Source organism: Frieseomelitta varia, unplaced genomic scaffold (assembly GCF_011392965.1).
Source record: "Frieseomelitta varia isolate USP_RPSP 00005682 unplaced genomic scaffold, Fvar_1.2 scaffold_558, whole genome shotgun sequence".
NCBI lineage: Eukaryota > Metazoa > Arthropoda > Insecta > Hymenoptera > Apidae > Frieseomelitta > Frieseomelitta varia.
The window spans coordinates 73,427-194,135 of record NW_025110321.1 but is presented as its reverse complement, the minus strand read 5'-3'; the positions used below and the strand labels follow the sequence as shown (position 1 = coordinate 194,135).

General features: G+C 35.5%; 10 protein-coding genes and 1 long non-coding RNA gene across 19 annotated transcripts; 7 read left to right on the top strand and 4 right to left on the bottom strand.

Annotated features, from left to right (window-relative positions):
* Positions 1-4,248: 4,248 nt before the first annotated feature.
* LOC122533875 lies at positions 4,249-5,022 on the bottom strand. The gene has a single exon (XM_043663990.1). The coding sequence runs from the start codon at positions 5,020-5,022 to the stop codon at positions 4,249-4,251; it is 774 nt and encodes a 257-aa protein (XP_043519925.1).
* Positions 5,023-6,228: 1,206 nt separating this feature from the next.
* LOC122533874 lies at positions 6,229-11,581 on the top strand. Its single transcript, XM_043663989.1, has 3 exons — positions 6,229-6,564; positions 7,732-7,995; positions 11,504-11,581. Exons 1-3 carry the CDS (start codon positions 6,229-6,231, stop codon positions 11,579-11,581), a joined length of 678 nt encoding a protein of 225 aa, XP_043519924.1.
* A 4,444-nt stretch (positions 11,582-16,025) lies between these two features.
* On the top strand, positions 16,026-17,786 carry LOC122533860 (putative mediator of RNA polymerase II transcription subunit 29). The gene is made up of 3 exons (XM_043663966.1): positions 16,026-16,190; positions 16,271-16,561; positions 17,513-17,786. Exons 1-3 carry the CDS (start codon positions 16,111-16,113, stop codon positions 17,784-17,786), a joined length of 645 nt encoding a protein of 214 aa, XP_043519901.1. The 5' UTR covers positions 16,026-16,110.
* A 1,565-nt stretch (positions 17,787-19,351) lies between these two features.
* On the top strand, positions 19,352-25,957 carry LOC122533855 (alpha-tocopherol transfer protein-like). The gene is made up of 7 exons (XM_043663960.1): positions 19,352-19,514; positions 22,694-22,841; positions 23,660-23,819; positions 23,900-24,080; positions 24,846-25,031; positions 25,120-25,225; positions 25,331-25,957. The coding sequence occupies exons 2-7, from the start codon at positions 22,703-22,705 to the stop codon at positions 25,489-25,491; spliced, it is 933 nt and encodes a 310-aa protein (XP_043519895.1). The 5' UTR covers positions 19,352-19,514; positions 22,694-22,702; the 3' UTR covers positions 25,492-25,957.
* Positions 25,958-26,596: 639 nt separating this feature from the next.
* Positions 26,597-48,688, top strand: LOC122533854 (rho-related BTB domain-containing protein 1). 5 transcript variants are annotated; one of them, XM_043663957.1, is made up of 15 exons: positions 26,597-26,870; positions 39,280-39,647; positions 39,912-40,015; positions 40,301-40,498; positions 41,584-41,791; positions 41,897-42,139; positions 42,223-42,308; positions 42,521-42,647; positions 42,736-42,870; positions 43,367-43,390; positions 43,848-43,998; positions 44,084-44,214; positions 44,310-44,552; positions 44,644-44,792; positions 44,922-48,688. In XM_043663957.1, the coding sequence occupies exons 2-15, from the start codon at positions 39,468-39,470 to the stop codon at positions 45,154-45,156; spliced, it is 2,214 nt and encodes a 737-aa protein (XP_043519892.1). In that variant the 5' UTR covers positions 26,597-26,870; positions 39,280-39,467; the 3' UTR covers positions 45,157-48,688. The 5 variants fall into 5 exon arrangements, with proteins under 5 accessions (XP_043519892.1, XP_043519891.1, XP_043519893.1 ...); XM_043663956.1 differs by lacking the exon at positions 26,597-26,870 and adding an exon at positions 30,756-30,844; XM_043663958.1 differs by lacking the exon at positions 26,597-26,870 and adding an exon at positions 38,583-38,803 and having other exon boundaries at positions 39,286-39,647.
* LOC122533857 lies at positions 38,067-41,551 on the bottom strand. Its single transcript, XR_006307789.1, has 4 exons — positions 41,251-41,551; positions 40,268-41,198; positions 39,903-40,187; positions 38,067-38,324 (listed from the first exon to the last, which is right to left on the bottom strand). It is a non-coding gene; the product is annotated as an uncharacterized LOC122533857 (long non-coding RNA).
* A 557-nt stretch (positions 48,689-49,245) lies between the features above and the next one.
* On the bottom strand, positions 49,246-50,097 carry LOC122533885 (H/ACA ribonucleoprotein complex subunit 2-like protein). The gene is made up of 3 exons (XM_043664016.1): positions 49,859-50,097; positions 49,656-49,728; positions 49,246-49,542 (listed from the first exon to the last, which is right to left on the bottom strand). The coding sequence occupies exons 1-3, from the start codon at positions 50,019-50,021 to the stop codon at positions 49,311-49,313; spliced, it is 468 nt and encodes a 155-aa protein (XP_043519951.1). The 5' UTR covers positions 50,022-50,097; the 3' UTR covers positions 49,246-49,310.
* A 52-nt stretch (positions 50,098-50,149) lies between these two features.
* On the top strand, positions 50,150-51,930 carry LOC122533883 (RING finger protein 37). Its single transcript, XM_043664014.1, has 2 exons — positions 50,150-50,850; positions 50,966-51,930. Exons 1-2 carry the CDS (start codon positions 50,228-50,230, stop codon positions 51,828-51,830), a joined length of 1,488 nt encoding a protein of 495 aa, XP_043519949.1. The 5' UTR covers positions 50,150-50,227; the 3' UTR covers positions 51,831-51,930.
* Positions 51,931-52,538: 608 nt separating this feature from the next.
* Positions 52,539-81,120, bottom strand: LOC122533882 (vacuolar protein sorting-associated protein 13B). 5 transcript variants are annotated; one of them, XM_043664009.1, is made up of 32 exons: positions 81,098-81,120; positions 66,143-66,434; positions 65,856-66,033; positions 65,707-65,785; positions 65,444-65,619; positions 65,254-65,357; positions 64,924-65,173; positions 64,654-64,841; positions 64,384-64,593; positions 64,164-64,302; positions 63,976-64,093; positions 63,763-63,905; positions 63,522-63,694; positions 63,258-63,434; positions 62,898-63,186; positions 62,659-62,821; positions 62,208-62,592; positions 61,941-62,076; positions 61,697-61,864; positions 61,419-61,642; positions 61,106-61,325; positions 60,822-61,026; positions 60,574-60,751; positions 58,392-60,512; positions 58,216-58,311; positions 54,560-58,130; positions 54,084-54,488; positions 53,786-53,962; positions 53,533-53,703; positions 53,280-53,473; positions 52,859-53,197; positions 52,539-52,777 (listed from the first exon to the last, which is right to left on the bottom strand). In XM_043664009.1, the coding sequence occupies exons 2-32, from the start codon at positions 66,227-66,229 to the stop codon at positions 52,547-52,549; spliced, it is 11,295 nt and encodes a 3,764-aa protein (XP_043519944.1). In that variant the 5' UTR covers positions 66,230-66,434; positions 81,098-81,120; the 3' UTR covers positions 52,539-52,546. The 5 variants fall into 5 exon arrangements, with proteins under 5 accessions (XP_043519944.1, XP_043519943.1, XP_043519945.1 ...); XM_043664008.1 differs by lacking the exon at positions 81,098-81,120 and adding an exon at positions 66,766-67,288; XM_043664010.1 differs by lacking the exon at positions 81,098-81,120 and adding an exon at positions 66,766-67,288 and having other exon boundaries at positions 58,392-60,506.
* LOC122533884 (dynein axonemal heavy chain 8-like) lies at positions 67,296-69,282 on the top strand. Its single transcript, XM_043664015.1, has 8 exons — positions 67,296-67,427; positions 67,524-67,746; positions 67,837-67,988; positions 68,052-68,250; positions 68,319-68,482; positions 68,546-68,722; positions 68,805-69,026; positions 69,117-69,282. Exons 1-8 carry the CDS (start codon positions 67,296-67,298, stop codon positions 69,231-69,233), a joined length of 1,386 nt encoding a protein of 461 aa, XP_043519950.1. The 3' UTR covers positions 69,234-69,282.
* On the top strand, positions 69,327-88,517 carry LOC122533881 (dynein axonemal heavy chain 8). The gene is made up of 58 exons (XM_043664007.1): positions 69,327-69,428; positions 69,512-69,786; positions 69,888-70,227; positions 70,304-70,530; positions 70,612-71,096; positions 71,246-71,405; positions 71,485-71,705; positions 71,860-71,987; positions 72,262-72,442; positions 72,562-72,899; positions 72,975-73,138; positions 73,355-73,609; positions 73,826-74,066; positions 74,284-74,483; positions 74,557-74,728; positions 74,955-75,100; positions 75,372-75,510; positions 75,585-75,815; positions 76,139-76,344; positions 76,528-76,748; positions 76,941-77,226; positions 77,431-77,569; positions 77,644-77,864; positions 77,932-78,115; positions 78,195-78,335; positions 78,533-78,880; positions 78,978-79,167; positions 79,324-79,469; positions 79,545-79,743; positions 79,875-79,993; positions 80,062-80,398; positions 80,658-80,928; positions 81,006-81,206; positions 81,318-81,563; positions 81,752-82,070; positions 82,247-82,473; positions 82,553-82,775; positions 82,857-83,033; positions 83,118-83,285; positions 83,372-83,587; positions 83,661-83,798; positions 83,949-84,245; positions 84,320-84,475; positions 84,555-84,710; positions 84,762-84,897; positions 84,954-85,105; positions 85,169-85,422; positions 85,485-85,913; positions 85,987-86,263; positions 86,335-86,521; positions 86,581-86,842; positions 86,905-87,144; positions 87,220-87,387; positions 87,448-87,589; positions 87,654-87,843; positions 87,926-88,047; positions 88,122-88,283; positions 88,342-88,517. Exons 1-58 carry the CDS (start codon positions 69,327-69,329, stop codon positions 88,465-88,467), a joined length of 12,384 nt encoding a protein of 4,127 aa, XP_043519942.1. The 3' UTR covers positions 88,468-88,517.
* Positions 88,518-120,709: the final 32,192 nt, after the last annotated feature.

Sequence of the window (120,709 nt, the reverse complement as noted above, 5' to 3'; positions counted from 1 at the left end):
CATTCGAACGTCCAAACTTTCGAATTCTCTTCTTTATTCTCCACTGGACGTCGAGTAATTAGCGATCTTCTGTTTCGAGTGAAATTCAAATTCGACGTTGAATGGCCAAGAGGAACGAGTTGGATGGATTTTACGCGTATTTTGTTTCTTTGTCAACAGTAGGTTGTATTTGTATAGCTTTCTTTCACCCTCACACTGCGAATGGATTAATTTATTCATAAATATAATAATCTATTGTGATACTGATGTAAGGTTGAGCACAATCGAGCATTAACATGCTTGTAACGTTGATGATTTATATAAAAATTTGGCCTGTAAATGGTTCGGTTATTAAACGTATTAAGTATTAAAAATATCAAAAATATGGAGCATAAAAAAAGTCACCATTTTCTCGACAATTAAATTCAAAATGGCGACACGAAAATCTAGCTAGAGGAACAGAGAAATCCTATTCACGTTATAGGGTGAATGGTAGAGAAGGGCTGGTACAGGGGAAAACGAGGGTTGCGCCCTTTTGCTGTCCGGAAAGGTCGGTTACAGCGTGCAAGGCTACGTCTGTCCTTCTTCCGTTTTTTTGCCACCGCTTTCGTTGCAATACGTTCTTACGCGATAGTTTGTGGCCGCATGCATAAACGTTTCGGTTGATTCCGGGGTAGAAAGATGCGAGGGGTGGTCAGCCATGTTGCGGCGATGAAAAAAAGACGGATTCAATTAGCTCTCCCTTCGAGAAGATCACTGTTGCTATTATTAGATTACGTCGACAACAAGAGCGTCGATCATTTAGTGAATTATGTGGTGCAGAAAATTCTAAATGATATGATATTTTAGAAATCGTGTACGAATGTTAAAGAGCAACTGAAGTATCGCAATTTGAATCCCTGCTGTGAATTGTAGGATTAAAGGCATTCTTTTCTAGTAGAATTCTTTCCTTTAATGGCTGTTCTAACGAATGCTCTATTATGTGAAAACAAAAGAATTATCTTTCCAACGACCACTGTTTCCTTCGATTGTATTGTTAGATGTGGATTTTTAAAGTTGTCAACGAGAAAAGTCAGTTTCGACATAAATGATAAATACTTCTTGTATCTAATGAAGTTGCTGCAAGATTGTCCACAATGAATTTTAATTACAGTCTTCTGAGGACATTATGACACATAGAAATGTAATATTGTTTTTTTATCATTATTCTATAATATTTATTTAATATTCATGTAGTATATATTTGAAGAAAATATATAGCGTTAAAACAATATTGCAAAAAAGGATGAAAATTTCTAGTTTCCGTTTACTTGTTTAAGCATTGTCTATCGTACCGTCCAAAAATTTTTATTCGTCTGATTTATCACGATAAATTTCACTTTACATCGATTTGCAGAATGTACTGCAACTTTGTCAAATTCGAAGATATAAAATTTAAAAAAACACGGATAGAATCTAACGGAATTTTATTCAAATCCTACTTCTTCTTCTGCAGCAGTTTATTTCCAAACTCTTCCTTAATGCACCTAATTCTATTAAAAAACGAAAGTGAATTAGAATTTAAAGCAATCAATAAACGTAGTACCGTGTCATATCGACGCGATACTTCTGATTCTCGTGTGACTGGAAAAACCCAGCTAGTTTAGGATCATGTCCTTAAATTTGAACACGAGGAATTTTCGGTAGCGTGCCGAGTAGCAGCAACCCTACTGAGACGTTTATTCGAGCTCGTCAACACCCTCCTGCCGATTCGTTGATACATGAATCCTCCTGACTTCTCTGCTAAGATGCAATTCATCCCGTGTTTCTTTCATCTTCGGCTCTCGTTATCCTTCGCAAATCTGTCCCACGACCGAGTTTCTTCATTTTTGGACATGTGGATTTATTTAATCAATGATTTTCTCACTATCTATGTTCACTTTTACTTATATATTTCATGATCTTGTAGTATTTTCTTTGGTTGATCTGAGGCTGGAAGACATTGAGCTTAGGGAGGCTGACTTAGGGATGCGGCTGAGCTTGATTTTGTGTGGTTGAATGGTCGCTTAAACATGACCCGGATTAGGGGGATCCTCGGTTTCCTTAATCTTGGATTACGATAGCTCTTTCGATTGTAACGTCGAGATTTAGGAAGGCGTGTCCTCGAAAGCAAAGCGAATTCGTCGTACGCGTGTCTGAAATTTGAGGTTTCCTTTTTTTAGTTTTGGTACTCTAAGTGCCATTTCCTATTTTTAAATATCATTATACGCGACTGATATTTGTAGCACAATTGGTAGCTACGATTGTCTATAATTAAAAATTGTAAGAAATTAATAATTTAATTATTATCCCGTTCGTAAGGATGTGAGAAGTATTCAATATTCAATCTATGCTTTATTTTTGATAACGAGGTTTTTTTTATTGTGTTTCAAAATGTAAGGACAAAATACTTCTTTTTGATGTCATCTGACAGAATAAAACGTGGAAACGGCTTGATCTTGATTTCTATTAGGTGCTATTACTCAACAACGTTCGAAACACTATTGAGAAGTTTGTATTCTTCACTCGACACCCCATGGACGAGGTACGATTATCGAGAGAAGGCTAAAGGAACAGGAAGCACACCTGGTGCGAAGACCATTGATTCCATTTCAACGACTCGCGAGTAATAGTGACATTTCACATGCAATTCCTTTGAGACCTTCGAAAACTAATTGTTGCAATAAAGTTTACTTTTCTGCAAATTTTCGGATTATCAAAACATTTCTGTAGGTAGCCTGTATTTCTTTGAAATATTTTCTAAACGAATACTCCTTTTTATCTCAAAGAACTGTTGCACAGTTTAGTTCCCTTTGTCTTCTATTTAAAATATTCTTCTAACTTTCAATTTTTTCGAGACAAAATATATTATAATATATATATAAAAACATATTACAAATACATAAACATATACATAACATATGATATACGTAACATATACGTAATATATACATAAACAAATATATTATAATATAATATATAAAAACAAATATAATATATATATAAACAGAACACTTCCTAATATCTCATATCCTTTTCGTTCATGTACCAAAATTAATAATTATTTACAAACTTTTTTCATTCTCCTGGCTTCTTTAACGTGTTTCGAATTAGTCAATAACAATCCACAATCCACGTAATAAAATAAATACGTAATATGTATATATATATATTTATTTATTTAAGTAAATATATATTTTAATAAATAATATATTATTTTTATAAATAGTTTATAATTTTTTTTTACTTCCTGGTAAAATCATCGATTCTCAAATTTTCTCGTTACCGCAATTGCTGCAAATGCAGTTCAATAATTGTACGATTTTCTGTGTCGTTACACAAATATCGCGTCGTCGCTTGCAACTTGCCACCGGGTGGTCAATGTTTGCCCGCGTCATTGTTGCGTCTTTGACACTCGAGGATGCATTCCTCTTTTCGTTTAAGAAACCGTTTAGCCCCCTAATAGACGTCGATGCCTTCACGTTTTGCGCCTTCAGGTGGCCATCGGCGAGTGTCCTCTTGCTCGACGGGACGCACGGCTCCTAGGGCGCGTTGACTTCGTTGATATATGGATCGCATAGATCGCGTCACGATCGATATCGAAACGTTTGATTGGCCGTTTTCAAAGAGGAACGTTGGAACGATCTGTAATAAATTCTATATATAAATCACTATACTTTGAGTATATATTCAATTATATTAAATTGTGTCAATATAATATGTATGTATTATCAGTTAATATGTATGATAAGTTGTTATATCAAATAATAAATCATTATAATTTGAGTCATTGTAAAATTGATTGATATTTGATTGAGTTAAAATAAATAGATTTATACAATTATGCTTCTATTTAAACAGAAATCAATATTAATTTTGTCGAAAACAATCTGCTATCTTTTAATTAATCAATTATAAAAGAAGGAAATCTGAAGTCCGTCATGGTAATATTGAAACATACTTGAATGTATCATCGTTTCGATGTTCTATTTTATAATATAAATAAAATAATAACAGTCGGAGGAGAGGCTTCCTCAAACCTGTTTAAGAGCTAGTTTCTTCAACTTCAACTTAAACATTAACACAACAGTCGAATCACACAGTATATGTACAGCCTGTTGTTGTTAATTTAAAGTGAACGAAAAAAATTCCCTCTAAACACCATTCGTTTTTCATTTATTCATTATTTTCTCTTGCTAACAATTAATTGTAAATCATCGAACGATCGAATGCGTGAAGTTTGAGATTGGTTCACTTCTTCCTCTTTCTCTTCTTTCTCGTTCTTCCCACCTGCACCTCGTCTGTCTCGGTCGTCGAAGGTTCCTTCACCGTCGAAAGTTTACTCCACTCCGTCTCGTACTCCGTTCTCTTCTTCGTCGACCAAGGCCTCGGCGTCTTGAACTCCAAGTCGATGTCGAACCTCTTGTCACCGTTGTTGCTCTTCCTCTTCACCCTCAATACGAATACATTCGGATTCTCCGCTTCGACGGTCGTTCGCTCTTCCGGGCAAACGTTCTTCTCGTTCACATCTCTCTCGTTGGGCTGCATCCCCGTTTGCGGATACAGAGTGACAGTTCTTGTTCCCGGAACTGGCGGTTGATCGATTTCATCGTCGTGGCTCGGAACAGGCTGAGGATCATCGACACAATCACACGGTGGATCGTATTTCGGCTTCACCTCCTCTTTCTGGCTTCTGATCACCAGCCTGTTGTCGTTTATAGCGACCTCCATCTCGTTGTACGGCAAGCCCTTCTCCGCAATCTCCGAACGAAGCTTACGCGGCCTTTCGAACTCATTCGAGTCGAGGGCTCTCGTAGGACAACATGGCGGAGGCTGTTCAACCTTTGGCCGAGAGACAGTTGGTTTCAGGGCACGTTTGTTGCAACAGGCGCTCTTTGGACAATCTCCGGGACTCGCTGGCCGTTCTTCCAGAACTCTGACGGTGCTTCTTCCAGACGGGCAGGGTTTGCAACAGGGTTTCTTCTCTGTCGGAGGGCAGCCACACTTGTACGTCGCCACCATCATTTTTTGTACAAGTTTTATTACAATTTACTGTTATAAGTATATGGAAAATGTAGTATATTTGCTATTATAAGTATATGGAGAAAGTAAAACAGGAAGAAGAAGAAGAAGAAGAAGAAGGAGAAACAGAATTGATGATGATCACATGGTGGTTGGATTAGAACGGTGACATGACGGATCGGTTGGTTGATTATATATGTATGAATGTGCCTGATTTTTCTCAATCACTTGAAACTGACACGATGAAAGTCGACTTTCAAGTTCCATTTTAAACCCATAAGTGGAAATGACGAGTCTCGCCCACTGCATATTTGAATGTTTAAAAACCATATAAATTTCTTCATATGAATTTATATATTCATATAAATTTCATAGATACGAAGTGAGATCACTTGGCAATGTAAGCGAAATAAGGTGGCTTTACATTCTCGAGTGCTACGAGAACTATTACACACTTCAAGAATATTAATTACAGACAATTATCATAAAAAGTAATATTAAAAAGAAAATTAAATATTCTGTTAATTTTGTTCGTTATAATTTCCATTGCATCAAGAAATTAATTTTTCTTTCTTAATTTCGTTATTAGTTAAAGAGGATACCTTTCAATTTTTATTTATCATTACCACTACTTTATAAATTTGTTTTGCCACAAATGAAATAGTGTCCACATTTGTATAAATATATCAAATAAAAACTGAAGTATTTTAGTTTTATTTTTTGGTAACACTTCGTTGCGCTAAATTACATTGTCTGCACACGCACGTTCCTTTGAAAATAACTCGCAAGGCAAGAATTTAAGTTAATATCTCCAATACTTGACTTGAACTTGTCGCGACAAGAATCGACCTTCAAGTTTCAAGCTTCAATCCATCGCAACTCGCTAACCTCTTTCAACTTTAAAAACACCTCGAACAATTATATCTAAATTCCAAATTCCACGACTGTCAAATAACTATGACTTACAATTCATCGTCAAGTTTGGTAAATCATTCTTTTCGGCCATTTATTTAAAATCCGCGATGTACGCATCATAATGTGCCTGGTTCCTTCGAGGACAATCACATCCAATTCTTGAACAACAATTACATCTAAATTCCAAGTTACACGCGTGTACAAATGACTATGATTTGAGATCAATCGTCGAATTGTTTTGGTCGTTTACTATTTCGTTTATTTGAATTTGCTCAAAGAGAAAGAGAGAAAGAGATGTATGCCTGTCCACCTATGCCACCCGCACCCTGTCCACTAGAATGTCCACCCTCGAAACCGAAAGACGATTGCCCTACGAAGTATTATCGTGAAATCGGCACTGCCGCGATCGGGAATCACTTGGTCATTCGCATGGAGAGGAAGAAAGGGAAGTCGAAAAAGTTGAAAGACTGGGATCCACCGTGCGATTGCGACGTGGTGGAGATACAGCGGCCGACGCGCACCCAGGGGCCGAAAATATTGAAGGGACCTGACAACAATCGGATTCTGTTTCACGTTGAACCGAGGAAGAGGGACGATGAGGACTCTATGCCCCAAGCCATTTCTTACGAGGTGTGAAAGTTTTGATGTTAACTAAGCAGAGAGACGTTGTAAACGAAAAAGTTAATGTAAAATGTGAAATATTTAACATTAACATTTATATTTTATTATATTATGTATGTATCAATTTATATTATATTATATTATATTACATTATAATTATATTATGTTATATAATATTTATATTATATTATATTATATTACATTATAATTATATTATATTATATAATATTTATATTATATTATATTATATTACATTATAATTATATTATATTATATAATATTTATATTATATTATATATAATATAATAATTGTATTAATTTATATTTATATTATATTTATATTATATGTAATATAATATTTGTATTAATTTATATTTACATTACATTATATATAATATAATATTTGTACTAATTTATATTTATATTTACATTAACTTTATATTCATATTAACTATCATATTTATACCTATATGATATAAAATATAAATATAAAGTTCAACACATTCTTGAGTGGAAAGACAAATTGTTGGCTTGTAATTAGTCTTTGGACGTTTATTTAAATTCATATTTTCATGAAGACAATTAAAGAAGCAGAGATTTGTTTCAAGAAAGCTTATTGGTATTATATTTTGGTTGTCTCGTGGAACATTGTATTTTTAATGTGTTCTGTGCAATTTTGTATTTTTAAAATCTTCGTAAGTGTACGAACATCAGTGGACTAAGTTATAATATCTCGTAAAAAAATAAATCAACAAAATGCTAATGGTAATTCTTTTCTGAGGAGAGTTAATGTAGAAAAAAAGAGATAAATTATTATCGATCCTTCGTTCCTTATGTTAATTTGACACATTTTTCATGGTAAGATGTTGTGCTATTTTGCAGTACAGGTGCAGGTATAAACGTTTTTAACGTATAATATATAATTTCGATATTTTTGATAACCAAATATTTGCCAGAGTTGTAAAAGACAGTGATTACTATACTGCAATTATATTTTTTTTATAATTTTAAATACAGTTATAATAGATGAAAATCTGAAACAAATGATTGTAACGTCAGACGAAACTCATAGTAATAAAATAATAAGTAAGGTATAATAAATAAAGTATAATACAAGTAGAATAAATCGAGGAATGGAAAGAAATATGTGTACAGTGAACGTGAATGCATACGTAGGTCGGTCAATGCAGAGGTGGTCCAAATACGAACGATCAGTGCAGAACATTCACGATTTACCCTGTTGTTAATGGCACCGACGCCCAGGAAGTGCACACGGATCGCGTCACCGAGGGAAACGATAATGTGTTCATGTTAAAAGTGAAGAGGAAGAGCGAGTTCCCCGAACAACCGAGACAAAACGTGGAAGTGGAATTGAGAATGCCTAAAGTACCGACGCCGTCTCCAGAGCAACCGGAAGTAGAACCACCACCCCCTCGAAAGGTTGACTTTACGTGGGAGAAAGATTGTATCCAAGAGAAGGAAATATCAAAAAAAGAAGCAAAAAGAGAGAAAAACAAGCGAAACAAATAATTTAGTATGTTTGCATCTTGAAGGGAATATTTAAAGTGCGTGGAAGAATAATTGAAAAAAAAGTTTTGCTGTTTGTGTAATAAAGTTTACTTAAAGGAGAAATGATAGTGTATTTATATACAATATACAGTAATATTCAGTAATAATGTTAATTAGAGCAGTTTGTTTATTGATATTTGATAATTCTAATGTATTAAGTATCACATTCAGAGAGATTCTAATCAAATTCCTTCTATACTAAATAACAAGCAAGAAATTAATAAAATTAAAGACTTGTCATTGAGAACGTACAAAATTTCTGTCTTAATCCTGCTCGCTTTTTCAACGAGTCTAATCTTTTCAGACATCCTTCCGTTTTGTAATACTTTATTTATAAAAGAACACAGATCGTAAAATCACGTTGAAAACTATGTATATCTTTTGTATTACAAGATCAAAGTTCCAATGTTATCACAAAAATCCCCAAATCCCTGTATCGTTGTAAAATTCTGAGAATTCCAACACCATTCACTTCCAACAAAATACAAAAGTTCGTTACCCCTCTGGGAAGCTTTTCAGAAAGTGGCAGAATACCAAATACCAAATTATGTCATTGACAATAGTCACAGATGAGAAAAGGAGTGAGAGGCAATTACGAAGATGGTCGCAATGTTGGTTGGAACGATGTGTTATATGTATATATATATATATATATATATATATGTATGTACATGTAAACTACAATGAGGTCTCAGGGGAGGCGTCGCGCCATCAATCGTCCTCATTGACGATTTTTCGTCCTCACCGACGAGCCACGACCCTGTTCGAGAAAGGAAAGCGTCGAGGACGATTCATCCGATCGTAACGAAGCAATTTTCCACGGATGATTCCGATGGTGGATGAACGAGGAACCAACGAGAAAGACACGCTGACTCGTGCACTTTTACGCATCGCGTAAAGGACGTACCTCTTCGGACCATTTTCGCGATTTTCATTGAAAGAACTTGGTATTTCATTCAGTTGCCATAATGGCGGTGTACCTGCGAATTGCGTGGTGATCCTTTAACTGTCGACGAGGCAATATTGAGATTTCTCCGAGGTTTTCTTTTTAGCTTTTCGATGGCAGCTCTGGAACAATGATGGCCACATTTTGCCAATTATTTTCTCGAAGCGAGCGCCATTAAATTATTTTAACGACGAAAACGTGTTTGTAAATAATAAACATAGGAAGGGCGTTAGGAAAAGACTTTTTTCTTTAAATTGTAAAAGAAAACCAATTAGAGGAGAGTAAATGAAAGTGAGGTATTTTTGAATAAAAGAAAACTCTAAGTAGAAAATTATTCTTTCAAATTGTAAAAGAAAATAAGTGAGAGAAGAGTAGAGTACTCAAATAAAAAAAAAAATCTTAAATAGAAAATTGCTCTTTCGTCAAATTGTAAATGAAAAATTAATCGATGAAGAGTAGAAGTAAAGTAAAAGTAAATAATAATAAATAACATTATTATTAGTAAATGATAACCAACAACGGTAAATAGTAAATAATAATAATAGTAAACAAAAATAAATGAAACAATTGAAAAAATAGTAGACGTAAATAATAATCGCGAAAGTTTTTAAAATAAAAGAAAATTCTGAGTAGAAAATTGTTCTCTCCTCAAATTGTAGAGGAGAACTAATCGGAGATGAGCAAAGAAAAAAAAAAGAAATTCTTTTCATAATAAAAAATTGCTCTTTCCTTAAATTGTAAAGAGAGAAAGAAATCAATCAGAGAACAGTAGGAGGGGTAAATAATAAAATCATTGTTGGGTGTTCATAATCGTGATTGTCGCGGAGTGTCGTAAAAGTGTCTCTCTCTCTCTCTCTCTCTCTCTCTCTCTGTGTGGTCGACTGGTTCTGACAAAAGTTCTGGCCAATAAATTAGGCGGACAACCAGAAGGACGTGCAGTCGTGATGTACGAAAAATAGCGTGACACGCATGATCGCGGTGGTAGGTGGAAAGGCCAGACGTCTTTTCCAGCGTGGATCGTTGGTAAAGAAAAGTCTGCGGTCGCCGATGAATGGGACGACAAGTGACCAAGATATTATACGCGGGACGAATCTCTTCAGCTTCAGATAGAAAAGAGTCTCTCTTGTCGAGGGGAGGGGAGGATGGTTCACGGTGAAAGGAACAGTCATTCGAGAAATCTCAACACACACGAACTGAATGAAATTTTCGCACGGTTTTTACTACGGTGAGTTTAAGAGTCTTTTGGGAGACGTGCATTGATCGTTACCGATATCATATTGTGTTACGCGATCGTTCGATTATATTGAGAAGAATTATAATGTAATTCTCGAGAGGATTTGACGAATTTATTAAGTAGAGATTTGGCTGGAGGTAAATTTTTATACGAAAGATTCTGTGTTCTTCCAAATGTGTTAATTTAGAATAATATGAGAAGAGATAGATTTTTATTAGAAATAGATATTTATGCTATAACAGTTGTTATAATATATTTTTTATGATATTTATAATTTATATATTTTTATATTCATTCGATTAACAAAAATATAAAAAATTCCAAAATTCACTGGTTCCAATTTCTAATGGCTCGTGCTGATTGTCCAGCGAAATCCTCAATGATCAAGTATCAGTGTTCACACGCTCAAGTCTCTCAATCCTCCAATTCACAAAAATACAAAGCAAAAGTTAAGAAAATGAAAATTCCAAAATTCACGAATTCGTTTCTCTTGTGTCTACTGATTTACGCGAGTTGAACACGTTGCTTGAAGCTTTAGCTCCAAAGTCTCTTTGTACCGTTGAACCAACACTCCAACTTTCATTCGTTCAGTTACGCCCGTAATCCTCGGAGGCACCTTCGATCGTTTCATTTTTCATCGAACGTATCCCTCCCTCCCAACGATATCCACCATGTTACGCTGAAATATCGTCTTCATTCTAGCGTCTCCAATTGTCCGCCGGTGCTCGTGTTTTTTTTTTTCTTCCTCTTAATTCCTTGACACCAGAAACGGGGCATTTGTGGGCGGGTGGCTATTCCCGACGTCTGGAAAAAGAGTGAATGGAGCGAGCGGAATCCGAAGGCCCATTCAGACGAGTGGCACCTGACTTCTTCGATCGTGAGAATCGGTTCGGAGATTTTTCGGGATCGATTTGACGTCACGATGGAGAAAAAAGAAAAAAAAAAAAAAAAAAACGAGGGAAACCAGGAGGTATCCGTGGCTCCTTTGAGTCGTCGAGTGGAAAAATGGTTGTACAAGATAGATCGTGAAAGAAAGAGAGAGAGAGAGAAGGAGAGTAATTTGGTAGAAGAGATTCTTCACGGTGGTCGAAGACTTCTCTATCAAAATCTTTTGTCGTCTTTATCAAGGAACTTTTATTCAATTTATTATTATCGTTCGAACTTTAAATTTCTGTGGAAATTTTCCATATTGTTTGTAGTTATTATTAAGGGAGGATTTCTTGGGAATGAAACGTCACACAATATTCGAAGGTTTCGTGGATTTTACCAAATCTTGACCGAGATGTTGTAATTTTTATAGAAAATATGTATCATTGTAGATCTAAATATTGGACGAGAACGATTCAGGTTTTTAAGGTAGTGAATTTGATAATAAGTTCACAGGTTTTTTTAAATTGTAGAAGAATATATACTTGTTAAGTACGTAATGTATAACATATGTTTATATTATATTATATATTATATGTAACATCAGTATAATATTAATTAATTATAGTATTAATATTATATGTAATATCAATATAATATTACAAATATAATAAATATGCATGTACTATAAGTACATAATACATTTAATAAGTACATAAATAAGTACATAATACATTTATTGAAAGTTTACGATCAGCACGAAATCTTTTAGAGAACAAGTTTCAAGGACCAATCAAAAGCTGGACCCTCATTAACTTTTACTGTTAAATAAATAGTTAACTGTCATAAATTACTTACGAGTCACCAGCAAAGTATTATACCAAACTTTGAAACTTGACACTGAACGATCATCGTCGTTCACAAAGCAAGGATGCGACAGGACTGTGCAAATAGGTACAACCGAGAGGATTATTGGTAATTATATACTAAACGTCAACTCTTAGCCGGTTTCCGGTGAAAAGTCATTCGCTATGAAAAATGGATCAATGGCCAAATATTAAAACGGTCACGCCCAGAAAAGGGGCGCGATCGGCACCTGTCGTAAAGAAAATCCTCACGGGGATCTACCTGGCTCATGGCTAATTTTCTGAAAGCCATTTCAAGCTTCTGAAAGCTAAAAGTTATAAAGGCAAGGCAATAGTAAAGTAGAAAACTCTTCGAGTTAGGGAATTACCTAATTAGTATTTACTGTATGCCTGGAAGTATATTTCTATTAAAATTTTATTACGCTTGGAAGAATATTCTATTAAAATTTTATTATAAAGAAAAGAAGGAAATTGTCATCTTAAAAAATTGCGAGTAACGAGTTATACTGTTGCAATTCACGTGGAGAAAATACTCACGGAAATACTCACGAAGAAAATAGAGTTTAAACGCAGTTTCGAAGAATACTATTCCAACTATCACTTCAAGTAATAAATAAATAAATAAATAACAACAAATAAATAAATAATAATAAATAAATTTCCATTTATACGAAATTTCTGAAAAGAAATTTCAATTAATCCTTCGCGAATTACTCACTTTCGTAATTCACGTGAAACAAACGGAATCAAAAAATACTGATTAAGAAAATAAAGACTTGATATTGAAATAGGTTTTTATCTCAGAAAGTTTCGAAGAATAACTTTCTTCCAATAACTATTCTATCTAATAAATTTCTATTTCCATTAAAAAAAAAAAAAAAAAAGAATTACGATTCCAAAAAAGATCTCGAATAAAAATTTCAAATGGTAAAGACATTTCTATAAGAAAAAAAAAAAAAGAAAGAAAAAATGAGACAGAAATCTGTAAAAGAGTGAAAAATAACAGGGAGGAGGGTTCATAATCGCGATTGTCGTGCGAGTTCATAAAAATGTCGTTCTCTCTGTGTGGTCTACTAGTCTAACAAAGGCCCTCGATAAATTAGACGAGCCACGAAAAAAAGACGATGCGCCCGATTTATACGAGAAATAGCGTGACACGTATGAACACATGGTGGTAGGTGGAAAAGTATACGTCTCCCCAAGAGGGAATCGGTCGCAAAAGAAAGATTCTGCGGTCACCGAGATGAATAGAACAAGTGACCAAGACATTATATTTCGTAGGGCGAAATCGTTTCTGAAGATAGAAAAGAGTCTTCTATCGTCGTGGAAAACAGCGTTCGGCATCAAGCATTGGTAATATTTCACGAGGAGATGTTATAATCGAGGATTTTCGCACGATCGGTCGTGCAGAAAAAATGGCGATAAGTCTCTAAGGTATTAAGTAATACATAATTGATGGGAATTGAAACAAGAAACATTACAATTGTTCAAGAATCCAGCAGCGTATGTTAGATTCGTAAGGACAATTTTGGCGACATTACAAAAAAAAAGTAAAGTAAAGTTGACTATTGAGTGTTGATTTTTAAATACGAAATTGTTTAAATCGTGCAGACAAAATGGCAGTAAGTACCTCAGGCATTATTAAGGCATTATTAAAAAATATTTCTCAGGTATTGTTGAGAAATAAAAATCATTAAAAAATAATAGAGAGAATTGAAACGAGAAAAATTTCAAGTTAAGAATTCAACAGTGTATGTCAGATTCGTAAGAATAATTTTCACGCGATATTGCGAGAAAGTAAATGTTGACTATTCGTGTTGAATTTTAAATGTCGAATTGATTAAGTGAAGAGTTGCGTACACGTTAACATAATTAGTAATAGATATATAACATGTATAACTACATACGTTGTGTGTCGTGTTGTAATTGTCTAAATATTCAAAATTCACTTCCCAAGACATTACATTCTCTTCTGACCTTCTAATTTCTTAAATAAATCAATTGCAGCATCGTGAAAGCAAAGGCAATTGCACGTATATCACGTATCAATTAGATATCATTATAAAATCGCTTGTAGATGCATTGAATGAAAGATTTAGTTTGATCAATTCTTTTTCCGATTCATTGCAATTAAAATTAATATAACAAACTGTTAATTCTATTAATAATTTCTGGTACTAAAAATTACTAATTTCATGTTTATCCAAAAATATTCTATACATATATACTAATTATATACTATAATATTGTATACTTGTATATAATAAAGTATATTATATATATACTTTATATATTTATATACTATAATATTCTTATATTATAATCTTATATACTATAATATTCTTATACTATAATCTTACATAATATAATTATATACTATAATTTTATATACTTATATATTATAATATTCTTATACTATAATTTTATATACTTATATATTATAATATTCTTATACTATAATATTCTATACTTATATACTGTATACTTGAATCATTGTAATTTGATAATTTGAATAATAATAATAATAATAATCACATTATCAGATAACAGGAATAACAATATTAACGTTGACGAAAATATTCGTACGTTATTGAAGAATCTGAAATCTGATTTGACTGTTCCAGTATCGATTGAAAACTCTTTCAACAGTAAAATTCCCATGTTTGTGTCTGCCCGCCGCACACGGGGCATCGATCCTCCGTTTCATTCGAGAATAAATAAATAAATAAATAAATAGCGAAAATCTATCCGGCATAATAGGCATAATAGATAAATAAATCGACGCATGGCAGGTAGTGTGGAAAAGGTGCGATATCTCCTCGGGTGGTCCGCGTCTATTTCACTCGGGACCGCAACGAAAAATCACCGACACGTCCAGTGAAACGTAATATCATCATCATATGTATGTATATATATATATATATCTGGTGGCACAGATGCGTCGCCACGGGGATACGTGCGTTTTCGTTTTTATATTGCGGTTACCGCGGCCATTGTTGCTTGGCCTCGACGAAAGAAATGGCTGGAGAACCCCCACAGAGAGGAGGTCTCGCGTCACCGCGGGGTTGGATCACTCGTTTGCTACCCCTGTCGACAGCTACCGTAATCTGTACACGCTTCCTGCGTAGATTTCTCACTTGGCCCTTCGTCTCTCTTGCCACCCCTCTTCCGGGATCATTACCTGCGTGATACAGAGTCCAACGTGAACGAGGATCTGGGACAAATTGAGCCGCTTCTTTTGGAACGAGTTCGACGAGGTTCGTTAGGGAGATGGCTGGCTGTTCTGGGGTGAATTTTAGCGTTATTATCAAGGGCGAGACATTTGGAAGATCTCGGTCAACTTTCTCTCAAACGAGCGTCTCTCTTTTGAGAGAGAATCAAAATCATCAACTTCATCTTTTGTTAGTCTGTTGGCTTCGTTACGTAAGAGGCAAGATTAATGTTTGATAAAAAAAAAAGAAAAAAAGAAAAGAACGAACGATTCGTAAATTCCTATGTTTTGTTATTAATACTTTCATTATTGTCGTTTCTTTCTTTTTCATTAATTTTGTAGTTTGTTAAGGAAATGGCTTTAAATTCAATTGAAATTCAAACGTGATTTTCTCATAATGTTTAAAATTCGTAAAAAGAGGATTTTTAAGAATATATAATAGAAAGATTACGGATTTATTTTAGTAGGAAGCGAATTTTTGGCCCACCCTATATAAAATTGATCAGTAAAACTTCTGTTTCAGTTATTAAAACATCCTTAATTTGGAGTCTTTTGGAAAAATGATATTTACATTTTTTTTTTCTTTTAACAATTTAAATGTGTATTTATTTGTATTTATTTAAAAATTCAATACAACATGGAATTTCTATGCCCACCCAATTTTTACACCCAAATAATAATCTAAGAATTCCACACGATCGCATTCGAGTCAATCGTTCGTCATCTATTTCCGAAGCAGACACAGCTGCAACGTCAGCGCAGTATCAATTGACAGACGTCTCGAAATTCACGATTCGTCTCAACACGTCATCATCATCGCCATTGTCAAAAATTCTCGAATTCGAGTCTGATCATCCCTATCATGTTGGAACCACTGATCGTACTGACAGTATTGAACTGTTTCTTCATGTTCAGCTCCACGGTGACAACCTGTGCATTGTGGTAATCGAAATTTTCACCATGCGTTCTCACTATCTCCGTTTTCACTATCTATCTCCTCGTACATCCTTCGTATTCGACAGGTGGCAGTATCGAACTCATCGTTGCTGCTTCAAGAAAGATCCTCTGAGTGCTAAATACAATTTGTCCAAGTCGAAGAACAACAACAACAACAACAACAACAACAATAACTCGTCGAAAAAGACCGTACACTTAAAACACGATAACGGTGCGAATCTTGTCACTCGTAGTAAATCGAATTCGACGGTGAACCGAGAGAGCAAGAGCAGGAGGAGTTCGAAACAGAAATCGAAATCGAATGCGAGACATCAGTCGAGGAGCAAGACACCCAGCGACGAACGACTGCCGTCCATGTAAAGAACTTCTCTTGGAATTTTATGTTTTGTTTTCGATCAGTTTGAAATTTTTTTCTCTTCTCTGAAAGTCTGTTTGAATTCTTTAGAAATTCAGTGCGAATTTGTGCTTTCAACATATTTAGAGAAGGGATGACAATTGTTTGAAGAGGAAGAAGATTGAAGAATTTTTATAAAATTTATTTTGTACATGATCTGACTAATTTTCTAATTTTGGTAAAGTTTGGTAGATTTGAAGAAAATTCTCCAACCCGGTTGAAAATATTTCTGATGCTCTTCGACCTAAATAACTAAAAAAAGTATTTAAAAGATAAATAATAATACTATTATATCTTAAATAATTTATATTATTTAAAAAAATTATATTTATATTATTTATATTTTAAAATATTTTAAAATTATATTTATATTTTTTTATTTTATATTATTCAAAATATACATTATTATTTATCTGTAGATACTTCTAGGTCGTTATTTATATTTTAAAATATTTTGAAATTATATTTGTATTTTTTATTTTATATTATTTAAAATATGATACATTATTATTTATCTGTAGATACTCTTAGTTAGGTCGTTATTTATATTTTAAAATATTTTAAAATTATATTTATATTTTTTTATTTTATATTATTTAAAATATGGTACATTATTATTTATCTGTAGCTACTTTTAGTTAGGTTGTTATTTATATTTTAAAATATTTTAAAATTATATTTATATTTTTTTATTTTATATTATTTAAAATATGATACATTATTATTTATCTGTAGATACTTTTAGTTAGGTCGAAGGGCATCAGAAATATTTTTCACCAGATTGAAGAGTTTTCTTCAAATCTACCAAATTTTGCTAAAATTAGAAAATTCTCGCCATTTCTAAGATCATTATCGTCACATTTCGCAAACGACAAGAAAAGAAAGAAATGTACGATTGGTTCATACGTTTCAGAGACATGATGGAAAGTTGGGATCTCGAGAACAGAACGAGAATGTCAGAGGCGTCGCAGACTGCAAACGGAGACCCGAAATCGGCGATGGTGATGGAATACTCGACCATGCAGAAGATCGTCCAGATTATAGACAATGACACGGACCTTGCTGCGACGAAAATGGCCATGAGGGATCTTGGTGGTAGACGAAAAGCCGAGGAAAGGAAAGACTCCATGATCGAGTCGCAATTTGAGCCTCAACCTGTGTCTGACTACACACCAGGAGTGATGTAATCGAATTTTCAGAAATAAATTTAACAGATTTCTAACAAATGATCTTCAGTTTACATTTTATTTACAATTACGAGCGTATAATCTGCGTTCATAGTTTATCTCTATGTCATCCATTTGGAAAAAATATTTAGTTTCAACGAGTCTTCCAAGTTTTATATATGATACATGGTGGGCTAAAAATCACTTCCTATTAAAAATCCGCAATCTTTCTATCATATATTTTTTGAAATTTTTTTTTTACAGATTATTTCTTCTGAAATGAAAAAATTACGTCAGAACTTGGATTTAAAATTGGTTTCTTCTTATACTTTATTAAAAAGTATAGGTGAGAAGAAACTTTTGGCTCACTTTTTTTGGTACAACGTGAAAAATTGATCATTCCTCTTTGGATAAATTTGGTTTCAGTTTTGTAAATCGTCCGATGGATCCTCTGTTATTGACACTCGATATTTACAATTTTCTTCAATATTGTTCAAGGCAGTGTTCATTCGGCGAGACGTATGGCGAACGAGAATTTCCGTGGAGCTCAAACAACACTGAACAATTTGACAAATCTTTGTTCCCGAAATCTTCTTTTTTCTCGATTCTTTCCGATCGCGAAACTCGCTGGAATCCAGTTCTTTCAGGCTGACAAAAATTTGGAAAGTTATAACACGATGCTCGTTAACGTTCAATTTTAGAGAACTTAAGCGACAGTTTTGTTACCAGTTTGAAAACAGAGAGAACCAGATGCAGGCTATGCAAATGGTGTTACATACAGTGAGACAATCGAACATTTCGTCAGTCGTCTCGGTGGTTTCACTCGGTCCGTGACATTTTCGTCGAAATTTAAAGGTTCGCGAGACCTGCGACCGGGGAATCAATGAAACACGGCAAACTTCCGGCGCTCAGATAATCGTTTCTATCTCGAACTCGATGGTTTTCATATGTTCGAGGAATCTTTTTAAGAATTAAAGGAGTCATTCTAAATTTTCAAGATTATTTTTCTAATTGTAATGTTATTGAATAAAGTTTGAAGGAACAAATCAGAAAGAATTTTACCAATATTTAATTATTCTACATTCTCAAGAATGATCTTTCTTTTTTATTACAGTGAAGTTTTATAAATTTTTGAAATTAAAATATTTAGAAAATTCCAGCGGAATTATTTTTAATTAAGATTTTGTAAATTTTTGAGAATTTTAACGGTAAGATGTTCTATGGAACAAGTCAGAAAAGTTTAATTGTAGTATTTAATTATTCTAAATTCCCAAAAATGATTATTTTCCCTAGTAATTGTAGTACTGTTAAATAAAATTTTAAGAGTTTGAAGTATTTTGAAGAAAAGAGAAACTCTTACGAGACTCTTACAGAGTTCCAGAAAAATGTAAAAGTTCTTCAATTAGTTCTTTTAACCATTCAAGACACGAAAACCGATCACGCATCAATGGAATTCGTGTACTCTGAACTTTAAAAGAGAAAATTCAGAGTCTAATCTCTTGAGCCGTGTTGCTCCATCACGTTTTTCATTTACAATAGTGGGGAACAACGTGGGTCAGACTAGAGGAATGGCTCTTCTTCATACGGATATTGCAGTATCTCTCCGACTTCCACGGGTTACACACACAATTTAATAGAAATTTGGGATTTTGTATTGAAGCACCATTTGTGACATTTTTTTCCACAAAAAATTCCGTGTTGACCCGATAATTTCTTCGTGAAACTTTTTATCCCATTGCGGAGATTTTGGTAAGTAAAGTGAACAAAGTACTTTTTAATATCTGTAAGGTTTTAATTTGTATTTGTATTTTCATTTGTAATTTTACCATGGATAATAGATATTTATTTGTTAATTTATTGACGAGTAATTAAATTATAAGAAAAATAATAATTCATCAAGATAAAAAAAAATTGTGCTTCAATTATGGCTATAAGAACAACGTTAGAACAATTAGTTACACGTTGTATGTGATTTGAAATAAAATTAAAATTAATGATTTGTTCTGAAAAAGATGTGACATTGTCTCGTCAAATTAACACGCTAGCAATTAGTTTACGTCTTATTTCTTGATATTAGCATATTAGCATATTAGCGACCAGACTCAAAGAGCTATGAGATAAAAAATATGAAATCGATGTAGCAATATATTTTAATAATCGTTTCTAATTTTTAGAGAAGTTAGAACATATATATACATGAATTGATTGAATACTTTTCGAGTGAGAAATCATTCACTTTCGATATCAACAGAACTTATATTCTCCACTCTAACTACTGATTTAACTTAATTATTATTGATCTAAATTAATCATTAATTAACATTAGAATAACCAAGTTAAAAATAGATTTTCTTTTTCTACAACTGCTTAAAAAATTTAATCAAAATTAATATTGATTTCTGTTGATTCTGACGGAGACGTAGCTATTTATTGTAATTGCTATTGTTAGACTGCGGATTTTTATATATTTATGATGAAAAATTTGAAAATACAAAAATACATACAATATGCACGTAATATGCAAAAATATATAAAATATTCAAACGCTATTAATTATAACACCATGTAAAAGAAACAAATTTTTATTCAGCTCCCATTTCTTCTATTTAGCTTCAATGATATTCAGGAAAATTTGAAAATGTCTGAAAATTGGCAGTCTGATTATCATTTGAATTATAATGATTGATATGTAGAATATTTTGATACGAATATTTGAATATTTTTTATTAAATATTTTGATATTTTACGAAAAGACACATAGAATATATTTTTGCCGATTCAGTAAAAATCGATTAGCTCCAGAGAACGTATTATGTAATCGCGGGTGCGAAATCACTTTTCTGTCACCTCTTCTATCCACTCGAAATGGAATTTTGGATCGGAACCAACAGAACCAGAAACGAATTCGACGGACGAAAGGAATCCTTCGCCGAGAACTTATTTACAATATCAATAAACGAGGATGTACGGAACGGACGCAGAAACAGCATTTAAATGAAAAAGAACAACGCAGAGATTTAAAAAACGCAACTCTAAACTGCGTAACTAAAATTTTAATAAAACATACGTACGAACGTAACGCGTAGAAATATTAGTTTCAACATCCAGTGAATATCATTTGCTTAAAAGTGAACGACGAGAAACAAAAAAATATAAAAGAGACGGAGTACGAATGGATAAAGAGTCACGAGCTGTAAAATGAAAATTGAGCGAGGAGAAATGAAAGAGAAAAGTAGAAACGAGACACACCGGAGGAAAACACTTCAGAGAAGATAAATAAAACGCTTCGATTTGTCGATCGAAATCTGCACCTTCGATTCCCTTCTTTCTATTGTTTACGCATCGTTCGCGCTTTCACCTCGACTGATTTACGAGTATTTCGGCCGATATTCGCGCCGATTTAATCAATTTCGCTCACGTTCAATGCGATCTTCGACGACGCGAAGCTTTCTCCGATCGAGTTACGAAAAGAAAAAAAAGAAAGAAATGGCTACACCCAAGATTCGGCGATGATGCAACTCACCGATTCTAATTCCAATCACGTCGAATTTCTTTTTTTCTCTCTTGCTCTTTTCTTTTTTTTTTTTCCTCCAAACGATCGTTCCGTCTCCGAGGTTCGATAGTTTCTGACGAGGTTTCTCACTTACAAATTTCGTAGTCGAAACACGCGTGTGCTTGGCCCTGTTTTTTAATTTCTGTTTCTCACGTCTTGATTTCGATGTTCGTAATAGCAAAACACATATAGAGATAAAGAGATAACGGCATTTTGAAAATATTAAAAATGTTTTCCTTTGATTTTAACGGTTTAAAGAAAGATAAAGTGAAGATAAAAAGAGAAAGTTTGTAAAATTGTTTAATCCTCGTTCAAGATTTTCTTGTCATTCATTAATACAAAACGTTAGAACGATCAAACCAATATATATAACAGATTTTGCATTTTCTTCTGAAAATTGCTTAAAACCGATATTTAAAAGATAAAAGATTTTTTTGTCAAAGTTAGTATTGATTTGTATAAATCCAGTTATTTTGATTATTATCATTTGAATCACAACATATACAAATATCATAAAATTATGCAAATGATGCAGTTACACGATGATACATAAATAACTATAAAATTATACATCATGTGTTATTATTTTAATTATGAATTACATATGAATATTTTATTATGTATTAGAATGTCTTATTAGAATATCTTATTATCTTATTAGAATACCTTATTATCTTATTAAAAACCGGTTGTTAATTTCTGGTGTTAAAGTACTAGAAAGATTTTAGAATCACTTAAAATAATATTTAGACAGAAGGAAATGAAAATCTTACAATTTTTAGTTAGTATATAATATACGATAGACCTGATACATTCAAAATTTAATGAGAATGTAGAATTAAAAAAAAAAAATCCCAGAACTCTGTACTGTTTGCGAGCAACATCCTCTCGAATCGACACAGTCATTCATTTTTCAATCATTGCGACACGATTACGCTAATTGAATGTCTCAGTCGAGGGCCAGATCCATTAACGAGAAAATCCGTGAGGATTCTTAGTTCCACTATAACGTACCGGCATCGTTATAATAATTAAAAGCCTGTCAAACGCTACTCTATAGTCTTCGACAAAAATACGAGATTTCAATTTTTCAAGGAACACAAAGGAAGGCCAAGAAACACACGGTTACGTGAGTTCTACACAATTGTTTCGCAAGTACGCGCTTTACTGTCGAAAGAGCGCGACGAGTGTCAATATCGATTAGCAACGCAGTTGTTCCTGCCGATAAACCGTTTCCTCCGCGGAGATCGACAGATAATATTCCGTGAAATTCATATACGTAACTGCGTTTCAATGCGTTATTCGACGTTCGAGAGTATAATGCGTCCAAGGGTCGAGATCTCGACGAATGAAAGAAATCACTGTTGCGTTGCAGCGCGTTGCGATGACGTTGCTACCACCTACTGCAGAACAGCTGAAGCGGATGAACGAGGCGGTCCCGACGGATCCGGTAGTGAGGAAGCGCGACGTGCTCGCCATTCGCGAGTGGCTGTCGAAACAGCCTCATCTGCCTAATCACATAGGTATATTATATTTTAATGGATTGGATAAAGTGAGAGACAATGTTATATTATGTTTCAATTAATTGAATGAAGTGAGAGGGTATATTATATCAATTATCTGAATTAATTGAATAAAAGAGAGTATATTATATTATTAGAAAAGGTGAAGAGAGTATATTATATTATATTTTAACTAATTGAATAAAGTGAGAGGGTATATTGTATTAATTATCTGAATTAATTGAAAAAAAGAGAGTATATTATATTGTTAGAAAAGGTGAAGAAAGTATATTATATTATATTTTAATTAATTGAATATTAGTATATTATATTAATTATCTGAATGAATTGAAAAAAAGGGAGTATATTATATTCTTAGAAAAAGTGAAGAAAGTATACTATAGTTTAATGAACTGAATAAAGTAAAAGGCTAACTTATATTAATTATATTAGCAATTATATAGGAATTATATTAATTATTTGAATTAATTAATTTGAATTAAAGTATATTATATTATATTTTAATGAACTAAATAAAATAAAAGGGTATATTATATTAATTATTTGAATTACTCGAATAAAAGAGAGTATATTATATTATTAGAAAAGGTAAAGAGAATATATTATGTTATATTTTAATTAACTGAACAAAGTGAGAAAAAAATGGGCTTCAAACAGTAAAAGATAATACAGAAATATAGAAATATAACAGATTCTGAACAGTTTAATTTAACGCCCCGCGTTATTTACGTATCGAACGAAATTTTATATTTTTATATTTTGTTTCCTTTTTTTATTTGAATTCGAACAATTTCAACTTGAGAATAACTTCATCGCAGACGACGCGAGGATCGAAAGATTCCTATTTGGTTGCAAGAATAGCATAGAGCGATGCAAGATGATTCTAGAGAGATATTTCAGCGTGCGTACCGCGATCCCGGAATTCTTCGCGGTTCGAGACCCCCTCGCACGTGAAATCCAAGAATGCTGCGAAACGATGTAACTATTCAATCACTTAATCTTCCAATAACTTCTAACTAATCGAATTTTTTTCAATATTATTTCTAAACTATCGTTAGCCATTATTTCGTTTTGCCATCGCTAACTGACGAAGGACATCGCGTGACCATTTTGCGGCTAAGAAACACCGGGATAGAGAAGTTTTCCATTCAAGCCATCTCGAGAAGGATTCTCATGGTTCTCGATACTCGTCTGATGGAAGAACAGTGTTTGTCAAATATCATGGTCATCGACCTCGAGGTATTTATCATCAATATCATACGTTAAGAGCACCCATAAGTGATGTCGTTTTTTTTTTTCAAATTTAACAAACATTGCCATCTAGTGACTTATAATAATTTGACTTATTATAACATAATCTGTATTCCAGTTAAATATATTTACTGTGCTTATTGTTATATATAGATTGAAACTTTATTAACTCTTAAATTAAATAAAATTTTGCACAGTAATAAAATAAAATAAAATAAAATTTTGTACAGTATCAAAAAATGATATTACTTATGGGTACAACCTAATACAACACCAGACGTATACATCCATTATAATTATCAGCAAATTATTAAAAAAATGGAAGAATCCGAGCTGTTAGCTAGATTTAAATACAGTGTACGTATTTCTTAGCACAGGGTACATTGGAATATTTTTTTTTTTCTTATTTTTTCATGAACCTGCTTGTACATGTTATGTACTCCTGTGTAACATAATATTGTAACAAATATTTAATTTAATGCTCATTCGTCCCTTACTTTGTGCACAATCTTCCAGATGTTATTTCAACAATACCAAATTTCGAAATTATATACAAACGAAATTAACAGTTGATCTCATTTGCTATTGCCATTTGAATTTATAAAAATCTGATCTTAATATAATTAATATTATTAATATATAATATAATATTATTAATATAAACCTCTGGGAGTTATCAAAAAGTCTAAGGTCGAAAGGATCAAATCAATATCATACATTTCATTTTATTTATATCAAACTTCTGTACCTCAGGGATTCAGCGTGGTACATTTCACAAAATGCAGCCCGACGCAGAGTATTGTCCGCAAGTCGATGCTGGCGGTGCAAGACAGCATGCCAATGAGATTGCACAGAGTCCACTTCCTTCACGCGCCTGCCTTTATCGAGAGTATCCTCAATATATTCTATCCTCTGCTAAAGGATCGACTCGTTCAGAAGGTAGCCAATCGTGAAACGCTAATTGAAATACCACAGGTTGGAAATTTCGTTTCGTAATATTAATGCAAGTGCGAATTCTTCGTTTAAGTTTTGCATTCACACTGGCGGCGGCGAGGAGCTGCACACCTACATGGACAAAGATATACTCCCAAACGAGTGGGGTGGGAAAGCTGGCACTCTCGATGAATTGAATGGTTCCTGGAAATTTTCAATTCTTTCTTTATTTCTTTGTTTTAATTACAATCGTTTCGTTTTTTTTTCTGTTTTTTTTTTTTTTTTTAATCGAATAACACTTTTAGACGCGTGGAAGAAGAAAATCGAAAAGAACAGGGATTGGTTCTTGCGAGAGGAGAAGCTCAGCCGGACAAACGAGAAAGCCCGACTCCCGGAAGCTAAGACGAAACTTCTGGCGGAACTGGACGGATTACAGGGATCTTTTAGACAATTAAACATCGATTGAGACCTCCTGAAAATTCGAAGAAATTCTTTCTATAAAATTACCTGTTAGTTTGTGTTTTATTTTTGTAAAATGTTGTATTTAAGATTATACGTTTAACGTTTACGAGGAAAAAGCTAGACCTCCGGAAACGAAATTAGATGGACTACAATTAAACATCGACCTTTTGAATCGATAAAATTACATTAGTTTGTTTGTATTTTACTTTTAATAGAATTTCATGCTGTTTTCAACACTCGTACTCGGGAGTAATTTGAAACTTGTAATTTTATGAGAAACGTTTCACGAGTCCCAACTTAGATAGCGCCACGGAACGTTTCCGAACTCCGGAACACGTTCCAGTGGATATACTCTTGTTCAAATAGAGACTAACATTGATTTTTTAATCGTATGATTTAATCATGCGTTGTTTCATTATTTTGTAATTTTTGTGAGGTGTTGATAAGTAAACTAACTTTTTCTTTTTTTACTTTAAGTATTTATTGTTGGTGCTTCATTCCTTCCTAAAAAATTCATCCTAGATTTCAATTCAGGAGAACAAAGTCGTTTCTGATGTATTTTAAAGATGCAATTCCAACAACAGAGATACAAAGTAGAAGTTCAATTACAATCTTCTTTTTTTTCAAATTGCCAATTACTGAGTGGCGCGTATTATTGCGAATGGCAGTAACATTGTTGCAACGATATTGGATGATAGCCCAATGCAGACAAGAGATTGCCAAGCGAAACGCAACTACTTGATGCGCACCAGAGAATCCGATGCAATTTCTCGAGGAGATTGTACAAAAACTGACGACACTACTGACACACATTTCAAATTTACCGTGTCCAATATTTGCCAAAAAAGAAGAAGAAAAAGTATTACGCGTCACCGATACAGAAAGATTCGAGGAATTTAATTAGGAACAATATACATTAATAATTTAAATTGAATCGCTTGGAACGAACATACTGCCGATCTGACACGACGACAGATATTCAGATATTAATCCGTTGCAACGTGCACCAAGTCGTTGCGCTCATCAGCCCATACACGATTTAAACTGTTACTTAACAATTGCACGACACAGCTCCAGACACTTAAGCCCGCCTCGTTCGGCGTCTGTGCCTTCTTTCGTGTTCGTTTAACCAACTTGATGAGCTAATGGTGGCCCAGCATCGAGGCACGGGACAACAGCAATGCAGAAATCCCTTTCGGTAGCAATCTTGCGGATTGTTTGCTCGTAGCTGAGCCACGAACGAGCGTGCCGTTCTGCGACGCGACAGAAAAACAGCCGTTATCAATTATCATGTGAAGGTGTAGCGTCGTTTACCGAACGCGGAGAACAGTTTGGTTTCCTGGGATCGACGGTGAAGAATCAGTCAACAAGCACGGATAACAGGTGAGTTATTTCGAATATAGAGAATATAGGAGATCTTAGAAACGTGATCTCTAAAACAGAAAGTAGAAGATATCTTCTTTGAAATATCAAAATAGAAAGATCTGAAAAAATATTCTACGTGTATTTTAGCTTAGTTCAGTGTATTTTTTCTGGCACGGAGAAACTAAAGGAAAAATTAGAAAATATCTTCTTGAAGATATATCAAGATATAGAAGTGTATTTCATGTGTATATCAGCTTAGCTTTTTTGAAGTCTTTCAATGAACTCTGTGCTTTAAATCTAACTCTGCCTTTTTAAGTTTCATGAAATAATTCTTGAATTATTTTAAATTAAATATTAACACTAAACTAACATGTCAAAATATAAAAGTATGTAAAAAAATACTACACGTGTATTCTATGTGTATATCAGCCTGGCTTTTTTGAAGTCTTCCAATGAACTCTGTGCTTTAAATCTAACTCTGACTTTTCAAGTTTCATCAAATATAACTTGAATTAAATATTAACACTAAACACGATAATTCAAAGGTTCATTGGTTATTGAGATGGACTCGACGTCACCGTTTCATTTCAATTACCAAGCATCGCCAATTCAGTCAGACTAAAGTAATCCATGATTGATAAAACTCGTTGAAATAAGTTTGTCAATTTGCATGTTGCGCAATCCGGGATCCATTCTTGCGTTTGCGAGAAAACGATCAGCGTTACTAATTTTCGAAGTGGCGTCTTGCATTACATAAGCATTATTATTCCAATTATACGGGCATGTGCGGCCTTAACGAGCTGGAACGGACAATTAATTAATCGATTAAATAGTGCCGTTTGAATGGATTGCGTAACGAAACGTTTCACGATGCGAGGACTTTACTAGTACTTATTGTCCTTCTAATCTCAGTTTGTTTAAGAGATTCAACTTAAGACGTAGTACTGCAGACAGATGTTCAAGTATTTCAAAGAAACTCAAACATCATAATCTTGAGTATATGCAGCCACGGTCCTCAAATATATAGTCAATCATATCGTTTTTTTATCATTGTGTTACGTAGCTCTCAAATTTTCAGTATCATTTCAATGAAAATGTAAACGAAGTGGAATACTACTCCAATCTTTCGTACAAGTTTCTCGCGAGACTTTTCGCCGCGTCGCACCGTGTCACGTGACAACTAGGTCTCCCTTCTTCTTTCTCTCCGTTTTCCAGTTCAAGCAACCTCAGCCACTCTCTCCTGTATTAAAATTCTCCAGCTCTGTCCATTTAGAGATAAATCGCCGAAGAAGCTCGCTCCATTGTCCAACTGCGTGTCTCCCTACATCCTCTCTTTCTTCCTCTCCTTCTGTCGAGGAGAACTGATTCCAGGGAAACATTCGGCATTCGGTCGAATTCCGAGAAAGATCTCCAGAATATCAAACGATCGGCAGAATTCTAAAACTGCAAATTGGCCCAAGGGCGATCGATTAGGGCGAACTACAATTAATTCGGCTAATTCAATGACGGTGACCGTGGTCGTTAGATATAACAACGTCCCTGTCCTGCCGCACTGTACAGGGGTGAATTGATTTTTCCTCGGCCCTGACGTCATCGCGAGCGGGGCTGGCATGCGCGTGAAACGCGGCGTCGCCAACCGCCCCCCGACGCGCTTTACATTTCCCTCGAAGTCTCTCGACTTCTGTTTTGCGTAACCCGCCGACTGATATCCCTTTATCGAAGTCTTACGATCTCGATGATCGTAAGGTAATCGCTCCTCTAACCCCTCTAATCCCCAACGAAACGACTGGCTCGTTGATACCAGCTTTCGATTGTCCCACGATACTTCCTGTACCTTTTTTTTTTTTAAGAAACAGAGAAAGAAAAAAAGATTCTGTTGTTTCTGCTTCGCACACAGGGATTCAGATCAATGGCGAAGAGACGAGGGAAGGAAAGAGTAAGAGGGCGGCGGCGGTTAATTTGTAATCGTCTTGCAAAGAGAGCTAAAGCTTCGAGGGAACTGAATTACTTGGAGAATGGTTTCATAGAAGCAAAGTTGGATTATTTACAGAGCACGGGGATCTATTTAGAATCTAAAGTCAAGCTTCTCCTTGTCAATTAATCATCTTGCTGAGAAATCAAGAATTCCAGATTCACAGACAGAGTCAAGTGTATAGAGTGTTCCAAGTATTTTGAAAGGTAATTTCCAAATGTTACAACTTAAATCGCCGTCGCGTCTAAATTTTCTCAAGTCCTGGCTGCTACGACGATTTGATCATCGGTTGACGTCCAAAAATCTCTCTTTCTCTCTCACGACGATACGTTACTAAACGGAGGAAGAGGCGAAGGGGTGGTAAACTAGGATGGCTCGTGGCTCGGGAACGAGGTAGGACGTGTCGGGGTTAGAGACGAGTTCATTCAGTATCGCGCGGTTGGTCGACTGCTGGTCGTTTCCTCTTGCTCGGACTCTCGTCAAAGCCTATAGTCCCCTCTTTCACTGCCTTTGTGATTCCCCCTTCCTGTTCGTCGTTCTGATTCCCTCTACCACCAGCTGATACCGCGGCGTTCGTTCGCGGAGCCACAGCGAGTTCGTCGTCGACGATCGAGCTGCTCGTGTACCTCTCTGGGCGAGTACACGTGCGTTGTCGGGACAACGGGACGCATTTCTAGGCGGCTTAACGGCAGTCTGGTTTCGCGACCGTGTTTTCTATTTCCATTTTATGGACGGAAGAAACCGTCGTCGAATAAATTGTGCAATTGGTTCTTCTGTCGGAATAAAGTTTCGTTGAGCAATACAGTGTACAGTTCTTTCATTTTCTTCTTCGAGCAATCCAAGTTCGTTCGTTTATCTTGGCTTTCGAGGTGTTCGGAGGCAAGACACTGTACGTACACGGATCAACGTTTCTCCTTCACACAGTATTTCACATCTCACATTCTCTGTAGTACTGACAATACAGACAGATAAAATAACGAGTTACCTTTTTTTTTTACCTTTAATCTTTCACACATTAACTTTACATCGCCAATAACAGTTAAGGGGTTATGAAAGATAACCAGATAATCCCTAATCCCGCCCTGCTCTCCGTCAGAACCTCGCGAAACGTTCCTCCGTCTCATCCTCAAAAATTAAAGAATGCCCGGCGGAACGAAATGTTCTGAGAGCTGCTGTCGCTGCAGACAGACTGTTACTGTCGAATGAATCGCCGATATCGGGAGAAACGTGAAACGTGACGGGCCTCGGAGCGAGGAGGACCGATCTAAATCCATGAGGGCTGTCCACCACGCTCGGCTGCCTCATATTCCTCCCCACTTCTTCGATTCGTCGCCAGGACGTCAGCTGGAACTTGCGTGGTGCGTCCTGGGTGTGCAGCGTGCCGCTGCAGCTTCTAGTCCATTGTCACGATCCGAAAGGCGATAGGGACACGCAGGAGGAAAAGGAGGAGAAATTCCCGGCTGTAAAAGAGTCATCGACTATCAGAGGCTGAGTAGCTCGTGCAAGCTCAGTGTCATCGAGCTTGCGTCTACGTAACCTCACTTCTCTGTCGTTCCGTTTCGTCTCGCCGAGAATCTCGTGAACGTTTTGGTGAAACGGCAACGTTTATGGACTCGTCTTCCATCAGTGGCGAAGACCGCTGCTCCGATTGCATCGTCGCTTGTGCTTTGTGAACTGAGACGTGATTTCGCGTGTTTTACGGCGTCTTCGTTTCGTCTACATAGCTCGTATACATACGTATACAATACGTATACATTGCGGACGTGGATGGTTTAGCCTGTTAAATGTCCTCGCGTTTCGATACCGTCTCTCGCTTGTTCTCGCGTTTCCAACGTGTTCGAGGGAACCGGCGTGAACCTTTTCATTAATTTGGACTGGACGGCCTCGTTGACGTCGTTCACAGTTTCTTCTGGCTCGGTTGGACCCGCAGTGAGTGCACCTCCGTGGATCTAGAATTCAAAAAGAACACTGCCAGATTCGAGAGTCGCTTGTCTGAGAAGTCAAAGTATCTTCCAAGTTGGTAAGTGATGCAGCTTAAACTTTCTGTTTGCGTCCCGATGACGCAAAACAGCGTCGTCAGTCTGTCGAACGTTAATCGTTAACTAATTGTACCTGCTGGTGGTTCGTGGAGATTTGGAAAAAGACTCTACACTCGATTCGGTGTTTCGTTTGCTGATGAAAACCGGTGTCCAAATGAAAACACACCGTGTTACGTGTCAACTGTATCAGTCGGCAATGCTCTCTGTGCTTCTTTGTCTAACCTTTGCTTTGACTTATGTAAGAGACTACACTGCGTGCAACCGATGTCCCTGGTGTAATGTATTGCTTCGAAGCGATCACACGTGGATTTTTCCTAGAGCGCGTCTCTGTGTGATTATCTTCTGGTACACAAAAAGATTACAACAATGATCCGGATATAAATCTTGTCAGATTTCCCTGTTCATCATCAACTGACCAGAGGTTTCCATAATCAGCCACTTTCAGTTAACACATCCCAAATTTAAAATTTTTAATAACATTAATTTTAATAATTTCAAATAAGAATCTTGCCCGAATCTTTTTAATTTCATTGGAAATTGAAATTTCTTTCATTTTTGATCTTGCACGAGAGTAAGATGTCTGACATTTTTTGAATACTTATTATATTACATACAATTATAGTAAATATTATAATAATATTATAATAAATACTTATTATATTACATACAATTATAATAAATATATGCTAGATCAGACCGACGTTGAGATAAAATTTGCATAATTAAATTGTATCAATATATGCATGCAATCCATTGGACAATATTGGAAATGTTTGAAATATCGATGATTATAGTTTGGATATACAAAGTGGACATATTACAAAAATCTCAATATCTTCTAATAATGATCACGCAAATGAGTAATTTACAACTAGACTATGTGTTATATGCAGTTTCACATTTCTAGAAAGATAACTAAAAGATAAAGTCTAGATAGAACATTATTTTATCTATTAAATATTGTAAAGAGAATACTTTGAGTATTTTACACATTCTTGCGTATTACGTGCACTTTTTGCACTTTTTTGAAAATTTTACAATAGCAAATGAACAAAAATCTGTAGTCCATTTATAACAAAGAATACTTCTTAGTCTAATTCCATCCACTATCCTCTGGATCATCGACGACTTACTATTAATTACCAACCAATAATCCTGCAATTGAGGAAATTGCTGGAAGTAAACAATTTCTCTTAATAAATTTCGAGGCTGAAAATGGTAGAAGAGGCTGTGAACGTAATCGCGCGAACGTCGAAAGCGATTAGCCGTTGAAAGAGGTCGGCAATAGGAGCAGCGTTTACTTAATTAATGCGGTCGCTGCGCGGCTCGTTGACCCCGCCGCAATTCTCGGACTCTCGGATCGTCCTTCGACGAAATTGATTTACCAGCCGGGGCAGGGACGAATGCTGTGTTCTTTCCTCCGTCGGTTCAAATGCGCCATCATTCTTGTTCTTTTCCTTCTTTTTTTTTTTGTTCCCTCCTTTCCTTTTTTCTCTTCTTCTTCTTCTTTTTTTTCACGTTACTTTTTAATGCACTGCTTCGTTCCTTTCCCCGCTCGTTTCGCTGACCTCTCTCTCCCGACGACGACGATTTTGTTCTTCTGCAATGCGTCAAGGGACCTACCACACGCAATACGTGTCCGTGTCACCTTGACGTTTACTTTTAGGCACTTCATCGATCGGATTTCGATAAGGCTGCTCGAAAGAGAAAAAAAAAGAATATTGGCGTGATTATTATTGAAATTACGAGTTAAAGTCGACGTTACACTTTTGCGTGAGGAAATTCTAGACAGAAAGTGTGTGGTTCGAGGGAATAAATGGTTGATGCAGATAAGCATCAGTTGGGAATTGAATTCTTTTTTGTTTTTTTTTTAGCAGAAAGTTGAGGATTTTCGATACGCTGTGAATAAATGAGGTGGATGTTATAAAAATATGTAAAGAAACTTTGGAAGGTATAGTTCAATTCATAATTGGGTTCGTGAGAAAAGCGATTCAGCCATTTTTTTTTTTTAAAGATATTGTATTATTACATATATATATAACAGAATTATCTATTATAAAGTACAGTTTAAAAGAATTAACATCTTCTAATCTTAATTTTTTTTTCTACTACCTTTCTAAATATTCCGTCTCCAAATATTTATTTGTCAGAATTTTTAACTGGAAAATAGAAAAGAAAATTAAGATTAAAAGAAGATATTAATTCTTCTAAATTGTACTTTATAACAGAATATGTAGTTCAATTTATAATTTATAATTGGGCCTTATATCGGAAAAGTTGTAACAGTCCAGCCATTTTTTTTTAAAGATACATCGTCATAAATATACGTATTATGTTGTCATACAATTCAGAAATGTTTGAAAATAAAGCTTTCAGCAAGATGGTTTAGGAATTTGAACGACAAAAAGATATTAATTGACAAAAAGATATTTCAATCTCAATATTGATATTAATTTAATATTGATATTAATTTAACAGTCAGTTAAGTTTTTATTTCAACGTGTAATTGTTGTCAGTATTAATCCCGCTTTCTTCCTCATTTCTTTCTCTTTCTTTCCCAAATTTTTATCCATCGAAATAAGGATTTCATCTACGGTTTTATTAGTTAACGAGGGTTACTCGAGCCTGTCTGAAAGGGGAATCGTCAGTTTCTTCGAGTATCGAGCGTTTAAATGCTTTTCAAACGAAATCATTTTCTGATACATCCCGAGCCTCGACCTAGTTGCGAAGTTTCATTCAAAACCGCCGTGTAATACTCGAAGTGCTTCTCCTCGTGAATGAACCGACGAAATTAACGTTCACCCTACTGAAATCAAACGAAAACGAATAGAATACTAACCTGAATACTTTCTGAACTGAATAACACTCGTTAACCGATTTTAGCCAGTAATTAATTTCAATAACAGGTATCTTCGACGACGATAATTTTTATATGAATTTATACTTTTTTGCGGGTACAAGAAATGGAATTTAACTGTAATGAAGAATATGACTGAACAATGAGAACAGAAATCTTGAAGCTTGAGATTTTCTTTTTAACTTTTTTTTTTTTTTAATAAACTTTGAGTTTCATAGCCTAACTCTAAAAGGTTTTTAATGAAAAAAGAAAAAAATCGTACAGCAAGTTTTGAGGAATCCTTGAGGATCTTGACTTAGGATTTAGTTGCGAAAAAAATTTTTTCAATGCTTTTAGGAAAATCTGAATTTTTACAATTTTTAAGCGAATAAAAGATCAACGATAAAAATACCATAATCCAGCCATTTTTCTATTGCAATTGCATCACATCGTTGTTCTCGTAAATGTTAAATATCACAACAGTATATAGTCCTTTATCTTAGAAATTATGCTTTATCTTTTCATATGTTTGCACGTATGAACCGTTTAATGCTTGGAATTAATTTTTATCCCTAACATAACGTCTAATAATTTAATACCTAATATAGTATAATATAATTTTTCTCAATATCACATGTGAACCATATTTTGTACAACTTCTGCACGAAATAGAATTAAGCCCACCACAGATAAAAAATTGAACTTTCGTTAAACTTTCATATTAAACAGCTGTTGTGCAACTAGATCGAAACTCCAATTGAAATTGTGAATAATTTTCATCACGGGTGCATAAGTACCTAGTGCAGTTTATTGATAATTAAAATGCCCGGATAAGCCGACGCCAATCGAAAATCCAACGTACTTATTTCTAGGTCGCGTTAACGATCCGCGTGCGCGATAAGTTCAAGTGCAGCATAAGTTCGAGCATCCTCTTCGCCCTACGAATATCGTTGATCGTTTCCGGTCGCCCGGTAATTCACCGCAAACAGTGGCAATCTTCGTGCGCCACGTAATCGCCAACCGTGTATCGCTGATCGATAAGACCTTGCAAGAAGTCGACGACAACTTACGAGCCTGCGACAGAGGAAACGCGAACGACGCTTAATTGTCGTCGATGCATAAGTAATCATGCGATTCGCGACCGCGTGCCGCGATTATCGATTGTCCAACTCCTCTTCTAAACTCGATCTCTCTTTCCTGTCTTGTTTCTTTCTTTCTTTTCTTTTTTCTTCCCACGATGGAAGAAGAAGTTTCTCAACTGTGGGTGTTCGGTCAGCATGCAATGAACTGCGAAATTGCTCCTTCTTCTGTTGGAGCACAGTGGACCGGATTGGGAGAATTCAGACGATATTTGACAAAAAAATTAACTTTCTCATTTTGATATTTTTTTATATATTCACATTTTCATATATTGATTCTTAAATGTCCACTAATGAAACTGAAAATGAAAAAAATTAATAAAATATAATAATAATTTTAGTTGAAACAGACACATGATGCAGTTAGACATTTGAAAAATCTCGATTCACATTAAATAATTTGGCTCTTCTTCTTTGAAATGTCCTGGCAACTTGTGTTTAATTTTTTATCCTGAATTTTTTTCTATGATAAAGTATAATCTTTCTTAAAGAAGTCATATTTCCCATTGTAAATTATGGTATATAAATTATGGTATAATATAATATTTTCCAAGAAGAATCTTGTATAGACGAAAGATGATTCTGAAAAAATCCCCTCGAATCTTCTCTGATCGTGAGTTCACTGAATTTTTTCGGCTCTTAAATAATCGATATCAGCGAGCGAGTCGATTGATGGGTGGATTCTTATTGTTAGAATGGATTCATTCACAGAGTCGGACCGCGAAAGGAAGAGGCGCTCCGCAAGAGGCGGGCTGATCGAGCGAGCCAACAGCTTCGATTTTTACGTCGTGACTCACTCCGATTGTTCTGCAGACACGTATCAACGTTGTTACTTAGCACTGGTTATCGACGAAACCGAAGCAAACAAGGAAAAATTCTAATTCAAATTAACGAAATTAACGTCCATTCGCGACTCCAGTTTGCAAGTTTGCGCGAAATTTTGATTACTTCGCGACTCTGCGACTCGCGAATCGTAATTAATTTTCTCTCGAAACAATAAAAAAAATCGCAATTTGTTTTCGGCCATGCCCCATCTAAACATCTCTAAAATCCTGACGTCTCACCTCTGTGACACATCATAATTCTTGTTATTCAAAAAAGTGAATTTTTGAAGCCTAAAAGGCCATTAACTTTGGAACGAGCTTTCAAAGAAGCTCATGACATCCATGAAAGAAAAAAAATTAGAAATTTCAATTTTCATTGAGAGAAATGCAAAAAATTCACTGTTAATAAATCATTCTCGAATTGCTTCCCTAGAAAATCAAGCTAAAAAGATGATTAAACGTGTCTGTTTTATCATCTAACGAGTTAATCATTTTATTTCAATTTTCAGTGATACTAAAATTGATTATAATTGATTCAGTCAATGACTCTATAATGATTTATAATTTAATGATTTAATGATTTATAATTTACTTCAATAATCTAGCAAGTTATTGAAATATTAAGTAAAAGTTTCAGTGTATATGAAATATTAAATAAAAGTAAAAGAAAATTTATGAAATATTAAGTAAAAGTAAATTCAATGCATATAATATGAAATTCAATGAGCAACAATTGTGTCTAACAGTGGATAAATTGATAGAAATATCCTCAGACGATTCCTTCATCAGAGTACATTTTTAAAGATACAAATGTAACATTCGAAACTCGCCCTGATTTTGAAATCTACCTTTCGCCAAGTGTCGTTTTGCAGCTTTAATATCTTCACGTTTTAAATTTCATGCCTCAAATTATATGGATATGGAAATCAGACAATATACATGAATATGAAAATCAGATAATATTATCATAAAACATGAGAGAAAATTAAATATGTACAACAATACATGTAATACATCATTAACATTTCATAATAATTTCAATAAAAATTGCAATACTCATAATGTCGGAGTATACCCGACTTCTCTACCAGAAAATACTCAAACAAAATCAATGTAAAATTTATTCAAATATTCATATTTCATTATGTATGTACCATGCACTCATATGGATATTTTATCTTTGCAAATAATCTTGCATATATAATTATAATGAATATACTCTGTGTATCTACAATCACAGATTCTATTATGCTAATATTATACTATATATGTAAATTAAAATTATAATATATATTATTATAGTATAATATTATTATATATATATAGTACAATATTATAATATATATTATTATGATATTATGATATCATATTATACATAAAAATTAAATATTAATGCATCGTTATTAACATTCAAAACCACGATGTGCAAGAAAACCTATCCTGATCTAACGAATAAGATATAGACAAGAAAGGAAATGTTACTACTTACGGGTATAATACATACCTGCAGTTACTATACGTTGAAAATTCGTAATATAACCAATCACTTGTGTCGATTTGTATCTTTCATCCTACGACATGATTGACATGCGACCAGAGAGACAAAACTGCATGCGATTTGTGATTCAATGAGAAGATCATTGTTGTGAGTGTAATTCTGGTTCGAAGGAAGGAAATCATCGCAATTAGACAAGAATTATCGAACATCATGGAAGAAATAACCTGAAAGATATTTGTAACAAAGCATTTATTAATTTAAAGCAGTATTTTACAGTATCGTAACTTATTCTTAAATATAGTGTTAATCATCTAAAAATGAAGAATGAAAAGTTCAAAATGTCAAGTTTTACCTGAAGTGAACTTCTGAATGAATTTCTGCTTCTTTTTGCAGCGCTTCCCGCCTAAAACTGACATTTTTACGTTACATTTCGATATTACGGATCGAGTGCGAGGAATCGATTATGATCGAATTACGTATTTCACCGCTCATTGGCACTGTGATCCTTACTTAAACTAAAATTATTGCGCGCGTATTTTGAACGAAGATACAAAGCGTTCAATTTAGATAGGAAATAAAAGGTTCCTTTCTCTTTTGTCTATTAAATGTGACTGATTTAACAAAATGTCTATAATTTTAGTTTAGCGAAATAAAGGTTTTCTATTGTAGCTACTGTTTGAAATCTTAGTTTCATTTGCAATCATTCTCTGATAAGATCTATTGTCGAAATCGATATTTCAGAATGTGAGATACGTACAATGTAATGTCCATTCTGTCCGAAGTCAGTAGTTATATAGTGTAACCAAGGATAGGACATTATTTTTCGTGTCACGCGATTGTTCTGTCAAACTCTCTACTTTTAATGATCTTTCACTGGTAGATATGATCTTCCTGTTACTTTTTTTAAAAAACACTTTTTATATCTGATTTCAGTCTGATTGAGCTTTTGTTCGTCTGAGTGCGGCATAAAATATTGGAAATCCATTTGGAAAGAATGATTGATAGTATAAAATTATTGGTGGAATGTAGTAACTGTATATAATGTCTCCATCATTTAATTGCATTTTCTTCTTATTATCTTATTATTAATCTTATGATTTTTTAGTCACATTACTTTTTAATTCACATTATTATATGTATATGCACGTGTCATCCACAGTTTATCTGAAACAAAGAAAGAAAATTAAAATAAAATAAATTAATAAAAAGTATCAAAGAAAACCAACTCTTGACCAATTCAACAATCTGAATCAAGCTCGTCGATTTCGATATAGGAATTGATATTTATATATTCAAAAACGAACGTCACAAATTGCCTAGAAAGTACCTGGCATTCGTGCACTGATATAAATAATAACTCTGGTTAAATTTCGGTAAAAATCGGTGTAAACCGGTACGAAGATGCGAGGTTCAATTAAACGCGGATGACACGATCAACGACAGTTGTTGAAGCTCGTGGTGAACGTGCAAACGTTTAGTGTCCATGGCTTGGTTCAGGGTTAAGGTGATAGGCGATAGGGATTGAGGTTGAAGTTACGAACGTTCGATACTAAATATAGAGGAGGCGCTTACGGGGTCAAATCAATAGGCATTCTGCGTATACATGTATATTCACACGGTGCCTGGACGTCTGAACGTTGCACGTAAGCTTAAAATACCTACGTGACCGAACGTCTGCACTACATCTACATCATTATCAGCATCTGTTTAACTTTCAATCTTGTATCTCGTACTTTTCGCTTAAGACCGTTTTTCAATGTCTTTCATTTCACAAAATCTGCATTTATTTTTATTACCCCATTCTATCTAAGGATGATGTTCTATGATCCATAGAAAGATCTTGTTCCGAGAACTTAATCAGAGTAAAGCTACGTTGAACGAAAGATCAAACGCACTGAAAGTGCGGATGCATTACAGTGCAATTCAGTCCGTCACGCAACGTAACCGGTATCAAGTTAGCCCTCAAGTTAGCCTTCCTTCCTCTCTGTGTCTGCGCCATTCTTCTTTTCTTATAATTTCCAAGCAGCGATTAGATCATTTTTAGAATTCTTCCAAGGACATCGCGTGCGTAGATCCATTGACCAATCGTATCGTTACGATTGTCCCTTTACGATTTTAGTTGCAGCGTCGTTGAGGGAACGGAAGAGACCGCGGAGATTGACGCGGCGTCATCTTTCACGGTGAAGATCGGATGTGGACGTTGCGCCATTCGACTGACGAAACGGTAGCAACGGAGGAAACCGCGTTTTCGAACGACCTGGCACGTGAGAGGAGGCCGTATTGGATGAACAGGGGTGATTGTCGGTGATGGACAATGAGCAGCCACATCAGGAACTGGTCAAGTGCGTGGTTGTCGGCGATACGGCAGTTGGAAAGACCAGGCTGATCTGCGCGAGAGCCTGTAACAAACACGTGTCGCTGTCGCAACTCTTGACGACCCACGTGCCCACCGTCTGGGCCATCGACCAGTATAGAATTTACAAGGACGTGAGTTCATGAAGTTGTCGTTCGATGTCATTTACCAGTTGTAGTCTCTACCTTTAATATGTAATAAATTGGGTGATGTAAACGTAAAGTAAGAGGAAACTTCCAACTTGAAAATTCTGTAGTTAAGAACGAATGTTTACATTGGTGCTTACCCTTAAATCGTTTCAGAGGAGTTCAAACTGTGTTGTATCTCCGTTTTCATTGAGAATATAAAACTACAACTAGGATAAAAAAAAATTACAATTTACGCCTTACGTTTTCTAGGTTTTAGAACGCTCTTGGGAGGTAGTCGACAACGTGAATGTTTCCCTGCGACTTTGGGATACGTTTGGCGACCACGAGAAGGATCGACGTTTCGCGTACGGCAGGTAAGTGCTCGATCTTCGATTCCTCAAATTTCTTGTCTTCCACGCATCAATTAACAAATTGTAAAATATCTTTGTTTTTTTTTTCTACAATCATAGCAAAGTTGATACTTACAATTTCAGATTTTATTCTACGATAGTTTTAAAAACTAAAAGAAATTCTACTTGTCATTCCCTAAAAAAAGAAAAGAAAGCAATTTTTCATTTAATTTTTCAAAGATTAAACACTGTCTAAGTACATATGTTGAAAATTACCACGATAAATTGTCGAATTCCTTATAAATACAGATCGGACGTCGTGCTACTATGTTTCTCCATAACAAATCCTGTATCCCTGCGGAACTGCAAGGCGATGTGGTATCCGGAAATACGACGATTCTGCCCGCAGACCCCGGTGTTGTTAGTGGGCTGCAAGAACGATCTACGTTACATGTACCGAGATGAGACGTATCTGAGCTATTTCCGTGACCGGAGTCCGTTCGTGAGGTACATTATCGCTCTCTAACTATAGCCAGCCTTTTTCCCTTCCACATTTAGAAGCAACACTCTCTTTCCCCGGATCGATTTTTTCACCCTATATTGGAACTCGTTCAAATGCATCGATGCTTCCTCAATGACGGCCTCTTCCGCGAAGTGTGTCAAAGTATTGATTCCACGAATGCTCTGCGACCTTTTGCCGATCGGACGACGAGGTCTCTTATCAAATAGAAATTGAACTTTGCGGTCTCTTATCAAATAGAAATTATCCTTTTTCCGGTAACTCGAGGACATTATCGACAAGGTCTGTCGACAAGGTCGAGTAGGGCAATGAGTTCTGTTCGACTTTTAGCACACCAAGATGGAACGATCGTAGTATAGTAGTAGATCTTGAGTAACAGAGGTCCTTAAGGGCCCTTTATGGTTTATCGATAGATCTTATCGTTTATCTGGGAAAGCAAGTCTTGAGATCCTGAGTAATTCTCTCTTGATATGCCGAGTATTATGCTATTAATCAAAAACTCCGAATCACTGTGTGTCTATGTATAATTATAAATTAGAATTACAGACTAAAAAATATACGTTTTCAGCGTATCTTTTTTTTTCGGAATGAAAATTTTTGTGCAAATATTGGCTAGTAAGAGATTATAAGTTGGGAAACACTGGTTCATACGATCAAGCTAATATGGGATTGACATCTTTCTGTGACCTAAATAGAGTAGAATATATCAAACTTTTAACAGAATTGTGAATTCACTTACTACGTTCGTATATTTAATCGATGAAACATGGCTGCTAAATTTTTGCATCTGTATTGCTTGAACAGTTTAGCGAAGATTATTTTATTTCGATATGCCACGCGATATGGGACGGGATTAACCGAGCCTTGACATATTGGAGGCTCCCGAGGGATTTTCAAAGTTCATCGCGACTTTCAGTACCGTCTTCATGATTATTCTGCTTATAATCTTACTTCATAAAGATACGTTCTGTTATAAAGATAACGATTCTTCGAAATTTTTTAAAAATATTGTTTAATTCAATCCCTTAAAATATTTTCTATTTTTTTTTTTTTATCCTTATATATTATTTAGGGCCACAAGGAAGAGCGATCTGGTAATGCCTGATCAAGCTCGAGCTGTTGCACGTGAACTTGGTGTTTGTTACTACGAGACCAGCGTCTTCACGTATTACGGTGTTAACGAAGTTTTCGAGAACTCAATACGCGCTGCCTTAATTGCGCGACGCCAGCAGCGATTCTGGATGACGAACTTAAAAAGGGTGCAGAGGCCTTTACTTCAGGTATATTTTCTGCCTATTTAAGAAAAGGCTAATTTAAGAGACAAAAGGAGAGAGAGAGAGAGAGAGAGTGACTTAAATTATTTAAATTAATAAAATATATTTTAGGCACCGTTTTGTCCACCAAAACCTGTCCCGCCGGAAGTGTGTCTGGCGGCGAGCACCTACGAGGAGAACATGAAAACGTTATGGACGAAGCCAGTTCACACAGATGTGACTTTGATAGCCGGAAACTGCACGTTCTCCGCGCATAGGTGTCTTTTAGCCGCTGCATCGCCCGCGTTTCATCGACTTTTCTCCATGGAACTCGTTCAAGAACAAACACCTCGAAGCTCCAGCGAATCAAGCATGGTATTTTTTCGTTTCTTATCGTACGTTTACATCTTTGTTGTCTTATCCTTTTGCGAATATGTTCGTTTGAATTGTTCGTTAAGGTGAGTACGTTCGGCGAAGCAACGGTCGGCGACTTTAACGACGACACTGAGTGCCTGATTCGTATTGATCAATCAAAACCTGCAAAGTGAGTTCATTCAGCAAATTCTATTCATACGACAACATACCTACGTTATCATCTGCAATCTGTTATTCGTTTTAACGTTTAAAAGAAGATTGCGTAAAAAACGTGACAGAATTGCATTCATTCGAGAAAAGATTGTCTTAAATTTTGAACGATTCCTTCAATTTTACAAATTTGCAATAGTAACGTTGATATTGTTATGAATTATGTTACAGGGTTTGGGAACAACTGAAGCGACGTTCGAGCTTTCAAGTACTGCCCACGATGGAGAACCAAAAGAAACCGTCTGGAACTACCAGAGACCTCAATCATCCTGCCTTCCAGAACATCCGTGTATGCTTGGTAAGTTTTCGTAAACCTGAAAGTCAAAATTAATAAATTAACGAGAATTTGTAATAATAACAATAATAAGCGTCCAATCAATTTACAGACTGAAAACACAAACGGAATGCAGCAACCAACGACCGTGGTGACGCTGTCTAAATTAATTACACCACAGGCGATGCAGCAATGCTTGCAGTTCATTTATACGGGCAGCTTGGATAAACGGTATCACGATCTACAAGTACGTTGCGTCGGTAGAATTATCTATGGCGGGCAGGTACACCCGTGGACCATCTAAAAAAATTTTTTTTTTTGATTAATATAATAGCTTGTATTACGTTCATTTTCTTTTTTGACGTCATTATTACATAAAAAAAAGTAACTTGATTATATAATTTATATAATACAATAAATATATGCAATAATTTATAAAGAAATTTTATGCATTTACTTTTTATATAGTACAAGTGTAATAATGGTAAACCTATCTAAACAGCTTTCGAAGCAACTAGTTAATCTGTTTTAGGAAGTTAGATCAGTGGTAGGAATTCCAGAAAATTATATAATTAGTATTTTGTAATATCTGCATACTCAGAAGTGGGTTGTACTATTTTCGGGGATAAAGACGTAGAGTAAATCTAATTTCCTTGCCGGAGGAGTACTTTATGTGAATAATAAGTTTTAGAATTTAAACACGAGTACCGTATGCGGGAACTAACGCGGCTCTATTCTTTCAGACAGCTCCTATCGGGCTTCTACTGGTTAGTACAATGTGAAATACGTTTGCTGACACGAGCACATATATACACATGAACACATGCTACACGCACGCATATTCTAGAAACATTTAGCTAAAAAAAGTATCGAATCATCGATTTCTAAAATCAATTTGTCAGGTCACTGTCACATCTGTCATCATTTTAGCATGTTCCTTATCTAATAATAATCTTCATGAAAATGTCAAATAATGAAAGCACAATAGTTCATACTAGTAGTAATTCATATAGAACGTAACAATTGAAAAAAAAGGATTTAAATATTTTTAGATAGCAAGGATCATTAAATAAAATAGAGGATCTCATCGATTATGGGTGCATGAGAAATATTACCAACCTTCTTTCAGCTGATAACTTAAATATGGAATCCCAAGAATTTCATTTTACATTCATTTACCATTACGTATGAATGTCAATTAATTTCAGCTTCTTTCACGTACAGGAGATTAGACAAGCGGCAGAATTCTTGGAGCTTCCACAATTGCTGATGGTGCTTGGAACTTTGCAGACAAGAGACCAGTTCAATAACGATCTTAACAATCGATATAAACAAGTGGTGAGGCAACGTCTGGAAGACATTTGTCTAGAACAAGGTATAGTATTGATAAAAATTGCATCGGAAATAAGAAAACTTAATTTGAAATAATTATTCCCATCGTAAAATGTGATTTGTTTCAGGACTTTTCGCTGATGTGATATTCGAACTAGACGATGGAAGCGTACCAGCTCACAAAGCGATTCTCACTGCCCGATGTGATGTAATGAAGGCCATGTTCTCTGGAGATTTCCGTGAAAGTAGCGCAAAAGTGGTATGTATCTCATCGTGTGTAATGTCTTTTTCTTTTTTTTTAAATGTCTTGCTCCATAAATTAATGAAACTGCAAAAATGAAATTCAATGAACAGATAGTGTTTCCCGGTGTACGCGAATATACGTTCCACAAACTGCTCTGCTATCTCTATACGGACGAAGTGCCAGCAATTTCCTCTGCCAGGTGCTTGAACCTCTTAGAGTTGGCAAATCGTCTCTGTTTGCAACGACTGGTGAACTTGGTCGAGAGCAGAGTAATCGAAGATCTCGAGAGATTGTCTCAAAATGAAGGAAACGAGGCCGTTGAGAACTGTCTCAGACTGCTGGAACCATGCAAGGTCAGCTCTTTCTTCAAAACGAGACTTGTACATGATCGATGAATTCAACTTCATTGCAAGATGGCTTACTCGCGAAATTTGCATGTTGCAGTTGCATAACGCCGATCAGCTAGCTGACTGGTGTATGAACCACTTGTGCGTCAATTACAACAAGTTGTGCAAGATGTCTCCGCGAAGCGTACGCCTCTTGCATCCGGAGAACCAGGAATACCTGAACGAGCATCGATGGCCTCCAGTGTGGTGCGTGTTTCAAAATACTCTAGAGAGAATATAGAGAAACATTAAGTTGTTTTGTTTCTCTTAAGTTGAATTTCCATCAAATAAGTTTCATTAATTAATAATTTAATAATCTGACTTATCGTTCAATAGGTATTTGAAAGACTATGATTACTACCAAAAATGTTTGGCGGAACGTGACCGCGAAAATAAGCCGACGTTGAAGAGAAATCGCAATCAGTCCGGTTGTTTATGCTTCTCCGGCACGAGCAAAACTAGAAGAGAAAGTTCCAGCGGCGGTGGAGGCACAGCGTCGTCGGCGAACAACGATCCGCAAGCTGAACGACCCCTGTTCGACTCAATAGAGTCAGGTGAACAGGTTGTATGACAAGAGCCTAGCGGCTTACGCCGCTCAGTCCGATTCATTCTGGTCCTACCCGTGCTCATGGTCTTCATATGCACCATTTTTACTATTTTGATACTGCTACAGATTTATACCTAAGGAACGTTAAACGCCGACAACACGATCTATGCACACGCGAGGATATCTATGAAGAAAAAAAAAAAAAAAAATCCGGGTATATAGATCCTCCAGTTCTTTATCAGTCATCTTTATCGTGATCCTTTTTCCTGGTTTTCTTTGCCTTGGGACAAAAAGTCCAGTCTAAAAAAAAAAAAAAAGAAAAAGAAAAGAAAGAAAGAAGCGATATATGGATTATTGAATATCCGAGAAAATTGGTGCGATCGTATCTTTTTGTACAACCTTAACGAAGATGAATCCCGACATCCGTACTTGTCGTTCAAGAAACGGGTTTAAAAAGAAATTGTACGCTATCGATTCTTTTAGAATTTCACACGGGCGTCCGTCGTTTGTAAGCGAATAAAACAAGATGGTGCCTTTCGTTGACGACTCGTCGTTGCTGCCACAGCGACCTTAAACAGGGTGACGTCGATCACCTGGAACATGTTTTAACGTCTTTTTGATCGTATCCGTAAACACGAATTGCAAATGAAAGAGATGAATCACGATACAAGTTGAAAAAAAATATATCCAATATGCATCCAATTATGCGTCCGTCAATGAGCACGGTACGTCTCTTCATGGAGGACGTGAATGCTTCAGATTGCTCATTCACTTCGATCACGTAACGAGTGATTTTTATATACAAGAGGTGTTACCTCAGTGGTTGTTAACATCCTTGAGATTTTTTCAGATTTTTCTGGCCGATATTACTCGAGATTTCCCGTACGTTCTTAAACGAAGAATTTCTGAATCCCACAGGCAATCGGAAATCGAATTGGATTTTCTACTCACAATCAATCGTTGTGCGATCTAAATTCCGGAAAATCGAGACAGTTGTTTTCATTTCCAGCTCCCACTCTGCCTAACATTACAGTTTAATTTTACAAAAACCGAAGCGAGAGGGACAAGCTGGAAACAAAAAAGAGATCGAATCGAACCACTGAAGGGGGAAGAGAAAAAAAGAAAATTTCCAAGAGACGATAAAGATTCGCCGTACTTTTATCGATGCGTGTTAGACTGAAGAAAACGAGCAATAGCTTTAGTCCATAGTAGAGCGTGATTATGCCAAGCGGTACATATAGTTCTATAAGGAATAAGTAACTATTAACGATAAATCGACGCGGATTTTTACATTGTTTGTACAGCATCCGACGACAGGCCATGCTTCATTTCTTGAGTTCCCATCTAACGAGATTGCGATTTCTTCGAGTGCGAGGAGACCCTTCGTATTTGTACTATTTTATAACGATTTATGGCTAAGTGAAATTACTATTCTCACTCATCAATCGTCGATTACCATAAAAAAAGAAAAAAAAAGAAAAAAAGAAAAAAAAACGACGGGGACACGTGCAGTTCAATCTACGTAACGTTGGATCGTCCACTGAAAAAAACTGCAACATATCGATCACGGTAATGGGTTACTGCTAGAATTATAAATTGCGATTACATCGGTAAAACACTAACTTAGTAGGATAGATAATAACGGAGAGAAAATTGGAGTGAATCGATATATATATAATCGTAACGACTATATATACATGTATTGTAACGATTATATTGTTAACGTTCGTAAGGTATAGAACGATGCTACATTAGAATGTATCTCTGTGTAAGAGTGAATTCTCGCGTATATTATATATTTTCTTAGCGAACTTGTACTTTATAAGGCACAAATTGGCCCTCGTACATCGAAGAAACGTAATCGTGCATCATTAAAGCCGGTCATCAATCGCGTTTAATTCTCAAGTAAATTCTCCATTAGATATGAAGCAACCTGTACTATTAGTCGGTATTACAGATATCTAATATTTGTTAGATCATTCTTCGTCGTGATAATCGTTCAATTTCGATTTTTCCATGCATCATCGCGCAATGAAAGTATGTTTCGAATGCGTGAGCGAATGGGATGAAACAAAAGGGAAAGAAACGAAAGATACACGAAGAATTGTAATTTTACATACGTCGTATACAGTACTATCTTCGTAGCTGGCCGCTAATTAACACTCCCCTTCCAACCCCTCTCCATGAAGAAACTTCTAACAAATTTGTGGGGATAGCTGCGGTCAATTAACAAAGCAGTACTGTATACAAACGAATGTTTACGTTACCACGCGTGATAATGTGCGCTTTTTAAGTGATTATTCGAATTAAACAGTTTCAAATATTTAAACAGTTTGAAATATTTGAACAGGGAGAATCGAAGAGGAAGTAAAGTTAAACATATATATACATATATATATATATATACAAGATCTATTACTGCCTGATCTGTAAATTAACAGAAATAACGTACACGCAAGAGTATGTCTGTTCCGGCGAGGGTGAGAATAACGTCCCACTTGTACGCTACGTCAATTTTAATGTCAATGTTATCCTTCGTCACTCCTACAAAATGTATATTTTATACCGAAATCAGTAACCGTAGGAATAAGGAATACAGTCACATGTACGAAGGTGTAGAATGATAGGGGGGGAGAGGGTTCGGGAAATTATAATTTTCGAACATGTGTTTTAGTCAGGATTTACCTCAAACTTCTGTTAAAGTGTTTGTCCATGCGTACAAGGCATTTGCGGGCAGATGCGGAAAGCGTTTCCTGTAAACGGAAAGTTCAGTATGAACGTCGATTTACGTCGACGAACAGAAATTCTTTTCGTTTCCACTCATCTTTTCTTTTTTTTTTCTCAAAAATTTCTCAATTTTTCAAAGTACTTACATATTCGTTTTGCTCTCTTCTGACTTTTCAATTTGTTACGCTCGCAAAGCCTTCGATCCTAAGCCGAGAAAGATTATTGCGATTGCGACGTCTGTGCTCTGAATTGTGCAGTAGTGCCGCGTTAACTGGCCATAGCTATCCCCACCAGTTCTTAGAACTGACTTCGTGGAGTGTCTCTACATAGTATATCTCGAATGTAAAATAAACAAATATATCAGGCTAATTAACAAAGCATTACTGTAACCGATTCGTTGCTGACACGATTGAAGTAACTTGGTCGAATTAAGAGTTTAAGCATAGATATCGATCACACAGATGACACAACCTCGAACATTTCATATTACACGTTCCGTATTAACGAACGTATAAATTTTTTTTCAAAAGATTCGACACGAGTCAAATCTCACGACTAATTATTAATATTTCTATAAGAAATCGAGATGCCCAAGCACGATTTACGTTTCAAATTTTTTAACCGTTTCGTATATTAAACTTTTCTATTGCTTTAATTATACCTTGATGATCAGCGCCGATCTTATTTCCGATCTTCGTGTATGCGAACGCATTTTCAAATTGAAACACTTCTGCGCCAATATTTGAACAAATATGTATAACACGATGGACGGCAAGTGAACAGTACTATCGAACTTTAATAAACATCAAGTTTTGTAATTACCTTTAAATTTTACGTTCGGTGATATTTCGAAGATCAGAGAGAACGTGAAATTAAAAAAAAAAAAGAAAAAAAAAGAAAGCAAAGCGATTATTCGGAGGTCTCGACTGACAATCCATATTGATTTTCGGATATCTTGATGACCGTTAATCGATCGTAATGACATCTATGTCAGATTTAATTTTACTTGCCTAAGGTAAAACTAAAAGCAAAGCTGTATATACTTACATACATATATACATATATATGCATACCGCTTCGAGAAATATGATTTTTATCTTAAGCTAAATTTTAATATTCTATTTTCAAGAATGCACAGGCGATAAATAAATTTAATTTTTAACTAAAATTAGTATTTTTTAAAAATTATGCTCCAAACACAATTACATACCTTTTTCTTTTTTATTGAAAACGAGATAAAAAGTCTTCAAATTAAGAGATGTTGGATTAAATTAGAAAAATTTCTATTTTTCTTTCTTTTCTATAATTACTAATTCTATAATTTTATAATTACTTGCATTGAAAAATGTTGTATAGCATCTGATACATATAAATATTTTTCTCTTCTTAAAGAATAGATTAATTTATTCTATTTACAAAATGGTAAAAAATACAAATGATTCAATGCACATCTATAATGGCGTTGATAATGTTATCATTGTATTCCTAATTTCCTCATAAAGTTCTTTGTATTCTTCATGCTCTTTAATAAGTACCATAAGACTGCCTCTTTTTACACCCATAGCAGCACCGATATCTTGTTTTGAAGGTGTGAAGCAATATGGAATATTCTTGTCTTCACATACAATTGGTAAATGGCACATGATTTCTATTGGAAATACGTCTCCAGCAAAGACAATCAATCTGGCAAAAATATACAAATATACTTTTACACAAATAGCTTTTCGATTATTGATTATTTTGATTATTGAACTACAAATATCTAATTGCAGTCATAGATAAAAAATTCATTTTACCCTTTTTCTCCTTTGCGAAGGTGCTTCTGAACATCCTTCAAACCATTTCGAAGGTAAGATTTATATTTTGCAGCTGAAACGTGGTTATATTACAAATTATAAATAATCATGTTTAAGAAATTATACATATTCAATTCATTCATAATTGTATATATACAATTATATACAATTGTATATATACAATTATACATATACAAAAATACCTTTTTTGATGCATTTATAAATTTTTTTGGTTAATTTTTTTGGAGCCATAGGTTTGGCTATAGAACTCGTAAATTTTAATTTTTCTTCATATTTAGTTTCTGTACTATCACCAGTCTCGACTTCTTTGACACTGCTGTCAATTTCTTGCTTTATTACTTCCATTTTTTCACGTTGATTCTTTGAAAGAAGTTCACTTTGTTTTGTCCACGTGCTTTTACTTTACACTCAGAAATTCGACGCGTTTCGACGCTTACTAACCTGACTGTGTAACAGCAGTTGAGGTTAGGTTATTTTCGATTTCATTCGATATTAGTAGAATTAAAAATTCCTACGAAGCATGCTGTTTCATACGTTTTTAGAGCAAGAAAATGCTTTTCAACTTCTGTGATCCTCGTTTAAAGCCAGAAATTCAATGTAGTGCTGTCAACACAGAAGGATATGAAATTACTAATTTAATAAGTGATTCTGACAAAGGATTTTTGGCATATGCTTGTATCAAGCCTCCCATAAATATTGATATTACTTTCCTATGCAACGTGTGCATCAACCATATTCTAATTTGGCCACAAGTTGGTTCTCAAAAATCATCAGGTTTTCAATTGTATGCCAAAACTAGCAACGATGCCAATGTACCTTATAATTTATTAGGCAGTGGATTTTTAAACTCTACAGACGCCGGTTTATTATTTTGTCCATCAAGTATTAATCATGAAACAATTTCTACTCCAAGTAATTTTTTAAAACGTTTTATAAAGTCCTCTCTGCAGTACTTAACAACACACACAAATAGTTTAAGAATTTGTATATGTAAAACGGAGAATTCAGTACCTGCATTAGGTAAGATTACAGTATGGGGAACTGTATCACCACGCTGTAGAAAAGATACTGTAGCTGCTATTTCTACTTTGTGGTTTAAACAACAATCTTGCTCAATTGAATCTGTGAAAAAATGTGAAAGCACCAGTTCATCTGCTAATACTAAGGATACTAAGTAAATGAAATTATAAAATTAATTATTATAATAGTATTAGAATACAATTATTTCTTAGTATAAGTACTAATATATAGTATATTATTTATTAACTCTGTATATGTATTTATTTTAGAGAAACATTGGAATCAAATCTGCAAGTTCCAGAATGTTTTTTAGATGCTATTACTTATGAAATCATGACTCAACCAATTCTCTTGCCAAGTGGAAAAATAATTGATCAAAGTACGTTACTGAAACATGAAGAAACTGAAGCAATGTGGGGAAGAAGATTGACTGATCCTTTTACCGGTTTGCCATTTAGTGAAGATCGTAAACCTGTTATAGCAAATGCTTTAAAAATAAGGATAGATAAATTTTTGCTTGAAAATAGCAATGACGAGGAAATTAAAAAGTTACCAAGAGTGTTAGGCCGTACATTGTCTGCTAACGGTGATGTATTTAATAAAAAGGTAGCAGAAGTTCCTAATTATTTGTTAAAAAGAAATATAATTGAAACTTCAAACAATATTAAACCAAAGTTTCATTGTTCTATAGTAAGTTCTGTAAAAGCAGAAAAGAAACTTTGTCATAAATTGCCAGTCGTTGTAATGTCTCAAAAACGAACTGCTGCATTAATTAAACCAGCAAAGAAAAAAATAACTGCCAATTGTTATACTTCCACCATACATCTTTCTAAAAATTCAGATGGAGAGCAAAAAAATAATTGTACTGATATAGTGAATTTAACTGTTGATAATGAAATAGATTTTGACACTAATATAGCAGTACCTAATTTAAAACGTTTTAATAACATTCCAAGACAGAATGAGTCAAACTTGAAATTAACTAGTTGTTCCTGTTGCCCTAATGGCATTTTTTATCAGCTCCCATGTAAGCATATTTTATGTAGAAAAGTCTTAATATCAGTGAAAAATAATGAATGTACATCTTGTGGTATGCCTTATAAGAATAACGAAGTAGAACGAATTTATGAATAAATAATTGACTTATTTCTTCATATTATTTGTGTTGGATTATTAATTACGAACGATCAACGTGACATATTGTAAATAAAATATGATTTCTTTAATAAATATATAAAATTTTTTACATTTTATTATATCCTGTGAACTTCTAGTTATATATATATCAAATAATGATGAGCAATGTATGATAACATAGCATCTTTAGATGGATCTGTTTAAGTTATGAAAAATTTATCAAATTATTATATTTATATTATATTATAAATTTTATTTATATTATTCGTAACGAATATGTGAAGAACTTGCACAGAATATGTATATGTGAGAATGAGTCCATTGTACTTAAATTTGCATACATACTTCTATGATTTTTCTACGATATGTACATTATATACGTTATTTAATAAATAAAGATTGTAGAGAATTTTTCATAGTACAAATTTTCATATAAAATTAAAAAAAACATTTCCTTTGTAAGAACGTCTTCTTGTGCATATTTTTCTCTGTGCAACACATTACAGCACATTTTTACGAAATAAAGTTCATAAATTTAAATCCATTACCCGGAATAAGATTAAAAATGTTATTATAAATATGTACATATAGTATAATTCGGTCTTGTCTCGCATTTTCTTGAATAATTTTTGAATATAATACTACTTTATCACTTTTCATTTTTTATAAATCTAATTCTGAAGGAAAAAAATAATTCTAGTTCTATTTATTCATTATAACACCGTAAATCCGCTACCTTGACTTTGCCGTTTAGCGATGTTAAACAACGATAATAAATAGTTGCGTGAATCTGGTGAAACGTAAAATGTAAGCGTACGGTCAGAGTTGGGAGTAGTGTTCTCAAATATATCGGACTGTATATCGCTGTTTGTAGAAACACTAGCTAAACCAGTACTGCTAGTTCGTACATATTCAGCTACTCGTGCTCGCATTTCTCGATCCATCTACAAAAGAAATTTTCAATATAAATATTGTATTGCACTCAAATATTATGTAACAGAAAAATGATAAAATACACATCGTACTTCGTACGGTGCTGGAGATATAGATCTATTAGTTTGTGTTGTTTCAGGGCAGCAATACAAACATATTGTTGATTCCAAATGGTGATCGGCGTTTGTTAAATCTTTCAATAAATATATCCGTTCTACATTATCTTCAGCTGCATTAACTAGCAACAATGCATGTCGTGTCAGAACTAATGTTATAGCACGACTACTGCCTTGCTGGATCACGTAATCTGCATTAGTAACATGCAAAATATTCCCATGATTGTTTTCAAGTAAAGGTAACAACCACCAAGCATATCTAATCGTTGCATTATTATTTCCGGTAGTGTATTGAACCACTGGTCGTTGTCGAGGCTGTAAAGATTAGTTTGTTACCAACTAATTTCTCTAATTCAGTACTTCAAAATTTGAAATAAACTCTGTGATAATTATCTACCGAAGGCAAAGAATTCCAGCCAGCTCCTTGAAGTAACCCCTGTCCTGTTAACGCAACTAGTTCAGCAGCTCCACTTAGAGGTTTAGTCACTACTCCAACAAGTCCAAGTCCAACACCAGTCACAAGACTTTTCGTTGTTATTTCTCCTGACCAAACTTGTTGTAAAGGATGATGAGCCAAACCCGCAACTGCGGCTGAAAAATAAAAAGACTGTAGGAACAAGAAACAATGAATTAAAAATATGTATATGTACCAAGAAGACTCATTCCAAGCCCTGTTAAGCCTTGGTATAGTCCTTGTGCCATTCCTTGAGGGCGCATTCTCCTGGATTCTTCTTGCCGTTGAAGATGTTCCTCGTCGAGTGTCAGACGATCTAAATTTCGAGCTACGCTCGATGCGAGTTTTGTTACAGAATTTAACGTACCTATGTAATATTATAAAATTATAAGTAGATCAATTTGATAGTTAATTGATAGTTAATTGCGGATGCTTGCATATGTTAATACCTGCTGTAACATGTCTCATTAAACTGGCAGAGCCATGTGTTATTCCAACGATGAAACCCCACGGTCCTTGTAACAAGCCTTGAAACGGGAGAGAAATAAAATCTCGAAGTCCTGAACCAAGAGCTTGTGCTAAGCTGCCAGGAGAACCTAATATTTCTAATGATCCTACTACCCAACCTAAGGTGCGAATGTTTTAATGTAATATTAAATTATATTTAAATAATTGAGAAGAATAGTGTAATATTAAAGAATACTATACTTCTAATATTAAAGAATTTGAATAGTATAATCTTTATACCTGCTCCAAATATAGCACCAGACAAGTAATGCATTGTAAGAGCATTGCCCAGTCTATAAGGTGTAGTTAAAATACTCTTCTTCTCAAAAGTACCAAAATATAAAGGAGAGTGATCTAAAGCCACATATAAACGTACAGAAGTATGAACACTTAATAAGATAGAGACAGGGTCTATCTTTAAATTTTGTAATCTTAATGGGGCGCTTAATATTCTCGCGTCAATCACTATATAATCAGGAATGTACACTCCGATAGTTGAAACTAACGTTCTTGTCTTTTTCACATCGTCTGGTATCAAAAATCGAGGTGGTACCATTGAAGTTGCGTAATTTAGTAATTGAGTTATGTATGTATCTTCAATATAGGCACTAATTGGTGCAATTTTTATATGTAAGTCTTTTGATGCTGAAAAATGTTACGAAGAAATTAATATTTATAGAGAAACTTTTTAAATACATTTAAAGATAATTAAATACCTCTTAATTGTCCTTGATTTTCTAATACATAATCAATCGCAATTAACGAATTTTCTCTTATTTGTTCTATTTTATTTATTAAACAACTGCTCGTATAAAATGCTGTTTCTTTCATTGTAAGTGGACTTTGGCTGATCAGTACTACTGGAAAATCGAAACCTCCTTGATCAAATAGTTGGTTGTCTAATTGTAGATCTCCTATGAAAGCACGTAAATTTACAATTCTGGATCTAGCATTAATGGCGATTATAACATCAGTCATAGATAAGCTGGCCACTTCGATTCTTTGAGCATTTTCATTCATATCATGCATGATGATGATGGTGACTCCCTGAAGGCAAATGGTCGCAGATCCTTCTTTGGAATTATTCTCCTCAGTATCCTTTGTATCGTCATTTGCATTGATCTTTACACTCTCCATATCTGTTATTATCTGTTTTAAATTTAGCTGCGAAGCAGTTTTAGTTTCTGTAATTAGTGTTTCGTCTTGAGCCGAAAAGAAGGTTGTTATCGACGTCGAGCTTTCAGAACTTTGTACATTTATAATTGGCTGATCATCCGGATCAGAAGTAAATTTATCACGCATCGTTACCAAATCCTTTGTCTCGTTTTCTTTTTGCAGAAGTCGAGTTCGGATGTCCCTTGCGGATACTTCTACTTGAGATATTGGAACAATACTGATGTAGGTGGTGTAACAACGATTCTGCATGATTAACTTTACATCGCCATAAGATGGTAGACGCACATACTGATCCACTGGTGTGCTTGATATGGCGGATAAATTTATACCTCTCGACCATCGCAATTCCTTACTTCTGATGGTCTGTGATTCGTTGTGACTGCTTGTCACAGCAGAGAACAGCAGTATATTTGATGTGTTAGCAAGCGGTGCATCAGGTAGCCTGTTACTCACGGATGGAATGGAATAATGACTCGTTGCGTTACTTTCTATTTCGCAAATCCATGTAAAATGCGAGGCATCTGGTATTATTGCCTCTGCCGTTTCGTTAGCTTGACCTAATAAAACTTTGAAAGCGCAGGTGTTCTCAATCAACAACTGAGGGTGATAATCCACATGAATCATTATGTACATGGTACCCCTGTCTTCCTGCATCGTGATGACTACTGGCATACTGCTAGAACCATTGGGAACAGCAACGCATTTACGACTCATACCCTGGTCAACTCGAATCGGACACGACCATTTGTGTCCTATGCTTAAAGATACATAGAGCACAAGGGGCTCTATGATATCTTCCATATACAATGTGTACCATTGTGTAATCGGAATACCTTGTTTTTGGTCTTCGGATGGCGAAATATTGAGGCTGTAGGGAGTAAGGTCATTAGGCAGTTCAAGTCTAGTTGCATCCTCGTGTACTGCCAATGTTGCTACGCACAACTCCTGAGATGTTAAGTTACTAATAACGTGGCTACTCATCACGCGCACAAGACGCATATCCTCGTGCATACTTGAATTGATGCTCATGATTGAAACGCTTGAACCACAGTCGACGCACGACTTGATGTTTCCTTCAACAGGAATAAGACCACCGATTCGAGGCATGTAGAAGCTTTGACTCCAATCAGGTCGAGCTAGCTGCAACGCTTGGGACGTGTAAAACGTATCACCGACACCGACGCACAAGTGAAACGTACCTTCCAGTTTTGGCGGTGTTACGATTCCATAGTGAGGAATCTGACAGAGTTCAATGTCCTCTGACACGAGAGACAAGTGACAGCCCATGGAGTTTAATATAAAGCACCAGGGCTGTAATTCTAGCAGCAAAGTACTGGAAACTAATCCAGCATCTTGATATTTCACTTGCACGTGTGTCTGCGGCTGTTCAGCGGATATCCACTCTTCAACCTCGTCTCCTTGGAACGGCCATTCTGTTTCATCTTTCTGAGTCTCAAGATCTTGCAGGATGCTATCAATATCTTCGACTTCGGGCCTTCTAAAGAATTTTCTCTGATCAACAGAACTGTATGACAATGGCACGTACGGATTAGACGTGGAAACCCCGGTTTCAAGTTGAAACGTCAGCTGATGGAAATGTTCGAACGTTCCAGGACAATAAAGTTGCTGTCTTTCACCCCGACCATTCACCATTGTGCTCAGAGATATTTTCAACGAAGGTGTATCCATTTGTACTCTGGCTGGTACTGGTAAATGAGAGCGAATCATGTAAAGTGGACTGAGCACAGCCAGAACTTTTACTTTGTCCTGAATTGTTTGCGTTATTATTCGTACCCAGATGCTTAAAAATTGTCCACGTTCTTGTAATGGAACTTTAACGAGCCACGGCTGGCCCCATTTCGCATTGGGCTGAAGAGGAATGTCCCCCGTCCAAGATAAATTTGGAACATTGGTAAATCGCAGACGTATGGCCATTTTTTTGCTTCCGTCAAGTATAACCGAGGGCGGTCGAGTTTTGCCAGAAACAGGATATATATCTTTCAGCACGGTCACCTTTGATCCGATATCAGCTTCGTATTTAACTAACTTCATTTCGAAATTGTCGATCAATTGATTTGAAATTACAAGCTGGCCGGAGAATGTTACAAGCTTCTGCGTAGCTGAGAGTGACGTAACGCTTACGAATGCTGACGTTTTTGTGACAGAATTACTGAACTCGACGGCTTGAATCCCATCAGTGCCGACGGAAAATGGTTTGCTCCACAACCAAATATTTTCTTCTATCGCTATCCGTAACATTTTGTTGCCGATATTTCTCCAGGAATAAAAGATACACTGCCTACTTTCTAATAATATATTGTCTCCTGTACCACTTTGACCAAAAAGTATAGGCACATTGCTATCGTTAGCCATCACGTAGCGTGCGAATAAAATCGTGGTTTTATTTTCTTCTTCCAAGGACGAATACCACAAGTGTATTGAAACTGCAAGCGTATGAGCTATCGTTGGGCTCAACTTTAACGCAAATGGACTGCACGTGAAAGATATGTCCGTTTTGTCAGATAACGACAATTGAAGTCTCGCCTCTAGAGGATCTAATATTTCCTGCATCGTTAAATGACCGTAATCTAGTATGTGCACTCCAAATGTTCCGCTAATATCAATCAACATTGAACCGTTAATCCATCTATTAAGTACAAGTATGGCTCCTTTATGTTCTAAGGTCATGAAACATTGAGTTTCGGGTACAGTACCTTTTAGAGCGTAATTCTTCAAGGGAGGCTGTAAATTGTTGTATGTAAGAGTACTAAGATGATTGTACATTGATAAGTGTATAGTGCCAATATTGAGCGCGGCTTGTATGTTAGGTATAATCGAAGAATTGAAATAAGAATCGATGCGTAAACAGGCGGCAAGAACACGGGCCGAGATTATGGTTTTAGAGAATGGTCGATTATTGTTTAATAATAGAACTACGCGCCATATGCAAGCTACTGCCCTTGCTGGAGCCTTCTCAGGAAGCTCCAAACGATAGGAATCTGTTTCTGACAGATAAAAGTCGGCGTATCGCTGATAGGACATGTGAGAGTCGCTCCAATATTCGAGAGCGCACAGTACTTTGTCAACGTATCCACTGTCAGAATCCAGTGTCTAAAAATGTAAAAGGATTGTTATAAAATTAAACCAAATCTTAAAATATTATCTATTATTATTTTGTTTTTTCTTTTTTACTTACTTCAAATGGTACTGGGGATACGTGTATTTTAGTTAATGTTCTTGGTTGAGGATATCTCCAAGCCATTGATTGTTGGGGACAAGTGAAGAAAATAACCTGATGAATTAAATAATAAGTTAAAACATTAAATTATTTCTTAAAGTTTCTATTGGAGAAGTAGATGATATGAAATTTACTTGATACGGAAAAGGTAGTTCGTCTGCATTTCCATTTACAAACTGGAATGCACCTGCTTTGAGATCGTCCTTATAATGTTGCTCAGTTGACAGAATAATTTGCTTTTCGTTAGTTTTGCACTTTGAAGATGATCTTGTCAATTCATTTAATAGTAGTTGGACATCTTCCATAACATTTTTCATAATCTTCATCTGTTCTGGTCCGAAATCCAAATAAAGACTATCACTATCTGCCTGTACTTGTATTTGAGGAATAGATTCGACATTCAACCAAGTCTCCCAAAGCAAGCATATAGTAATATTACAGCACCACGGATTCAAAAGCACTTTTATATTGCCATTAAGAATCGCCGATATGATAAAAGAATCTACAGACGTATTAGAATATATTCTGTCAGGTCTAAGAAGAGATGAAATATTCCCGGATAAAGAAGCTAAACTGGCTATTATTTCGGCTCCGGAATCGGTCTTGAGGGATACTACGATTTGTTTTGTACATACATTCATGTCAGGCCAATTTATCTTTTTCGATTTCATTACTGAAGATTTTTTCATGTTATCGTCTTGTTCTGGCATTATTTCATATTGTTTTATAAAGCATGATAATATCTTACTTTTTATAATATATATCTGATTCAGTCTTGACAAAGAGAAATAAATTTTTGTAGGTCTACCGACATCTATAAGGAACTGTGGATTCTTTCCTATAGTTTTTTCATATTTCATTGTTATGAAGGATGGAGGAATGCCTGTATCCGGATGTAAGTCTCCGTTTTTTGTTTCAATCATAAAAACTTTGAAATCCTTTTCTCTTGGTATTGAAATTAATTCCTTGTTATCTTTATCCCCAAGTGCCATTGTTATATCGAAACAAGATACTTGTACTTTTTGCAATGGATGCTGTTGCGAAAAATAAATATTTGGCTGATTGACCATCGTGTAAAGAAGGGGTTGTTTCTGACTTTCACCCTCATCCTCTTCAACTTCATTTATATCAACTTCATACTCTGTAACTGCTGGATGAATGTCATAAAGTACGAACGTTATTTTTCCACAGTTCACCAGAAATTCGAATGGTAAAAGTATTGAAGTATCCGCAGAGATAGGCTTGCCAATAATTGTTGAATTTATGCTAGACGTTTCAAAATCTATACCGCTATCCTTAGTGACATCAACATCTATGTCATCAGAAGATTGTTTTGTCCATGTAATTTGTTTAATACTTCCCACAGTTGAAAGAGGCTTCTGTGATATGCTGATATATGTATTTGTATTTTTGTCTCGTTCGAAATTTCCGAGGAACAAGTTCTTTAGTTCGTTATTTAATATTGAAATCAACTGAATTTGGTCTAAATTTATTGTTACTTCGATATCTGTGATACAATTTACTTCAATTGCACTTCCACACACCGTGACATCTGGTTTAAATAGAACAGGCGGAGCAATGATCAAGCACAAATCGAATTTTGACAAAAGCGGAAGTGTGGAGAATTGTCGCTCTAAACTACTTCCATGTCCAAGTTTATTCCATTCTAATGCTGGATTTTCGTTCATAGTGTATAAATATGATTGAGACATTTTCTTATTTATAGTCATTTGATAATTCTTCCAGGTAGTTGTGTGGGCACATATATTCTTTATATTAATCTGATATTGCCGATCTTCCACAGCAGAACCAGGTATACTTAAAATATTTGCTTGAGCCGCGAGTTGATATATATCTAATCTCAAAGGAGTTCTACAAATTGGATTTTCTGCATGAGGTGTGATACGAACTCCATCTAATTGAATCATTAATAGATCATGCTGTGGTTTCAATTTCGTTATATTTGAAACTGGTAGCATTAATCTAAGTCCCTTAAAGTCCAGATATATTAATGGTAACATTTCATTATCAAGACTAGTAATGTTATTTAAGCATGTGGTTATACTTTGTTCGGAAATTTCGATTGTATCTTTCTCAATAGGTTGATAGAGACCCATAAAAGGTTTTGCCAATTGCATATATTTACTAACTATAGTAAGAGGTAAGATTATATCCACCATTTGTATTTTTATAACTATCTCAGATATGTAACTACTAGCAGACAATGTTGTTTCTGTTATTATGTCTTTCTGAAACTTCAAAGAAGAATATGGAATATTACCAACTATTATTTAATTGTTTTTAAATATTAACTACCTTTTGACTTTTGTGTCGTTTGTAGGTCCCCCATCGTGTGTGAACGTTTCCTGATTTTGCTCTAGTAAGAGTGAAACTTAAAAAGCCAGAATCATCACCTTTCTCTAAATTGTCCTCTCTTCCACAAAGAACCGCACCCACGTACTCACCGATATCCCAGGTAGGTGAATTCGGTGCTCTGTTAAAATAAATTTTTAGTGTCTATTACATTAAAATTGCATAAATTACCTTTTCATGTGATAATATACCTTGTATAATGAAATACAGTGGCCGTTGTAACTTTATTTTTTAGCTTGAAATAAACAGGTTGTAAATCTAAAGAGGTAATGATATCTTCCAGTTCAAGTACCAATTTTAATGAAGATAAAGTCTCTTTCTCTGTCACGTACAATTTAATCGCAATTTTCGTTATGGTCCACTGAATCCATGCTGTCAAAACTAGTTCTTCTGAATCTATAAAATACATCATATCGCACACAAAAATATAAAATTTATTTAATTATAAAAAAAAATAAGTTTAATTATAATATACCTGGTGTACTATCATCTTTTGATGTTGAAAGGGTCGAATTTGTAGTTGTATCTTCGGGATATAATAATTGTGTTGGTGTAGATGGAGTCTGAGGTATGATAGGAAGAACTACTTGTGCCTCGGTACTTATTTGAGTACTAGCTACAATACTTTTATTATTATTGACAGTAACTCGCAGTACGTTCAAAATATTTGAGATTATTTTACTCGTGAAAACTACCTATAGTAAATACGAAATTTATATGGTTATATAACTATGTATCGATATTTTTATGTCTTTCGAATATTAAATAAAGTAATTTTATTGCAATACCTGTTCTTCGGATATCGAAACAATAATGGGAGAATTATCAATATGAACACAAACACCTAAAGCAGCTAACGCACTTCCTCCAGACGGGGATGTTACGGCTTTAGTTGTAAGAGCAACTGTAGCATTTACCGATACCCTTTTAATAAAGTTTTTCTGGGTGTGCTCTTGTAACATATAACAATGGAAGTCAACAAGGCTCAGTGTCCACGGGAAACTTTGCAATTCTGAAATAAATCACTGTGAGAATTATGTTTTCTGGTATATTTTTTACTACTTACTATTCGTCCACACTGATCTCGGTAATTTAACAGGTAATTCCTGAAGATACGGTGCGAGTAATTCGAAACTTATATTGGATGAATGAATAAGAAGAGAAGGTAATTTTATTATCAGTATTTGTAATTTATTATCGTTTTTTAATGCTCTGTCCTTGGCTTCCTCTATACCTACATTGATTAATAAAAATCAGTATTACAAAGAATTACTAATATATAAGAGTATGAAAGTTGCATGCGTTCCTACCATATGCACCAATACCACTCATTGTAATTGATGGTATGTAAATAACAATATGTCCAACACATCCACTTAATACCAGCCCACACCACCATGGATACAGTTCTGCTAATCTGGCCAATATTCCCAAATTCTGTAAGTTCTATCACCGATTAATTTTTTATAACTGATAAAAAAATTATGCAAATAATTAATTTAGAAAATGTTAATATTATTGACCGTTACTTGAAACCTCGTCATTATCGTTTACCTAAATAATTTTAAGCAATGTACCTGTTTCTCACTTTCGGATTTAGAATCATGTTTTTTTTGAATCTCATCATTTTGTAAAGTTTTCGATTTTTCCGTAGCTATGACGGATTTTCGTTTTTCCTTGTCCGAGGAGCTGTGTACACTTTCGTGTAAACTGGGGAATGTCTTTTTCTTCGTACCAGTGTCTGAAGACGCCCCTTCAAATTGTTGGACTTCGGGTCGAGTTGTACAATACAACGTACCCAAATTATAATACGTAACACGATATTCCAACCACTTAAAAAGTAACGGATCAAGCGAAGCCCTGATATCTGCCATTTGAAGTGAAATCAGAGGTGGATGCGTTTGTCTTTCAATATTTTGTGGAAATTGTATTACAATCGTTATTAGTGATTTGTTTTCATCACTAAAACAGAAAAGATATGATAAATACTGGATTTATTTAGAGCTAAAATATTTAAAGAATACCAACCCGTAAATATTACTTTCTGGCCCTGAAAATATAAAGGCTTGCTGTGACTCATTAAGAGCAAACACTTTTACCGAACTTATATTCAATTCATTTGATATCGTAACCAGAGATGATAACTTTTTGCAATTTATATTTTCCAGTAACAATTCCAGATATACAGGATCTAGGAAATGTTTACAATATAAAATACAATATGTTTAAATATTTCCGATTAATCGATACGATAGTGTAATACGTACTTGTTTCTTGACAAGCGTCGCTAAATAAAGAGGAACAGACAAGAGGGTTGGTTGTATCATTAGAATCAAAAATTGATGTCAAGATAGATACAGCAGCCATTAACTTCGCTTTTGTTCCGGTAACTGTAACACTGTCAATATGTGCCGCGTATGTTTCATGTATTACATCGACATTTCTCCAATATTGCGGGTACAATAATTTTTTGATGTTACATTCAACAGAGTAAGGCATTATTATTGATGTGTGACAATCTTTCGTCAAATAAAGTTGACTTCTTGCTCCATTTACCTAGTTAAGTATATATTAGGAAAAGAAAAAGAAAAATAATCACGTATATGTTGGATTAACTTCTTTGTTACCTGCAATGTAATAATCTTATGACACTGATCAAACATTTCAGTTGGAAGATCGGTTTGTTTGGATGCACAAGCTGCAAGTCTAAACGGGTATAAAGGTTGAAGCATAGTTGCTATTGCTTCGTCACATTCAATGCTCATAAAAGGATCGTCTGTAAGAGCAGGTGTTAAAGGCGTCGTCTAGCAAGATAATATGAAAAGAATAAATAATAGTAACATAATGTTATTTATTATATGTCTACGTATATTAGGGCACTTACTACTTACTCGACTTTCAATTATCTTTCGTTGTCGTGGAAGTCCGGTAATAGAATGATCCGCCAATTGCAATTGAAGCGATGCTTTAACTATTATTAATTTTGTCTCAACCATGGATACATTTTCTCTTAGTGCTTCGTATTCTTCCAATGTAACTGGAGGAAGTTCATCCACAAGTGGATCTGAAATTTATAAATGATGCACAATTGTTTGAATAAAAATTATTTGGAAAATTATTATTCAAGCATACCTGGTTTCGTAACGAGATATGGATTGTAATCATAGTTTGCGGCAGCTTGTTTTATTGTTTCGATACGGTGAAAAACACCAGAACATAATCTAATAGTTAAATCACCTATAATATATCTCATTATTCTACGTTCGCGGAAATTACTGAAAAAAAGTTTACGAAATTATCTCTTTGTGTTAAATTTTTTCTAAGAATTATTTAGTGCCTGATTACCTATACTCAAAATTAGATCCAAACTCTGCCAGTTTTTCAGGTGTTATATCGTCTGGCAATTCGACGCAATGAACGTAATCCATGGAGAACGCGGGACATCGTTCTATTAGTCTCTCCTCTAAATACATTTTATATAAATATTTAATACTAAATTCAAAATTACGAATATAAATTTAAAGGTTCATTACCTGAAGCTGTGCATAAATAGTAATATATCCCTTGCCTATACTCCCGTTTTTTGCCTTTATTTTCCACTGATTCATCATCAAATAATGAATCTTTTAAGTACCGAGTATTAATCTTGCCAGCTACTAAATACAAAGGTGGCTAAACAAAATAGGTCATTATATGTACATTATGTGATTCTCTTGTCTCTATCTCTAAATTAGTATTAGTGTAAAATATTACTTGTGCTCCATCGACTACTTCAAGATGACCACAGCTACAACTTCCTCTTGGATATACGCGTATGTAGCCCATTCCGATTTGAAAACTGGTCATTGCAATTCCTTGGAGCAATGTATCAACTACTACACCATTTAATCGCAATGTTAAAAACGATTTATATCGAAGCTTACGAGATTTATAAAACAATTGTTCCTTAACATTTTCGACTGTCTATGTAAAAAAAAGAACACAATTATTAATTTCCTCTTTCAATTTATTTCAAATAAATACCTTAAAAGTTAAAGTTGCATCTTGTACGTATATGCCTAAATGAATGGTATGTCCAGAATAAGCCATTTGCTGCTCTGTAGACCAGTCATTGTCCCATTCAATAGGTAACAGAGATGACATCATGTTCCAAGCCCATCCACCCCATCCTGTACTGTCTGTAGCTGTTCCAATCACATGATCTGTATCATCTACAATATTACAAGATAATATATTATAAAACAAAATGACACGATATAATTTTATTTTGCATGAAATAAAATGAAGTAGAACCTTGTATACTATCTTCTCTTTCTTCTGCAGAAATTAATGATTTTTCTTTGATAATTGGAAATTGTTTTGTTTGCAAAGCCATTATTAAGGCAGCTAATCTAAGTAACATTGGTACTTGTTGTTCCGTTATACTGAATTCCATTTTTTGACAATGAAGGTCTAATCGTGTAATAGAAGCTTTCCTTGCAGTATTACTGTGATAGTTTATAATTAAACGTATTATAACTGAACATCGATATAGAACAGGATCCTACATGACAAAATAGCATATTTTCGTACTTTAAACACAAACCAATTTACAACCAATTATAAAAAATATTACATTAATACCTGATATATTTCTATTTTTCCAGATGCATCCATTTTATCTAAACATAGTGTTAGATCTTGAATAGTAATAACTTTTCTAAGCATAACTTCATATGCATTGACATCTAAAAAAGTATATATATAGATATATAATTTTATACATACAATCTTAAAAGATATTGTTAGAAGGATCATAATATGAGATACATACCAGTAAATGCTGGTTCCCATTTGTTATCAACAGTTTGCATGCTTAAAAATCTGACATTGACACTAAGAACTATATCTTCTTCCACATACTTTAGGATTAAATTATTACAATTAATTGTTATGTTATTTACAACTTTTGTTACTATGCTTTTTATGTACCCAGGAGGAGCTTCTTCCCTATAAATATAAATTAAATAGTAATAAGTAGAAATTTACTTAAACTTTGCTTAATATGTATTTTAGTAACAGCAATCAGTTGCTTACTGTGATATCTCTTGCCTTCTTTGTAAGGAGGTAGGATTGGTCTCCACTTTATTATCATCTTTTAATTTTAAAATACATTCTAAAATAAAGGTTAAAATTGTACTTTTATATGTTTTAATTAAATGCGAATCACATTGTCTAATATTTACCTATTGTATTAATGGTAATTACAATTGGCTCCGAAGTAATTTTTACCCAAGGAACATGAATAAGTAATTCATGTATATGACCACTAACGAAAACAAAGGGAAGATTCAGTTGTTCTTCCAAAACTTCTAGCCTTAGATCAAGATTTTGAAATGATGCATCACCACCCCATAAGGAAACCTAAAATATGAAATCAGATATAATACATGTATATGACAAAAAGAAATATAGATTTATTATTACATAATAATATATACACAGATATGTATATACATATATACATACATACCTGAGATTGTTCTGGTTTAAAATTTTTCACATATTTTTCAACATAACTGAGGATTACTGGTGTTATATATGATTCCAATTTGAACATTGTGAATTACAATTCAATACATTCCACATACTCTTGTAAGTTTGATAAAATCATATGAATGTAAAATCCTTGAATAATTTACTTTTCATTCCAGCAATTCATTGAATACGCATACCAAGTATATCGGTAAAAGAAGTAACAGTCATAATAATAAGAAAAAATTAATATTCAACCACTTATAGTGTTTAAGAATGCAAAAGTTTATCTGAAAAGTGACAAAGTAAAACTTATAGATCAAAAGTAAAATGTGGATAATTATTAACTTTAACCTGTGCATTTAATATGTGTAAAAGAGATATAAATAGGATATAAATAGCGAAGAAAATTGAAAAATACACATGTAAATCTACTGACAACATCTTCATTCTTAAAGCAACTGAATCGAACATTCTGATGAGGAAAGTGAAGTAGGAAAGTGAACAGAATCAACAGTCGCTTTGAGAAATATATTTTATTCCTTTTTCTCATTTAAATACGGAGACGGAGTATAAATTGTAGTACGCTATCGCTTAACGTGTAGAAAAATACATATTAACCTTATCGAGCATCAGTAGTAGACCATGCATTAAATTCAATTATAAAAATACAGTTTTAAAAATACATATCTTCAATGAAATTTCGATTAAATAAAGAAAGGATCAATGCCACTTTCAATGATTTGCAATTGACCGTTTTAAATCGTGATTTTATGCTTTGTAAATACAGATTTTATTTATGCTGTCTGCTTTAACCTTTCTAATTTGACGTGTACTGCAGCTGTGCATGTGCACAGTGACTGACACTGCGCATGCGAGTCGTTTTGAACGCACGCCGAACGAGATTTTAAACTGCGTATTTGCGAGATTTGTTTTGTGATTCTTCAACGATCTCAAGAATATTCTTGCCTTTCAACGTCACCAACAAAATTCTCACTCTGAACCCATAATTCTGTATAATTTCTACACACGCAAGTATCTTTCGATACAGTCAATAAAAACAGTGTTTTCTTTTTCATTTGACATTTTCGCATATTCTTCGATGCTCATTTAGCATCGAGCGTGACGATTTACTGTCACGTTTGAAAATAATGCCGCACGTAACTGCGTATTTTGCAGCTCGGGACTACACAAAGCCTGCGATTGACCGTCGCATCGCCGAGCTGTTAAAAAGAAGAGTTGCTTTGGAGAAAATACCCACCGAAAGTTTGAAAGAGCGACTTGTGCGTAAAGTGTAGAATTATATTGAATTGAAGTACAAGTATCATTTAGTGGACTGTCTCGTTTAAATCTTATTACTCTGTCATATATATGTACAGGCGAAATTTAAGGAGAATCGAAACGCTAGACAAGGATTACTCAAGGCAACACATAGACAGGTCTTGGAAGTTGCTGCCTTCATTTTAAATATAGACCCTGATACCTTGGAAGAAGGAGTTATTGATAAAGACGAATATATCAGTGTTCTTGGTAGTTTCTTTGTTAAAGATGGGAAACATGCGATTCTTATACACTATCAGCCAATGGAACCACCTCCGTTTGGTATCATAAACTGTTCTCTTGTTACGTATATTTCTCTGAATTTTGAACGTATAATCAATGTAGTCGATATCTTGAACGTATGAAAAATAGAGTCAGGAAGGTGGATCCCGCAATATGAACAAGAAACTGAAGTAATACGTTGCTGTGTCACTGATGGTTCTACAGAACGACTTTCTGGCAAATGTGTTATAGTTTACAGACTGAAATCAGACATTGATTTAGAAACAAAGTATCTTCAAGATGTATGTTTTTAGCATGTCTATCGAAATTAATTTCATACAATACAATATTGAAACTTTAAATAGGAAACATATTATGCATATGCAGAAGTTGATCCAGTATCTCAAAGCGCACTTGCAGCCATATCAGATGTAATTCTAAGGCTAAACTTGCCGGCAATAATTGTTAACAAAGTATGGGGTGAACTGTCAAAATCTGAAGCTGGTGACAAAGTCATAAACAATTTTATTTGTGATTTTAGAGACTTTTGTGAATTTTTAAGCAGTGAGATAATCATTTAAGATCAAGATAGTCACATGTGTATGAAGCTATTATTGTTATAATTTTTTTAGTGACAAAGCTAGACTTAGAAAACACAATAAGATTTTATACTGATTGGGAGGTTTATAACAAGTACTTAGCATCACCCGAGGATAATAAAAAAAGTCTTCGTAATCCAGAAGCTATAGAAGCCATAGAAAATAATGTCAAGCTATGGAAGAAAAGTATGGAACGGGTAAAGTCTATGAATGTTGTTTATTTTAATTCATTAAGAAATAATATATATTTGGCCGTACAGGCTGTTGTTCAGAGTCAACAATTACGCAGAGAAACGGAAAAAATGGGTCCAAATGCAGAACTCGCTTATTGGAGAAGATTGCTTGCTCGTTTTTCATCAATTATTGAACACATTAAATCTCCAGTCACTCAGAAATATATAGATTTCTTAACAAAAATAAAATCGAAACGCATGAAAGTATGTGTATTGTAAGATATATCCTCTTTTTTATTTAAATTAATTCATAGCTGATAAGAATTTCACAAGGTTTTACGTGTAGAAATGGAGGTTGCTGGAACGTCACGTTAAAATGATCCAAATTCTCGCACAAGATAATGTAAAATATTTATATGCGCTAGAAAAATTTACTCAACCTTTGTACAGGCTTGATCCAACAAAAATAGGAGAATATTTGCCTCCCCTCATGTACGTTATACGAATGATATACGCCACTTCCCGATTTTTTAATACCAGACGAATGGTCACAGCGGTGTTTGTAAAAGTATTACCCTCAAAACATGATAAAAATTAAGAGGTTTACCTCGCATTTATATATTCTACAATATCAATAATCTGATTATCAATTTTTCAGATGACGAATCAAATGATTTTAGCATGCAAAGCATATTTAACGGAGGATGGTAAGATAAATATTTGGAACGAAGCAAAATCAGTTATGATATCCAAAATAAAGGCAAATATTAATTAAACAAAATTCTAAATAAATCCGATTTATTATGGAATTTTCTTTACTTAGGATTGCATTAAATTATGCGAACAATATCACGAATATTATATCGCAATGTGCAGAAATGTAAGAGAATCTGCCGATGAAAAACCTTTTGAGGTATCTGAAATGTACGTTTTCGGGAAGTCTAATACTTTCAAAGCGAGAATAATAAAAGTCAGTGATAAACTGTTTTATTAAATCATTCTTACCTTTGAAAAAGAGGAAATCATTAAAAATAACTTATAAATACATTCCAGATTATGGATGTTTTACAAACAATGTTAACATATCTAATTCTTTACAATTCCGCAATAGAGGGAATAGACGTATTTGCGAACAAATTCTTCAGTTTCTTTCAGGATATTTCATCCAAAGACTATGATCCATTAAATCATAGGAAACCATATTTTGATTTTGATTACGATAATTATAAGAAAAATGTGGCAGAGACAGAAATAGAATTAAGAAACTTCTTTTATAAATGCGTCTCGGACGCGCCAAATATAACAGAAGCATTGAGGATAGTAGCAAGGTATTTAATGTATAATAGAAAAATTGAACATCTTCACCAACTCTTTTGTAACGTGTTACACGTGCAAAATATTCAAAAATTTTGCCAATTGATTTATACAGATTTCAAAAATTGAAGTTCAAACATCTGAGAATCGACAGGAAGTACTTAGAACTCATTACACTGTTTCAAAAAGAAATTGAGGATGTACGAGATAGATACAACGAAGACAGATCGGATCCTCCGATACCGCGAAATGTTCCACCTATTGCTGGCCGTATTTTATGGATCCGACAACTTTTCAGGCGTATCGAAACTCCGATGGAAATATACAAAAAGTGCAAAAGAGTGATTACTCACGATCATATGCAGAGATGCATTAGAATTTACAATGCCTTGATCACTGTTTTTATACATTATGAAATGATATATCATAAAGCATGGTACGATTGTTCAGAAATTGTAAGTACAGTCGTCGTACAAGACGAGCAGATTGTGAATTTTTATGCATAAAATATGAACATATATTATTTGATAGGTTCGATTGGCGTTAGCCTCACCATTGATAATAAGACACCCAGATACGAACAAGTATCATCTGAACTTCGATTCGTACATTATCGAGGTGATACGTGAATCAGAACATATGGCTAGGTTTGACTTGGAAGTGTCAGATTTTATACAAATAATAACATTTTGTAAAGAGAGAATTTTCTCATCGTATGAAATTGTAAAGCAATTGGTCGACGAAAATAATACACTGAGGTACATCCTTCGTATCTATTTTTTTTTTTTTTGAAGAAATAAGAAATTTTTATACCTCAGATTTTTATTCTACGATTTTAGACGAACGATACCGATATTATTTTTGATTTTGATAAAAATTGTTCTTGTTAATCTCGAGATCGCCTTTCAACCTTGTTTATCAGTAATCACATGGACGTCTTTAAACATTGACGAAGTGTGTAAGGAGATAAAGAATGCACTTGCGTCGGTGCAGATTTTTGTCAAAGATATAAGAGACATGAAAGAAGCAAGAGTCGACGAAGTTTTCGAATCCATATCAGAAGTTATTCTAGTGAAACTCGATGATTATGCAAAGACTCCTGCTCAACTTTTAGACGATAATATGGCATACGGACTTACAATAGCAGTCGATTTGGAAATTAAATCGTCAGCAGCGGAGAAAGCAGTTACTGCTATTATTAATAAGTTTATGGACTTCATAATCGACGAGACTGTTCAGGATATTAAATACAATTGGATGGATCCGGATAAAATACACAAGCATATCTCACAGACGAAATTGACAAAGGGAAAATATGAACCAGGTGTTGATATTTTACTGTTAATTAGTTAGTTAGTTAGTTAGTCAGTGGAATTTTAAATTAGTATGTAACGAACCTAACGTTATAGACAGGTTAAACGGATCTTGTATGATTTACGAATACAATAATTTGTATTTATTAACTAATTGTAGGTTTTGCCCCTATCGAGAGAACACGTAAAGTTCAAATAAATCGGGTGCACAATGATTGCATGGAGTTATTCGCTTATTTCCATAATAAACTCGTAGAAGCCTTAGTAAAGTGCACCAAAAACTCGCTCGAGTTATTAAAGAAAAAAGTCACTAATATGAGGTTCGTTCAATTTTAATTTCTCTATGAAGTAACGTTACTAAAAAAAAAAAAAAAAATGACTTTTTGCATGACTATATAGTCATCTGATACACGATAATGACGAATTGAGGATGAAACCGATACTTTTGACGACGTTCGTCTTGCAAATACCAAATATCGTGATAGTACCCCCTATAGAGGAATTACAGTATTGTTTTGGAAAATTAGTGAGTAGCGTTCTGGAAATTTACAAACAAGTCACAGCATGGGGACAACGTTATTATAATCTGAAATCTGAAAATGTCGTATCAAATACACAAGGTTCGTTTCTTGCAGTAGTAGAAACGAAAAATAGCAAATCGGAAACGTTATGAACCGTGCATAGTAGCAACAAAGTTGATTTCACTATTGCTACAAACTCTTCAATTTTTATAATCGTATACAATACACATTAATGATTTTCTCAATAATACAGAAAATAATGCAATTCCTCGGAAGAATTATTATCACATAATATCGGATCACAAAGAGATAGTACGTAGCATAATGAGCCTGCAAGGTGCAATTTTTGCCGTAAAGCAAGACATCGATGAAATTGCCAATGTACTTTCACCCTTTCTTTTCCCAATTTTGAATATATGTACAAACAATTCTCGAACAACGTCATGAGTGTAATAATCTAAAATATATAAACGTGTAATAATTTAAAATGTATTAATATGTACAATAATCGTCAAAATTCACTGTACGCCTGAAAGTATAATACTTGATTTTAAATATAATGGAACCAATGAACGATGTTGTTTGAGAGATGCTTGTACACACATACACGTGTAATTCCAACGGATGATATATGCAGTTTGTACTTTTCAAGTAGATTTACTTGCAATATTCTTACATATGGTCCGAAGACAAAGATAATATCATTCAAAGTTTCGTCGATTCCGAGCCTATCACTCAAGAGATCAAAGAGAAGTTCATGGAATACGACAGTTTAGTCGATGAGATTCAACATCTGCCAAACAAACACGTAGTCGGTCCTATAGAAATTAGCATGGGTAATGATTTAATATATATATATAATTTTTTTTTGAATTTACATAGACATTACTATAAACTATAAAATAAAATGACAATAAATTTTCAATGAAACTGTAACTGTAATGTAAATGTCTAGACAAATTGAAGTTAGCATTTCTGGTTGAGGCACGTGTATGGAAGATATCACTGGGGCAGAAGTTGTCTGCAACTTACAAGGAGAAATTAAAAAGAATCATCGAATACATAAACGAGAAGAACAAGGTTTTAGCCAGGAAAATAAAGGACCTGGAAGACGTAAGGATCGCGATGAAGTGTTTAAGCGAGATACGAGACGATTTCATATCGTTGGATATAGAGTTGATCTTGATCGAGGAAACGTACACATTAATGGGAAAGTTTAATATTCTTGTCTCGAAGGAGGAACAGGATATCGTGGACGGTTTACGATACAATTTCACAAACATGTTGAACACGGTAATTATGTCTGAAAAATTATAATTATTACATGTTGATATGTGCATTTGCCAATGAATTGTTCGATGCTACAAGGCGAAACAAGTACAAGCAAAAATATGCGAAATGCAAGAGCCATTGAAAAAGGAATTGACGGATGGTGTTGCGATATTTAAGCAAGATGTGATCAATTTTGATTTTGACTTTGAGCTGAACGGTCCTATGGTTGAAGGAATACCGGCTAAAGAAGCTAGTGATCGGTATCATTTACGAATAATACATTATTTTGCAACACTATATTTTCTCAAAACACTGATATTGTAAAATGTAAGATCTTAATTCTGATTAACTAGCTAACTTATTGTTAATTCGTATTTAGGATATTATAACACTGGTAGTTCCAACGTTAAGTAAATAGAAAAATAAACATTATTTTAGTTTATAATTGATCTATTATTCGCAATTAATTTTCTTAGGCTGATATTCTTTCATGCCCGTCTTGACGAGTTATGGGAGAAGTACCAGACTTACAGCAGCGGGGAAAGTTTATTCGGCATTGAAATAACAGACTACCCGGCTCTTCATCAAAGAAAGAGGGAAATTAATTTACTACAGAAGTTATACTCCTTGTATTTGCAAGTTATACGAACGATCGACAGCTACTACGAGATACCTTGGGCAGAGATCGATATCGAATCCATAATGACTGAACTAGCCGAATTTCAGAATAGGTCAATACATTTTATGCTCAAAATGGTTATTTACTAATTTTCTTTTACTCCATATATGTTTGTTCTACAAGTATCATTTAACTTTTACACAAATTCTCGGATTTGTTTCAAATTTTATTAATTTAATTGTGACATAGTTGTGTATAGTTGTGACTATAAATTGCAGATTTGCGTTGTAAGCACAACGTGTAACGTAATTTTACAATTCTATGTCAGATGTCGAAGACTACCAAAGGTTATGAGAGAGTGGCCAGCCTACATCGACTTGAAAAAGAAAATCGACGACTTTAACGAAACTTGCCCATTGTTAGAGATGATGGCTAATAAAGCGATGCAAGAGAGACATTGGGAAAGAATGTCGAAATTGTGCAAATACTACTTTGATGTTGAGTCGGAGGCATTTACATTGGCCAACGTGATGCAGGCACCTTTATTGAAGTACAAAGACGAAGTCGAGGTATGGTTTCAACACGCAATATCGTTCACTGATTAATTTAATTTTTATTTTATAAACGTATTAAATGTCGATATATACCGTATGTATATGAAAGAATTATTTATAGAATGACTCAGTAAGACGATACGATAATAATTAATATTTAATGTATTTTGTATAAATATTTAGTATTTAATATAATATGTTTTGATATTTTAATATTTCCATATTTTCGCAGGATATATGCATAAGCGCAGTGAAGGAGCAAGAAATAGAGAGCAAACTAAAACAGATCATAGCAGAATGGGCCATCGTGGATTTACAATTCTCCACGTTCAAGCAGAGAGGAGAATTGCTCTTAAAAGGCGTGGAAACGTTGGAGATAATATCTCAGCTCGAGGATAGTTTGATGATCATTAGTTCACTGCTGGCAAATCGGTATTTAATTCATATGAAGGAATATTTAACATTGAATGAACAACACTGTTATCACTTGGATAATATAATTTAGATATAACGCGCCTTTCAAAAAGGATATACAACTGTGGCAAAATAAACTCAGCAATACCTCTGAGATCTTGGCAAAATGGCTCAATGTTCAGAATCTATGGGCTTATTTAGAAGCTGTATTCATTGGCGGAGATATATCGAAACAACTTCCAGCGGAGGCAAAACGTTTCAATGTAAATAATTAATCTCTAAAAGCTGTAAAAAAAAAAAGTTATCTTTATGTTGTTATAAGCAAACTTTCATCTCGATAGATCCTTTTTTTTTTTTTCGTATTGATACATATCGAAGGCAAATTGGAACGATAATGTTAAAACAAAATTTCACATGGGGTAAAATTTAATCTGTGTTAGTTTTTAAGAGTCAAATTCCGATAGTCCGGTAGTATGTTAAACATTACAGAATATCGACAAAGCGTGGATGAAGATAATGTATCGAGCACGTGAGAGGGTGAACGCAGTGGAAACTTGCACTGGAGATGAAACAATGACACAATTTTTGCCACATTTGTTGGAACAGTTGGAATCTTGTCAGAAATCTCTCAGCGGGTATTAAAATTCATTCCTTTAATACTGTCGTTAACGCTGCTGCTTTTCTGAAATTTTATATGTTCCAATTTCGTTTCACTCTCAGTTGAAAAATACGATACTTAATATCGTAAAGAAATCTTTAGCATAACAATTTCGATTTTCTTATATTTTTCTTAAATTTAAAAAGTTTTCTAGCGCCAGAGAAATAAATTTCATCGTAAACGATAGAAAGAACGTAGAAGTAACGTGTTTGAAATTAATTGAAGCAAAATCATACTTACCTGTGCAGATATTTGGAAACGAAACGAAGCATATTTCCAAGATTTTGCTTCATATCAGACCCCACGTTGCTGGAAATACTTGGCCAAGCAGCAGATTGTCACACCATACAGAAGTATCTCGACGGTTTCTTCGACAATATAGGAAAAGTAATAATTTATCTAAATATCTTCTTCTTTTTACTATTAGATTCGTGCACAATTTAGATTTTTCTTGATTGCAGTTAGAGTTTCACGAGAAAGAGTATGAAAGGATCGTAGCCATGTATTCGCGCGAAAACGAGAAAGTGCTAACAGAGAAGGATGTTATATGTACAGGGCTTGTGGAGAATTGGTTGAACACTTTGTTAACGGTTCATCAATTCTCTGTTGGCAGTGCAATCTCCCAAGGGTTGCAGACTCTTCCTAACGAAGACTTTGATATTATACAGTTGATCGACAATTCAATTTTACAAGTAATAGTTTTAACAATTCTGATCTTTTGATCGCACTTTTTTTAAATTAAAAAAGTTAATAAAATTGAACGAATAGAACTGTTTTATTCGATATTAAATGAAGAGTAGAAGGATTATTATTTGTTAGTTATTACACTGGAATGAAATGGAATATGTGGGATGAAATTTCACATTCACCCTCATTAGTCTTTAAGAGTTCGATTGACAAATAGTAAATTTGATAATTTGATAGTTAGATTGATAAATAGTAAATTTGATAAAATATAAAACACAGAAGAAATTGTCGTGTGTTTTCGATTATAAGTTACAATATAACGTAACAGGTAGGATTATTAGCCTTGCAAGTTTTATGGACTCACGACTCTGAAGTAGCTCTCAATACAGTAAGACGAGACAGAAACATAATGAAGCGAACAAATCAATGGTTTCTCGATTTATTGAACAGTCTCATTGAAGTAACCGTTAAAGACTTATCAAAGTACGCGAGGGCGAAGTACGAGGCATTGATTACTATTCACGTGCATCAAAGGTATATACCGTATGTGTATCATGTTCCATGTTATGGAAAAATCAAGAACTAACTTTATGATATCTGTTTTAATCTTTGTCTCTATTTTGTATCATCTCTTACGTTGGAAAATGTTACATTATCATTTTATTTTATGAAAATTTTATTTAGCAATAAATATTAATTTTTGCGAATTTTTCTTAGAGATATATTCGACGATCTGTGTCGTATGAGAATTCGCAATGTCGGTGATTTCGAGTGGTTGAAGCAATGCAGATATTATTACGACGCTGAAACAGAAGACGTCCCTATACAAGTAACGGATATAGATTTCGTCTATCAGAACGAGTTTCTAGGTTGCACCGATCGACTTGCCATTACTCCCCTCACTGATAGATGCTACATAACATTAGCTCAAGCCGTGGGTAAGATTATCTTCACTGTGCATTTGTTTTTCTCCTTAGTTGCTTTTATAAAAAAAAAAGAAAACACGAATTTGAAACCAATATCTTTATGTTTAAAGCAAAAAGAAAAATATCTCTTCTGTATAAACGTATTTATATGTTCTGTACGATAATTTTAACCATTATTTTATTGAATTCGATGTGTATTCTCAGGTATGAACTTTGGAGGTGCACCAGCAGGGCCGGCCGGCACTGGCAAAACAGAAACCACGAAGGATATGGGGAAAGCCCTTGGAAAATACGTGGTGGTATTTAATTGCTCCGACCAAATGGATTTCCGCGGTCTAGGCAGAATATTTAAAGGATTAGCCATGTCCGGAACCTGGGGCTGCTTCGACGAGTTTAATCGTATCGATTTGCCAGTTCTGTCCGTCGCTGCTCAGCAAATAGCGATTGTACTTACAGCAAGAAAGGAAAGAAAAGCAAATTTTCTTTTTAGGTATATTCATTAGAGCATCAATCAGATCGTACGATCTTAAGGACTATTCTAAAAATCAATTTTCCTGTATATATTTCCTGTAAATATTTCCTAAAAGACTCTTTTCTCATTATCTGAAAATATTTTTAATTGTTATTATCTAATAATAATTATTGGTATTACATTTAACGTATTGACAATAAGAGAACATATATGACCACACAGTGATGGTGAAATATACCATTTAAACTACGAGCTTGGGATTTTCATTACTATGAATCCTGGCTACGCTGGTCGTCAAGAATTACCGGAAAATTTAAAGATACAATTCAGAAGCGTCTCTATGATGGTTCCTGATAGACAAGTATTAAACATAATATCTAGAATAATGATAAAACACAAGTTTATTGTTACATTGATAATTGCACGTTCGTTTAGATAATTATGCGTGTAAAATTGGCAGCTTGTGGTTTTAAAGAGAACGTTCTATTGGCACGAAAGTTTTTCACGTTGTATAAATTATGTGAGGAACAATTAAGCAAGCAGGTACATTATGATTTCGGTTTGAGAAACATATTGTCTTGCTTGCGAACTCTCGGTGCACAGAAACGAGCGAATCCCACTGATTCTGAAGAAACTACTTTAATGAGAGTTTTAAGGTAAAACAAATCCTCCAACTACAGATTTTTTCAATAAAATTAATCAAATTATATTCTGATATTACAGGGACATGAATTTGTCGAAATTAGTAGACGAAGATGAACCCTTGTTTATGTCTCTCATCGAAGACATGTTCCCAGGCATCAAGCTCAGAGTTCAAATATACAAAGATCTGCAAAAAGCACTTGCAAATGCAACTGTTGCTCTTGGTATAATGAACCATCCAGAATGGAACTTGAAGGCAGTTCAAGTAAATTTAATAATTCAATGACGAATGATGATGATTTGAGATGATAATACAATATAATAGACAATCGCGTAATTTCTAGTTGTACGAAACCTCTTTGGTTCGCCACGGCTTGATGATGCTTGGACCGACAGGATCCGGAAAAACTATGTGCATGTGGGCTCTTATGAAAGCTCTAACAGAAATGGGCATACCTCATAAAGAAGTTAGAATGAATCCCAAAGTCAGCATCGTTCTTTATTTTAGTTACTAATTTACACTATGTATAATAAGTGTTTTTATTAATGTCAAAGCAAGATTTTTAATAAGTTTCATATATGCAAAAGCATAGATTACATATTTATGATAAATGTTTTTATTCATATGAAACATCCTACAAAAATAGTAAGTTTAATAAGCAATTTGTAACAATGTTCTTAGGCCATAACCGCGTCCCAGATGTTTGGTAGACTAGACGTAGCGACGAATGATTGGACAGATGGAATTTTCTCCATTATATGGAGAAGATCGACGCAAACGAAGAAAACAGAAAATTTATGGATGGTCCTGGACGGTCCTGTGGATGCTGTGTGGATCGAGAACTTAAACTCCGTGCTGGACGATAATAAGACGCTAACTTTAGCGAATGGCGATCGTATAATTATGGCATCCAATACTAAATTGGTCTTTGAACCGGACAATGTTGATAATGCATCGCCAGCTACGGTATCTCGTATGGGAATGGTGTTCATGAGTGCTTCTGTACTAAAATGGACTCCCATTCTACAAGTAATGTTAACATTTTTTATTATCTTTCATCCTTGTACCTAGGACTCTTGAATATCTTTTTCTATTTTTAAATATATTTTTACTTGGTTTTTAAAAGGCATGGTTTAAAACACAACCGCCAGCACAAGTAGAAGTGCTGAATAATTTTTTCAAAAAAATTTACGACGACGCCCATACCTTTGTTCAAACGAAACTTCCGGTAAAGATGCAACTCTTGGAAGCTCTTTACATAAGGCAGTGTATCGATTTGTTGGATGGTTTGCTTGGTACAAATAAAGATACGACTAGTACGTATGTTTTCACACAATGTCCCTCTTACTTAAGTTATAATAATGAAAGTACTTGGAATAATAATATTTGAAGAATCTATGTAATTGAAATATTGACTGGAAATTCACACAAATGTATGAAAAAGAAATTTAATTGAAATTTGCGTGATTTAGGAATACTGCCGGAATATCACATCGAAAAGATATTTCTTTTCTCGCTAATGTGGAGCTTGGGAGCGGTATTGGAATTAGATGAACGTAACTTATTACAGGAGTTCTTACTTAATCACCAATCGAAATGTAATTGGCCAAAATGCAAGGTAATACCACATACGCATGGAATCGTTTGATATGAAAGCAAAGATAATTATACTGTGAAATAATGGTCGTTGTAGGAAGATGAAACCATATTTGAATACCTAGTGTCAGACGATGGCCAATGGATGCATTGGTCTGAAAAGGTCCCAGAATTCATCTATCCGCCGGACGAAGTCTTAAAATATTACACTATTCTAGTCCCTAATATAGACAATACAAGAACTTTATTCTTGATCGATGTCATTGCGAAACAGGGGAAAGCAGTATTACTAATAGGTATGAATTGCACTTGCTAAAAAAAGTATATAAAACAATCAAAATCAAATTGTAAAAAAACAAAACGAACGTCTGTTTAAGTTTATTAACATTATCTATCTTATCTATTAACATTATTAAATAACTTGCAGGAGAGCAAGGAACTGCAAAGACAGTTATGGTCAAAAGCTACATGTCCCACTATGATCCAGAAGAACATCTCTGTAAATCTTGCAGTTTTTCTTCCGCATCTACACCCAATATGGTTCAGGTAATTAACAGAAAATTGGAAAATTAGTATCAACGATAAGCTGTCATGCAACGGAATACGATTCGCAGCGAATATTTGAAAGCTACGTGGAGAAAAGAGTGGGTACCACTTACGGACCCCCAGGTGGCCGAAAAATGACCATTTTCATCGACGACATAAATATGCCGGCTATAAATGAATGGGGTGATCAAATTACAAACGAGATCGTTCGCCAACTGATGGAATATAAAGGCTTTTATTCCCTGGACAAGCCCGGCGATTTCTGTACTATACAGGATATTCAGTTGCTTGCAGCCATGATTCATCCTGGTGGGGGTAGAAACGATATTCCACCGCGGCTCAAGAGACAATTCAATATTTTTAATTGTACATTACCATCCAACAAATCCATGGACACGATATTCAGTAAGAGCATATAATAATTTGCGAAATCGACATGTTATGAGATATTTTAATTAGATGTTAAAACAGCTTTCAATGATGGGTTTCTGTTTTTCATGTATATCGTTATTTTCTTTTCTTCTAATGACCCGATAATACTCGATTGTATATAAACGCAATAATGACAATGGTGATGTTACGTTTATGCTATACATATTTAATTTGAACGAATTACCTTCACAGCTAATTAACAAGTTAATACATGTTTCCAAAAAATGTTTAGGAAGCATCGGGCAAGGATACTTTTGTAGCACCAGATTCGACGAGAGTATTGTAAACTTTTTGCCAAAATTAATACCTTTAACGAGAGTCCTGTGGCAGCAGACTAAGAGTAAAATGTTGCCAACGCCAGCAAAGTTTCACTATGTCTTTAATTTAAGAGATTTGTCTCGAATATGGGAAGGCATCCTCAGAATAGAAAGTGCTGAATGTGATTCCAGAAGCAGGCTATTAAAGCTCTGGGAACACGAATGTACTCGCGTAATTGCAGATCGGTTGGTTGTTGTACAATATAAAAAAAATCCTCTTTTTTAATAAAGTAATAAATAATTACATTTTCTACTGTTGTTAGATTTACAAACAATGAAGACACACAGTGGTTCAAAAGCACATTACGAAAAACAGCGGAGAAAATGTTAGGTTCTGATTTTAGTTTCTACATACCAGTCGAAACATATTTCGTGAATTTTCTGCGTGAACCGCCGGAACCTACTGGAGATGAACCGGAAGATTTCGTCTTTGAAGCGCCAAAGATTTACGAGGAGATGCCGAGGTACAAATTTACTTGAAAAACTTGATTCGTTAATTTCAACTTACTGCGATTGCTTTAATTAATCGTCTATTTAACACTATCATCAAAACTATCATCATTTCGTTTTTACAGTTACGAGATTGTGATTGCAAAGGTCCGACAAAATATGGATCAATTCAACGAATACGTTCGAGGAATGCGCATGGATTTAGTATTCTTCCACGATGCTCTGGTGCATTTGATTCGAATATCGAGAATCCTGGGTGTTCCTCGAGGCAACGCGATGCTGGTAGGAGTTGGAGGATCAGGCAAACAGAGTCTGACTCGACTAGCCTCTTTCATCGCTGGTTTTAGCTTTTATCAAATTACATTAACCAGGTAATTCACACCGAAGAGTTTTTGACTTGACAAAAAAAAAAACAGGTGAAATATGATTAAAATTTATATAGACGTGTTATATTATGGCACGTGTAATTTGCAACTTATAATTCGTTAATTTATTAATATTAATTGGAAGAGCAAAAGTATATGATAACAATCACAATATCTTCATCGTTTTTGTCTAGGACTTACAGCGTTGGAAGTTTACTGGAAGATCTACGAAAAGTGTATCATACAGCTGGTGTGGGAAGCAAGGGGCAGACATTCATATTTACCGACAACGAGATAAAAGAGGAAGCTTTCCTGGAGTACATAAATAACATATTGAGCGTTGGAGAAATAGCGAATCTGTTTCCAGCAGATGAACTTGATGAAATTTTAACGACAGTGACGCCTATGATGAAAAAGGACGACCCAAAGCGACCACCAACTCCGGATAATCTTTACGATTATTTCTTGACACGCGCGAAGGATCAGTTGCATATGGTCTTATGTTTTTCACCAGTGAGTAACCTTTTTGGGTTCGAAGAGTTATGATCTCTTTATCCTTAAAATTGCCTGTATTATTTTTTCTTTTTTTATATCAGATAGAAAAGATACATAATCGTGTAATACACTTTTAAAATTGAAATTTCTCTCAAACATCATCACATGCTCATGCATTTACTTGTGAATTACAGGTTAGCGAGAAGTTTAGATCCCGAGCATTGAAATTCCCTGGTCTTATATCTGGTTGTACGATAAATTGGTTCTGGCGATGGCCAATAGATGCTTTATACGAAGTCAGTGATCACTTCATAAAGAAATATAAAATAATATGCCCCGTAGAGATAAAACAACAGCTAATAGAAGTTATGGGAGACGTGCATAATAATGTGAATGACGTTTGCGTACAATATTTCGATAGGTAGTGTTATACTAATTGACTGCAATTAATTGTCGTATAAATCCAGATGTCGGATGATATGACCTTTCTTCCTGAGCAGATTCCGCAGAGAGGTGTACGTGACACCAAAATCGTTCTTAACTTTCCTTAGCGGATATAAACTACTTTACAAAGAACGTTTGGACAATATCAATATGCTGTCGTATCGTATGAGCAGCGGTTTGAGTAAGTTAGTCGATGCTGCAGCTCAAGTCGACGAATTGCGTAAAGTTTTGGAGAAGAATCAACAGGAAATCGCGGAGAAGAACGTGCAAGTCGAGGCTGTTCGTATATTTTTATGAATAACAAAATAATAAAGGTTTCATTATTGCATTGTTTTTACCTTTGATATCATTATTTCGTAGATTTTAGTCACTGTGAATGAAAAGAAGAAAGAGGCGGAGATGGTGAAAGCACAGGTGCAAGTTTCTAAGGACGAGGCGGAAGCCATTTTGAAAGTGATCGCGAAAGAAAAATCTGTAGCAGAACAAAAATTGAAAGCTGCAGAGCCTGCTTTACTGGAAGCAGAAGCTGCCTTACAAGTTGATTTATATTTACAAATTGAAGATATATAATTATAAATTTCAAATGTTTGATTTTTGACGATTCTGTTTCTTCCATTTCAGACTATAAAAGCCGCTGATATTGCGACAGTAAGAAAATTAGGCAAACCACCATATTTGATTACTCTCATCATGGACTGCGTGTTGATACTGTTTGGAAGAAAATTGGATCCAGTTAAGCCTGACTACGAACGACAATTTTTAACTCCTTCGTGGTCTGAAGCCTTAAAAGTAATTCTATTTAATAATATCGGAAAATTAATGTTTTAGACAATATTTAATACACAAAAAGTTCCCTGTTATTTTAACTGTTATAGATGATGGCTGATGTTAGATTTCTTTATCACTTGCAAAATTTTCCAAAGGATAATATCAATGCCGAAACTATCGATCTGATGCAACCATATTTGAATTATCCCTCGTACACGTACGAAGCTGCAAAGCAAGCTTGCGGAAACGTTGCTGGTCTCATCCAGTGGACCATCTCGATGGTTACATTCTACGGAATAAACAAAGATGTTCTCCCATTGAAAGTACTGTTTATTCATTCTTCGCTTGAATCGTCCACTTAAGAAAATGAAATCTATCCTATATTTAAATTCATAGGCAAATTTGGCTGTACAAGAAAGCAAATACGAGAAAGCCAATCGAAATCTGATGGAAGCTGAAAGCCTTTTGAAAGCGAAAGACGAAGACTTAAAAGTGGTGCAGAGAGAGTTCGATGGTGTGATGGAAGAACGTCAAGTAATTTATATTTAAAATATACGTAGGGGACGATAATTCAGACTTAAAAACATCCTTTTATCATGTATACTTTTCCGTTTTCTTTTTCTAGCGCTCTGTATATTCTAATTCATAATTTTTCTGTCTCTAAAATAAAATTTATCTTGTTAGAAAATAGTTGATTTAGCAGAAATATGCCAAGCGAAAACAGACACAGCCACGGCAATGATCGAGGGCCTTTCTGGCGAAAGAATAAGATGGACGGAGCAAATAGCTGCCTTCAAATCAGAAATAGATCGTCTGGTTGGCGATGTGTTAATTCTAATAGGTTTCTTATCATATTGTGGGCCCTTCAATCAAGAATTCAGGTCTTTATTGCAAAGACAATGGTTTGACTTTATCCATGCTCGAAAGATCCCGGTTTCTCTTGTAATAAATATTACGGCTAGTTTGACTGACACTGCTACTGTGAGTAGAACATTTAGGAAATATTTATTAATTACAAAATTTCACGAAATTATTATAGTACTGGTTTTTTAAAGATTGGAGAATGGAGTTTGCAAGGTCTGCCAACGGACGATTTATCCATTCAGAATGGAATTATAGTAACGCATGCAATCAGATATCCTCTTTTAATCGATCCTCAATTACAAGGTAAAACGTGGATCAAGAACAAAGAGGAAGAATTTCAGTTGCAGGTGAAATATTTTTTCTTTATTTTTTTTTTTAAATTCAACTAGTAAAACAATCTTGATGCGTTCTGACGTTTGATTTTAGGTAACGTTCTTCTCACACAAATATTTTAGAAATCATTTGGAAGATTGTGTTTCTCTGGGCCGCCCATTGCTAATCGTAGATGTAGGAGAGGAATTGGATCCTGTTTTGGATAATTTGTTGGAAAAAAACTTTATAAAAATAGGAACTTCTTTGAAGGTATTCAAATTGTTTAAGGAATGATCATATATGTATAAATGATTTTTATAGGTAAAATTAGGTGATAAGGAAGTAGATATTCATAAGGATTTTAGACTTTACATCACTACAAAGTTACCCAATCCGTCATATACTCCGGAAGTATTTGCACGTGCCGCTATAATCGACTTTACTGTTACTGTAAAAGGTACAAGTAATTTCTGATAAAATAGGATTTGATTTTATATATTATGTGTTATACAGGATTAGAAGATCAATTGTTAGGAAGAGTTATTTTAACGGAGAAGAAAGAACTTGAAACAGAAAGGACACAGTTGATAGCAGATGTAACTGCAAATAATAGAAAGATCAAAGAACTAGAAGCTAATCTTTTACACAAATTGACTACCGTAGAAGTATGTATCTTATTTTAATTTAACTTGTAAATTTCCACTGTATCATATTTTATTAATTTTCAGGGACCTTTGATAGAAGATGTAGAATTAATGTCTGTATTAAATATTACGAAACAAACAGCTGCTGAGATAAATGAGAAGTTAAACATAGCGAGAGACACGGAATTAAGAATCGATTCAGCTCGAGAAGAATTTCGACCAGTGGCAACACGTGGTAGTGTATTGTACTTTTTAATTTGCGACATGTCTTTGGTCAATTGCATGTATCAGACATCGCTTGTTCAATTCTTGGAACGTTTCGATCTTTCTATGGAAAGGTATGTATGATTTAATTTGAATATATTTTTATTTGCAAAAAATTACCAAAGTTCAAAATTAGATCTGAGAAGAGTCCAATTAATCAGCGAAGAATCAATTTCATTATCGAATATCTCACGTACGAAATCTTCAAATACAAAGCAAGAGGTCTCTACGAAATTCATAAATACATGTTCATTCTACTGATGACGTTGAAGATTGATTTACAACGCGATGCTATTTCTTACGAAGAGTTCCAGTACTTTATCAAAGGTGGTGCAGCTTTGGATCTAAACACAGTTGAACCAAAACCTTGCAAATGGATTACAGATGTCACTTGGTTAAATTTAATTGCACTATCTGCCCTAAGACAATTTCAGTACATTCCTTCTCAAGTTCCAGCTTCTGAAAAGCTTTGGAAGCAATGGTTTGATAAACCTGCTCCAGAAGAAGAACCATTACCTAATGGCTATAATGCATTAGATACTTTTCGGCGTTTATTGTTAATCAGGTTGTTCTGATTATTTAGTTTGAAATATATTGATTAAAGAACATTGTATACAATGTATGTAATGAATTTTTAGAGCTTGGTGTATAGATAGAACACTGTCACAGTCAAGAAAATACATATCAACTTCATTAGGAGAAAAATATGCAGAGCCTGTAATTACTCTTTTGGATGTGATGCTCAATGAATCAAGGCCAGATACTCCAATGATCTGCTTTCTGAGTATGGGTTCTGATCCTACGCACAGTATAGAACATCTTGCTAAAAAGTTGGAGATAATATGTAGAAGTATCTCAATGGGGCAGGGACAAGAGGTCCACGCAAGAAAATTAATGCAAAGTGCAAAGACTGAAGTTAGTTTTTATCCAAACCTTAAGCGAAAATATATGAAAATATATATATTATTATATAAATAATTTATAAGGGTTATTGGGCACTGTGTCAAAATTGTCACTTGGGTTTGGAATATATGCAAGAATTAGTTAATTTTATTCTGGAGATGGAGGATCCCCATCCTAATTTTCGTATATGGATTACTACAGAACCACATAAGGACTTTCCAATATCTCTTTTGCAAATGTCCATAAAATATACTTATGAACCTCCACAAGGTAAATTAAGAATAATTTTTAAAATTTATTATTTCTACATTTTTTCCTATCCATATTAGGAATAAGAGCAGGCTTGCTTGCCACATATAGTGGAATGCATCAAGAAATGCTAGATCAATGTGATGCTATACAATATATACCAATTATATACACAGTATCGTTTTTACATACTATAGTGCAAGAAAGAAGAAAATTTGGACCACTTGGTTGGAATATACCATATGAATTTAATTTATCAGATTGGCTGGCATCTTGCATGTTCATTAATAATCATTTGAATGATTTTGATATAAAACAAGGAATAAACTGGCATACAATAAGGTAATACAATAAATCAGCTTTTATTAATCAACTAAATAAATTTGATAAAAACATACTTTTAGATACATGATAGGAGAGGTACAATACGGAGGACGTGTTACGGATGATTATGACAAAAGATTGCTAAACACATTTGCTAAACTATGGTTTTCAGATGCAATCTTTTCAGAAGATTTTGTATTCTATAAAGGATATCCAGTTCTAGTTTATAAGCAAGTTACAGAGTATCTAAAAGTAATTGATGAAATGAATCCTATAGATCCACCACAAGTTTATGGTTTGCATCCTAATGCAAATATTACGTAAGAATATTTTCTTACAACGTTCCGTCTGTAATAACATTGAAAAGAATTCACAAGGAATTTATAATTCTATAGATATCAGAGTAACACTACACAGGCTGTTTTAGATACTATAATATCTGTACAACCAAAAGAGGCAGGTGTGGGTGTTGGTGAATCTAGAGAAGTAATTGTAGCTAGGCAAGCAAAGGAAATGTTAAAAAAATTGCCACCAAGTTATGACCCATTTGAAGTAAAAGAAAGGTACACAAAACAGTATTTCTAAACAATTGTTTCTGTTGATTGAGAACTGCTATTCTGCAGATTGCACGTATTAGGCGCCACTGCACCAATGACTATTTTCTTGAAACAAGAAATTGATCGAATACAAGTAATTATTACATTAGTGGATGCTACTTTAAAGGATCTTTTACTTGCTATAGAAGGTGTTATTATAATGTGTGAGGTAATTTCTTTATTCTAATTTTACATTAAATAGTATAAATTCATATAATGCAAATAATATTTAGGAATTGAGGGATGCTCTTGATAATATATACGATGCTAGAGTACCAAAATCATGGAGAGCAAAATCATGGGAATCATCTTCTCTTGGTTTTTGGTATACTGAACTGTTAGACAGAAACAAACAATTTTCTACTTGGTTACACACTGGTAGACCAGCCAAATTTTGGATGACTGGATTTTTTAATCCTCAAGGTATTATAAAAATTTACAGATAGACTTTGTTATTTCTATAATATAGACTATGTTTAGTGCAAAATAACCTTTAATTATATAGGATTTTTAACTGCAATGAGGCAAGAAGTAACAAGGGCTCACAAAGGTTGGGCTTTGGATAATGTGACTTTACACAATGAAGTCTTACGTTATACAGCAGAAGAAATTAAAACTGAACCTCAAGTATGTTAATTATCTCATCTGTGCATATCAATAAATACATCAATAAATAATAAAAATAATATCTTCTCTATTAGGAGGGTGTTTATGTATATGGACTATTTCTTGAAGGGGCTGGATGGGATAGAAGGAATAACAGATTATGTGAATCTGCAAATAAAGTTTTATATGTATTAATGCCAGTTATTCACATTTTTGCTCTATATAATGTCCCTGATAAAGACCCAAAATTATATCAGGTAAATATATAATGTATTAAGAACTTCAAATTTATTAATACTCTCATGCTATTCACAGTGCCCAGTGTACAAGAAACCGCAAAGAACGTATGTATTATTTATAACACCGCTTTGGTTGCAAACAATTAGACCACCAGAATTTTGGATTCTACGTGGTGTGGCTTTATTATGTGATATTAAATAAATGTAAAACTTGTATCCTGCTTTAAATAAAAATATAATCATGACACTTGTGTTTCATTACAGTGCTATTGAAATATCAAAATGTTTCCACATGACTCACAATGTATGTATAGATAAAATTTTTTTTAAAATGTCTTCGTAAAAAATTATAAATGAGTAATACTTACATTTGATTGAAATTGTCCCCTACTTTCCATTGTTAAAACAATTATTGAGAATCTATCCATGTCGAGTCGTGAAAATTCGTAGTAATATCTATAGCTCTGAATTTTGTGAAATATGCGCGAATACACGCGTAAATTGTAGATTCTCATTGATTTATTCGAGAAACTTTCGTGAACGGTGTAACGAATGAAAATGTTGAAAACTTTCGAGTCGTTGAAAATTTTCAAACTCGAAGTGGCTAGTTTCATTTTAATTACTGTCATTTTAAATCGTAATGAAAGCATTTCTCGAGTTTGCTAGTTTGTGACGTTCTTTTTAACTCTCGATATCATATTACACTGAACAATGTATTAACGACGCAATGAGTTTCGATAAAATATTACGAGACGAAAATTAAACGACGCAATGGAACATAATCGCAAAATAGTTGCGTCAGATGTTCGAAAATTATTATATTTGAAAACTTATTACGTTTCTACTAACACAAAAAACAATTCGAAATGAAATTTACTTGCAATTTGCGTAATAATTTAAATCTTGTTATTTTATTATATTCATAATTGGCGCTAATTACTTCAAAAAAAATCGATAACCAATCACATTTCAACGTACATCTCGTCAATCAAATATAAGTATATATAAAATACAAATTATTTAATGAACAAATATTTGATTACTTTTCAAATGTGCATAATTTAAAAATCAATCTGAATTTTTTAACACTCTCCAGTTGTCTTTTATTAATTTGGTTTTTATACGTATCATAGTTTAAAAATTATTTTGTACCGCATCCATTATCCTCCGACCAATCACGTCGCGTATTTTATATTTGAAACTCTTTGAAACAGTAACGTCGCGTAATTGAAACAGTGCACAGCGCGAGGCTCCTCGTTCGATTATAATTATAAAATAGCGCGATTTTCTCAAAGTTTCTCGCTCGCACTGCGTTTCTTTTGCAATTATCTAATCCGATTTCGTTTTATTTAATGAAATTGCGGGATATAATCATCTATTCGGTTCACAATTCGTTCACATTCGTTGTGCGCTCGTGTTACGCGGCCCACACCGCGAAAAGGCGCTAATTCGCGGAACTTTTTCCGCGCGCGTCCCATTGGCTTTCGAAGTATCGTCGTGTAATTCGCTCGATATATCTCATGTATCTATCCACCCTCGCACTTCCGTTAATAGCAAGCAATTTCGTGTTCCCCCGGCTAGCCCGTGTAATTGAGCCAATGTGTGTTAATCAGGAGGCGCCTCATTTGCCACGGGGAATAGTCTGAATTGCTTTTGTTACCTGAAATATCTTGCCCCGTTAGTGTGCGGTTCGCATATCGATTTTTAGAAATCGCCGCAATCTCTGGCAAGAAGCAGAATCTCGAGGTACAAAGTGCCAGTTAACCGACGCTTTTTCTCCTGCAAATCCATGAATCGTCGTGTCGTCGTGCCTGGTGAGTTAAATTTTCAATTTCATATTTTTATTTCAAATTATTTTGTCGTATAATATATACAATCACGTGCAAATTTCTCAATTTTTCAATTTCAAGAATTAAAAAGTTTTAAGAGATAAACTGTAGGTATGTCATATAGCAGTTTTCACACCGTTTTGTTTTGTCTATACAGGATGGATCAGCTAAATGGGATCTCCGTTATTTTTCGTACAAAAAAAAAAAAAAAAAAAATAGCGGAGATTTAGTTAGTCCATCCTGTATATTATTCTAATACCGCGTCCATACTGCTATTGGAGAACAGTTCGCGAACAGTTCTACCCAGTGTGGAGTCAGCCTAAGATACATAAGGATAATAGTGTGAACGTTAGTTATTTCGCGAAAGCTCCGCCAGCTGTCGCTACTTGCTCAATCTCGATTTAAAAGCGAAGAGACACGAAGAGACGCAACGCGTGCAATTATAAACATGTACATAACTTCATTGTATGACAAGAAATATCCGCATCTCGTCTGCGACGAAACACTTTAATCGTTGCAACGACGCGTGGAGCGTTTCCCTCCAGTTTGTCTACGTGTGAACGTATCCGCTTGTTAATCCCTTGCGCTGGCAACCTGTTCGCGGACCATAACGAGTGACCGAACCGTATACAATAATGAGTCGCTTTCTTTTCCTTTTGAACTCGTTCGGTACGATCTGACTAGATAGAAATTGTTAAGAAGTACAACAAACTTATCATTTGTTTGCCTGGGTTACATTTAGATATATTTGAAACTGACAAAATGTTGCAATTTGGGACAAAAAAGTCTCGACGTGCGTGGCACGTCATTCCAGCGCAAGTTAATCACTTGCGCTGACAACTGACTGCGGACCATAACGAGTGACCAAACCGTACAGAATAATTCGTCGCTTTCTTTTTGAACTCGTTCGGTACGATATGACTGGATAGAAATTACTAAGAAATAACAAACTTATCATTTCTTTCGCCTGAGTTACATTTAGATATATTTGAAACTGAGAAAATGTTGCAATTTGGAACAAAAAAAGATCTCGACGTACGTTGCACGTTATTCCAGCGCAAGATGTTAAACGTCCTCGCGGAACGTGGAAATTCTATTTGATTGGAACGGCGCGCAAGTCGGTCCCAGTCTCGTCGCACGTTAGCCGCGGAATATTAATTTCACTTCGCCTGGTGGGGTTTGCGTTACGTTGGCGACTCGAATGAGGGAAGGGGGAGGGGGAAACTTTAACTAACTGAACATGATTGATATTGTGTCGTATAGAACCGGTCCAAGCTCATCGTAATCCTGGCTTACGGGCTGCGGTTGCATTGTCGTCGCCGGCGCGGCGGTAACCAACGGCGGAAGTACGCGTGTTAGCCTAAGACACAGTTGATTTTCAAATTAGACTTCGCCGTAAGCGGCGAGCTCGAAATTGAATGGAAACACGTTGGAATACGAATTGGGATGGATCGGCCTGGCGCCAGATTATGCGCGGTCAATAGATCCGTATGCGCGTTGTGCCGTACCACGTTGTTTTGAATCAATTAAATTCCCCGGATCCGATAATCCTTGTTAGTGTTTGTTCCTACGGCAATTCGTAGTCTTCCGCGATTGGCGCACGTTGAAATATGATTGATATTAGAGAGATCGCGGTTTTCAATCGTGTACATGACGCGTGACACGCGACACACGTGTGTCAAGAGATGATTAAACATTTTCCACCGATCCGTGATTTTATAAAACGTTAATTGAGACGTTCGTTGGTTTGTATATCGCAGTTTTTTAAAACGGGATTTCGTGGAAGTATTAGTGCCTCGACTGCATGAAACGTGCCACTGTTTTTTTTATATATACGCGTCATAAAAGAATTATTATATCTTAGATATAATCGATATATAAACTATATCTATAATATATATGAACTAGCTTTAAACTAACTTTTAAAGAGTAACTTTAAAAAGTAACGTTATTCGAGAATTTTTCAAAACGGCCAGATCCCGAACGCCCAAATAGTAAATAAAATATTTCACGAAATGACAAATAAATCATTTGACTGTTAAATCTAGTTAATTTAATTTTTACATGAAACGCTATACTTTTGTAATATTTTACAAACAGATTACTTCCGAAGTAACTTAAAAATAATGTTGTTTGAGAAACGCCTAGTGCTTTGAGCACTGTAACAATAAACAATAGGATCCTTGGACCCCTTGGCTGGATACATCTCCAGTAAATAAGCCGGCGGTTTATCCTAAATATCCGTCTGGCCGGCGCTTTCTTCCGTCGCGCTTGCATCTCGATCGAGGCCTTATCTTCCTCGCGGCACGGTCGTTTCGCGTGCGCCGTAAATCTCGGGGAAACTTACGTATGCGGGACGAGGCGCTGGTTCCGGTGGCCCTCTGTCCAGCTCACGTCTCGCTATCGTTCGAAACTTCCCCATTCCAAACGCGGTCCGCTACCGCGTTCAATGTTAGAAAGCGGTGTACTCGAGCGAGCTCTCCGCTCTCCGCCAGAGCTATAGAGAGACTCGTGCAACTTCTCCTCGTAGTGTCCGGTTCTGACTCGAGTGTGGTCCCCAGTTTTCCCCTACGTATGTACGTACACACACGGCCAAACAACGGCCGGCAATAATCGCCAGGCCAGTGCAAACATCGTGCATGCATGCATAGGTTGGACAATGCGTGCCAGGAACACGAATTCGTCGACAGCCGGCCCGGCTGTTCCGCGCCGGTCCGTCAAAGTAAATCCCGGAAGTACGGTTAGAGATTCTAAATAGTTAAGCCGATGCTGATCGAACCTATCCTCGGTATGGGTAGGATCGGACTCGATAACTCGTAACTGGAGCTGGAGATTATGTCGCGTGGCTGGCTGGCTGGCTGGCTGGTTCGGAGCGCGCCCCGAACTCCGGGCAAATAGATCGGTCGCGGGTAGCGTGCGTAAACGATTGCGTTCCCGCGTTGTTGATTCTGTCGTGGACTTTAATCTGAAAGTGTAGCCCGTGCACGATATAGATTCGCCGCGAATCGTGAATCGCCGTCTGGTTCGTGGGGACTTGGCTCGAGTTTGCTAATCCGGTGTGCGTTGGCCGATTTGAAGGATTGTTATTATGTTAATAAGAGAGTGTTTGCTCTATGAGATACTCGATGGATGGATTTTGTCGAGCGCGGACGAATCGGGCCGTTTACTTTGAAACTGAGAGTAGAATACGTAGAATTTGTTTTGAAACTGAGGAAACTGATGCTACGCGAAATTTGTAACTTTGTGTTTTCATGCGAGTTTCCTTTTTCACTTATTCATAAACGATTTGTGACTTAGACATTTAACCTTTTGGACATGCATGTTACGTTGTGTACAAAGGTTTGCTATAAAATTCGTATATTGTTATTTAAAAATTGTCAATTTATTACGAATTATCAAGTTGTTTTATCAATTTACACTTGAAAAATGATAAAAAACAAATTATATAGTGAGAAATAAAAAAACGTTGAACGAAATGTTAGAGTTGTACATCAATTTATCTTAAAATAAATACAAGCGGACGCGCGACAACATTGAAAACAAACCGAGTCCAAAGAGTTAAAATATTCGTTTGTTTTTTAACGAATTGAAATTTCGTTGCCAAATGGAATTGCACGATCGATGCAAACGCAAGTACTTCTGGATATCTGGAAATAAAATCACTTTCAAAATAAATAACATCCGACGGTTGACTAATAATTAAAGGATAAACATTTGGATTTAGACATTATTCGCGTAATATTCATTTAATATCGTTCAATCCTCTTCAACATCTGTCATCGTAAATCTTAAAAAAATTTGCAAGGCGCATATTGTAGGAAAAGAACTTTTCCCCACGGGGGCGACGCTAACTCGCTAGCTGGTCGAAAAATAATTCGCCAATATTTTTCAATTTCGTACAATTTTCGAATAATAAAAAAAACAAACAGAAAAAAAAAAATGCGGAATCTCGTTTCCCGTTATTCTGGAAACCCGTGAATTTACTTCCACTTCAGTCTTCAATTCTGCTTGACGACCTTGCGCTGGAACAAGTGGATAAGTTGACGAGAACAAGCCCATAGTTGCTGCAGACTGTTTATTTATCCACTTATCCCCCGTTCCCGGAAATTTGCAAGGCGCGTCGCAAGAAAAACGGGGTTAAACTCGCCAAGTTTCTCCCCGCAGATAACCAGCTAATTGGCTGGCTGGCCAACGGCGTGTAGAAAAGAGCGGACCTGGAAAGGCGGGAGGGGGGGAGGGGGTGGCACGCGTTGGTCCCGCATACGAAACGGGCCGAGATTAACCAACGCTGTAATTTACCTCCGCGTCCGCTCTTCAGAAATCAAGACAGACTGATTCAGAAAGTGGAGGCGAGCCACCCACGCATCAACACGAGTGTTCCTGGTTTTGATAGGTAGAATGAATTTTTTTGTTCTTCGCGTTCCGTGTTGGTTATGCGTGGCGTTCGATTCACTTTCAGAACGTGACTGAACGGCGTTGTTGGAACAAACGAGTTCTTTGATTACTTGGATCTTTTCAGAAATTTGTGTACGCGCGTTAACATGTACCGTTTGCTGGCTCGCGAGTCGTGATTAGCTGAATTTTTTTTCTTTTTCTGGGCGATTTAAACGGACGTGCATTTCGGTCGGCGCAGTCTTTAGGCTCAGTTTGGAGAACCGTGAAATTTATTTAGGAGAATCGATTTCTATGAAAAGTCGTATTTTCGAAACAGTATTTTCTTTGTTACGTTTACTATCTTATTTCGTAGTAGTGTTCGAACTAAAACGTGATATGCATGTACATTTTGCCAACTGCGTCATGCAGAAGTTCAAGGTAATCAATTCGACTTGGACTTTAGACTATAAATGCTATTTCTTTTCAATCTTCTTAGGAAGTATTAGCAAATATTAGTTGTAACATTGTCAGATCTAAATCTACAAAACTACCGTCTAAAATACTGACGAAAACGTTATAATCTTCAATCTGAAGAGATTTAAATTTTAAAATTCGAGCCCGAACTCCACAATCCGCTCCAGAATTTGTTCCCCCTCTCGAATGAAAATCCTAATTCACAGCCGCGAACGCGACTCGGCCTATTACAGGTCAACGGGTTGACAAGTGAACGCCATCACCGGTGAATTATCGCCACCAACACGAACACTCCAAATGACCTGCAGCCACGTGTATCTAAATACGTGCAACAAACTTGGTTAGTTTCAACGTCAAGTACACAGTCGCGATGCTAAAAGGAAGTAAATAAGAAAGATCTCGATGCTCGCGAACCCCCAACCCCCAACCCTTCATCTATCACCAGTGGATGTTTTTCCACCCTCCCTCCGTCTCGTTCGTTATCAATCACAAAAGTCGGAACAGAAACTCGTACGTAGCCCGATGGCGGACCGAATGAATGCGTTCCTCTCTCTATCGTTGGATCTCGCGCCGGGGAACGTTTCTATTCAGCTTGTCTACCCTATAAACTCACCCACCCCTGCCCGGACTCCTCCCCTGCTACTCTTGTCAGTGATATCCAAAGTTTCGATGCCGGCCGGAGCGCATCGGATAATTTTGCAACCGGTAGCAACTCAACCCCGAGACCAACGGGTGGTGTACCAGCGGGTGCAATATCAGGTGCGCGGTGGTTGGGTGCCGTGGGAAAACGTTTTGCCTCTTATGCGTTTACACCTACCTCGGGTGCGCGCAACTAGACTGTTCATTTAATGCATGCACGCCGAGGGGAGTGCGCGCTCGAATATATCCCGCTAATGGTCCGCATCGTGGACAGTGTACGGTTCCATTGTGCTATCCTTTTCTCTCCCCCAGAGCTGGCAGCCTCGTTCTCTTCTTCCCTTTCACGTTCTCTCTTTATATATATATATCTCTCTCTCTCTTCGTTTCTTCTGTAATATCTGCTTCTCTTCGTCCCTCGATCCAACGCGCTCTATCCATCTTTGTCCATCTTCTTCTTCTTTCGTTAATTCACGCCAACGTTTCTCTCGTTCCCGTGTCCTTTCTTTCTTTCTCTGCCCGTCAGATTATTCACGTGCATGCTCCTCTGTTGAATCGGTGACGCGCGAAATATTGTTTTCTTCTTCGAGGTCTGATCCCGCCAGGTTAATAGAGGCTGGTAGTCTTTCTTAGCCGAATCCCTATTTTTGTCTAGAATGCAGCGTCTGCTAGCAACAAATGCTCCTCCAGTTACTAACGTAATAATAGATAATAGTGGAGTCTCTCTTGTTCGAATCTATTTAGTATTTTAATATTCGAACGTTGTACTACTAGTTTTTTTTTTTTTTAATATATATACATCTACAACTGGCCTTTTTTTTAAGCCAACCAGCAAATTTGATACAATCTAGTATCCAGTGATGTTCCTTCAGTATTGAGTATATAACGACTAACAATTAGCAATTAACAACTAGGAAGGTCTAATAGTTTCGTTCTTTTAAGTGATTCTGATTTCCCTTTCATTATTGATAAGAGAAGTATCTATCTCTTTGGGATAATATACTATTACTGGAACAGAATGCCAAATGCTTTTCTAATTATTGGATAATAATAACAATAGTCTCCCTCCATGATTTTTTGAGATGTGCGAGAACTCGGAGAACATCGATTATGTGCCTTTCTTCTTTTGTTTTCATTCTCCCTCGTTTCTGCATCTTCTTCCCCGTTATTTCGCGATCTCTTTTCGTTACGTTTCTGTCTTCCTTCCACTCCTACCCTCGTCTTTGTCTTCCGTCTCGTCTGCCCGTTAGCACCGTCTCGTTTTCGCGGAGCGTCGCAATTTTCCCTGCGAGGGTGGGCAGGCGATACAACAGGGGCGAACGAAGACAACCGTGAACGCGTCTTTGACAACGCGTGCTTCCCTTTCCGTGTCGGTGGCGGTCGTTGGTCGGCTTACAAAAGCCTCCCCTCACGACTTTTTAGCAAAAGAAAGCATCGCGGATACGTCTTGCGCCAGTTTGGTCGACCTGTTTTCCACCTGTTTCTCCATTCCTGTTTCTTTCTTTGAGCGAACGTGGCCGCGCGACAATGCAACCGGGGTTGGAGGGTGAGAGTTCGGCAGCGAGGGTTTGCCCGAATGGCGTGACCGTGATGTCGCCTGTTCCGCGCGTGATTTCATTTTATTATTCGTGCGACGATGGATTGTATCCGAAAAGAGAATCTTTTTCTTGTAACTAAACCACTGAGAATCACAGTCAAAAATCAATCGTCGAAGGCTCTGACTGTTACAACATTCACAAACGTTCAAACTGAAAATTATAATAAATTATAATTAGAGAATTGAAAGTTTGACAACTTTCGATTTGTTAAACGTTTAAATTGAGAATTCATTCTGGCACTTGACTCAGGAAGCATCGATACACGAAACATAATTAGTTATTGTAGAAGCAAACCTTCCGAACATCAAGTTTCTTAGCAAGAAGAAAAAAGTTACTATTTCTTTAACTTTTTATTTAACTATCGTGTATAAATGTTAGATACTTAACTGTCATTTATTAAATTAAATAAATAAGGTTAAGGTCTATATAATAGCAAATCCTGTTTGTTCCTAGATTACTCGTATATAGAAAAGCAAATATATATATTTTTTAATATATTAGTTTATCTTCAAGTGAAATGTAATTCTGTATTAGAATGATGAAAATTTAATGTTCTTCAATTTTACAAGAAGCATCATAAGAGTGACTCACATCACCATGATTCTCAGCCCTTCAGTTCTAATGAAATTCTTGTTTATCTAAATTAATAATGTCAAGAAATAAATTCGTATAATTGTAGTCTACTAACGACTTGGAGTTGAGTAACTACCATTTATCCAATCCTTTCATTTATCAAGCTGTAAAATATACAGGGTGGACCACAATGTTTTTACAATGTATTTTCGACCGAGCGAAATTGTTTTTGTAACAAGTAATAGAAAAGAATTATTGTTTGAATGTGATTTTATTTCAATAAGCAGTGAAAATTGATCGGCTTTTCGGACGAAGGACGTAGAATAATAGAGATTAGAGAAGTGAAGAAATGCATGTTGCGTGTTCGAATGATTGATGAAATTTGTTTATCGTTCTCGTAAACGAGCACAGAGTACTAAGGATAAGGTGACGAGAGATAATACGGATAAAGACGAACGTAACAGGAGGGATTGTCAACGAGTAGCACGACCACGATGTCATACATAATTTTACTCATTAATCGCTTTTGTAGATGAACTTGAGGACAGAATAATACGACGAATAAAGCGACGAGTGTAATAACAGTGTGACGAATAAAGTGACGAGTACGATGAAAGAAATATCAGTGACTAGCGCCATAACGACATGATTTTATTCTAGAACGAATCTTAACTTAATTTTCGAAGAACTCTGTTTTCTGTACCGACGATGCTCCTTATTATCATTTAACTTGGCCTTTGTTATTATCCTTCGAACGTAATCAACAGCCAACTCCAGCAAGTATTTTCATTTAGAACTTACCAAACTCCCGACTGTTAAATCCTTATTTAACACGTTCTATCTAACTTTCGTCAGGGTAATCCTGATAATCTAGCGACTCCGTAACGAGTCGTTCTCTTACGAGGCCGCGGAGGTTCGTTACATCCACCTGCTCGTATACTCTTCGTCGTTGCATACGAACGAGTTCAATATTCATTTTGGAGGAGCCTCCTGTATCTCTAACCGGACCCCCTGTATCTCCTGGTATTGAAATTGAGCCTCCTATGGCAGCACGAAACGCGCCATCCACGAGCTTGTGTTAGATAAACATGATATCGTCGCAATACATTCGAGTTACCAAATCTTTACAACGAATGCAAATCGACATTTGTCTCTCTTACTTAGAGAGTTAAAATATTTAGCACATTTCTGCTTTATATATATCATATATCACTATATCACTGTGTATCATACAGTGTGAAATATAAATATTACACATTGTAATATATAAACATTACTATATTTATATTTCACACGATATTTATGATACATTGCTACGGGATTAGCCAAAAGTTTCTTTCCGCTTCTTACTTTTTAAAAATAAAACATCAAAATACAAGAAAAAAACTGAAACTATCAATTTTGAATTAAATTTTAGTTCAAAGATGATTCTTTTCGTTATGTTTCAAAAATTGTTGCCTTCAAATGTTGACTGCCGTGTATAATAAAAAAAGTTACAAATTTACTTCAGTGGGAAGTGATTGTTGCCCCATCCTGCGTATTATATTTTACACAATGTTTCACACCTTATCGATACCTTATCGATCCGAAATTCTACAATGACCAATATCGCTCTGAAACCTCGAACGGATCCCTCCGATTTCATCCCTTCGTGGAACAGTTACAACAAGCGTGGTAACTAATCCGATTAGAATCCAATCTCCGCAAGACTGGGTCGAGGGGGGAAGAGGGGGCAAGGAAAACGATGGCCACCTCGTGTCACCTCCATCCACAGGTGGCCAATTAATTTACAAGCGCACACACTTTGCGTGACGTCGATTGATATCCCTGGCGTGGCACGAAGTCGAGCCCTTCGGCCTATCCAAGGGGACGTGCCACCCCTTTTCCTATCCTGTATCTACAAGGGAACGTGGATAGGAGGAGGATCTCGATGGTGTACCGCGGCGCCGAGTTATCCTCTATCGGCCCCATGTACGGCAAATGCGTCCATTGTTTCTTGGTTCAATCGGATTTTCAAAGTCGAAAGGGATGGAAAGGGCTTGTCCCCATTTGATTGATTAATTTATTGAAAGTCTGGAGGTGGAGGCTGATTTTCGAATGTTTTTGAAATGAAAGGGGCGGGGAGAGAGAGGGGGGGGGGGGGAATTTGAATAACGAACGACAGAGCTCCATTTATTTGAATCAAGTAAATTGTTAATAAATTTCAACTTGAGAGAAAAATTATATTATTATTTATTTTTAAAATTATATTTTACATTACATCTCCAATTATACATATAAACTGTTTGTTCCTCGACAAGTTCATATGAATAAAGTTTTATTGTATACCAAGAATCATATTGTTATTTTGAAATTATATTATTCGAACTTGAATTCCAATTGTACATATAAACTGTTTGCTGCTCGACAAGTTCGTATAAATGGAGTTTTGCCAAGAATTTTTGTTTTATAATGTTATTTGAATTTGTTGCTTTCTCCTTTTTATTCTGTCCATTTATTTAGCTTTATTTGAATTTGGTTAAAGAGTTTTCTATCTTTCTGTTACTGATATTACAATTACTACCTTTCATTCCTACGCTAACGAAATCCCCTAAATGCTTCACACGCAGCACAAAGTATCAAATATTTTCGCGAGCCGATGTGTGTATCGGGGCAACACAAAGTAGTTTAGAAAATACATTTTCAACGCTAACACGTTTCCGACTCTCTCTTTCTCTCTCCATCTCTCTGTCTCTCGGTTGGCGAAGTCTGGCGGAAAATCGTCGAATTTCAAGCAGGCAAGCACGGAACAAAGCGTGTCGAAGGTGCGTTTTGCGAGTTCCTCTTCCCACCGATTCTCTTTCTCGCTTTTTTTTCTTCTCTCTCTCTCCATTTTTCCCTTCACCTGCTCCTCCTCCCCCCTTTGAACACTTGTTGCACGCGACATCGTGGGCGTGAAATCGATTTCGTTGCAGCCGATATCCGGTGACAAGAGAGGGTCCCAGCGATTTTCCGCGACGCGGGCGCTCGTTTTTCACCGCCGCGATGGGCTTCGTTACAGACCAGAATCCTCCCCCTCCGCCTCGTCGTCCCCCTCGTTTTCAAAACCAGACCACGACCCCCGAACTTCCGAGCCGTTTCCGAGCCGCTTTTTCGGATTATCTCTAGCGGCGAGTTGGCCAGCGTTGGGAGTTCAACCAGCGAAATTGCGTGTCCCGTCCGAAGCCGGACGACACGACGATAATCCTCGCGAGTTCCCTCTGCCGCGGATGAAAAGACGCGAAATCGTGCCTGCCGCGGCTTGTGAACCGACCGACGGCCAACGCGTCCAACCATTCTCCGCGTTTAGACTCTCGGTAAGAGGCTTGGGAATTTTTTTTTTTCTGTTCCCTCGGATTGGATCAAAGCGCGAAGTTGGGAATATTCAGGGTTAAGAAAACTCGACGCGAGGATTGTTGATTGTTTGGGACGTTCAAGGAGAGACGATTTGTTGCAGCTTGTTGTTTTGTGAAAAGAGTTTTTACGTTTTTCGTGGGAGAAACAAGTAGAATTAAAGCCACGTTTGTAATAAATAACTGTTTATTTTAAATCGTTATTTATTTTCTTCTTAAATTAATGAATTTATTAATTTAGGAATTAAGGAGAACTGAACAAGCCTGAATACGGCGATGACAAAGAGAACAAGTAATAAAGTAAATAATTAAGTTTTCTCTATAACTCTTTCAAGATCACGATTCGATGATACTCTCAAGAGCTGCCAAGACACACACATAAAACCGTATGCTCGTATTTTACGTCTTAAGATTAGGGCGATTAAACAGTTCCAAGTCTGATTTTTTTCCTTGCAATCGGTAGTAGCGAGAGATCGATGCAGTGGAGGGGGTAGCGCTAGAAAAGTAGGGGCAAGGACCCGCCCTTCGCCGCCAGTTAGCCACCTCTGTTCTAGAGGAAGATTTTCCGGTATGTTATTCAATAAAACAAGTTCTATATTTATATTTGTAAAAACGTGAAATTGCATAAGTTACTTAAAAAAGAAAAATCTTCTTAAGGTGAATCACTGTAGCTTTTTTTTCAATATATTTTTAATTTGATAAGAATCGTAAACACATTACGACGAGTTTTAGAAGATTTTTAAGACGAATTTAAGAAAATCGAGCTCCTTCTCTGTTACCTTTGTGATTGAAAAAATTATTAAAATTTATAGACAATTTCAATCGTCCTGAGATTGCGCCCGACGATAAAACTGAGTTTATAGACACGATCAAACTCACAAGTTTGCAACGGCGCGCATATTTACTTCTGCGGTTGGCTCAACTCTGCACGGCAAGACGATTGATCGATTTCTCTCGAATTGCAACCCCTCGGGATCGACACTGCGAATCGATCGGTGTGAAACTTTTTATCAAATTAGCGCCGGTGTCACCTGAGAAGGAAGCCATAATTCGTCAAGCCCGCCGAATCGTTCCCTTTCACGGCCGTTTAATTGCTATGACGTAAATTAATTGATGATCCCGGAATCCAGATGAACTGTCGCGATTAACCAGCCCCGGCAAGTTACACCGCCAAGTTCCGGCTATCGATTAAACGTATCGCGCGAAATTGCATCTCTCAACGACTCCCCCGGCGCAATTGAAACGAATTTGGCAGAATTGAGGCGAGGGGGAAGAGGGGGAAACTTCGTACAAGAATCCGTTCGATTTCTCCAATTTCTCGGCTAATTGTTTGTCGGCTGGGAAAACACTAGATTGGAGTTTACGGTTTACGGTTGTTGGTAATTACAGAAAAAAAGTGCATCTGATCGATTTTAAATTTCAATTGAAATATTTTAGACTGTGTATTAGAAAATGTAATAGTTTGCTGAAATTTCGAAGCACTTGTCACCTTCGGTTCGGTTGAAATCTGGCAGATGGCCGAAATTTAATTCTTTTAATATTAATATAATTTATTAAATAACTTTTAAATTATATTATAGTAATTTATAAATAAATATAGAGTATTTTATTTTATTAATAAAATAATAATAATATATATTAATATTATTTTATAATTATTTGTTTATATTAATTCAGTATAATAAATCCAGCAGAGTTCTCTGAGAGTTAAAATAGCCTAATCCAAATACAATTATAAAATACAATAAAATACAATATATAGTACTTGTTAAAAATATTTTTACGTACGACTTTATGTTTACGCTTTATTGGCATTGGCTTTTCCAATTATAATTTAGAAATGATTCATAAAAATAAATGATTTTTAATGAATAGAATAAGTTGTCTATGATGCCTAAGAAAGCATGTCATTATATATACTAGTGAATTCTCGAAATCGGTGAAATTCACACTTTGAATAATATGAAACGTATTTTTAAAAATATCTCTCAGCGATAGTTCAGCATCATATTTCAATCTCATTTAAAATCGGCGTATTTCGCATTTTCCGTATAATTACTTGGTTATTTTAAAATAACGAGAGATTCGATTCATTCATTGCTCTTCGTTTTCATGTTTTATTCAGGAGGATTTAATTTGCTGTATTTTTTCTTTCTTTTTTTTTTTTTTTTGGTAATTTCATCTTTTTTTCGATACGTTCGTTGCTGATCGAATTTCTATTATCTGCGATATTCCATATCCTAGGAAATAAAATCTATTTTCATGTTCTCTCTGTGTTTTGTATGAAACTTTATATATAATACGTATGTGCTTCGTATGAAACTTTATACACGTATGTGCTTCGTATGGTTTTTCCGATAATACATACGTCGCAAGTACACATTTCTATATATAAGAATATTTGCTTCAAAGTATATAATGATGAATACTATCCTGATTATATGTGTAATTTTTTCTCGCAACAGCTTTGAAATTCAATTTCGTCGAATTTAGAAGATCAAGAACGCAATCTGAAACTATTTTGGTTAAAGTGAAATTGTGAAATTCGTCTCTGTCCCGCGTAGCCGCGTTGAGGTTTCCGATTGCACAATCTCCCTCCCCCACCCCCCGCCCCGTTCATCAGTTTTCTCGAAATGAACGTCTTTTCTCGGCTTATTAGTGAAACTTAACGACATTTTGTCACGAGAACGAGGTAACGCGAGATTCTCGAGTGATTTGCGAGACAGCAGCGTTGCCTCGCCGCGAAGATATTTCTCGTCGAAGAAGAAAACATCTCCGCATGGACTTTCATAAAATGCGAATGAAGCCCGTGGTTTACGGCCAAATGAGAACTAAAGAACGGCCAACATTTCTGACAGGAAAAAATATTCTCGTTACAGCGAACGCGTTGATCCTCGAAACAAAAGCTTTCGATAAATGTGAAATATTTTTTCTTTTTATAATTTGCATAAATTATATAATTACAATGTAGATTATATTGTAACATAAATTATATAATTCATATGAATACAGAATGTTTCGTTTTTTTTTTTTTTCAAAACGGAGAGTTTTCAACGAAAACTGCGAATCGAAGTGAACTTCAACTAAATCTAAGTCTAAATGCGTCATCATGCGAACGCGACGTTCGAAAATCACATTTCGGAGGACAAGAGCTATTAACTACACGAGGTTCCGAGACAAAGACAAACACAATGATAGAAGGATAAAGAGAGGAGGGAGTCCAGCAACCTGACGACGAACACGTTGATTGTCAAGAGATGAAAGAGAGAGAGAGAGAGAGAGAGAGAGAGANGAGAGAGAGAGAGAGAGAGAGAGAGAGAGAGAGAGAGAGAGAGAGAGAAAGAGGGAAGTGCTCGACATCTTGGGAAATAAGAGCTATTATTTATATCACAAGCCATTAAATCACAACCAAGAACCGGCACAAGATTCGGAGATAAAGACAAACGCAAATGTAGAAGGATAAAGAGAGACAGAGAGACGGCCAGCAGGATGAGAAAGGGGCATGCAACGCTGACGGTCGAACGGGGGGTGGGTTGGGCCACTGGCAGAGAGACAAAGAGAGACAGAGGGGGTGAGAGGGGAGCGCTCGAGGGATGTGCGTCTGTGAAATTCAACCAAGCTGTTCCGCTGGTAATAATGGACGAGAGGCAAGCGTTGAAATGCAAATTAGAGAGCGGGTCGCGGACAGCTTGATACATGTGCGGGGATTGTGGTTTCGCGCGACGCGCACCGCCGCCTATACTCGCGGAATAAAGGAGTTTGTTTTGGAGTTTTGCACGCGGCAGGCAAAAGGGGGCAGAGGGCATTATACAACGTTACGCAATGCACGTTGCCCATTCCCGGCGACTGTCTCACCTGCGCCTACCGTGCATGCACCGTATTGTAGCCAGATCCCACCCCCCCTTTCCCTCGCTCCAGATACCCAGCGAGATTCCCGGTTATCATCCTTTCGTCCCACACGCCAGCAGCGTGGCTTTCTGGAAATGACCGTTGATCGCCGGTTCTCTTCTCTCTGCACGCGCCTGTACACACGCACACAGTCGGATCTCTCCCCCGGTTTCGACGGAACCCGCCCTTTGCCAGCGGACAGCATTCAACGTGACAAAACGCGCAATTTCCATGACCGTTCCGTTGATAATGCAACGTTTCAGGGAAAACAGGGAGAACGCGAAGGGGACAGAGAACGGCGGAAATGAAAACCGGGCGAGTTGCCGGGCGTAAGGACACGTTACTGGGTCCCGGGGCGTACAGAGATTTTTCCCCGGGACGTGATTTTCAATCGTGTCCATCGATCGTCGACTAACCCCTCTATGGATCTTTCATGTTACTTTCGAGTCACACAAGCTGATACATCGACGTTTTATTGAATCATTTTAATTTTTAGCTTATTTAAGATTAAATTGTATTTAAAATTAAATCGTTTAAGCAAGGAAGTTTGCCATTTTGGGACGATGGAAACGCATAATAATGATGTAATAAATATTACAGAAGTATAGGTACATCATGTATAATAAATATTTAGTTTAATTTAATTATTTTACTTTATTTAGTTTAAATGAATCATTGTATACAACAAATAATATTGTATAATGTGTAATATTGTAGAATAAATATTGTATACAATAGAAATACATACGCATTTTATTTTTCTACGTATATGGCAGCTAATTTGGAACGAAAGAAAGTGCATAATAACGATATAATAAATATTACAAAAGTAATAAATATTTAATTTAGTAACAATAAATATTTAATTTAATTTAATTGTTTTACTTTATTTAATTTAAATGAATCATTGTATACAACAAATGATATTATATAATGTACAAATAATCTGATATCGTACAATAAATATTGTATACAATAATAATACATACGATAAATACGCACAAATAATATGTTTACAATAAGTATTATAAATATGTGAAATTTCAAACAAAAATTTCTTTAATAATAGAACTTGCGTAATACCATTAAATGGCAAAAAAGCTTCCTGGTCGTGGAACAGTAAATAATTTATTTCACAAGGACTGATCGATCTTATCGTTAAACAAAAGCTACATCTGCAACAACGGTTTTTTCTTTTTATTAAAGTTTGCAATTTTTTTTTTATTAAAATTCAGACTTTAAAGGAAATTTTAGAAACACAATAGTGCATGGGCGGAGTTAATCGGCTCGATTTTCAAAATTGTTTGATCGACGCCGATGGATTGAAAGCCGGAACGGCGAGTAACAAGATCGATCGGGGAAATGTTGACGTTTGAACAACGGGAACGCGAAAATAGACGCGGCGAAATGTTTCGCGTAACATTTCGTTCCCGGCGAGACAAAGAAACGAAACTGCAACTTTTTCGTGTCGTTAGCTCACGCGTCATATTTCTCTCGCCCTCGCGCGAAAGCGGACATATAATTTTTGTTTTTTTTTTTTCATTTCTTTCTCTCTCTCTCTCTCCCTCTCTCTTTATAGACAAACGTTCCCGCAGCGGCGTTTAAGCGAAACGCGGAAACGCGTTGGAACCAACATCAGTCCAGTGTTGAAAAATCCAGTATTAAAAAACACCGGCCGTCGTGATTTAATTCGGGATAAATTCGCGAGCCATCGCGAGCGTTCTTCGTGAATTCAAGGAGCCCGCGAGAGGAGTTCGTCGTTTGTCAGGGAGATCGAGAGCCCGTGCAGCGGGAAAGTCTGATGCAGGCCAGCTTCCAGGTTACGTTACCGTAACGATAAATTCGCGGAGAGAGGAAGCTGGACCTGGGAGATCACTCTCTCGCCTCCCCCCTGCAAATTGCAACACCGTTTTCGCAAAACAATTCGTCCGAATTCTTTGTTGCACTTTACTTTAAGTTGCACGTGCAATTTCTTCGTTCGACTGAAACTTATCTGAAGTATTGCATTGTACGTTTAATGGCACTTGAGGAATAGTCACCACCTCACATTCATTCTTTTTTACACTACGTTGTAGTCGAGACAAATTCAAGGACCACATGATACCATAACCTCGAATATCTTGAACCAATATCCGACATCTTGGATTATAGTAATACGCCGATATATAATAACCACGATGATGTAATGATTAACAAGTCGACAATTAACTGACAATTGATACAACGAATTTAAAGTAGATATAAAGCGAATTTATCATAGATATAAACAAAATAATTCGTACAATTTAACGTATTTATAAATCTTAGGTTAGAACTTGCAACAGAGTTGCTCAAGTTCTTTTTTTTTTTCCTTTAGAAATGATTCACGCTTTTTCAAACGATTGATTTATATTCACTCTCGCAGTACTTTCTCTAAAATTAATTTTATAATTTTCACATACAGTTTGTGGAAAAATTTTGATCTCGAAAAAGAGTTAATTTTTTATGGAATTTTATTAATTTTATGCGCGTGTCTGAGTACGTAAATTCGTCAAAAGATATAGGGAATAGCTATACGTATAAGCTCGCTGGATGCGAAGTTTACGTCGTTTGCTCGATAAATGAGCATCGTGGATCGAGTTATCGCTCGTAAAAGGCGCAACGACTAGGATCCGTTGCGTTATATCGCGAACGGGTATATCATTATCCTTCATTGATGGAATGCATGCAACACTATTCCGGTGTGTTCTCTATCACGTATCACACATGTATTGTATGTACAGCGATGAGCAAAACTGAACGCACGCGTGGAATTTCAACACGAGCAATATTTTATCGAGTATTTGCATCTAGAATGCGAGAAAAAAGAAAAAAAAAATTAGGCGAAATACGTTGTGTTTTGTGAGATGTGTTGGCTTTCTCAAAAAAATTTTACCATTGTTGTGTTATCATTGCTATTCTGGCAGGTACAAATTATTTTCGTGCAGTCAGCTTTGCACTGCAATTAATTTAAATGAAAAATTATCTGTTATAATTTTGCAAAAAGAAAAGAATCATACAACAATTTATTTTAAAGCGCGAAACTTTCATTTTGATTTTCCTGAGTATGTTTGTCGTTGAGGCGTCGAAAGAATCGTACACGTGTTTTTAATCACGTTTGAGAAACTTTTATAAATTTTTTACCTGTAACACGTTCATTTCTAACAAACAGCTGACAAAATTTACAAAAGTTTTTATATCTCTTGTTTCAAGAGATATAAAGTTAAATTTAATGGAGCAGTTTCGTTTAAAAGAGCCTTGAAATCTCGGAAGCATTTTTTTCTCTGTAGCAAATAGTTTTAGAGGCAATTGCGTGGTTAGCTTCGTATGGTACACTCTGTACGTAGAATACTTGCCTATTTTAGAACATTCAATCCCTTATACGGGGATATTCTTAATCTTTGGATCCGAGGAGAGCTGCTTTGCTGCGAAAGTCAATCTCAGTTGCAATATTTCACGTCGCGCGATATTTCACCTCCGTAGATTCCTTTTAAACTCAGCATTCGAGAGTAAATACTTTATTAAAGTCTACATTAAACATCTTCGACGCACGCTGGCGTGTGTTCCTCCTCAGACTGTTATCTGTAAAAAAGATGTCTTTTTAAAGAAACATGGAAGATAAATCCTTGAAACTTGAACCTTACTTGAACCTTTGTCGGGTAAAGGGGAAATAAAACGTAATAAACTTATACACTGTGCCGTTGCACGTGCTTTTTCTTTCGATAAATATTTCTGAAAAGTAGATAGTTGCCCCTTCATTGGCCAAGTGTACAGGGTGTCCCGTGAACAGAAATGTCAAAATTTCTCGGGACCTTCATTTTAAAGAAAATCTCCTCCCTCAAAAAGGAAAAAAAAAGAAACAAAAAAGGTATCAATTTTCACTTATCCAAGAATTTTTTTCGATTCTCAGTCAACTGGAGAGAGTAACTAACGAACAGAAATTAAGATTCCAACTTATCCATAATTTGTTTTCGAATATATTAGTTATTTTCACAAGCAAATATCCAAGATATATATATATTAACATTTGCTTGGGAGAACCATAAAAAATTGGTTTTTTAAATACATTGTTTAAACATATGCGGTTTTTTCCGCAAAACGGTATATACACCATTAAATTCGTCGTTAAGGAATACTGATTTTCAACGTCGTTGAAAAATATTAATTTGAAGGATTCGACGTGGTGGGAGAGAGGTAGGAAAGGAGAAAGATCGAAACGAAAGACAAAGGAGAAAGGTGAAAGAATAGACTGGGTGGAGAGAACTAGGGTGAGTCGAGTGCTATAGCGAGCACGCCGAGGGTTTCCTCCCCCCCGGAGCTGAAGTGGCATTAAGTTGACACACAAAGAGGGCCGAGCTTAATGTCTGATAAAGCTGACGAGCAAACATGCTTTTTGTCCGTACGGCCAGCTGGTATAATATGTTAATGTGCCATGAAATATACTATATTGTCTTTTAATAAAGACAATAGTGAGATGATTATTCGTCGCGATTAATCGAAGATGTGAAAAAAAAAAAAAGAAAAAAATGAATCCATCGTTTTTACAATTTAACTTGTGTAATTTTCTTTTTATCGCTAAAGTCACGAATGGTGAATATTTCATTTGGTAAAGAAGAATTGGAGACTTCGTAATTTTTGCGACTATAAGCTCGGTGTTCGTTATTTATGGGGGACATCGTCTCACCAACATAATGCTGCTATGCTGGTACCCGTCAGCTTAACCACGATACTTTCACCGAGCTTTGATGAAGTTGGAGCAGAACTGACAGCGAACCATCAGTCTAGAAATAATGAAAACGCTTTGTAACTTGAGGCGAGAGCCAGTCCGTGACAAGGTGATATTCTTGTGGTTAGCTTCAAGAAAGTCTTACATCGCGCTCCTTATAGCTTCCGCGAGCTTCAACGAACAATTTGAAAATCTTGGAAACTCTTTTAACAAAATTTTTGCATCATATTTATACGACAGTCACAGTAAAATAAAATACAGAAACCAGAATCACAGTTGAGTCACTTTTCATTAAAAGTAATTTTGCGCTATGCGAATACTCCTTCATTGTCAGGATCTTCAGTTGATGAAAGAATTTAGTCACTATGATGTAATTATTACAATATTCCAATTAAATTGGTTCGTTCACTGAAGTTAATTTTAACAGTGAATTTTCATGGAAAATAACTTATACTGGCTCCTGAGCTTTCCTTGTGATTGTGTAAACCAGATCAATAGAGTGAATTTCTTGTAAACTGTATGTTTAACCAAAAGAAAATTAAAAATATGGAAAATTTATTTTCTTCGAGTTCTAACATGATATTTCGTCGTCGTTTTTTGGTAATGTATCTGTTAAAGTATAGATATGTATATAGAAATTTTATTTAAAAGAAGTTTGTTAAATATCAATGTCAACTCTACCATACGCTTAAACAGGATATATAAAATATTTTTAATGATTTAGAAACAAGCGTTCTTCCTTAATGTCGATAAAATGTTATTCGATGACATTTCATTATTTACAAAAGTATATTTTGTTCTAATTTTGTTATGATATACACTGGAATACGCTCTTCGGTCAAAAACTCATTTAATCTTATAACGCTGCACGATACGGTCGCTGTTCTATTTCCGTAACGCGTCATTAAAACACGTTTTAATAAAAACCCGCTGCGAAATGGCTCGCGTTGGCTGAATCGAGTCGAAATTAATACTGAAAGCAGAGTGGAGGTATAACGTTTCAAAGTGCATCGGGGCGTTGATAGAATGTCGCGAATACTCGAGAATCGAGATCTGTCTCGTTTCGTCTCGTTCGTAGATGGGCCGCGTAATTCATTGTACTAAAAAATACACAGCAATTTAAAATCGTTGTCGTTTAATATAAAATAACAAATACATACATAAAATAAATTAAAATTAATACTTTGCTCAATGAAATTTGACCATTTGATACAAAAACGATCAAACAATGTTAAAAAATGTCGAATGGAAGTAATATAAAATGTTTAAAATTAATGCTCTGATAAAGCATTGATACTTGACAATAATTACTATTATCAAGCTATTAATATTACTAAGTTATTAATGCTTAATAATTGATCGTTCAACGTGAAACAACAAATACTGAATACAAGTGGCATGAAATGTTTGAAATTAACACTATGCCGAGTGAGATTAATGAACTCTGTTAATAAATTAATAAAAACGAAGTTGACAGTGTCAATGCGTAAAAGAAATTAATATTTTATGTGTAATTCTTTCATATCAAATACTTAACTCAATTATTTAATTAAATTAAACATACAAAGCATTAATTTCAAGCATGAAAATACAAAGTATTAAGTTGAAGAAACCTGACACTTTAATTACAAAATATATTAATTTAATTAATTAATTAAATATATGTAAGTATTATTTAATTCTTTCCTACAAGTACATATAGCGCTAATCCCGAAACTTTCGCAGCTGACGACCGAGTGAACAATTCGCGTCTTCGCTCTGATAATGATTTGAGAAACAGAGTGACTAAGAGGGGAGAGCTAGTTAATCCTAGATAGGCGCGCGGCGTGCCAGCGACATCCGCAATGGCACGCGTTAAAGCGCGTAACTAGTAACTCGTTCCCGTCCATTCTTCGCGGGTTACACGTTAATTGGCACGATCTCCCTGAATTCGGTGCCAAAGAGGCAGCCTCAGCCGGTGTTCCCCAAGCAAATGGTTCGTCAAACGCGTCCCAATTCGTCCTAACCGCAGTATTCGCGCTGGCGAATAAACCTCGATCGGATGAAAATTACAGCGGCAGTGAAATTTGTTGTTTCGCGAGAAATAATAGTAAAAATAACGCCCGTTTATTTTTTACTATTGTCGATAGAAGACGTTCGAATATTTCCGCGAGACTACAACAAACCCTCGTTCTTTATTTTTAAAATTACATTCTCTCACATGATTATCATTTGCTCTGCAATACATTTCTCGATACACGCCCGTTGGTTTTGATAAGAAAAAAGAAAGGAAAAAAGGACAGAAAAATATTGAATCCCCAAAGTGAGTGGAAAAGATTGGTTCGGGAGTAGGCGAAGTGCAAAAGAAACGTGTCGTGGGAACTGATTCTTGGACGGTTCATTAGACGACGGTGTGAATTACTGGCGTCGGGGCGGTATCCATTGGAATGTAAAAATAACGAGAGAAAGGACGTGTCGGGCGGTATCGATGCGCCGGACCGTTCGCGAAGATAATTTTTCTCGCTGTTAACGAGAAACAAGAGATCGTTCGGTAACGATCGAGGCGACGCGGGTGTCTGTCGTCGATGAGAAGAAAAACAAAAACGCAAGAAAAGGAAAGAGTATCGTTGACGATGGTGCACACAGCGACTCCCATTAATACTCTAACGCCGAGTATCGAAACTATTCGAATTATTTAAAAAAGAAATTACGCAGTAATAAACTTGATCTCATCTTGAATTTTGAGGCCTTTATGTTGTCAAAGATTCATTATTGGTTCTGTTCCAAGGTTTGTTTTTTACATTACATGATATGTAAACTACATATTAAATATTACTGATATTTAATTAAATTAATATGATACATATTGAATATAGATTAATATAAACAGATAATACAATATAATATAAATTAATATAATACATATTAAATATAGTAATATATCAGTTTAACTACACATATGTAGTAAAATGAAAATATAAACATATTCGTAAAATGTTCACGATATAATATCAATCAAGAAATATATATTTTTTACAAATATCCCGTATACTTTTCCGCGCGTATTTTTCTCAGGACTATCCCCAAGAATTCTTTATCGTCTCTAATACAGGCTTATGTATGTAAATTGCACGAAAAGAAAGAATGGAACACGAGGATATTTTATACTGGATATTTTATACGCTTCTCCGGAAAGACGAACTACAGGATAATATAGGTAAAACGACGTGAGGGATGTTCCGTGGGAGCAGGAATTCCCAAAAAGCGGAGGGGTTGCATCGTGTTCGGTCAGATATTGAAGTTTTCATGGAGGTAGCGTGGAATGTTAAGTATACGGGGAATGGTATCGCAGGTTAAAAGTTAGTGAGATATTTTCGAAGATATCGGCGAGGGCGGGAAATTGAAATCATTAATCAAATATTCGAGGAAGAAAGGGCGACGCATCTTTTTGTTGGACACCGCGGCCGTAAGAAGTCTCGAATGATAAATAGCCGGCTCAGAAGGGACCGAAAATTTTCCCTCCTTTGTTTCTCGGACTTCTTTCCCCCAAGCAACGAAGATTTTATCTTCACTGTCTCTTCTATCCAGAGCTTCCATCTTCCGTTCCAAATCCACGTTTATTGTTGGAACGATTTCTAATTTCCTTCGGGAAAATCAAACGCAATTTTTCAGGAACGTCGAGATATCTTACACTTTTGAAGTATAAGATACTATCATATTTGTTTGAAATGGACGAGGGAAGACAAAATGAAGCCACTCAGTCGATAAAATCGACTTAATTATAGACAAAATAACAAAGAGCGAAACTCATGAAGTATAAATACTTTTTTAAAATTGAAACTCAATAATAGATAACGTAGAATATATTATTACAGGCATATATAGCTTTTATCTAACGATATACGGAATAATCACATTTGCTTCTCAAATAAACGATTTATCATTCCGCGGTTAAAGAAACTTTTGTTACCTAACTTAAGCTTAATTATTAGGGACATTTATTTTAAACGTGAAAAATTAATCATCGATCAAGTTCCTCAATACTGAAATTTCCAAAAATTTAGAGAACGAACTTAACCTACGATTTATCAACGACTCTGATTTAATTAGTTAAGTAGCATTTTCAAATATTTTCTAACGCTTTGTCCCTGTAAATCTTTTATTTTTCAATACCGATTCGTGACAAAATAAAAGCACCGTTCAAAAGGGTTTTCAATATTCGACACACGATGAACGAAACGAGGAGAGCGTTCACCACTTCCCTTTATTCCTCCATTTACACGCATTATCCTTCAACTGTACAATGCTAATTGTACGGAACAATGTTTGGCGTATCGTTGTTCCGCGATCGGTCCGAGTGTTGTTTCTATAGAACAATAGTAACGAAACACTAATCCACTTTTTCCTCCTCTCGTGTTTTTAATCCCTTTCATCCGGTATCAATTGCACGCGTTCGGTTTTTTTCCCTTTTCAGAGGGCGACACGCGAGTTACAACTAACAATCGATACGTAGCGCACCGGGGGACGTCAAAGCGGACACAGGGACTTTTATTCGACCTTTGACACCCGCGAATCTCTATTTTCACTCTCTTTCTCTTTGTTCTTATTTCGCTGTTTAACGCGATTATTATTCCTCCTCGCGTTCTCCTCCGCAGTCAACAATTAATTTTTTCTGTGAGTTTATCGATCACTGTTACATTTAATCATCTATTTAAAGCTCTTTCTAATTTCGTGAATCAATCAGAAATCAAATATCGAAACATGTGACCAAGTAGTTCTTGCACGATGGCTGATAAAGCACTGGCTGCATCTACTTAAAATTTTTCCTTATTTCTCTCTTTTATTCATTAATTCTAGATATAGTATTATTATTATCTCTCTTTTATTCATTAGTTCTAGATATAGTATTATAGTATTATAGTATAGTATTCATTAGTTCTAGATATAGGCTAGAACATGTATTTGCACATATATTGAGATATTAATACGATCAAGTATCTGATCAAATACTGATAGAATCTACTTAAAATTTTTCTTTAATAATTGCGTCCATCAGTCGTAGACATATTACATTGTAGTATATTAAGACATTAATTTAAGTTTGATCAAGTACTAAATATCTACTGAAATTTTTCTCAAGTAACAATTACACATATGGAAATTGATATTAACATTTCATCGCACAGACTTTGCGTGATGTTTGATCAAACATTGACTGTATCTACTGAATTTTTTTTGAAAGTAATTCCGACATTAACGCACGACGAATTACAAGTAAATTCTGTACAAACTGTCTGACGATGTACCGACCATATCTACTGAAATTTGCTTTCAGACGATATACCAGTCATTATTTGATCAACTAATTTAATCATCGGTCTATCATATAATTCTAGGAATTAATATTATTATCTAATGATACAGTAATATAATAATACGACTCAATATTATTAATATCATCTAATAATATAATGTCACTGTCTGTTATACAATTTTATTTAATTGAATGTTATACAATCTCACATCGATCTTAATCTTGGATCAAGCTTCATATGAAGCTTCACACCTACTTGAATTTTATTTATTACGCTGCTATTATCATGTTATTCGAAGCTTCCATAATTTAAATTTGAAATCTATTCACGCGTCGTGGTTTGAGAAAGAGTTCCAGCAATTCTCCCCGACTTTGTTCCCGCGTCGAACAATATGATTGTAAAAGTTCCCCGGAGATATCCAACTGCCTTTGGCTGCTCCGATGGCTGTTTTAAAGGCACGTTTCCAACGAGCCGCGGATCGATCGATCGATCGTGCCTCCTCGGGATTACAGAAGTAACAGAGCCAAATATTTGCGTTTACCTAAGCATGTTCCACTCACTGTTGTTCCTCGTTTCCCTGTTCGTCACTTCTCTCTTCCCTCGTTTCTCTTCCCCTTTTATCGACGCAGACAGCGCGCGTGTAGATTTTTCACATCGTCGGATCCATTCATCTCCCGCGGCGTAAGATGGCCAGCCCCTGGAAGGAAGGACGTAGTTTCCAAATAAAAAATTGATTCCATCCGTCCCCGGGGCCATCGAACGACTGTCAATCATGTTATTAACCACGATGTATAGCGGTGAAACCGCGATTAACCCGCGGTCATCACGATCAAGCTGGAAATTTTACGCTGCTGTCTTCAAGGTGGTATTCTGGTAATCCGGCTTGAAAAAATCAACTTCTTTGGGGATTTTTTTCTAAGGAAATCATTTTATTAAGGATACATTTGTCATACGCAGTTTTCGAACACAGATTTATTTACACTTAAAGAGTATTTACAATTTTTTGTTTAACGAAATTAATGAAAGTTGTGGAAATTATATAGCTTTAGGTAAAGCATGTTTTTAGAAACGGGTTGACGTGATTCCCGTTCATCTGGTTATTTGAAACTAAAAGATCAGAATGCATCTTAATTAGTATAAATATGGCTATTGGATGAATCACGGAAACAGCGAAATTTCGAAAATTAAAAAAATGGCAGCACTTTGATGTTTAAAAATATCGACTTTTCTTGTGCTTTTCGTCTTTTGGGTGGTAGAAATAAATAGAAAAAAACCCCATCTCGAGGGGAGATGATCGGTCGCTGCCGACGCAAAGTCTTTGCCGATTTTCCTGTCTGATTAACCATCGTTCGACCCTGCTTCTTCCTTTTTTTTTTTTTTTCTTTTTTTCTTTCTCTTCGGCGGCGCGGTTTAATGGAGGTGAAAGATGAACGATGAATTGCTGGGGATATACGTTTTCCGTTCTTTTTTTCCTTTCCTTATGGTTGTGGCGATTGGCTGAGAAATATACGGTGGCTGGGGATGTTCGTTTACGCGGAGAACTTGACATAAACGTAATATATTGCTAAATAATATTATACATATAATAATAAACATAATAGATAGAAATAAATAAACACATCATGCGTGAAACGTGCTGCGTGAATTGTTCGTCGAAACGTGCAATAACCGTGTCGCGATCGTTTCTCGTCGAATGGGACGCGTCGGCGGCTGCATTCGGCGAGAAAAAAATTTGCACCTCAATTGCACTGTGCTCTTTTATTCATCGGTTCCCCTGACGAACTCGATGTCCTCTGTCGCTTCGATTCCTGTTTCGCGAGATTAAACCTCGTCGATTACCATATCGAACGTTCCATCCGAAAGTTGTACGAGAGGAGAGAAAGAGAGAGAGAGAGGAGAGTGAGAGGGGGGGGGAGGGGAGAGGCGAATGTTTAAAGCACGAAATCGAGCAGCCTGGATTTCGTTTTAGGGCAAAAAACCAGGCCAGCATGGTCCAATGTTTTCACGACACGAACGACATCCCGCGATTTTTGCCCCAGCTGCGTCCTGTCAAGCTGGATCACGTCGGATGATATTGGATTATTCCGAACGTCCGTATTGTCCAGCCCTGAAATATCCTTCCCCTCTCTACCCTCAGATCAACTCGAATGAGTTTCCAACTTTTTTGGAAGCTTCCGTCGTTCGCCGAAATTGACGCGTCTACGGTCATCTTGTCAGTGGAATTAGTCGACGAATAAATAACCTTCGTTAGTCAGTGTAAAGCTCGAGTCGTCGAAGCTTCGAGGCTCGAGCTTGAAGGCTGATTCATTTTTAGGACAATTATTGCTTTTGAAAGTTTGAAAGGCTATTGACTCACGAAGCGAACAATATAACGTGGAGGGAAATTGCAAGATCAGGGAACGTGCAGACAATCCAACTTTAAGCCTTTTGTACAGTGTATTTTTGTGAAATGAAATGAAAGTTGGTTTTGCACAATCGAACAACTTTCTTTGACCTGTCGTTCGTCTTTCCGATGTTTTTGAAGAAAAATTAAATGCTTCTTCTTTTTATCGTTTCATATTCATTTTGAGATATCCCCTAATTTTTGTCAGCAGTATATTTCCTTTTTGATATTCATACAGTATACAATACCTCAAATGCCCTTTTTGAATTGCACGTTGTGATGCTAATAAAAGCAAAAGATAGTTAATTAACCCGAATAATTTCTACCGTTCGATACAATAGGATAAGTACCTTTTAAACTGACCTAAGTATTGTTTCAATAGCTATCACCGTCTACCAGCAAAAAAAACTCGAAAGTCGATAATGCGGAAAACGACAGAAATTTCCTTACATCCAATAGCTTTCTGGCGTTTATTCTCTTCGTCTTATTTGAGAAACACCGTTTCTTATCGAAACACTCGCAATCACCAGTAATTTCTTGCTAAACGTTATTCTAATCCCGTTCGCTGAGCTTTAAAGTAGAAAATCGCGCACGCGGCCACGATCGGTATTGTTTAATCGACGCGTGTAAACGCGTTCCTGTTCCCATTGTAATTGTCCCGAACAATTTCAAGTTAAATACTCGCCGTTTTGCCGAGTAATCGGTTTACCGTCAAAGGGGCTAAGTTAACGAGCGATTTCCCGATAGTTGTGCAACTCGATGCACCTTCGTGCATGCATGCTCGATTCATAAACTCGCATCGAGAACCAGCGTTGCTCGAAACGATGTCTGTTAATTAGTTAAACTCCGATCGTGAACATTTTCATTCTTTTCACAGTTTAGTTTCAAGTTCTTTCTCTCAGTCGTTGCAAACCTAACTCCGAGGATCGGCGTCTCGTAACAGTGATGAAATTTCGAAATTTATGCGTGTATCTACTACTTACGTGATCGAATATTTTCGGAAGCTTGATTTTTATTATGTGTATACTTTTGTATTATATATTCTTGTACTGGATTATCTCGAGAGCTGTGGGTATTTTTTAACTGACATGGAATTAACCATATCAGTAAAAAGAATCAGTAGAAATAATAACATATATGTAACTCAAATAATAATAACACATTTGAAAATATTTGAATGCTTCTGTGAGCCACTTCCAATTAAAAATAATTTACTCACGATTTGAAAAATAAACCTCAAACGATGGTTTTGTATGAACACTTCTTCATTATGAAAATTAATCAAATTGGTCATATGACTAGTTTGAATTAACCATAATGTTTCCCGTGTGCATGAAATTAACCATAATGTTTCTTAATGTACATGTGCATGTCTGCAAGTATTCGATATTATTTCCACGAGCTATTTATATTCCTAATTAAAAATAATTTACTTACGATTTGAAAGACAAACCTCATATTCTTTATTCTTCTATACAAGTCTTTTACATTAAATAAAAATTAGTCATATGGAATGAACCCGTAGTAATTTCAGAATGTTTTCTGTAACTACATATCTGTAAGTAATACTTTCGCTACTGTATTTACATCACTAATGCACAACATCATCCACTTACGACTATACGAAAAGTCTCGAACGAGCGCTCCTCGTTCCCTCGGCGTCTGCGAAATCAACGAAGCAAGCGTTCACTTTTTCACTGTTTACACCCAGTGCTGCCGCGTTAACGGCGTCATCCGTTTTCATATAACTTTTGTAGCCGGCCGTGTTGCCCCACGCTTCTAGCTTCTAACCTCGGTAAACAAATAAATATTTGCACAGGAGTTAATTAAAACACCCTTCCGGTGCGCGGAGTCGCGGCATCGGCGCGCCAAGCAAGCAGCTCGGAAAATGTTCAACTGACAACGTGCATCAGCATCGAGCAATCTCTAAGTACAGTGTGTTTTAATAAGAACGTGAACGCCGAATTTCTCTAGAAAAAATTCTTTTCCTACGGGATGGAAGAGGAAAGTTTGTCCGTGGCTATTATGGATGAATTCTACACTTTCGAATTTGATGTAAAGAGCGTGTCACAAAACTGACCTTGATCTGGAATTTCAAAATTTTTCTTGTTGTTCTATTATTATTTTTGCAAGACTTTTTGCTAAATAATTATTTATTCAGGCATTGAAACAATGGTAATAATTATTGTTATAATTATTGTATATTTAACGTAATTTTTTCTATTCTTTGTTCTACATAACGAGTAAATAAAAGTTAGAAAATAAATTAAAATGTGATTTTAATCGAATCTTCTTTCACCTTTGTATCAATGACAAATTTTCAACTTTTGACTTATTCGGTCTAATTCTAAATCCAATCACTAGAGTTCCTTGCTTCCTATTTTCATAATTCTTAGTAGAGGTATAAGAATTGATTAAGAATAAATTTAACTCAGTTAACAAAATATAATAATTATCAGATAATATCTTGACAGTAATCTGATACTTTTTTGCATACGTAATATGTCGTCATTGCAGATTTTTTTATTTCCAGTTTAAAACCAGTGATTTTTTACTATGCCAGTATTTCAGATCCCCCGGTCACGAAAAAACCATGACATGCTAGATTTATTCATACCTCGTCTGTGACCAGAGTAAGACTTGCGCGAATCTCACATGCGACTCGTTTGAAATATAGTTTATCTATTGTCGATAAAAGTATCAGTATCTCTCGTTACAACTCAACACCGAAGAACAAATTCAGTTGGTGAAAATGAGTGACGCACGAGAGTTCAAACGTATTTACGTGTTTAACTGCGTCATCCGAGCAAATACACGTCATCGTTTCTTCCGTTTCCGTCTAGAAATTCAGCTTTTAAATCCACGATGGATTCTTATGTACAGACGGTCTCAGGAGAGGGAGGGGGTGGGAGAACCCCTTTTTTCGCCGCGGGTATTCTCATGGAAATGGCACGTCGAGCCAGGAAACAGACATCATTTACGCCATTCTGAGCCACGTAGGTATCGTTTCGAACGGTGGATTTTTCGGCCACGGGCAGAGTCCGCGGCGAATCGTTGCTTCGCGGTTATCACTCTGAACACGGCCCGCCCGTTATTCCACGCCTGTCGCGACTGAGCGTCACTTAACACACTTCCGGTGGTTCTTCTGCGTCGCTGCGCACTCGACGCCGGCTCGTCCACGCTTCGGTCTGTTTACTTTTCATTGTGCCGCGTGTATGTGGGTCACGTGCATACACACGTTCGGCCGTGCAAGATTTTCTTCGTCGGCAAAAAAAAAAAA

Excerpts from the sequence above, each read along its gene's own strand:
- LOC122533884 (XM_043664015.1), top strand. The coding sequence starts at position 67,296 with ATGCCGCACGTAACTGCGTATTTTGCAGCTCGGGACTACACAAAGCCT. Across the intron at positions 67,989-68,051 it reads AAACAAAGTATCTTCAAGAT|GAAACATATTATGCATATGC; the intron begins GTATGTTTTTAG and ends AACTTTAAATAG. Across the intron at positions 68,723-68,804 it reads TAAAATCGAAACGCATGAAA|AAATGGAGGTTGCTGGAACG; the intron begins GTATGTGTATTG and ends TTTTACGTGTAG.
- LOC122533874 (XM_043663989.1), top strand. The coding sequence starts at position 6,229 with ATGTATGCCTGTCCACCTATGCCACCCGCACCCTGTCCACTAGAATGT. Across the intron at positions 6,565-7,731 it reads CCCAAGCCATTTCTTACGAG|GTCGGTCAATGCAGAGGTGG; the intron begins GTGTGAAAGTTT and ends ATGCATACGTAG. Across the intron at positions 7,996-11,503 it reads AACCACCACCCCCTCGAAAG|TTATTATTAAGGGAGGATTT; the intron begins GTTGACTTTACG and ends TATTGTTTGTAG.
- LOC122533854 (XM_043663957.1), top strand. The coding sequence starts at position 39,468 with ATGGACAATGAGCAGCCACATCAGGAACTGGTCAAGTGCGTGGTTGTC. Across the intron at positions 42,309-42,520 it reads GATCAATCAAAACCTGCAAA|GGTTTGGGAACAACTGAAGC; the intron begins GTGAGTTCATTC and ends ATTATGTTACAG. Across the intron at positions 43,999-44,083 it reads AGACATTTGTCTAGAACAAG|GACTTTTCGCTGATGTGATA; the intron begins GTATAGTATTGA and ends GATTTGTTTCAG.
- LOC122533883 (XM_043664014.1), top strand. The coding sequence starts at position 50,228 with ATGCTTTTCAACTTCTGTGATCCTCGTTTAAAGCCAGAAATTCAATGT. Across the intron at positions 50,851-50,965 it reads GCTAATACTAAGGATACTAA|AGAAACATTGGAATCAAATC; the intron begins GTAAATGAAATT and ends TATTTATTTTAG.
- LOC122533860 (XM_043663966.1), top strand. The coding sequence starts at position 16,111 with ATGTTGGAACCACTGATCGTACTGACAGTATTGAACTGTTTCTTCATG. Across the intron at positions 16,191-16,270 it reads GTGACAACCTGTGCATTGTG|GTGGCAGTATCGAACTCATC; the intron begins GTAATCGAAATT and ends CGTATTCGACAG. Across the intron at positions 16,562-17,512 it reads GACGAACGACTGCCGTCCAT|AGACATGATGGAAAGTTGGG; the intron begins GTAAAGAACTTC and ends CATACGTTTCAG.
- LOC122533882 (XM_043664009.1), bottom strand. The coding sequence starts at position 66,229 with ATGTTCAAATTGGAATCATATATAACACCAGTAATCCTCAGTTATGTT. Across the intron at positions 65,786-65,855 it reads AATTACCATTAATACAATAG|AATGTATTTTAAAATTAAAA; the intron begins GTAAATATTAGA and ends CCTTTATTTTAG. Across the intron at positions 60,752-60,821 it reads ACTGTATTTCATTATACAAG|AGCACCGAATTCACCTACCT; the intron begins GTATATTATCAC and ends TTATTTTAACAG.
- LOC122533881 (XM_043664007.1), top strand. The coding sequence starts at position 69,327 with ATGTGCAGAAATGTAAGAGAATCTGCCGATGAAAAACCTTTTGAGGTA. Across the intron at positions 72,900-72,974 it reads TCACAAACATGTTGAACACG|GCGAAACAAGTACAAGCAAA; the intron begins GTAATTATGTCT and ends CGATGCTACAAG. Across the intron at positions 82,071-82,246 it reads TGGTCTTATGTTTTTCACCA|GTTAGCGAGAAGTTTAGATC; the intron begins GTGAGTAACCTT and ends TGTGAATTACAG.
- LOC122533885 (XM_043664016.1), bottom strand. The coding sequence starts at position 50,021 with ATGGAAGTAATAAAGCAAGAAATTGACAGCAGTGTCAAAGAAGTCGAG. Across the intron at positions 49,729-49,858 it reads TTATAAATGCATCAAAAAAG|CTGCAAAATATAAATCTTAC; the intron begins GTATTTTTGTAT and ends ACCACGTTTCAG. Across the intron at positions 49,543-49,655 it reads CTTCGCAAAGGAGAAAAAGG|ATTGATTGTCTTTGCTGGAG; the intron begins GTAAAATGAATT and ends TATTTTTGCCAG.
- LOC122533855 (XM_043663960.1), top strand. The coding sequence starts at position 22,703 with ATGACGTTGCTACCACCTACTGCAGAACAGCTGAAGCGGATGAACGAG. Across the intron at positions 22,842-23,659 it reads TCATCTGCCTAATCACATAG|ACGACGCGAGGATCGAAAGA; the intron begins GTATATTATATT and ends ACTTCATCGCAG. Across the intron at positions 24,081-24,845 it reads TCATGGTCATCGACCTCGAG|GGATTCAGCGTGGTACATTT; the intron begins GTATTTATCATC and ends TCTGTACCTCAG.
- LOC122533875 (XM_043663990.1), bottom strand. The coding sequence starts at position 5,022 with ATGATGGTGGCGACGTACAAGTGTGGCTGCCCTCCGACAGAGAAGAAA.